At 37.0% G+C, this 144,179-nt stretch overlaps 1 protein-coding gene across 1 annotated transcript; it reads right to left on the bottom strand.

Moving 5' to 3' along the window:
• Positions 1–28,777: 28,777 nt before the first annotated feature.
• On the bottom strand, positions 28,778–91,339 carry LOC131027450 (glycosyltransferase BC10). Its single transcript, XM_057957527.2, has 3 exons — positions 91,074–91,339; positions 90,149–90,983; positions 28,778–29,818 (listed from the first exon to the last, which is right to left on the bottom strand). Exons 2-3 carry the CDS (start codon positions 90,746–90,748, stop codon positions 29,177–29,179), a joined length of 1,242 nt encoding a protein of 413 aa, XP_057813510.1. The 5' UTR covers positions 90,749–90,983; positions 91,074–91,339; the 3' UTR covers positions 28,778–29,176.
• Between the last annotated feature and the right edge of the window lie 52,840 nt (positions 91,340–144,179).

Consider the following 144,179-nt stretch of genomic DNA (forward strand, 5'->3'; position numbering starts at 1 on the left):
TTTGACCAAGTGTTATTTTAGAAAGGTTGCACCTTTTCAGGGTCTCGACCAAGCCTTCTTTTTAAAGGATACACCTTTTGAAGATAGGACACCATCATTTTTATTTTTTCCCTCTTATATTCCATAAAATATTTCCTACTTCCCATCCTATGCTTCACTACATACTCCATATAGTTTTGTTATTTTCCTGTTCATGCTTACCTTCGCCACATACCTACACCTATTCACCTTTTTTTACCATGTGTTATTTTAGAAAGGTTGCATCCTTCCACGTTCTCGACTAAGACTTATTTTTAAAGGATATACCTTTGAAAATAGAACACAATCATTTAAAAATAAGGAAAATAGAGAAATCATTTTATCTTTTGAACACTAAGTTCAAAGCCATTTTGTCATTCATGCAAGAAACATATTCTTATAAATCCATCCAATTAATATAAAGGAAATCAAGCCATACACCACTTTAACTACTTTTGTTGTCATTAGGATTGTTGAAATAGACAATGTGAATAAAGAACAAAGAAACAAAAAAAATGAAGTCATATTGAGAAGGGTGAGGAAATTCAAAACATTTGGAGATCAAAAGTTCCAAATCTAGACCCATAAGAAATTTTACACAAGAAACGAATATTGTTTATTGTATACATAGAGACAAGTGAATACTATTAAAGAGCTAGAACCAAAAACAAAATCCAACAAAATATTATAGGTTACAATATTTGCAAGATCCTTGGTTTATTCAAAGACACTTAGATGATATCTTCTCTCAATGAAGCACATAAGTAGACACTAGAATTCATTTCGTTGAAAACCCAAGTCTTAAAGTGAAGCTTCAAGCTAGACTGTAAAATATCTAGCAAAATGGATTGCCCAAACACTTAGGCTATGCGAAGTCAAACCAACACACATTTAACCTAGTCAAGCTTGGGCTTTTTCAAGAAAATTAAAAGTTATATAATTTAGTAAATTTAATTCAAAATGTGAATTATTCAAAATTGTATTATTTTTTTGTAAGCAACTTTGATCAATAAAAAAATGTGTATTATTCAAGAAAATTGAATTTAGTTAATAGAGATTCAATTTGACACTAGACATTCAGAATTATTTAGTCAGTTAAAAAAAACTAAAATAATTAACAGATGGAAAGTGAAGCCATTTTGTACAAAATAGTGCCACAATAGATACTCTAAAAGAAAGTTTACATGCATTATTGTATAATATTGGATATCATTTTTGTGAGGCCCTACCTCGACTCAGCTTGACATTTTAAGTTATTTGCATATTGAGACTATTATGGATGCTTTATTTTATGCTTTATGGATTTAGAACCTATATGATTTCATGATTTGGATCACATTGACATATATTGATGCTTTATTTTATGCATGATGATTATGAAACTTTATATGTTGCTAGAATAGAATTACTTTGAAATGGTGAATGTCATTATTGGAATTGCAGGACTTCATTTTGATGATAGAAAAATTATGCTTATTTTATGAATGGTTCAATTTTGAGAATTATGTTAATTGCTTATGTGGAATCGAATTTGAATGAATGAGATATTGAATTATTGTTGCCAAATGTATGAGTGTTTGAGGTGCAATGAAATCCATGTATTTAATTATGTATAATTGTGATTATTTGGAATTACTAATGTGTTAATTGAGATGCGCAGGAAAATTATCCATGTGACCATGGAATTTATATGGAGAACCAAACCTAGACCAATGTACGTTTGTTAAGCCAGGGGTTGTCTATTTGGAGAGACAACACCCCGTTTGTAATGTATTTTATTTGTGATGTAAATTATGCATGTGTGTTAATTTGATTTTATTTAATTGTGTAAACCTACAAGAGACAAATTCCATGTGTGATTTTTATATTGTATTTTATTGTGTCACTTGACACATGTGATGATTAGTGTCATTGATTTTGACTTGTCTCTTGGAGGGAGTTTTGCTTCTACCCAAAGCCATTCAAACACATGAGTGTGGTCCCAAATTTGCCTTGGGTAGGGAGTCTTGGGAGTGGTCAACTCAGGTTTGACCCGTAGGTTAACTTCAGTTGGGTTTCTAAGGGGTTAAATGGACTCCTAGGATCAGTTTTAGGGCTTTTCCAAAGGTCCAAAGGGTATACCTATGGGTTAGGGGTATTTTGAAACATGTGACTACTCTCATGTGACTGTTTAGTCACCTCAAAAAGTGGTTTTTCCAACGTGAGCGAAAATTCAACTTAGAAGGTTCCTCCTAGGATAGACAACCTTCCCTTTTGATGTCAAACTCTCTTCCCCATCTTCTCTCACCTTTTCCCTTTCCAGTTTTAGTATTGTGTAAGAGTTTGGGAAGAGCAACCAATGGGAAGTCTCACCTCACCCAAGGGGTTGGGAAGTGTGTGAGAGGCCTTCTTAGGCAAGGATTAGGGACTTAGTGAGTAATCACCCACTCTCCATTGTTGGAGATTATGCAATTTTTGAAATTTAGTTGTAGGATAGAACTTTGGTGAAGGGGTTGGTGGAAAGTTTGTGTGGATTTGGGCAGCTCATCCCCAACTAAATCTAACATACCTATTGGCAGGTTGGTTTTACTTTCTTTTGTTTATGCTGTTTATGTTGTTTTTGAAAGAAAGAAATGCTTGTTGAAGGAGATGTGTATATGTAAATTGTTGTAAGAGAAAAATGTAAGTTTTCATTTCTATGTTTTTGTTTATGTGTTCTTGTTTTGGGAGTGTCCAAGATCTCCTACTCTTGGGAGAGTAGGATGGTCTTGGGGTGGAAGAAGTGTGACAGCCTTGGGTGAGAGGCTCTCCTTATGGAGAGTGATCTCAAGGGTGTCCTTTGTGACCCTTGCTGCATAGCCTTGTGTATGCATTTGAGGGTCATAAGGGGAGAAAATATGGCCTTTGTGCCTTTGGGGGGCATAAGGTGTGGAGATGTATTTTTTGTTGTATTTTGTATTGCCATGAGGTGGCTTGAGTAGTAATTTTGGCTTGCAATCTCCCCAATTGTACTTGGTCCACTTGCACCCGTGGAATGATCATCACAAAATGTGGTGAGAGTGTAGCTTGGGATGGAAAGATGCATGTTGAGTGTTATATTTGTTGTTGTGTTGTTTGTTTGTTTGTAACCCGTCTAGTGCTTGGTTCTCCAAGCTCGGGGGTGGCATCTAGTAAGCCTAGGCTGGGAGGTGAGCTCTCCATGGTCAAGTTGTGTTTTATTGCAGGTTGCTTGGGATGGGAAAAGAAAGAAATAAAGAGCTTTGTTGCTGTTTTGTGTTGCAGAAAAGTTTTAAAGAAAAAAATGTATTAAATATTTTAGCTTGTATAAAAAAAAAGGAATGTGAGCTATGTTGTAATTATTTTCAAGAAAAGTAGTGTATCTATGTTAATCATATTCCTATGGAAGGGAAATATTTGTTGGGTTTTCAAACCCATTTGTATTCTTATTTACCTTGTACTTAAATTTGCCAAAGAAATATATTTTTCCTACTTGGGTTAGTATTGCAAAAGGGAAGAAGAAATGAATTAGTTTGTATTTAAATTTTCATAAAAAAAAAGAAATGATGTTGTTGCATTTATGTTTATTTGGCAAATGAAATTAATTTTGTTTCTACATGTTCATTTAGCCATAGTAATGTTGCTGCAAATAAAACTGTCATTATTTTTCCATTTAAAGCAGAAATAAATCTTATCATAGTAGTAGTTTTTTTTTTTTTTAAATAGCATATAGTTCTAGTCTTAAATTTGTTTTAATACTTCCTAGATTAATTTTGTTGTTGTTAAATTTGCTAAAATCTGTCATATTAATTACTGCAGAAAATAAATCTGATTATTTACATTTGGATGACTTGTTTATGCTAAAAAAAAAGAGAGAGAGAACAGAATATAAAACTCCTATTTCCAGCCTTATAGAAAGTAATATTTTTCACCCATTATCTTGCTATGATTACTAGTAATGATTTTTGCATGTGTTTTAAGACCCTTTAGAAAAGCAAAGAAAGAAGAAAATCATAAATTGTTTTAAGTGAGTTTTAATAGAAAAATATATATATATAAGTATATAAATATATATACATATATAAATATTTTTATACATTAAAATAAGTTTTGTTTTGAAAATGCTTATATTACTTTTAAACCCAAAAAAAAGATAGATGCATATCAATATATATATATATAACGAAATATATATAAAAAAAAAAAAATATACAAAAAAATAAAAACATAAAAAAAAAAAGATATCACCATGTGTTTCGGCGCAGGCCGAATCCGTGTTAACGCAGGAGGCGGCGCAGTCATGCCCCCACTGTGGCTGCTCACAGTGGACGGTTCGGCGCCGCCACTGTGGGAAGCCACAGTGGACGGCACCGGGTCCCCCACTGCGGACAACCACAGTGGTGGTGGCTCCCAGCCGCCACTGTGTTTACCCACAGTGGACGGCGCTCGGCCGCACTGTGGATAAACACAGTGGCGCCCGGGGAAAACCCCCGCCATCGCCGAACACCACTCCTCCCGCCATTCTTCGATTTTGCCGCTCCCTTCCAAGGTTACCGTCACTCTCTCTCTTCGGCTCTGCCAAGGGTTAGAGCTCGGGCCGCTGCGTCCGCACCTGCACACACACACTCACAAAAAAAAAAGACATACACACACAGCACACACACACAAAAAAAAAGGAAGTATGAATGTTTTTTTTTAACACACATGCCCTAACCCTAATTTCGGGTTAGGGCAAACACATTTAGATTTTTAAAATAAGATGTGTGTGTGTGGGAGTGATAAGGAAGGGTTTAGGGTTATCATGTGACTTTGTAGGATTTTAATATAGGGGTAAATTAATAAAATAAAACAAAAATAAACCTCCCCCCTCCTCTTAGAATATGTTTATAAGCATACACATATATTTATAGGTATATATATAAGTAATTTAACTTCTATATTTATTTGAAATCAAATTAGTTAGTTGTAAAACTAAGTAATGCTCTTTTAAATTATTAAATAAATGTAGAAGCATTTTAATAAAAAGATTTTATACTCTTGGGAGGATAAATCTTAGGGGATTAAAATGACCATGTGTGTCAAGTTGGCCCCTTTATTCCGAAAATTATTAGACTTTTTTTTTCTTAATTAATGAATATTGGATTTAGTAGATTTATTTTAAATCAAAGGGTTAGGGTAAATTTATTTTAGACCCTAAGTGGCTAAAGAACTATAGAAGATCATTAATATTCCCTATCAATTAATTTTGGAGATTATATATTAAGTTGTGATTATTGGCTAAGAGAGGTTAAAAATTTATTAATGGAAGATAAGTAACAACTCTTTTGGAGAAATATTAGCTGCTTATAACTTAGATAATTTATCGCCTAACTAATTTAGTTGTGTTGATTTACTCAAAACATAGTTGAGGCTAAACCAGTTTGCATTATTTCTAATAAGTTAGTCGTACTAGGTTAAGTATTTTTTTTTAAAAAAAAAAAAAAAAAAATTATCCCGTTTGTGCCCAAAAGTTTGGGCATGACAATTTTCTATTTAGAAGTAACCATGACAATATGTGATATGAGTTCAAAGATCTATAATATTGGGTTAGTACCCTAGATCTTATTCTTAAGCTAAATGGGAATATGTTATTTTAAAATGGTATCCTTGATTGCATATAGTACATGAATCACATTAAAGGAAGAATACAAAGGTTAATACAATCATCTTAAATAATTTGAAGGCTAGGTATTATCTAATCCAAATGTGAATCTCCAATTTACAACTTTTAACTCTAGTTAGTGCTTTGCATGGGGAAAACTGTTAAGCTTTTTTTCTTTTGAGTTTTTGTTTTTGCTATTTAAAGTGGAAGCTTTGGTTATGGTAGAGCCATGTCAACCTAAGGGGTCAATATTGTTCATGTAGGAGGCATTTTGAATGCAACTCTTCTAATCGTTCATACAAGTTGTATAAAGAACAAATTATGCATCATTATAAAGTTCAAATATTATAGGTTTAGTTGAAATATGAGAGAAATATTTGTAAAATTTATTGAATTTTATAGGTTAAAGGTATTTGAAATATAGTTTATTTTATCGATTGTTGTTAACCTGAATTGAGAAGCAATGTAACTCAATATAGGATAAATAAGGTTAAGATAGCATCTCATATGTGATTACTACCATCATTGCTCTTGCTTAAACCTAATAAGTTGCAATATCTTGTTTATTTTTGTTTTAAAAGACATGCACAAAAAAGGAGAAGTAAATTGTTCTACAAATTCATTATTCTTTGAAGTTAACAGATCTCTTGATGATATAGTGTTTGATTTAGCTCTGAAAGTTCTATGAGATTCATGGTTACACTAAGTAGTGAATATTTTAGAAATGAATAGATTAGGTCTTGTAATGGTTTGTTGAGGGTGGGTTTGGTTGTTTCTTGGTTGTGAAAACTTGATAAATTTATTTAATTTTTTGTTAAGTGCTTATAGTTGTACAAGCATGTTGAATCTCTTAGCCTCCATATTTTCAAATCATAATTTCATTATGGTTTCTATTCAACAAATGAATGATCTAGCTTTGCATGGTCCAAAATTATCCTTGTAGTTTATGGTCTTAGGATGAACTCAAATAATTTTTTTGTTAAACATTGTGTTATGTTAATTGAGTTCTATGTGACTATAATGATTTCACTGAGAGGTTAGGGTTTGTATTAGATCAGAACTATAAGGGAAACTTTCATTATTATTATGTCAAACCCTTATTGTGTTAATTGGTTATAATGGAATTGAGGAACCATTAGTAACTTGTGAGTCTTTAAGATTTATAGGGCATTCTATGAAGGTTTGTAATAAAAATTGGTTTTGATAGATATGGAAATTTGTGCACGATAGTAACTATGGTTGATTGATATGTCTCACATTACAATAGTGTTATATATGTGTTACAAGTATGATAGTGAAATGATTGTTTGGATTGTGACATATGTGGGGCATGCATGTATAAGTTTGGCTTGTAGATAGTTTAATCAATAACTTTAAGTGCTATTGAATGATTGTTATAGTGGATCCTTACAAACAAGCTCAAACTTCTATTTGGGGAGCACCTTCTTATAGAAGTTATTTTTGGAATAAGAGTTAGTGTATTAGTACTTTTTGTATGCAAAAAAATGTGAATGTAAACTATTGAAAAGATAAACTAAACAATTAACAAACACATATTTTAACCACACTCAAGAATAGGACAGTGAAGAAGAAAGAAAAATAGATAAACAAGATAAAAAAATAATTAAAATACAAACTCAATATTCTTCCTTCGATTTGATTGTCTCTTGATTTGATGTGTGCTTGTTATATGGCAGATGATCGATTGTGCTCCGCGATATTGAATGCAAAGATGAAAACTAAGCAAGATGTGATACAAAATGCTATGCTAAATGGATGTGATTATGCAAAAACATGAGTGAGCATTTCTGCATTATGAGAGTATGAAAATGAAAGTGGATAGCTAAAATGGCATTATAACGGTATGAGAATGAAAAAGTCGATGGATTGTGAAGGAAAATGGGGGGTTTAAATAGTCTTGAAAGAGAGATGGAGAGGCATGAGAATAACACATGTCAAAGGAATGGCATGTGTCATTTGGGAATGAGACACTCAAATTGGAAGGTTCTATTCCAAAAGAAATTACAAACCATGATATTCTCATGTTTAAAGAAATTTGGAATATTTTCCCAAATTTTAGGAAACTTCCCCAAATTTAAGGAAATTTGAGATATTTTGGGAATGTGCATACATATGGAGTGAGTGGGAAAGAAGTTGGAAGAAATAATAAAAGGATGACTAAAACCCAAGGTTAATTAATGAGTTAAGTTAGAGGAAGAATTAAATGGGGGTTAAAATTAGGAGACATGTGAGGAAATAGAGTTAATTTAAATAATTAGTTCCATGATATTTTCATGGCTTGGGATATTTAGGAATACACACATATGGAGTGGAAAGAAGGTTGGAAAGAATAAAAGGATTCATTTCCAAATATTAAGATATTTCCAAATACACATATATAGGGTGGAAAAGGAGGTTGGAAAGAATAAAAGGATTCATTTCCATTTATTAAGATATTTCCAAATATTAGGATATTTAGGAATACACACATATAGGGTGGGAAAGTAGTGGGAAGAAATAAAAGAATGACTAAAACCCAAAATTAGTTAATGGGTTAAGTTAGAGGAAGAGTTAGATGAGGATTAAAATTAGGAGGCATGTAGGGAAATAGAATTAAATGTAATAACCCACCATAATTGATTCAACAAAATTGAGTATTCTTTTTTTTTTTTTTAATGTAATCATTATGTTTTATTCAATTGCATACTCTGGGCATCCATCCATTAGGATTAGGCATTCATCCATCCGGGATGAGCATCTAACCATACGGGTTAGGCAATTGTCCATACGGGACATAAGGTTCCATCTATCCAATATGGGATAGGCATCTACCCATACGGGGTAGGCATCTATCCAAACGGGATAGGCATCTACCTATACGGGGTAGGCATCTATCCAAATGGGATAGGAGATGCTCTGGCCAGAGACTTAGACTCATCGGGACCATTCGGGTCCTAAGCCACTTACTAAGTACTACACTCTTCTAACAAAAGTGCACCAAGGTCGCCGTCCTTAGGAGTAATTAAATAATACAAGCTTGAATTCCGCCTCAGAATTTGGCTTAAAGCCTCGGGAAGTCAAGCGAATCCATACAAGATTCCTTCCGAGTATGCATTGAATTTCTTTTTCCAATTTAATTATCATATCTTTCAAATAGGATTCTTACTCAACCAAGCCTAAACCCCACCCACGAACGCCTGAGTACGAGGGACAACTCCGTCCCAAGACTGCCTACATACCCGCTTCGGCACAGGATCAAGCCGTAAAGTATGTAGTTCTATTTTCTATTCTATGGTTTGATGTAAACTAATTTGTGGGTACGCAACCCTTTCTAGGGTCAATGTCCTAGACAGTTTCTCTGCGGTTGCTACCCACGATGGTAGCGCTTAAGTGAAGGCTCAAGATGGCCTATTGCTTGTGGCCTAAAATAACTAGATCCTAATTCTTATCATGAGTGTCACCCTTGACCAATTTGCAAATCACCAATATCTCTTCCAAAAAAAGAAATCAATTTCATAAAATCATTTAACTTAACCATCCCTACAAGGGGTTTACTATGGTTTATCTCAACGGATGTGAAATCATTTCAAAGTTATCTTATTAGATTATCGATCCAAGGGGGATTACCCGCCCCTTGGATTTTAACTTCTAAGTGTCCCTTATTACTCCCTGACGATTTATAGGGACGATGCCACAGACGTCGTTGATGCAGCTTTATTAGGCATTAAGTACAGTAGTTCAACACGACGGCATTACCCGTAAGCGTGACCCAAAGACACCGTATATACCGAACGCTGCTAGTTTTGGTATTCCAACTTCCTTTGTTTAGTTTCTAAACTAAGAGCTTATGAAACATCATGCCTGAAATATAATTATGAAATGGATGTACATAACTTAAACTTTAAATACTATTTGAAAAAGAGAAATATCATTATTCTACAACTAAACGAATTAATACATGTATTGGCATGATAATGATAATTGTGAACTTACGCGCAATTGCATGAAGATAATGAATGCGAAATAATATAAATGCAATGCAAAAGTAGCATCATTTACATACAAAATGAAGAAATGTTTACTCCTATCGTGAGACTAATTAATTATAGAGTTACTAATTCCACATGAGTGATTAGCTTATACTTTTTGGAAATTTTGGATCAAATCGAAATAATGAGACTTATTTGTTTTTAAGTGAGTTTTAATCACTGATTAAATAATCCAATAAATCCCTAAAGGAATTGAGACAAAAAAATTTATTTCAATCGTTTGCTAATTTATTAACTTAAAATTTAACTAAACAAAAAAATTAACTTAAATTTAATTAAAACGAATATTAACTTAAATTTTGATTAAAACAATTATATAAAAAAAATTACTTAAATTTAATTAAAACGATATAAAAAAATTAACCTAAATTTTAATTAAAACAATTATTAAAATTTCCATTGAAATTTTCAAAGTGTAATAATTTAACAACGAATATATTTTAATAAGAGTAACTAGGGGGTGGGGACCACGGGTCCCATCACCCCCTACGGTCCTGCATGCGCACGCCCGTAGGGGATGAGGGGGCCACGTGGTCCCCTCCACTCCCCTGCGGCCACTTACAGTGACCGCAAGGTAGTGGGGGGTACCGCTATCCCCGACGGCTTCAATACCGCCGCCCTGCATACCTCCAGACGTTTCGAAGACCATGTCGAACATTGGCATTTAACACAGCATTTTATAATGATAGTGCGATATTAATATTTACATGATAACATTCGAAATTATATATATATGTGTGTGTGTGTGTGTGTGTGTGTGTGTGTGTGTGTGGTTTTATATTTCCTTACAAAAAGAGATTTATTTATTTATGAAAGTAAGAACAAAACAGATGATCGATTAACTGTGTTTTTTTTTTCCTTTTGATTGATTGCCACAGTAAGCAGGAGTTTATCATTTACAGAGAGAGAGAGAGGGAGAGAGCTTTATCCAGCCATCACAGGGAGGGAGAAATTGTTTATTTCCAGGATTCGTTTCCAGAGTTCACAGGCGGATTTGTTCATCCGATATTCATAGTGAGAGGAAATATTCACAGAGAAAAAAATAATCATAGAGATTTAAATAATTACAGAGAGAAATTTAGAATAATCGCAGTGAAATCTATCTTTACTTTCAACTAATTTTCATAGAGAATTTATACAACCAGATAATGAAATCGAATGAGAATATCACAGAGGAAATAATCACAGTGAAATCTCTTTAGAGGATGAGGTTCAGATTTCTATTCGAAAACCAGAGAGGTGAATTTGGAGAAAGGAGATAAGATGGATCTAATCTAGTTCTTCAGCAAGAATCGATCTAATTCTTATCAAGAAATTTAAACAAATTGATCTAATTCCTATCAAGAATTTGAAACATATTGATATAATTTCTTAAACAAATTGATCTAATTTCCTATCAAAAATTTGAAACATATTGATCTAATTTCTTAAACAAATTGATCTAATTTCTTATCAAAAATTTGAAACATATTGATCTAATTTCTTAAACAAATTGATCTAATTTCTAATTCGTAGCAAGAACAAGATGCATGATTCAAAAATAAAATAAACTAAATAAGAAGAACTTGGACACTTGAAATTGATGTAGAATCCCCTACGAATCCTCCAATTAGCCTCCCTTGATCTTCAAATTTGAAAGAAATTCTCCAAAAGAATGAAATATGACTGTTTATGGTGAAAATGGATAACAATAATAACAATATTGAAAGGCTAAATGAATCCAACCACTAAACCCTAGCCTAACAATCAACAAAGATCCACCATAACATATGAAGATTACCTAAGACAATGCAAATAACTCAAAATCACAAAGATTATACCATCACATGTCCAATAGGGTTTTGATCTCCATTCTTCCTATCTCCATTGATCTTGCTTGATGAATATTTGCTCTCAGATTTTTGTATGCATAAGAGCTCAACAAAGAACGGAATGTGGTTGCAAGTAGGATCGTAGTGTAGCCAAGTCTTTAAGATTAGTCATTAGCATGAGTGATTAGGGTTTGACAATGAAGAAAGCATCTTCTTAAATAGAAGACACAATATGAAATGGAGGGATAAGATTGAGAGGTGTAAAAAGAGAGGTCGGCTAGGATTAGAGGGTAGGTAAAAGAAATACCAAAATAATGAAAGAGGTAGGTAGTGTAGGAATTAAGAGATGAATGACATGTGTCATGTGTAGAAAAAGCTAATGAATTAATTAAATAAATAAAGATTTATTTAATTAATAGAATAAGTAGGATAATTAAATAAATAAAATATTTATTTAATTTAGGAAAAGGATAATTTAAATAAATAAATGTATTTATTTAAATGAGAAATAAGGCTAGAAGAGGATAAATGAATTAATTAAATAAATAAAGATCTATTTAATTAATAGAAGAATCAGGCTTAGATAATTAAATAAATAAAATATTTATTTAATTAGACATGACAATTTTGGGTGTCTACATTTTGCCCCTCTTTGAGACAATGCGGCTTGTCGCGTTGTTTCAAAGAAGATAAGATGAACTGATACAGAGTTGCCCCAGAATGGAAATGATATGCCCCCTCGAGAGATTGGATGAAAATGTCTGAAAAGATTGCAGACAATCTCTTGATAAGAAAGAGAGGCTAGAATGGACTGACCAAATAAAGTGACAGAGTCACGGGATAAAGAAGACTAACTCGGGAAACGAAGGCTAGGGGTAGTCTATAAGATAGACCACGGGCAAAAGACATCCTCATTGTCATCCACACCCTTACGAGATCACAGTGCAGAGCGAGAAAAGAGTAGCAGCAGTCAGCAGCGATGGCCTTCGTTCATAGATTCGATCGCGTTCGCCGATTTCAGAGGCCAGCAGAGGCAGGAGAGCCGATAAGTACCACCAAACCTCCTCGTATTTTCACGCATTTCAAGTTTTTGTCATTAATGCTCAGTAGGTAGCAATAAATGCGGTAGGAATAGGGTACCAAAAAAATGCAAAAACGCGCAATCGCGTCTATGTCGGTGCCAGGCGTGTCTGTGTCCAACAGGCGCGTCTGTGTCGGTTCCAGGCGCGTTCACGTCTGGGACCGCGTTTGCGTTGATTGCGGGCGCGTTTGTGAATTTTAGAGGCGTTTATGTCCTGTAGGGGCGTTTAGGTTCTACAATCACGTTTGTGCAAGATGTAGGCACGTTTGTGTCCAGAAAGCGCGTCTGTGTTGCAGAAGTGCGTTTGTGCAGTCAAGAAGCACGTTTATGAGTTTAAAGCGCATTTGTGTGTCAAAATGCATGGTTTTGGTCTTCTAGGTCAAATCGGCAGTTCTGTGATGAACATACGCTGTCGATTGGATAAGCTGCTGAGAGGATACACTCAAGCAGGTCCTCTAGGAAGACTAGGATAGATCAAGGCACTTTGTGATGAACAGTGAGTACCAAGATAAAGTACTTTGTGATGAACGGGGAGTACTAAAATATGAGCAGCACTTTGTGATGAACAGGGAGTGCTAAATGTGAGTAACACTTTGTGATGAACAGGGAATGTCACACACGTAGTACTTTGTGATGAACAGGGAGCACTACTAGGATAGATAGCAACACTTTGTGATGAACAGTGAGTGTCACTAGAATAGATAACCATATGCATTTAGATAGCGAGTAGCATTTTGTGATAAACAGTGAATGCCACTATAACTAACATGATTGATTTGCTTGACTGCAGGAGTATTTGCCTATGCTAGAGTCACGGGAGAGATTCCCGTCTACACAGAGGTTGCGACCAGAGTTGTCGTTTGAGGACAGAGCTGCTATTGAGGAGATGGGCCTCAGACATGTACTGTATGTGCTTGAGTTTCGGGCAAACATGGGTTTGCTGACTGCACTGGCGGAGAGATGGCACTCCGAGACCTGTACATTCCACTTACCGATGGGGGAGATGACAGTGACCCTCTAGGATGTCTATAGGATTTTGCATATACCGATTGATGGAGAGCTGATTCCATATGATCGAGATGGAGACAGGGAGGCATTGAGACGGGTATTTTAGGATCCCGGGCTGGAGATGAGAGCAGGGCACGTGGCATGGGATACCATGACCGCGCTAGGTTTAGCGTTGCCAGCTGTGATCGGAGGAGCCATCAGTGGGTTCTTGTGTCCTGACAGGGCTACACGGGGATTGGCAGTGGGCTGGGGAGGAGCATTGGAGATACTGGTGACTGAGCACACCAGATATGCATGGGGGCCATGCGTCCTGGCACATCTATATTATGAGCTGCATCAGTTCGTCTACCATGGATCAGTTGGCTTGGGCTGCGGAGTGACACTGTTACAAGTGTGGGCATATGAGCATCTGCCTATCACACGGCCGATCCACTTTAGAGGCAGAGGGCATGGACGGAGCTTTGTACACCTATACGATATGATCACGTCACAGCCTCGGATTGGCAGGTTGGAGCACTGGAGGCGTGTGATAGATGATATCGATGTGGTCATCTGGAGGCCGTACCTGGGGTGCGAGGAGTGGGAGGATGATGCAGTGGAGCTGCCGTATACATTCAGGAGCAGATATCTGATTGGGCAGACGCCCTACATTTTGGAGAGACAGCTGGTAGACAGGGTTGGCAGGCAGTTTGGCAGGATCCAGAGGATGCCACGAGGCTCGGGTATATATGCCCGTACAGTCAAGGATCAGGCATAGTTCGGGCCATTGTTATCGTATGATCAGGCCGTCACACAGCTGACAGAGATGATACCCCTACCTTGGGATATGTGGCCGGAGGTTGAGGATGCAGGCATGGATGCAGAGTACTCCGCGTATTGGGCAGAGCATCCGTTTCCGCGGTTGACAGATCCGGGAGAGCTGCTGGAGGGAGAGGTTGGAGGGGATGATGATGATGATGGTGGAGGGGATGGAGGCCGAGGCCGATGGAGGCGGAGGGGAGTAGTGGGGGAGAGGAGAGTGGCACCTCGGAGAGAGGGAGGACAGGAGGGACCAGCCCAGGTGGTCGTGAGGGGTCGGGGTGGATTGCCCCTACAGGTACCAGCAGCACAGGGACAGAGGTAGGGACAGGTGCAGAGACAGGTGCAGGTTCCCCGACATGTATAGAGACAAGCACCGGTTCAGGCACCGAGACAGGTACAGGGGGAGGCACAGGTACAGGCACCCGCAGAGGGAGAGCCACAGGTAGAGGCTGAGGGTGGAGATCCTGAGGAGGATGAGTTGCTAGAGCTGAGAGAGATCTGCCAGGGCCAGGCAGACGAGATCCAGGAGTTGGAGCGGGAGAGGGATCCTCTCAGGATCAGGCTCCGGGATACAGAGCGAGAGAGGGATCAGGCCATCCAGCGATATACTGAGGCTGAGACAGCTCTGAGGGCAGGGAGGCAGGTGGCAGAGGACGCAGGGGCAGGCTACGCATATGTCTTGCGAGCCGGAGAGGAGATTGGCTACTGGAGAGACCTGTACTATGGTGCAGTGCCAGCGGATCAGCGGGCGAGGAGCTTCCATAGACCATCGCGGACAGCGACGGCTACGGGAGGGAGTCGGAGGAGGCAGGCATCTAGTGGTGGGGTCATGGGTCCTCCACCACCACCAGATAGGCAGGGTGATCCTGGAGCGGGTCCTTCTACAGCTCAGCGTTCGTCGAGGCCAAGCGGCTCCGAGGGAGGGAGTTCATCATAGCCATAGAGGGCTCCCCTTTGTATCAATATATGTACCATTTTTGTATTGTAGACACCTGCGGGTGATTTTGTAGCCATATGATTCTTTTGACATCATTGTATCATGACACCTTTGATTATATATGAGATATGATTCATTTTTTGCGGCAGCTATATGCATGTATACCTTATGTGATGAAATGTTCTTATGTGATGCTTATATGATGGAATGCAATATTTTTTTTGTTCTTTTATGTTGTATATGTGATGCATGATGCAAATGTGAATATATGTAATGAATATGATAATGCAAATGTAAATTATGCTAACAGGTGTTGTGTGCAGGATGTGATGCAATTGTGATATCTAGATGTATGTATGAGATTCTTATATGTGGTAATGCAGGTGCAACTACATGAAATGCAAATGTTTTTGGTGTGTCATTATACTCAGTCATGTGATAGCGGGCTACGCGGACTCAAGAAGGATGATGGAAGTCAATCAAGAAAGGGGGATGGAAGACAGAAGATATGAACGTGAAAGAGCTTCTTGTGCGTTATCATCATTGAGCTTTATTATGGCAAGTAGGTTATGACAATCGAGGCATATGTTCGACCCAGAAAGTCATTGTACCCGTTTGCATGGAGATAAGACAGTCACAAACAAGGAATGCCCCAGTTCATACTAGACTCACAGTGTCCTCATATCCTTGGACAAGCCATAGCATTACTAAGAGACAATCCACAAACAGCAAATGCAAATAGGTGACGATACCCCATCCTCGCCTTTCTAGTCAAAGACATCCTGGAGATATAATCTCTAGTCAAAGACATCCTGGAAAAGCTAAAAGACATGTCACCAGAAGATGAAATCAAAAGAAAACCAAGACTCGACACCAACATCCACTGTAGTCCTCAAATTTAGTGTCTCTTGTCACTTGTATAAGTCTTATTTGATTGTGGTCACAATGTTCACTTTCACAAAAAGGATAGATTAACACTGAACCATATGTTGTCTGAGTCTGTTGAAAGATTTGATTTGTTGAAGCCCATTGTTGCTGTTGTGTCTCATCTAAAACTGACTGAATCCATGAAACTGATACTTTATTGCGGAGAAGATGAAACTTTATTGCGGATCTGTGATGCAAATGTTGCTTTATTGCGGATTGTGCGCGGATAGACTAAAGAAAGCTGGAAGAAACTGTACTTCTCGAAACATGTGATGTTCTCAGTTCCACACCCATCACTAGACGTAGGATTGGCCGTAGTCACAGATAGGATCTGATTTATTATGGATGGAAAGGGATGTGAAAAGGGAGATTTATTGTGAATGGCTAACCAATCTTAGGTAGATCAATAACAAGCCATGATGGGACAAGGTAAGTTTATTGTGGATGAATTGGTTGTGAGTGTGTGCAAAGTGAAGGATGAAAGAGAATCCTGAAGGAGAGAGGAGCAAAGTCTCTACGCATGGCGCTGGGAACTCAGTTTTCACCATGGTACTTGCCCAAGGTGCCACCGAAGTGGTTTTCACCGTTGGACGAAATTATTTCTCTTTACTTTTTTCAATTTTTTCAATTTTTTTGTGTCACAAGGCGCCTGTTTGCCAGGTTTTCACCAAGTAACGATTTTTTTTGTTTTATAATTTTTTTTGTATTTTTGAAATTAGGATACTCTGATGAGCTATGTGTAGAACCTGCGAAGGTGCATGCTGTTGATAGGATCCTCCAAAGGTTCACCTTCTGTAGTTGAGAGCTGATATGCCCCAGATCCATATACCGCTGTGATGATGTAAGGACCAAGCCAGTTTGGTTCAAACTTGCCCTTCTTCTCTCTGTCTTGCTGATTCTTGGGGTTCTCTCTGAGAACCAAGTCACCTACCTCAAATGTGCGAGGCTTTACCTTGTGATTGTAGCTGCAATGTTCCTTGACTGAATGATGTGTAGCTTGAGTGACTGTCTTCCTTGATAAAGGAACTGAGATAGAATTACTAGTGTGTGGACTACGTAGGCCCATATGTGTGTCACCTAAAGAAGTTTGGGCATCCCGGATAACAAAGTCCTTCGAGGAAGCTCCATTAAAGGTCCATGATGTATCGCTAGAAGGGGATGGATGTGTGGAACAAGTGGAAGAGTTATGAAGGCTTATGATTGTGAAAAGAAGTGAAAGTAGGATAGCATGATGGAGACTTAGGATCAACAAGTATGCTTTTTGACTTAAAATTGTAGAACTTTTGCCCCCAGTTATTTTGGTGTTAGGGGAGATCAACTCTTGCTCTTTTTGCTTCATATGAGTTTTATCCTTGACTTTGATTTTTGTAGAGTCCAATAGCTTTTGATTTTGATTTGGACTGAAGCACTTTTCTTTTTTTTTGACTTTTAAATTTTTCTTTTCAAAGCTTGATTTTTGATCCCTAATGAGTAAGGGCTTTTGTGATTCTTGTTGATCCAAGTCTAGGAGTGGAGTGGAAATGGAATGAGTGGATGATATGGTAAAGCTATGTGAATTCTCAAGAGGGCTGGAGATAGACTCAATAGATTCTTTGTTGGAACCACTCTTAGGACTATTGATATCAAGAGTTGCTTGCACCACTAGAGGAGATTTGCATTCGGACTTAGTAGCCACAACACTAGGTGGTTCACACCCAATTCCTTGGTCTTGCATATTGCTTGTAGATTGTTCTTGTCGACTGAATGGCTTAGGAGACAGTGGGAGTTGATCAACATGAAAGATATACTCACCACATCCCATGTCTTTAATCATGAACTTTTCTTTTAGCTCTGCTTGTTTGGATGTAGAAGCTTTTAATGATTCTGGATCCACATATGCTGAAGATGGAATAGCTTCTCGATTGACTGGGATTGTTATTTCTGATCTAGGTTGCAGATTGTTGCAATATATGAATGGATTTGGATCCGCTTTGACAGTCACTTCAACTCCATTGTGTGGAAACTTGATACATCGATGATATGTAGATGGGACTGCCCTCATTTCATGAATCCAAGGACGTCCTAGCAATATGTTGTATGTGAGATCCAGATCAAGTACTTGGAAAACCACATCCTTTGTAACTGGCCCAACTCTGAGAGGTAAGGTGACTGTGCCCTTGGATGAACGCTCTTCATCGTCATATGCCTTAATGGTGATTTTGTTTGTAGAATTCACAGCTTTATCAGAATATCCCAATTGTTTAATTGTGCTCAATGTACAAATGTTTAGACCTGCTCCTCCATCTATCAGGACTCGTTTGATTCTATGTTTGTGTATGAAGGTTTCAATGTGTAATGGTGCATTATGTGGCTGACTTACGGAGGCGTCATCGACTTCTGTGAATGTAAGGGAGTGTGGAATGGAAAGGTATCCCACCATGGCTTGAAACTGGTCCACGTTCAGATTAGTAGGAACGGCAGTGTCTCTCAAGATTTTGTCAAGAATAGCCTTATGTGCAGGGGATATGCGTAGGAGCTCAAGGATGGAAATGAGCGCGGGTGTCGTCCCTAACTGTTCTACAAGGTCATACTCAGGTTTAGTAGATGAAGAAGAGGCGTTTTTAGTGGAGGCACCTGGCAAAGTAATTTTACCTCAACGAGTTGTTACATGACATTCAGAGGTAGGTTCGGAAGAAGATCCAACACCTCTTAGGACAATCTTGGGTCTCTGAGGAGGATTCTCAGGGTTTTTGTTCTTGATGGTAATGGTAGATATATGATTGTCCATTGAGATGTGGTTGATAGTAGAATCATAATTATAAGGTGCTCTTGTATAGTTGGTTTGATCCTCTGTGGCTTTAGCTTTTCCCTTGTCATGTTTTGGGAATGGTTCCTTAAACATCTCATGTTCTTGATTGGAGGAATGTCCCTCAATCTCAATGTCACCTCTATCAATGAGATCTTGTATGATGTTCTTCAGTCGATGACAATTTCCTGTCTTATGACCCTTGCTCTTATGAAATTCACAATACTCATCATCATTCCACCAATTTGGTTTAACCTTTGGTTCATATGGAGGAAAATCTGGAACTGTGATCACTTTGTTTGCCACAAGCTTTTTGAAGACTGATTCAAGTGGTTCTCCCAATGGAGTGTACTTCCTTCATGATCTAGAAGTTGTTTGAGTATTCACTTGATTGTTTGTAGAACTTGATCCTGAAAAGATGAATTTGGGTCGCACCGTGTTGGCATCAACAACACCATCATTGACTGTGTTCTTGTTTTTATTCCAAAATCTTGGCTTGTCTTTTCCTTTAAAGTCATCTTTGTTTTCCTTGAATATTTTGATGACTCCTTGTTCAATTAAGACCTTTTCTGTCGCTAGTCCCTTTTCAATAACATCCTTGAATGTAGATAAACAAGCTTTCCTGAGATCATATCCAATGTCCTTGTTAACGTTTTGAGTGAACATTTCCACCATTTGTTTCTGTGGGATTTCGCAAGAACATCTGCTAGCTAGATTTCTCCATCTTTGTAAAAATGTTGCGAAAGATTCTCCTTCCTTTTGTTTCGTATTGCACAAGGTAGTAACTGAGACATCTGTTTCTATATTGTAAGAGAAATGCTGAATGAATGCCTCTGCTAAGTCACCCCATGACTTAATACCAGGAGGTAGTTGAGAAAACCATTCCATAGCTTGATCTCCTAAGCTCTGTGCGAACAACCTCATCAAGTATGTTTCCTCTGCTGCTACCTCTATGCAGGCTGTGAAAAATTGTCTTATGTGTGCCTTGGGGTCTCCTTTCCCTCTATACTTGTCAAATTTTGGCGTCACAAAATGTGCAGGAAACGGAGGCATTGGAATGCTCTTATCAAAGGGATAAGGACATATATCTCTCATAGTGTATGTTGGTTTTGATGTGCTCATGTCCTCCATTTTCTTTTGTAGATCTCTTATTTGTTGTTCCAAATTATTTTTGGGAGGAGATTGATTTCTTGTAGCATACCCCGTATTTGAAACACCCATTTGAGGAGGAGCTTGTTGCATGTATGGATGATACTGATCGTAGACATGTCCATATGGAGGTCTATATTGCTGCGGCATATATGGAGCACTTGTCATGACTTCATGTTGAGGGACCCCATATCTATTTTGTGCATATATACCATATTCAATAGGCATTTCATTTTCCATTGTGTTGCCTCCAATTTTGACATGAGGTCTCCTTGTGTCAAAATTTTGAGGATGTCTTTGAGTATCTACTTGTTTTGATTGATCCATACCTTGAGCATGTGATTGAGCATATCTATCCACATAAGGCTTCCATGTTGGTCTTCGAAGGTAAGTATCATATGTTTGAGCTTGTGTATGTGGGATTTCTGGTTTTTGAAGTAAAACTGATGGTGACTCTGGCATCATATTCGGTGCTCTATTTCCTCCACTATTTGGTCTCCTTTGATCCATGTTGGAGTGAGTTTGTTGCGAGGGTCGATTTTCCATAAGTTGAGACATGTCAAAGTCATAAGGTATTTTAGCTCCACTTTGTGCCATCATGTGTAAGAAGTATTGTCGATCTCTCCTCATTATCTCTTCAACCAATCTATTGAAATGAGGGTTCATTATGGATTCTTCTATATCTGCTGATTGTATTGAAAAGTTGTCCACATTGTCATTGCGTGTAGCATTGTTGTTTGTAGTGTCTGTGTTTTCCACATTTGGAATGTTTCTATAAACATCCATGTCAGGCAATGTAGTGTGCTCAGGATTGAAAAATAAATCATTGTCATACTCATAAGAACTCATGTTTGTGGACTCTTGAGCTTCTTTAGCTTTTCTCCTAGATTTTTGAAGGCGGGTTTCAACCATGAACTAGGTATTGACCAAGATGTGAGAGACTAGATGAAAAAATGGAAAGAGTATGGAAGACCAAGAGTTGGATGAAATGTAAATGAGTCTGAAGTGTACTTGCAAATGTCCAAAGTGTAAGACCAAGTATGTAAGTAGTAGAGTAGGTGTGACTTCCAAAGAGAGGATAGTTTCTCTTGATGAGGTAAGCTGACCTTGACCCTAAGTAAGACCAAATGAGACCCAAAGGTAAGAAACCTTGATGAGGGACCACTTAGCAAAGTGTAGTTGTATGTAGTGTGTTGACAAAGTATGATGAGGACAAGCAAGTGACCTTTTGACTCAAGTTTAGACAAGTATGAATGTAAAATGAGGTGTGAAGCAATGATGGACTGTATGAGACCCAGAGACAGGTTGAATGCTAGATGAAACCTGAAGAAAGAACCTAGGAAGCTCAAGTATTCCGAAACTAATTTCTTTTGTTTGTTGGACTCTGAAATTTTTTTCTTGCAATTTTGAACACAGACGCGACTGTATCCTTCACAGACGTGGTTTCCTGACACAGACGCTACTATGTTTAACCCAGATGCGCTTCTGCGATTTTTTTTTGTTGATGTTTGCTGGACTGTAAAGTTTTTTTGCCCTTCTGGACACAGACGTGACTGTATACTGCAGAGACGCGATTCCCAGACACAGACGTGTCTCTGTTCGACACAGACGCTTCTAAAAACACAGACGCTATTCTGCCCTTCACAGACGTGCTTAGATTACCCAGACGCGGTTAAAACAGACACAGACGCGTTTCTGTAAACTTCGTGCAATTTTTCCAATCTGTGAAATTGTTTTGTTGTGACCAAATCTGACTGTTTGACTGTTTTTCGTGACAAGAGGACACAATGTTGATGAGGACTCAATGTTTGCTAGTATTTAGACTCCAAAATGACTCCAAGAAAAGTGTGTTGTTTGATGTAAAATGTTTTGCATACACTTGAAGACACAAAAGACACAATGTTTTGTTGTTTGGTCTTGAATGTTTGAGTGTTTAGCATAAAGCAAGCACAAATCTTAAGGTTGGCCAAGACAATAGTTGTTAATCCCACATAGGGTTTTACCCCCGAGGCTACGCTATTCAGAGCGGATACTTAGATGCTTGACCTCACTGGCTCCACCCTCGGCACTCACTTCTCGGGTCAGCCAAGCATCAGTCCCCATGAAAACTCCCCATGGCGAACTTTGTATCTCTACTAAGAACCGTATGTGTGTGGGCCGCTACCAGAGGTCCGACCTCCTGCCTCAACAACTAAAAGGATTTGGGCTTCTAAAACAAAAAGGTGCTAGTAAGGGCATCCGCTCGTGTGGCCATACATGCGGCACTTTCAGCTCTGTAAATACAGAAGGCTCCCAGCCGGTAGGGGTTACGCCCTACAAATGATCAAATAAATTTGATCAAACGGGTTTATGGGGAGACATAGTGTCGGTATGAACTAATCAGCACACGTTATTCATAGTTTTCACCATGAATACATTTGATTATAGTGGCTTGGAAGAAGATGGCTTTTCTTTTGCTACCACTTGGGTCGTTCTCTTCTCACTAGTAGTCCTAATGACCACACGGGAAGACAGACCCTCTAAAGATTAAACAAAAAGAGCCTATTGCTCAAGACACAAAAGACAATGATTCAATTTTAGTGCACCAATGGAAGTGTTTGCTAATCTATGAAAACAAGGCACACAACAAAATTACAAAACCCTAGCCAAGGCCCTGCAACAAAATTGTTAGTAGTTTGGGTTGTTTCAAATGATAACCCCTTCCTGCAAGCACACAAGTTAGGTAAATTTTAGAAAAACCCAAAAGACTTTGTGAAAAGGGGCCTTCAACAAAAACGTTTTTGCTCCCCAAAGCAAGCTGCACAACTTGATTAGCTAGATCTGCAAGGATTAGTGCCAAAATAAACCAGATCTGAAACCCTAAGCGCGAAATCCGAAAATGGAACCAAAGAAAAATTTAAAATTTTCAAAACAGTAAACACGGACGCTGCTATACCAGACACAGACGCGTCTGTATGACACAGATGCGGTTCTATGATGCACAGATGCGTCCAAAATACGCAGACGCTCTTCCAGGACGCAGACGCAATCAGATGCAACACAGACGCGTTTCGGATACACAGACGCGGTTCCGGAAACCTGCAAAAATAAAAATTTGGCAAAAACACAGGCGCGATTCCCGACAACGCAGACGCTTCTAAAACTCGAAGACGCGATCCGAATGCTCGCAGACGCGGAAATACCTAAAATGCCGTCGGAAAATGTCCGATCTGCGACTTCAAAAATGCAAAATCTGCAACAAAAATGTTAAATGCAAAGGGACAAGAGTCCCACCGGGCGTGCCAAAATGTTTATGGTGAAAATGGATAACAATAATAACAATATTGAAAGGCTAAATGAATCCAACCACTAAACCCTAGCCTAACAATCAACAAAGATCCACCATAACATATGAAGATTACCTAAGACAATGCAAATAACTCAAAATCACAAAGATTATACCATCACATGTCCAATAGGGTTTTGATCTCCATTCTTCCTATCTCCATTGATCTTGCTTGATGAATATTTGCTCTCAGATTTTTGTATGCACAAGAGCTCAACAAAGAATGGAATGTGGTTGCAAGTAGGATCATAGTGTAGCCAAGTCTTCAAGATTAGTCATTAGCATGAGTGATTAGGGTTTGACAATGAAGAAAGCATCTTCTTAAATAGAAGACACAATATGAAATGGAGGGATAAGATTGAGAGGTGTAAAAAGAGAGGTCGGCTAGGATTAGAGGGTAGGTAAAAGAAATACCAAAATAATGAAAGAGGTAGGTAGTGTAGGAATTAAGAGATGAATGACATGTGTCATGTGTAGAAAAAGCTAATGAATTAATTAAATAAATAAAGATTTATTTAATTAATAGAAGAAGTAGGATAATTAAATAAATAAAATATTTATTTAATTAGACATGACAATTTTGGGTGTCTACAATGACTACCAAAAAAAGGAATTTACTTGAGAGAAAAATTTCTTTATGGAATATCCAACTCCCATTTTTGAAAACTTGCATATCATTTATAAGAAAAATCCCTGTATTCCACTACCTAAATTTTTAATTAAAAAAAAGAGATTCTTTCCCAATTTTGGACTTCATGCAAAATTGATTAGACTTAGTGGGAGGAGTTACATGCAAGGTGGTGGAGAATCCTCTAGAAACTTCTTATTCTTCCTACAACATGTGCCATAATTGGGTGAGGAAAATTAAATAATAATTAAGAAAAATGTATATTTTCCATGTGTGTGTGTGAGTTTTATTATTTTTACTCTTTTATGATATTCATTCAATCATTTAAATAGTTTATCCAAAAATATAATAGAGTTTGTATTTTAAAACCAAAAGTGATAAAGGAGGGTTGTGACATTAAATTAATTTAATTAATTCCATAAAGGATATTTAGAGGAAAGGACACAAGATTAATTAAATACTCAAATTATGCATTTGATTTTTTAAATATTTAGAAGGGATCAAATTTAATTAATTGATTGATTTATTATTGTCAATTAATTAATTAAAGGCTCGAACTATAACATAATTAACAAAATTCATTAACTAGGAGGGAACACTAATTAATTTAAAAATGCATAATTATTTAATTTAAGAGCATTTAGGATAGCCAAATTCAATTACTTAAATTAATCAAATTTAGGTGTACACACTTTTTTATGGTGAAATTTGTAGTCATACTATTTTTCAATTGGTTTTGTGTCCATTTCAAGTGGTTTTATTCTACTTGTTATGTTTATTCCAAACCAATACCTATGTGTTTAACATAAGCTACATTGTGAGCCCATATCCCACAAGTCTTGAGATCAATTTCAAATTTATAAAACGAAAAAATTAAATGAGTTAAAAGATTTTAAAATAAACATGGGACATGCCAAGCTTTACAAGGGGAGAGACAACCTTTAAATTTTCATGTATGTTTGAATAGATCAATATCATTGAATTCGAATTCATATGCAAAAGAAAGGTTAGAACTATTTTTTATGAAGTGCTTTGTGGGTTGTCATAATGTATTATTGTTTTCTTTTAAGATGTTAATAATATGTTTTTTATTACTATTTTTATCTTTTGCACAAGTTTGTTATTGGACTTGATCAACCCAATAACCTTGTACATGTGCTTTATTTTACAGTAAAAAAGAGGATATCCATGTAGCCCGTAATGCATGATTATCTTCTTAGAATATATTTTTTAACATATATTAAAGTGTGACAACATAATATGGGATATGCATGTCATTCACTAGATAAATGTACATTTCAGTCCTTAGTAGGATCTATGTCAAAACTCGGAAGAAAAAAGTAAGTTACCAATCAACAAATGAAAGTAGTACTGACATGGAATATTTTCATACTTCATTTTGTTTCTATTTTTATTTGAGGTACTTCATCTACTTTTTTTTCATCTTTTAATTTACAAATCTCCTTTTTTAAGTTCACAAGTAATTTTAATATAAATCACTCTGCCAATCAAAACTCACTATCTCTCTATATGTGTCTTGTTAATGTTATAGCTATGGTCGGATTCCTTCAAGCGGACATAGCAAATGTAAATGTGTGAATGGCCTATCGATCTTACACATTTAATAAGTTTGATTTCTATATCATGCCAACTTTGTATTTGCAAATTAAACATGCTTTGAAATATAAACCCGCCACCCTTGGTTAAAAGGACGTGTTGATTATAACGTAACCGATCCCTAATGAAGAGACATGTTGGTTAATATTATAGCCAACCCTAGGAGAAGTCGTATTGATTGGAAGCACACATGAACGGGTATATATCTAGTTTGTCTCCCTCTCTCATGGTATCGAACAAGTTCATCATAAACAGATCAATTCCTTCAGCAGTTCACATCATTCACATAACAGATCGAATACAATTCATAGCAGTTTGTATACACAGCAAGCAGATCACATTTCTTACATCTGCAGATCGGCATCCTTCAGCAGATTGTGTTAAGGCATCCTTCAGCAGATTGTGTTAACAAATAAGCAAGTCGAACTTATATATGAGGCATACTGAAAATATATACTGGTCTAGGGTGAATCAATTAAACATATAGCTTCAAGGTCTGAAGCGATTTCGTAAAGACTTCTTGAAATTTTGTCTAATATAATATAAGACAATTATTGTTGGGTTTTTCACCTTCAAGTTGGAAGGTTTTCCCAAGGTACATTCTGTGCATTTTGTGTTTGATTTAGTCTCTATCTAATCTGATCATAAAACTTAACATGTTTGTGTGTTATAAAATATAATGTATATATACATACATACATGAATACGAGTGTAGGGGTTACATGAGAGAAAGTTTGATGAAGTTGAAATATATATAGTATGAAAATATTTCATGTCATTAATTTCATTTATTGATTTATTTATTTATTTTGAGTTGTGATATAGATGCATCTCTTGCTATTAGGATAATAGCTGAATTACAAAGGAAGAATTGTTGTGTGGCTTTTTACCAAAAGAAAGTAAAATTAATCATATATCCCTTTAGATTAATAGGGAGATAAACATAAAAGATATTATGTGCCTTTGATTAAAAGAGGTTGTAATAAAGAATATTTATAAAAACCCTTTCAAAGAGGAAAGAAAAATTATATTAAACAATTATTAAAAAGAAACACTTGTGAAAGGATGTGATGGTTGTTATATAAAGCATTCATGTGAGACTTGAGAAAGCGGCACACAATGTGTGTCCAACTCATGGTACAATTGTGATTGTCTTGGCCAGGGCTATCATATATGTTGAGTAATTACTTTGGAGCAAGTTGTTTGATGACCATTAAAACCTTCTTTGAGTGAGAATGAACATTCCAAGTACTCAAGATTCAGATAAGTATTAAAAATCCTTGATGATAATAAATACTGAGAATATAATATATGAATTTGGTGACGATATGCTTGTTTTATGTGGTTGTGTTTTGAAAGTTCTTATAAATTATAACATGTATGGTATGTATTTCTATTTATATTTATTTTGGATAACACTATATATTGCAAATTATGTTAACTCTGGTATTAACCATTGTATTACTTGGCTACAAATATTTAGTTAACTCTAGGAGAAAAGTGACATTACATCTTGTCCCGGCTATGACCCCTACCAAAATAACACACATTCTAAACCTATCAGATGGCATGAATAATTCTTCAGATTTTACCTCTGTGCGATGGAAGTGTTGAATCCCAAATAAAGACATTTGAGAAGGAATTCTTGAGATACAGGCAGGAGCAAATATAGGCCATAATCTGTAGATTAATTGCCCGGTGAAGGAATAAAGTGACTGGATCAGCAAGCTCATGGTTCGTGTCAGAATTACAGACACTTTGAGAGATATGTAAACACCGTTTTTCCTTTGCAAGAATCTTCTGGATTGGACTTCATAAGTTCTTTTAGATTACAAAGCAATGATTCTAAATTTATGAAGTCACTTTGATCTTTTCTTTTTTAGCTCTAGATATCAAGTTCATATTTGGAAAGCTCTTCAAAAATAGTTTGCTTGACAGAAGTAAGGAGCTCTCAAAATCAGAGTTGCCTCAAAGCTTTGAAGAACGTACAATTGGACCAGACTAACTGTAAGTGTCACTGAAATAGCTTTCAGGAATATTCTGTATCTTCTTGAACCAGTCAGATATTATACTCAATGTGCACATGACTGGATATGAAATGATGCAGGAGGTGTTTAATAACTGGGCTGAAGACACTGACCATTGGGTTACCAAAAGATATATAAACTCATACACAATCAAAGATATTTAACCCTCTGTTCAGAGAGACCATGACAATGCTCAACAAGATTTAAAGAGCCTCAAACACTGAGAATGTCAATGTGCAGTGTATTCCCTAATTATCTTTAAACCTCTTTTGAGGGAAAGGTGCCTAAATGGAGAGAATTGATAGCCAACATCCTGAAAAAAAAAAAAATCCATAGGAGAAAACACCGCAATTTTCTACATCGTCTCTTAATTGATAGATTCCTATAAGTTGTTCTTTAACTTTTGATATCAATCATTTCCTTTCCTAGAACTACCCTTCTAAATGCCCAGTCAATGTCCTCTGCAAGACATTGTATATTCACAAGTATCATGACTATAGTGAAGAAATATGTAACTATTAATTTCTTTTATCCAGTGGTCTATGGGGATATACATGTTAGTTTGGAGTGATCATCCAAGAAAGTCTGGGAAGAGATTGTGGACAAATGTTTCTAAATAGCTCATGTGGCATAAGTTGAATGGTGAGGAGGGAACAATAACGCCCCAGAATTGTCTAGAACCTCCTGCACCATTTTAGAAATGACTACCCATTATTATGGATGCTCCAAATTGAACTCTGCAACTTACATGAAAGTTATTGGATCTTCTAAGCTGCTTTTAGTTATCCTTCTATGCCACTTGTTCAAAATAAATAAAGCAAACTTGAATAGAGAATCAACTGCCAAACTGTTAATTTTTAGTATGACACATCTGATTTTACCAATAAAATGGCTTCGGCATTCTTTCATACAGGATACCTGTGCCGTCATTGTAAATGAAACAATAAGGAAAGTTTTGATTGTTAGAAATGACAAACACATTTTATCAACATTGCAATTGGAAGCTAAGCACTAAAGTGCCAATGTATATTTCCGTAAGCAAATGAATACAGTAACTAATACATTTGGGCACAAGTAACAAGGCCAGTACACATAACCAGAAAGTAATAAGACAAATGCCAAATGTACAACATAATAATTACAAATAATCATGTTGTCATAAGACAGAAGATAACCAACCATGGGCCTATTCAAGTGGTTCTAGGAATGCCTTTGATAAGAGAAGTAGAAAGGAGCTGGCTGATGAACTGTATGGTAGGATAATGGACTCTGATTATGTGCTCAATGAATTGTATATATGAGGCCTTGGGAGTTACTACAGTTATTGGGATGCTTTTTAAGTTAATAGTCTGCCTAGTGAATAAAGAAAGACCTATTATTATTTTTTTACATGTATTCAACCAAATCCCAATACTTCTGATGCAAGATGTAATAAAGGTTCCAATGCATTTGGTGCAAACTTCCGAGCAAAGAGCAAACATACAGAGCAAGTTTGGTTATTATAAGTGCAGGGCTGGGTATTACGAATCTTCCCAATAAATTCCACTGTGATGTCTGCCTTTCCAAACATTCCTGGATGAGGGCCCCCTCTTGACCAGTCAACCCAAGTTACACTTCTGTTGGCAAGAAATGACCCAAAACGAATGCTCAGCATGGTGGGAAAGTAATGTTCGTCCACATAACAAGCTGGAGTGCAATAGTTCTTGAATTTTGGATAGAAAAAGTTATCAGCAACTATGCTGATTGCCAGATTGCGATCAACCTCAAACCATTGAGACCCCTTACGCCACTGACTTAGTGTAACTTCAGGTTCCATCTTTGGGTTGTAACGTCCCCTCCCATAGGGACCTTTATCATCAAAGGAACTTACAAAACTATGTTGGGATTCTATAAGATAATCGTAAACTGTATTGAAATTGAATATAGGAATACAGGACTCCGATAAAAGCACAAATCTGGAATTTGAGAAGTCAAGTAAAGCATTGGCAAGGAGTCGTCTTTCTGCATCACACATACTCATGCGTCCCCACTCTGCTAACTGCAGAAGCAACATATACAGAATTAATTGACCACCAAACAATTATCATTCTTCAAAAGCCTGTTCAACGTTCAACAGATGCATAAGGATGACAAAATATTTAAGCAAATAGCATGCAACTATCAAAAAGTAGAATAAAGTTTAGTAAAAGTGCACAATTCAGAATGAAAAATGATAACCCTGATTGGAAAATTTTCAGATTCATTTTAATCAGATTTGAATGGTTTTTAAATGCACGTCCATTTCTCATTATCTATAGGTCCATGGAAAATTAACTTTGAGTATTAAACTCAATCAAATAATTAAATCCAGCTTACGATGAGCTTTGTTTTAGGTCATCAACAAGCTTATCAAATACATAGCATCTCCATTTCAAACAAATACAAACAGGAAGATTATGCCTCTGTCAGAAGTTTAAAACTGCGTATAGAGACTGGTATTCATTTCAGATTTTCACAACGAGGATTCATAATCCCTAATTTCAATGTTTTGCTAGGAAGACATAAGATCTTCTTTTTGCAATTTTCCAGTTAGTGTTTCTTTGATATTATAATAGATTAGATCTAATATGGTACTATCACCGAAAGATAATTACAACTTACAGTGAAATTTTGTAATTAATATCTAATACAGCAAGTTATGACTGGTAGAAGTAGCACACAAGTTTGATTTGTAAAATATACCCTACAGCCAATAGAAACAAAAGTATGAGCTTGTGTTTCTTTCTTTCTCTATCTTCTTGTGTATCTGTTTGTGATTCTGATTTTAGATATTTCATCCACGTCATCTAGTATCAAAGCAGCTCATTTCTTTAAGCCTTATTGTAGGGAATTATGCGATCAACACTTTTAATTCTCTGTTTTTGCTGGTCCACTGGTATTTGTCCTTCTTAGGTTTCAATTTCAATTTCCCAAGATACAATCTGCTCATTAACTTAACAATCTTTGTTGGGTGAGGAATATTTTCCTTTTTGAGCCTTTTACTGGTTTAGTTCTACCATTTTCCTTTGGCTTGTCAATAACCCTTTACCAGTTTCTGCATGTTTTTGGGCTATTTTTACTTTACACTAAACTGCACTGTTGCACTGGCAGAAATCCTTTTATTATCCTTGAACCAGACTCTTACCATGTACATACCTTAAATTCTGGGCCTGTACTCTACCTCTGTTACTTTTGTTCTAACTGATCCAGAGTCATAGCTTTCAGTAGTTATCTCATTCGGGTTGGAAGAAATAATAATTCTAAGCTAATTGACGTCCACATACTGTTCTCCACATCACATTCTTCTGCAGCATCAATTTACCCACTTGCTGCATCAAACATCCTCTCCTTATTTAATTGTTAAAGGAGCAACAAGAAACCTGTATCTGCTTCAATTCACAGCAGCAAGACAGCATATGTGGCCACAATTGACTCACCCTTGCAAGCTCAAGATGGGGTTCAAAGTTTCTTACAGCAAGGTGCATGCAACGATAACCTTTGGTAGGTCACATAATCACCAGGAAACAAGGACGGAGAGGGATAGGCAAGACAGGTAATGAGATGAGGATGACATTTCTCAAAAAAATGTTAATGCACTAATTGGAGATGCCAGAAACCAATTTAAATAAATATAAATGAAAATACAGGAAAAAGCAATTACCATTAAAGTAAAATTTTTAAGCAGACAAATGTGATTAGTGTATCAGGATTAGATTAGTAATCTTTTGTGGCAGGGATCAGCCTCTTTCTTATTTCCATTTTTTTGTTGGAGACTATTGTCCAAGTCAGAGGCCTGCATGGCAGGTGCAGAATGAAGTCTCCCATTATCAGGAGGCACCTCCATCTCCAAGACATGTTCCAGTTCCTCAGAGATGCATTCCCAGTACTCCAAATATTATTGGATAAACATTCTGATAAAATTCAACTGTTGACAGCTAGAAAATCCAGTCTTGTTCAACAAGAAAAAACTGAATTAGAGAGTTATCTAGAGTGTGGTTTTTAACAGATTCTCATTCCTCTTGGAAAGTTATACAATTTCAAAACAAATGGCACCTCATTTTGAGTTCATCGGAAAAGTTTATGACCTCTGCAAGTTGCAGATGTTTGTATCATGACGTTCAACTGGGGTTGAACTCATCCTTCAGGTTTGACAAAATTCAAACTTGTCTTTGATGGGAAAAGGCATGGTTTATGGATTCGTTCCTGTTTGAACTTATCTCATGTATAAAAAATTAACAGAGCCAAAGCTAATTTTGGGAAGTTGAATTGGTTCCTCTTGTTCAATCTCTTTGTATGAGAGATGCATATCTATTCTCAATTTGTGCTCATCCTTGGGCATAAATACACCCATTGAGGTATATGGGAAGGGGATTCTTCCTTCTTAGAAAAGTGATGAAAAATTAGAGAAATAGAGTTTACCTGAGAGAGTTGCATTCTAGTCATGTTAGTAATAAGGTTATTGGCAATTAAAGGAGGGCATATGTAGCCATGTTTCTTTATAGTGTGCAAGTAAAACATAGGTTCAGAAAAATAGGTATGAGTACTTAGAAGAGATGGATACCCTTTAACTGAGTAATTTTGAACACAATTTCACACACATGGGTAATCGAAGACAAAGTGCCTTGATCTGATTTGGGATTCTTCTTCCACCTTTAAGTATGTTTCCTAGTCTCTTGATAGGTTGGGTCAAATTTTCCGGAGGTTCTAAGTATGGATTGAGTCTTTATCTTTGAAATATTCAAGAACATTTATTTGGGGTGGCGCTAGATGTTGTGATGTTTTTGCACATCGCCCCATTGCAAATGGGGACCCCTACTTTTTGCTTGTAGGATAGTTGTCTTAGTTTAGTTGTCTGGCTTGGCAATAGTTTTGGTGTTCTTAACCTTTTGCTTGTAGGAGGTGCAGTACCTTAGATTGTCAGGAAGTGATCAAGTTAGGTCATCCCCCAGGCTAGTTTGAGGCCTTCTTAGCTTTAGATACTCAAGTGATAGGTGCAAGCCAAGTGATAGAGTCAAGGTGATCTTTGAGTGATGCTTCACAATGAAACCTCTAAGTCAGGACAGAATGAATCTTGAGCGTGGTGGGCACTCAAGCAAGCATGTGGAATTCCTAAGGTTAGTATCAAGGAAGGAAACTTCCTTCATACCCTCAAAATCCACGGCCTAGGGGGGAAATTCTCCTTAGCATGCTACGCTTGTTTGGAGCAAATTGAAGGATAATTAGCATCATATTGAAGGTGAAGTCAATGATCAGCTAGGTGTTTGAAGGCAACAAGTTTGGTGAAGGAGGAAGAGAGGAAACATTGCTCATTCACATCTTTAGGAAGATCCAGCAAAGGAAAATTTGATGAAGGGTGGAAAGATTAGATCAATAACTTGGAGAAGTCATCCTCCCTTCCACCTCATGCTGAAATCCCCGGACTTCCACTTGCTGGTGAAATCCATGACCTTCTTGGAGGATTTCAACCTACCCTCCAAAACCCCGGCCTACTTGAACTCACTTCCAGTGAGCCCCCAAAACCTCGGCCAACCTTAGGTACTTCCACTTGACTCTCATAAGTCTGGCCATTCTTCACTTCCAATTGCTGACCAAAAGCCCAGCCTAAGGAGGAGGAACAATGATGAACGAAACCACTGCTATCTTATTGCCTAAAGGGAGATAAGGTTGCCTTGATGGAAAAAGGTAAGAATGATTTGAAAGTTCGATCAGGCAAATGACTGATTTGATGAAGAAATGAAGAAGATTAAGGAGGGAAGTCACCGCTTCCACTTGGGGGCTAAAAGCCCAGCCAGTTGGGAGTCATTTCCACTTGCCCTTGAAATCCACGGACCATCTTGAGTGTCATTTCCAGTAACCCCTCAAATCCACGGCCTGCCTTGGCTACATTTCCACTTGCCCTTCATATCCACAGCCAGCTCTACAACATTTCCAGTGTTGGGTCAAAAATCCGGCCTACCCTATCAGCTGCCAGTTGACCATCAAAAGTCCGGATTCTTCTTGTTCACTTCTAGTTCCTACCTAAAAATCCCAGCCATCATGCTTTCTTCCACTTCAGGTTGAAAAGCCCGGCCTGATCTAAGATATTTCCAGTTGCCTCCTAAATCCATGACCTAGGTGGGTAATGAACTTCAGCAATTTGTCCACCATTTGGTGGAATCCATGAATCAGACCTCAAAGAGTGAAGCCTCATACTGAGTACATAAGCAATCAGACTTCAAATATCAGTAATCAGACCTGAAATCAATAAAAATCAGACATGGAACAGATCTAGAATCAGATAAATCAGTCCTAATTCAGTAATCTGAGTAGCAGAAGTAAACTTTTCAGACTGAGGAATTCGATTGATTTTGTAAAATTGTAAGTGTTTCTTTCAGCTTACAATGTAATAATGTGTTATTTGCCTCTTGCAGGTCTGACTGCAAGACATCACCAGGGTAAGGATCAACATACTTCAAGGTTGAATCAACAAAGGCATCAAAAATCTAGACATGCAAGAGACCAAAGGTAGTGAATAAAAGGAAGCAAGCAAATGGAAGAATGGAGAGAAGACATTACAATTTGAAGGGATCAAGGACATTCAAGGAAGGAGGCATCAAAGGAAAGGCACTACAAGGCAAGTGTAGAGATCATCGACATCAAGGATAGAATAAGAAAACCTCAAGCTTGGAATGAAGAATTTCCACCATATGAAGAGGATAACATTATACAAGGAGGATCAAGCACTCCAGGAAGGAATTTTACAAATATCTTGAATTTCCTCTGGAAATCCAAGAATCGTTGCTAGTATAGCAAGGGAGTAATCCAAGATAGAGGCTTCAAGTGAAGGAATTCAGATCTAATGCAAGGTGAGAAGCATCATCAAAGAGAACACAAATGTGATCAATGCCGAAGATGATGCAATTTGGATTATCTCTCACCATCATCACATTAGGTGCTTGGAAATGTTGAGTAACAAGAGATATTGGCCGAATTACAAACACTTTTGATGAGTTACAAGATGAGCAAACTGAGGTGACGCCTAGTCATCACCTACCCAATCATATCATTCCAAGTCAAGGTGTTTGATGCACTTGACTCATCCAACGAGGAGGATAACTACCACATGTGGAGGCACAGAGTTCGATGTACCTAACCTCATTATCTATTTGTCGGCATTCAAAGAAGACATATGTCCTATTTATTGTAATTTTATTATTGTGCTATGTAATGGGTGTAATAAACCCTAATAAGGGTTTCTATCTTTCAATCTTGGCCATTGATGTGGATTCGATCTTGGCCATTGATGTGTATTATGAGCACTATATAAGGGTCCACTCTCTCATTTGTAAGGGTTAATATTTCAATAGCAGGTAGATTTTTTAGCAGATAGCTAGAGTAAAGTAGGAGAAAAGGAGATTGTTGCAAAAACTTTGTTGCAAGAAGCATATTATTTTCATTGCAGAAATGGTGAATTTCATGTGTTGATTCAACATTTGCATGGTCTCTACTTCTCATTTATTTTCATGTTGGTTATATGGACGGAATTTATTGTGAATGATTAGTGGTGAAATTTGTATGTTCATACTACTACTATTTTGCTGATTGTAAAGTACCTTGCGTGGTCAACTGAACTCTCTACATGAGCTTAACTTTAATTGCTACTCACTCATTGATATGCATTACATTGATGGTATCTATGTTGTTGGTAGTAATGTGAACATCATTTTGCTCTCCTTAGAAGATCGCATCTGCTTTGCCTAGTTGTTCCTTGCATGGTGAAACAAAGCATGGTTGAATTTCACCAAGTCATTCATAGTCTCTTACATTCTAAGAATTAGATTAGACCCCCCTAAACCCTACTCTTTTGCCTTTTGTTTTAAAGTCAGCTTCCATGTTCCAGCTACATTCAAGCAAGAGTTCAAGTACAAACATAAGTCCCCTTGTGATTCCAACAATATCATATCAAACCCTTGAGCTTATCCACATGTCAAGACCTAACATGTATGATCACATAGCTTAGCATTTGAGAGGATTTTGTTCAAGAGAGGATAAGATATCTTGGTATTTTATTCAGTGTACGAAGTGCATAAAAAACATATCAACAATGGCGTCATCAGTTCATAGCTCCGAGTCAAAGCACTTACCCCTCTCTTAAAAAATAATAATAATAATTTATCAATCTAAAGTCCAAGTCAAAATTTTGAGCGACCAAGTTTTTGTCGAATCCATGTTTTAAAACTATGATTCTATGGACCACATAACTACAAATGGCTAGTACATTCATTGTATTTTCATATACTTCTAAAAAGTATTTTGCATATTATTTAAAATTTTATTTTATGAATTTACATATTTTTTTCATTTGTCAAGTCCAAAGTCAATCAAAATATACAGCTGCTGAGTTTTCATCAAGTCCAAGTTTTAAACCTATGCTTCTATGGAACTGCATGGCTACAAAAGGCTCCTAAATTCAATCTAAGATGGTCATGTTGGAATATTTGTCATTGATGTCAAAGGCTTGTTGAGTATGCTATTTTGTTGTTTGCGAATTTTGGTTGAGCTCCCTGTGTGCCTGGTTGAGCAGCTTGAGCTGCTTGTATGCCTGTTGGACCTGCTTAGTTGCTTGGTTGAGCAACGTTTGTGTCTGTATCAGCTTCTTTGGTGCCTCCTTGTCATTTTTGTCAGCTACTGCTTCATTTTTAATGCCATGTCAACTTTTGAATATTCAAGGAGTTAATATCCTTGGGACATAATGGAAATGTTATTTTTGTGGGCCACTTTATCTCAACGCAGCATTGAAAGCTCTATTTTTGACGTTGAAAAGAATTATTTTATGAGCTGTATTTGTGGTGAGCGTTTTGTTTTTTTTTGTGAAGTCTCGGGGGCATTTATTGTGCAGAGGTCAGTTCATTTTAAAAACACGATATGCATGCTGGTTTCTGAAGATTTCTGAGGAAGACAATTTTTGTTAAAGTCGTGTATTGGCTTGGAGAGTTTGAGTTTTATTTCGGCTTCATTTTCCTTTAAAATCGTGTGCATTCATCTAATTAATGGCTCTGACATAGCAAAATCGCTATTCATTATTGCACCCTTTTAAAAATGAGTGAACTCGATAGAGTTCGTTGGGTCAATGTAACAAACAATTCTGAAGATATTTTTTTATGTGGTAAAAGTGTCCTTCAGCAGGATCGTTTTTTTTTTACAGAGATCATTTGCTATGACGGGAAGTTCTTTTAAAAATCGTTGAGCCTCTCTGAGTAGTCATTTATTGATACGTTTTTTTTGGTGCCGAAAAAGGGGAGATGGATGCCTATGGAGGTCGTGTGTTTTTGGAGGATGTTTTTTCTGTGGTGCGATTTCTTTTATCTGATGGTTATGGAGGGTAAGGCATAATTATGGCATCGGCAAATGATTGTTTCAGCTGAGTTCATGCATATTGAAAGCAATTTTTAAAAAATCATTTTTGGTGGATATATGATTTTGAAGAGAATTTTCTCAGCAATGCTCATGCCACGTTTTTTTGTGTGAGTGCAGTCATGGAGATTACAGTGAACAGCAATCTTGGTTTTGTGTTGAAAAAATTTAGTGGTGCTAAAAAAGTGGAGAAGTAGCGTTTTTTTAGAGCGGTAAAATTTCTCTGTGTGGGGTTGATCAAAGTGTAAAAAAATTACATCTTCAGGTGGGATAGTAGTAGTAGAAGTTTATATATAAAACACGTTTTTTTTTCAGATATATGTTCTAAAAAGAAGAAGATTCAGATATTTTTAAAAACATCTATTACTTGTCTTTGAAAAAGTTGGGTGAATGTGCCTTACTGGAAAGGCAGATTGGTATGAGCATTGGAGTGACTTATTGATCTTCTGCTGAAAGTTCTTTTGATGATCATGAAAAAGTTTAGTTGTGTTTGCTGCATTCTGAAGGAGTCTAAAATGGGAATGAACCTGAGTTTTTGAGAAAAAAAAATTTAATAATCGTAATTCTGAGTTCTCAAAGTTGGTGTATTGGAAGGAGCTGGTGCTCGCGTTTGTATGGGGGTTGGAGCCTCTGCTGTTCTCAGTTGGTGCTGTGAGGAGAGATGGTGCTCTCTTTTGATTGTTGCTTTGTAATCTGGGTTGGAGCCCATTTGAAGTTAATGAAAGTCTTTTAATGCCGTGGTTTTTTACCCGAAAGGGTTTTCCATGAGATATATGATATTTTGTCATTGTGATTATTCTTGTTGTGCTTTTATATGATTTTTAAAAAGGTTAAATTTCTGCAATACCAATTCACCCCCCACGCCCTCCCTCTCAATATTGCTTGTGTGCTTCTCAGGCCATATATCAAGGCTAATTACTATTATATTTGCAAAGAAAACTGAAAAAAGAACCAAAGTGCTTGGAAATTAGCTATATGAAACCCTATTTTACCAAAATAATAAACAACTCAATTTTATAGTAATGGCTACTCTATTTCTATTAGCAATTCAAGGAAAAATATACACATATACAACTTCTTGGGTGGATAAGCTATGGTGACACATGTCTAAGAGGATATGAGGTAACTTCCATCAAGGGAGAAGCTGACTCAATCAAATAGAGAAAGTGGTGGTACTTGATGAGGCAAACGTGGCACCTAAATGCCATCAATCAAGAATTTATGAGGCAGAGGTGGCAAAATATTGCCTTGTATCAAGGATGACAAATATCATTATCGGCTACCTAAGAGAAATGTATTTAGCAATAAACAATAAAACAATCGGACCTACCATGCTGCAATAATTTCAACCACTAAGAACCTAGAGATGACCAACAATGGAACGCAACAAATGCAAGCTGACCATAAGAGATGCAAAAAAGATTCAAGTAGCTAACTCAACCACATTGTACCTCCCACCATCTATTGCAAAATGACCTCAAGACTATTGTTAACCATCTTTGCCATCATAAACTCAACAAAAAGTTGTGTTGACACCTAATCTAAGAAAACTTGATTTGGCTCTGCTAATTGGCCAATTTGCCCTCACCTTACTTCTATGCTGATTTTATCGTGTTGCCTTGGATCCTTAATCCCTAGTTGTTTCCTTGATTAAGTAATTATGCCAAGAATGATTTAATTTGACCCAATGAGGAATTATCGCACCCCTATATGATTTCCCTTTTGCTCTATTGAGGTCCTAGTTCAAACTCATGTAGGCTTAAATTGAATTGATTGCCTTCAGCTTTTCTTTCGTTTGAGTGTTAAACCATCTAAGTAGGTGAGAATGATATTGTAATGTTATCAACACGAGATGATTATTATTCATTTTGGCTTGCCAACATGTATGGCACAATGTGGTAAATTGGTGATATTCTTTAGGGGCTATTGTCGGAGTAATTGGTGTATATTACCTTTTAAGTCATTTTCAAATCTAGTTAGTTTACTTTAGAGAAATTATTTTTTCTGTCTGAAGTCATATGATTATGACTCTTGTTATAATCCCATGTCGTATGTCTCACTCTTTCCTATATATATAGAAGGATCCTATATGTACATTACATTGCATCCTTTGTATAGATTACTACTATTCTACGATGTTGATCTTCTAGAATTCTTGTGATTAGTTCTTAGAAAATTTGATCTTGGGACAGCTACCTCCATAGCTAATCCCTAACATGGTACCAAAGAAAAGGATAGTACAGAGTTAGTTCACTTCTGGAAGCTCTAGTCCTTTGCTACAGTTAGTCCATTTTTGGAAGCTCTAGGATTTCAATGTTTTGTGCTTTCTTGAAACTAAGTATGCCCTTCTATCGCATCTTAGGATGACCTACAGAACCAAAGAAGCTGAGAGAGAAGATTCTAGGGGGTTCCTATTTGGGGCAAACTTGACCCTACCATTGCATTCAAAAGGCCCAAGAACACATAGATCGACATTAAATTTGCCAAATTTGGAGTAGTTGGCAAAAAAAGCGATTTTTTTACCCTTGGCCATAAGGATCACAAAGAATATTCCCTATGCAATGGCATATTCTACAACACTCTACAAGTGAATCTATAGGTGTCAACAGATGATATGAATGAATCTTCAATATTTCTAAGGTTTTGTTCTATTTTCTACCAATTTTTTTTGTTCACCACAACAACCCACCACCATTTGGACTTTTTTAACCTCCAATTACTACCAAATGGCCCACAAAACAGATTTTTTCCTTGAAAATGGTTTGTTGCTATCACAGCCGTAGTTTTGCAAATTGAATTAACAATTTATACATTTCTATGTCTTTTTTCAAAAAACTAGAGTATTTTGGGAATATTCTTAAGATTCTACATATATTCTAGTAATCAAGGTATACTCCAATGGTGACATCAGTAGGTGTCTTCCCCCAACCTGCCCCCTCACCAATAGAAATTTGACTTTTGTTGTCCCTTGTTCTTGCTCATACAATGTTTTTAAAGCAATTTTTTTGAAATGAGTTAGTTTTGACTATACTTCGCAATGGTCAAGAGGTTTTGAGTTTGGACTTTTGGTTTTTTCTAGAAATTCAATTTTCTCAATGAACTTGTACAATTCATGTTCTAGAGACTTTGAAAGGTCATTTATATCTTGCACATATGGATTCCTTGGGTCCAAATTTTTGAAGTGTGAATTTTTCCACATACTTCATGATAGCCCCTTTTGTTTCCTTTTATCTTGTAGCAAAATTGTATTTATAGCCATTTTTTCTTTTTTGGACATTGTAACCATCTATTAAATGCATTATTTGATTTGTAAATGCACTAAAATAAGTTGTACTTAAATTTAATATAGCTTTCAAATGTTATTGTGCCTTTGTTGTATTTGATTATGTAATATCAAAAATCACACCTTGTACAATTCAGCGCAACCAATGGCACCTTCCTCCATGTCATCAAAGGTCGTGTACCACTACTTTTGTCTTTTTGCCCACCTAGATCGCTTCGTCAGCTCCAAACTGGAATCTTACCAACTCTGTTGACCTGTCATTCTCAAGACACTAGCGCTGCGCGGAGACATCTATGCAACACACTAGCGTCCCATGAATCTGACAGTTCGCAGGTGGTCGTTTAAGCGTTACGCCTGCGCCTGGAAAGAACCGTAACACCCCTGCAATGCACCCATTGATGTCGAAATTCATCTGGGAGGCTATATCTTTCATGTTTCTAGCCTTTCTTGGGACTTCTACATCATTTTGGAGATACTTCGAGCTCCGGGCATCCATTTTCTCTTATCTTGCATAGGTTTTTCAGCATCTTGAGGACCACCATTGTTGCAGTCTCTCAAACAGCTCACAATGTTGTCTTCACAAGTCTTGGAAGGGGAGTTCACTTACTTTCCTTGGTTTGTTTGCAAATTCATAATCTTTTATTTCAATCTATCTATTATCTTAATCATGTTTCTTTTCATCTTTATCATTCCATTTCATCGTTGCTATTATCCGGATTGATTGTGGAGGTGGAAACACCAAAACGGGGGTCTGACTGAGGCAAACTCCAAAACACAACCCCCAACATTTTCCTTCTTGCTTGTGTGCAAGTTTATAATCGTGGGAAGGCAGTCATCTTGTAGGAGGCTTCAATCGTGGACCAGTTGTGAGCTTCCTTCATTCCTTTTTCTCATTTCATTCTAGAATTTCATATTATGTGTCGTTAGCTTAATTTGTCATTTTCCATGATTATTTAGTAATATAGTTGTGTTTGTCATTTTCGTACGACCTCTGTACCTTGTCCGTATAGGACGATAGCGCGTCGCGCTAGTGTCCCAGTTCAACGCGCTCGTCCTCAAGACAGAGGCTTAGCAGAGTTGTTTGAGAACTCTACTTGTTAGTCATTTATCTTATTTTGTACTTAGTTTTGCATTTTCATCCCCTGGCTCACCCTTAGCGCTAGTTTGAATGGGGTACTGGAGGGCCAATTTGTTCTCTAGGATCCAATTTGTGCATCTTGTATTTGCAATCACAACCTTGTCTACATTCATGTGTGTCCCTTGTATTTACAAAACCTTTATAATGTCATAAAGGGTTTGTAGCAGAGTTCCCAGACTCGCCGCGAGTCTGGCGAGTTCGCCGAGTTGGCGAGTCGAGCCAAGCTCGGTGAGTTTTGTTGACTCGTGGCTCGGACTCGACGGGTTTTGGGCAAAACTTGCCTGACTCGCGAGCTCCAGGACTCGGTTGCGCAATGGTCAATTTCGATTTTAAAAAACAAAAAATAGAAAAGCTTTTTCACTTGTTTTTTTTCTACTTTCTCTTTCATATAACCCTAAAAGGTCATCTAATTGTTAGTTGTGAGAAGAAGAGAGGAAAAGTGAGAGAGAGGAAGGAAAACAAGAGGCCATAGGTTTGCAACCAGCAGGGAAGAAGAGCATCAAGGAGACCACAAATCACATTGGGGAGGCCATAGGCTTGCATTGAGAGCATCAAGGAGTCCAAAGCAAGACTTCTCAACTCATTTGAAAGAGGTAAGTGTTAAACTTTGTAGATTTTGCTGGTTTTTTTAGATATGTTAATGGATTTTTTTCATTTGTTTGTTAATTTTTTTTTAGTTTAACAGTTAACTTTCCAAATCTTGAATGTTTTTATATTTTTAGCTTAATTTCAATGAGTAGTAGAATAATAGCAAAGTGCAAACCCTACATTTTTTTAGAAAAAAATTGTAAACATGTATTTACAATTTTTTTTTTTTTTAAAGTAGGGTTTGCTGATTTTTTCAATTAGTTTATAACTTTATTAAATTTTCTTATTGCAGCAGCCTTCACGTTTAAAAAACATTCATTTTTCACAATGCCTAAAAAGGATGAGGCTTGGAAATATACTGAAGACTTTATTGGCAGACAAAAAAATCAAACAAAATGTTTTTTTTGTAAAGAAATTAATTTTGGTGGCATCAATAGATTTAAATACCATATTGCCGGCATACCTGGCCATGATATTGAGGTATGCAAATTACAAACTCCTGAGGTAAAACGTTTTTGTTATGTCCAATTAGAAACACATGAACAAGAAAAGTTAACTAAGAAGAGGCAATTGGAAGAGTTAAGTGCTATTGGCTCCCATGCACCCACATCCGCATCCACATCCGCAGGCTGTGTTGGAGAGGGTTCTTCCATGCCTCCCTTTCGCCCTAGTGCTTCTGCTAGTGCTAGTGCTTCTACTTCTACTCCTCCTAGTGGCACTATTACCTTTGGCCCTAGAGTTCGGAAATCCAGGTTGGATAGTTATTTTGTGCCGCGTAGTACTCCTGGGGCACAACCCTCGCTTGAGAGCATGGGTTGGAACAAGGAGGTTCATAATGCTGCAAGAAAACAAATTTGCAAGTTTTGGTACTTTTGCAACATTCCATTTATTGCAGCCAGGTAATTCTTTTTGATTTGATTGCTTTAAGTTTAAAGGTAAATTTATAGTTTGAAGTTGAACTCTACTTTGTCTAATCATAATCTATTTGTGACAGGTCTCCTTATTGGCAAGGCATGGTAGATTCCATAACCATTTGTGGTGCGGGGTTTAAAACCCCTACTGATGCTGAGTTAAGTGGGCCCCCTCTTGTTACAAATGGTTGAGGATATGAAAGTTGAGCTAGAGGACCACCGACAGTCTTGGAGCCAAAAGGGTTGCACCATCATGACAGATGGTTGGACAGATAGGAGGAATAGAACACTCCTAAATTTTCTTGTTTCCTGCGGAGGTGATTGATCATGATTCATTCTAATTTGTACTTCCCTAAATGCATTGAATAAATTAAATTTTGATTTGTTGAAAGTTTGAAACTCTATTTTCAGGATCCACCATGTTCTTGAAGTCTATTGATGCTTCCTCACATGTAAAAAATGTCACATACTTATGTGAGGCTATTGAGGAAGTCATACAAGAGGTGGGGGAAGAAAATGTGGTTTAGGTGGTGACAGATAATGCAGCAAGTTATGTTGCTGCAGGTAAATTTTGAACTTTTCAAGTCTTGATGGAGAGGCATCTATGATTATTTAAAATTTTCTTAACACATCAACATTTCTAATTAACTTAAAATTGTTGCAGGTAAACTTTTGATGGAGAGGCACCCGAAAAGTTTTTGGTCTCCTTGTGCGGCCCATTGCCTTGACCTGTTGGAGGATATTGGTAAGCTTGAATGGGTGAAATCAATAGTTGAAAGGGCCAAAAATATCAGCAAGTTTACCTAGAATCATGCATTGGTCCTTAGCATTATGAGGCAATACACGGGGCAAAAGGAGTTGGCTCGTCCTGGTATCACGAGGTTTGCCTCAAACTTCCTCACACTGAAATCCTTGATAAAATCAAAGGCGGCTTTGAGGCGTATGTTTGTTGGTGAGGAGTGGACTTCCACATCCTATGCTATGACCACTGCAGGGATAGATGTGGTAAATTGCATTTTTGATGAGCCAAGTTTTTGGACCCCCTGTGGAGAAACCGTGCAGTTAAATTTATTACAATTTAACATTTAGTATCTACTATCTAGTATCTACTATTTAGTAATTTAATTTTAATTTATTAACAATTTAACTTTGCAAATTTTCTTTTTTTTTTATTTAATTTGTGACTTAATTGTTTTTGTTTAACATTATGTGTAGGTCACTGAGCCCCTCGTAGTTCTCCTACGAGTTCTTGATGGGGAGAAGCCCTCTATGGGCTATATATATGAGGGTATGGATAGGGCCAAGGAGGCCATTAGGTCCATATATGCAGGAGATGAGGATAAGTATGGCCCTATTTGGGAGATTATTGATAGGAGATGGCAGAACCAACTTCACAGGCCCATCCATGAAGCAACCTATTACCTCAATCCGGCATTTCGATTCCGTGATGACTTCAAGGCGGATGAGGAGGTTCTTAGTGGCTTGTATATAGTGGTACAGAAGTTGTGTACTAATGGCACAGCCTCAAGTACAACGCTCCAGCTGGATAAATATAATAATCGAGAAGGGGCAATCTTCGCAAGCAGCATGTGCATAGAGGCTCGAACACAATTGCAGCCAGGTAGAAATATATGTAAACTTAAGATTCTTAAGTTTATGGCTTATGCATTTTAATTTTTGATTTTATAATCTAGCCTTAAAGTTGGAAATGAGTTTGATTTTTTTTTTTCTTTTTCGTTATTTCAGATAGATGGTGGCAAATGTTTGGGCCCTCAACCCCAAACCTTCAAAAAATTGCCATTCGTATTTTGAGTCAGCCATGCAGCGCTTCTGGATGTGAGCGCAATTGGTCCATGTTCGAGCACATCCACTCGAAGAGGCATAATAGATTGTCTGTGGAGAGGTTGAATGATCTTGTTTTTGTTCATTACAACCTTCGTCTTAGGACCAGACAGATTTTGGACACTGACTCCTCTCCGATCACTTTAGCGGAGATCGATCCAGAGTCTGAGTGGATCACTGAGTCTACCGATCCCGTCTTCACTGAGGAGGACCATGAGTGGGTTGACCAGGCAGACAGAGAGGTTGAGGCTGTGGCTATGGCAGAGGAGGAGGATAGAACACGATCTAGCACAGGCACCTCACAGGCGGAGACTATGGCTTCTCAGTCATCCAGGACCTACCTTAGACACATTTGTAGGAGGCAGAAAAACTACTCTGAGGTTGAGGATGAGCTAGAGCCTGAGCCATATACTTGTTTTTGTTTACAGTTATATATATGTTTGGGAACATTTAATAGTCATGGATTTTATATACATTTGACAACATTTATAACTCTATATATCTATGTTTTCTATTTCCTTCAGCTACAATTTACATTTCTACGCATGTGATGGATGTATGTTTATGTATGTGATCAAATTAGCTTCTATTTGATGATGTTATAGTGTCTTTAAACTTTATTCAATAATGGGTGCATGAAACAAGTTTTAAATCGTTAAAAATCTCTAAATTTCAAGGGTTTTTTATTTTGCCGAGTCATTGCCGAGTCATAGCCGAGTCACGAGTCGAGTCGGCCTTGTCGAGTCCGAGCCGAGTCCAAGTCTGGGAACTTTGGTTTGTAGTGCATACCTTGCTCTTGTATTCACAACCTCATCTACGTTCATGTGAGTGTGCCTTGTTTTTGCACACCCTATTTTAGTTGCAGGTACTTATTGGTGCCCCCTTTAATGTTGCTTCAATTTCTTTTACAACATTGTGACACACATTTCAAAGGAGTTACCATAACTCTAGAGTCTAGCTTGTCAACATTATGGGAGGGCATAGTACTAGTTGTACTTGTGTTAAAGCTTCCTTTGTGTTGCTTTGGAGTGATCTATGTATCTAATTTTGGTTCCTATATACTAGACAAATGCAACAGGAGTTGCCATTGTTGAGACATGGACCAGCTAGGACTCGAACCTAGGACCTTCCATACGCTGTTGGAGTGCTCTACCACTGAGCTACTGGCCCCTCTTGGACCAGTCCATCATCGGTCCGGGTGTGGCTTATTTTCAACACCAACACCCCCCCTTAAGCCACACCTCTCATGTGCTTGGGGCTCCTAGCCTGGACCTGGCTCTGATACCATGTTAGCTATATCTCTCCTGCCACTATAGAAAGGTGGCTTGTGAGTAGCAGCAGCCACAATACTTCTCTTATCATTTTGAGGCATCTTAGGTTTAGGTCTTCCAACATTTGGATCATACTGATCCCGAAAGAGGCATTTGCAGGAGGAGAGAAGCCATTCTTCGGCACCAAAGTGAGCCATTATCCTCCTTGCCCTAGACTGGACCTCATCAATGGCATCCGTGCACACACAGATGTAGGCGGCCTCATTCTCTTATACCAAGACGATCAAGTGCCCGGTTTGCAGGTCCTCAATAATGGCACTTGGCTTAACGTACAACCCATTCCATACACAATAGTTGTTGACATTGGGGACCAGTTGGAAGCCATCACTAATGGCAAATACACCAGCGCATGGCATCGCATTCTGCCCACTAAGAATGGCAATCGTTTCTCAGTGGCATCCTTTTATAATCCCTCATATAATGCCAAGGTTTATCCTGCACCTCAACTCAATGCTGCTGATAAATCATCGTCGATTTATCCAGAGTATCTGTTTGGAGACTACATGCAGGTTTACAGCCACCAGAAATAATAATACCAAACTGGTTCCCATGTAGTTCCTTTTCAAACCTAGTTAAATTACTTAGGGTATTTACTTTTAGACTTTTAGCATTAGTGTTGAAGCATTTCACAATAATTTGCATGCGTTTGGGAAGCCAAAAACTTGAGTTAAAAACTGAGCCTAAAACTAGACATGTTAGTAGAGTGGTGTTCCTCAACCCCACTAGGGAAATACAGGCCACAATCCCCCATTCAAGTCTTAAAAAGCACAAAATAATTATTGATTTGGGCCCATGTCTTCCATAGATGAGATTGTAAACTATTAATATTAATTTGTAATTAATAATTTGCAATCATATGACACTACGATGTGAATTGGACTTAATTTTTTATCTATAAATGAAGGAAAAACTACTTATGACCTTTGCAAATTTAATTTTACATGTGTTTTTAAGATTATTTTACAAATTTATATGTTTTGTATTGTTCAAAAATTTTGCCTGGTCCGAGTTTTTGGAAAAACTTGAGTCTACCAAGTCTGATTTTTTAAATTATGATCAATATAACATGTTATAATATAATAATTAATGTTAATTATATTACTATAACATAATATTATTTATTATCATATTCTATGGAAACAAGTTGCCAGCCCAAAAAAAGGGCAATTGGGAATGATTGTTTCATTTCTTGCAACTCAGGTTAGTTGAGATAATTAGTTTCACTTCATAATTTGTAGAAATATATAAGTTTCTAAGACATTTCTCCACTTCATGATGAAAAATTAGGCAAACAGAAAAGGCCATAGTTGACAAGAAGCAACGCAGATACACAAAGTTGCTTAAAATTGATCTGAAAAACCCTGAGGTCCACATCAGTTTTAAAAAAACAATTATTTCAGCTCATACAAAGATGCAGATATCTTCTGCACCTACTGAAAACTTCCTATTTAGCATAATACAACTTCCCATTTAGAGGTGTACATATAGGCAACTTTGTCCTTGCAGATATCACCCTATAAGCGACAAAAGCCAAGCTTTAACTGCCCAAAATAGGAACTGAATAATTTCTTCCATCTCTTTATGGGAATTTCAGCTGGAGACTCTGTTCTATTCAATGGCTCATCCAATTGTATAAATAAACCCCTTGGGTTCATGTGATACTCAATTCTGGAGCTGTAGAATGTATTTACACTTGAATGTGATTGTGTGGCATGTTGTTTGAGCAAGTTTTCTTTTCACAAAAAACCTGTCAAGCATTGTAGATACACTGTAGAAGTACTACTGTATTCTCTGAGGCTACCTTGTAACTCTTGCAATGATGATAGTGAAGATGAGGAGGCAGAGCCATACACTTCTAGAATTGTCCTGCATTGAGTTTCCCTCCATAAATTATTTTGTCAATTCTCTCTTTTATGCTTGTTTCACCATTTACTTGTTTCAATCGATTCAACTTGTATCACAAATTTCAACACCAAAGCCATCAGAATTCTAAGTATGATTCTCTTCTTTTAGCATAGTTCTTAAGTGAGCAATCAAATTCAATCAACTCAAATTTTAGTTTGTTAAGAATCCATGTTGATGAATCATGAATAATCTATCTAATTACAAATCATCCTGCTCACCCATAACCGACCTGTTCAAATTCTTCTATCGAGCACTACAAATATTGAGTTTCAGTTACACTGGTGATAGTACTACACCTGAGAATTACCTTCTCACACCCTAAAATTGCTGAGAAACCTCACCTGCATTCTGTACCCCCAACCCACCATTGTTGTGTACCTTTTAGGCCTCTTTGTCAAAGGATGGAATGGACAATCATCTCGAATTTGTCCTCCAGAGCTTCTTTGATATTTCTCTAGTTCATACAACACATTGTTCATGGATTGATTTTGTTTCTTGTACTGTTTCTTCAGAAAAACAAAACAAACTGCCTCTAAAACCATTGTTCGAAATTGTTTCATCCCAGAAAAGACTAGGAAAAAAAACCCCTGAAGGTCTTGCATGGGAAAGACCATGAACAGCCCAGATCCAAAGGTAGGCATCCCTTGATGCTCATCAATGTCAAAACATCAATAGTTCAAGATTCCAATCTGTTCATCTTCCCAGCCACCCATTCACTAAAGATGCAACCAACAATCAATATCATAGCGATGAATCTTTACAGATCTAGACCATGAAGTGCTCTTCATCATGGCTCACTGACAGAGTTTATCATCATTGCAGTTAAATAGCAAAATTTTGCCCTGACTGATTCTGTCATAAGAGCTCAAGCTACTCTATCACCCCAACTCAATTTTTTATTAGAGGTAAACTCTAAGCTAGAGCTTGACCACAAAGAGTTCAATTATCACAGCTCAATTTCAACTCAGATCTTAGCTCTACAGCATTCCATCATCATAGAAAGTACACCAGCATTGGTAATAGAAACACAACAAATTCAATGGATCCATTACCATCATGATGCAGGAGCATCCAGGTCCATGGGCAACCCCCCATCAACCAAAAAAAGATTCTCATTTTATTTCCAATTTTGGATGTCTTTGCATTTCTTGGCATTTTGATTTGTGAAAGATTCTTGTTTGGATCAAATTTTGCAGAAGTGATATTTTACATGGTTGCAGTTACACAATTCAATCGGCAGGTTAATCAAAACAATTGAATTTGGAAATCCATTAAGACTGAAACCAAACCATTCTCTAAGGATGTTTGTAATGTCATTTCCCTCAAAGTGGCAACTTTTGGTCGTAGGATTCTGTTGTGACGTATTCACACATCGCCTCATTGCAAATGGGGACCCCTGCTTTTTGCTTTCTAGGGTTAGTTTCCTTAGTTTAGTCGTTTAGGTTCTTGATTATTAATCTTTGCATTGGACGTTGGGAAACTATAGCTTCTCACCCAACCCACGGAACAACTAATCTACCTCCAAGAAGGGGGGGCTCCCACCCGGGTGGGGGGGGGCCCAAGAAGATATAGTTGCTATTCGGCAAGGGAATTTCTAGAGAGCTCATTAGGATAGGATGGTCTGCTTGAGTTGAAGTGGGTCAGTAGGTGGTGCAGGTCAGGGTCTCTGTTGAAAGTTTCCTCTTAGTTTGGCCTAGGTTTTGTTTCTAGGGTTGAGTCTTGATTGAGTTTGAGGAAGTCTTTGTGTCATGCTAGGAGTCTTGCCTTTTGAAACCTATGCCATTGAGTCAAGTCAAAGATGCCTTGGACATTAAGTTGAGCAAACTTTTGATCATGAACAATGAGGAATTTGGGTGAGAACCTCAAATTCGCTCCTGACCCTTTTTAGAGGTACAGGAGTGAATTCTTCAAAAGAAGGCTTCCCCCCCCCAAACTAGATGAAATACTCTATCTCAAGGCCTTGTTTGATGCAATATCCACTTACCTATCCCTTAGAGAAGCATATCAATGAGACTTGAATGCAAAGGCTAGAAGACAATGGAGAATTTGAGCTAGATTGTGAATTTCACTCCTGACCCTTCCAGAGGTATAGGAGCGAAATCTTCCTTAGCTCTCTTTGCCCTCCTATTTTGGACAAAACCTTCACTTTAAGGCATGGATTGGGAGGAAATAAGCTTGAATTCACCCTTGGAGATGCCTTTAACAAACTTAGATTTGGAAATTTGGAGAAAAAGACAAGAATTTTAACATTATTGCAAAATTTGCTCCTGACCCTTCCAAAGGGTCCAGAGCGAATTTCTTCAAGAAACCTTGCACCTTGCTCAAACCTTTGAACTAATCCATTCCTAAGCAATTTTGAAGGCAAATAACTTGATCTTGATAAGGTAAGGGTGAGAGATGAAGTTCTATGAAGGAAGAATTGAGCAAAATAGCTATTTTGCTCCTGACCCTTCCAAAGGGTCCAAAGTGTCTCTTGAAACCTCCTTTTGCTCCCAATTTACATTAAGCCTAGCGTTGATTGAGGTTGATTGAACTTAGAGGCATCCTTAGACATGCATTTGAGTGAGTTGTGGTCACAAAGTGTGAAAAATTTGTGCAAGCATGCAAAATTCGCTCTTGACCCTTCCAGAGGGTCCAGAGCGAAATTCCTAGATGGGTATGTACCTTCCAGGGGTACACCAACGAACTTGTCAATAGTTGCTCTTTGACTCCAAATTTGAGCAAGGAAAACCCTTAGGATGACTTCCTAGCATGGACCAAGGTCAAAACAAAAGTAAAATGAAGGATAAATTGAGTGAAAATATGAATTTCGCCCCTAACCCTCTCAAAGGGTCTAGAGCGAATTTCACCTAAGCTCCTAACCCTTCCAAAGGGTCCAGAGCGAAATCCTTAGAAGGACTCCCTATTTCGCCTAATGCACTAAAAGGATCTTGTTTTAAGCTAAATTGATGGTGAATTGACTTGATCATGATAAGAGGAGGTTTGATAAGTTAAGTTCAAGGCAAAGTAATGAGGAACCGAAGATGAATGGCGTAAAAGGAAGAATTTCGCTCTTGACCCTTCCAAAGGGTCCAGAGCGAATTTTCCTAAACACCTATTTACTCCTTGTTTGGGGTCAAAATCTTTGTTCCTATGGCATGGTTGAGAGACAGTTGATGTATACTTGCCTTGAGAAGTGAATTGAAGCAAAGGAAATGATGAATTTGAGACTAAATGCCAAATTTGCTCCTGACCCTTCCAGAGGATCCAGAGCGAATTTAATTATAGGTCATGTCCTTGGAGAGGGTCCAGAGCGAATTTCATTATAGGTCCTCTCCTTGGAGAGGGTCCAGAGCAAAAATTTCATTATAGGTCTCGTCCTTCCAAAGGGTCCAGAGCGAAGTTGATTATAGTGCCTTCTTGTTGATGGTTTGAAGTGAGGAATACTATGTTAGAACGAATATATCATGTCTACTTAACACCATTTTTGTTTGTTTTATAGATTAACAAAATCAAGTTGGAGGAAGATCAGGCCAGGACAAGGATGACTTCTTCAAACCTCATCATCATCAAGGACACCTTAAGTGCGGAGAAGAAGACTAAAGTGTTAAAGACTTCAAGTGTTCAAGCAATAGAGCAAGATATTCTCAAGGACCTCATTCTATCACATAGAGAAATCACAAAATGTCAGAGGAAGGATCTTACAAACATTTCAAGGCGATATGAGCTACCAGAGGAGTGCCTTGACCGTGAAGAGGCCTCATCAAACACAGGAGAGCCAAGGAGAGGTACATCATTCATCAAGTACATCAAGAAGGAAGAGGATCAACCAAAGTCAGTGCAAGGGTACGTTGAAGAAGCAGATAGTTTCAGAAGAGTTAATCAAAGCTAGCTTCTCAGTATCACTAAATTGAGTATCAAAAGAGATACGAGCAAGTACCAAACAAGGTGGCATCCCAGTCACTGTTCCTCTAGTCAGAAGGGTCCAGATTCGATGTATTACGCTTATGCATGAAGGCACAAACTCTAATGTACCTACCTCTGTTTCCTATTGGTTCTCATGCATTGAATGTAATTTTCTCATTGGCTAAAGGAGTTTGTTGTAACAAACCCTAATTAGGGTTTTCATCTTGTAATCATAGCCATTGATTGTAAATCAATCAGAGCCATTGAAATGTAAAGAGCTCTCTATATAAAGCTTTGGCTCTTCATTTGTATGGGGGTTAATAGTGAATAGTTTGTGAATAGGATAAAGAATAGAAGCTTAGATAGTAATTAGAATAGAGTAGGAAGAGAAGGCAAGAAATTGTTGCCTTAATTGTAAAAGACTCCATTTTCATTGAAGATATGGTGAAATATGTCGTTTCTTTGCAATGAAATATGTCGTTTCTTTGCAATGTGCATGGTTTCTTGTTGAATCTTCATATTTGATGGTAGATAATTAGATTGAATGGAGAAAATTGTTGAATGCACTCGTGTGGAATCCACCTAGTCCATACCACTAGCCTCTTACTGATTGTAAGTGTGCCCTGCGTGGTCAACTGGCATTGAATGAGCTTAACTTCAAATTGTTATGCGTCTATTGTTCATGCATTAACTTGAATGGTGATCAATGTCTGATGGTAATGATTTGAACATACCCAAAACGTTTCTTAGAAGATTGCACTGAGTTAGTGTCAGATTGTTCAACCTAATGGTGAGACCCAACCCAGTAGGGCTCCACCTAGTCATCCATCTATTTTCTTACAATCTAGGTCTTAGGGTAGACTCTCTAAACCCTGTATCTGTTGCCATTTCTTTATCTCCCAGCTAATAGATAGGACTCAAGTTCCAGCATATCAAAGCATTCAAGCAATCAAATGTAAGTCCCCTTATGATTCTAGCATAATCCAATCAAACCAACTGTGCTTATCCACATATAGAGACCCTACATACCAGAACCTTGGAGTTATTTCAATTGATCCTTAGGCAAATCTTCAGCATTAGAATAACTTTGTTCAAGAGAGGATAAGATACCTTGGTATTTTATTTTGTGTTCGCATGTGCATAAAAAACACATCAACAGATTCTTTGAGTTGATAAAAATTAATTTCTCATTTTTGCCTAATAGTTTACAGAAACCATTGATTTTGGAGTTTCATAAGAGCTGGAGTGAAATGGTTTGGCAGGGAGCTCCAAGGGATCATTTTGTGCAATGTGGTTAGTTTTGAGGTGAAGATTTGTTCCCAATAGAAAGTTAAGTAAAAAATCATTTTCCATGCTTTTTTGAAGCTTGGGCATAACACTAAATCCTTATCATGATTTTAAAAAAAACATTTTAGTCACACAAATTGGAGACCTCTAGGGTTGCATGGAGGTTTTTTTGAAGTTGTTTAAAATTTAAATCTGAAGTAAAAGAACAGGTAAATGATGTTGGATTTTCCAAATCGTTTTAAATTTATTTAAAACAAAACTGCATGAAAGACAAGGCACCAAGGAGGAAGGGAAGGTGTAAGCATTTTTTTTAAGGATAGAATTCAAAATCAAAATTTGAAAGCATTTAATGTTGCTGATTGTAGGATACTCCAGTATCAAGAAGAAAACAAATTAAATTAATTTCCTTTTGCCCAGCCAAGTGCAAAGCTTCAGGAAAGAGCAAAACAGAAAGATCAAAACAATTTAATAACAACAAAGAGCTGGAAGATGAAGGAGCTGCATGGGAAGAGGGAGAAGTAGAGGCATTGGAATGGGAAATATGGTCCCATTTGTTTAAATAAAAAAAGGAAAAACAGGATGAAGAGGAGGGGAGCATTGAAGTGGTAGAACAGCAGATTGAAGTTAATGAATGGCAGAAATAAAAAGAAAAGAGGCGATGCAGGCAGGAAGCGAGTAGTCGCCCATTTTAGGGGGGGTGCTTGCAAAAAAAACAATAAAACATAAATTTAATTGTAAGGGCAACGTAGGAATAAGAGGAAAATTCTATTGTGAGTGCTGGAAGTCAAAACAGAGCATAGGAAGATTTGAAGAAACTTGTTTTGACTGGCAAATGAATTTGTACTCCTTGATGTTGCAAAAGTAAATGAATATATTTTAAAATAAATTGTTCGTATTGTGATTGTAGATATTGTGAATAAAATTCACATTATCATTCGTTGTTTTATGAAAGTGTTTCGTTGTGATATTCGCTGAATGACTGGACTTTTTGCTAAAGTCCCCCAGTCAGAATTGCATCAAATGGTATCAGAGCAGGGTTTAAGGCTCATTGGAGAAAGAAAGAAGCTGCAAGAAAGATGGTTAGCTGTTTGATGGTTATTCAGATAGAAGATGAAATTGTTAGAGAGATGAAGGTACAAGCTTGGAAGCTGGAAGGTGTCTCAGAAAACCCTAGGGGATTTGTTGCAGAAGCGGAGGTTCTATAACTGCAAAGAGCTGGATGCTCTAAGTGATTTGTTGCCGGTATGCGAAGGAGCCTGTAATTGCAAAGTGTAGATAAGGAAGCATGAGAAGCTGAAAGGTATGTTTTCAGAAATTTCGATTGAGAAGTGTGAAGATTGTGTTGCAGGTAGTCTTGTAACTGCAGAGAGTTAACACCAAGTAGAGTCTTGTAACTGCAGAGTGTTAACACCCTAGGATTTCAAAAGATCGCTGCAAGTGGAATCTTGTGACTACAAAGGGATGTATGAGTTTCTGGAGAATTTGTCGAAGTGAAAGAAGATGTCTTCAAAAAAGAGGACGAAAAGGTCATGAAGAGACCTATAGGAACTTTGTAGAGGGCAAACAAAACAATTGTGGAAATGTTCGTTGTTTTATGAAAGTGTTTCGTTGTGATATTCGCTGAATGACTGGACTTTTTGGTAAAATCCCCCAGTCAGAATTGCATCAAATGGTATCAGAGCAGGGTTTAAGGCTCATTGGAGAAAGAAAGAAGTTGCAAGAAAGATGGTTAACTGTTTGATGGTTATTCAGATAGAATGGGAAATTGTTAGAGATATGAAGGTACAAGCTTGGAAGCTGGAAGGTGTCTCATAAAACCCTAGGGGATTTGTTGCAGAAGAGGAGGTTCTATAACTGCAAAGAGCTGGATGCTCTAAGTGATTTGTTGCAGGTATGTGAAGGAGCCTGTAATTGCAAAGTGTAGATAAGGAGGCATGAGAAGCTGAAAGGTATGTTTTCAGAAATTTCGATTGAGAAGTGTGAAGATTGTGTTGCAGGTAGTCTTGTAACTGCAGAGAGTTAACACCAAGTAGAGTCTTGTAACTGCAGAGTGTTAACACCCTAGGATTTCAAAAGATCGTTGCAAGTGGAATCTTGTGACTACAAAGGGATGTATGAGTCTCTGGAGAATTTGTCGAAGTGAAAGAAGATGTCTTCAAAAAAGAGGACGAAAAGGTCATGAAGAGACCTATAGGAACTTTGTAGAGGGCAAACAAAACAATTGTGGAAATGTTTTATGAAGAATTGAAGAAAATACAAGCTAGATTGGATGTGCTGGGGAGAGAGTAGCATAACGAAGCAGAAGTAGATAAATGAAAATATAAAACAAAGATATATGAAGGCGACCTACTAGAATATAAAAAGTATAATAATGTCGAATGGCATGAAAGATGGATAGATTACTATCTTGAAGAAGGAGAAGATTTGAGTGAATATGATGAGATGGAAGAGTCTAATGGAAAAGGAATCCTCTTGGAAGAGGATAGAGGGAGGAAAAATGAAGAAGATGATGGAAAGATAATATATTGCTTGCAGCAATGGAAGAGAATGGTTAGAATTTGACAAACAATAGTTAAAGAGAAGAAAACAAAATGTAAAAGGTAGATGAAGGAGTAGCAGTACAGCAAAGTACAGGGAATGAAGGAATAGAGTTTGTAAGTATTGAACTTACTGTGGATGTGGATGAAGATGAAGAGAAAATAGTTGAAAAAGTTTCTGATTTTTGTAATAACATGCATGTTGATTTGTTTCGAGGAAGTGAAGTAAATGAAAAAGATGGAGCAGAAATGTTGGTCTTTGAGGACCCCATATTTGATAAAGAAATTGGTGAAGATGAAGAGGATTCATTGTTGGGAGAGAAAATAAGGAAATTGAATAGCTTATTGGATGGACGTTCATTAAGGAACCTGAAGATAGAATATTTGGTTTCTATCATATGGGCTGCAATGTTTTGTCTACAAATAAAAGGCGAGGTAGAGCAAGAGGAAAAGATTTTACAATATTTGGTCCTTTGGAAAATATGAGAAGGTCAAATGATAAATTGCAAGCGATACAAGAAAGAAAGAATGAAAATATACCGACAAGGAGTGGAAGATACAAATGTAGGGGTTAAGGAGTATGTGATGAGTGCAAATAATTTTAGTATAAAGGAATAGATATAAAGATTGTTATACTTGAGAGCAGCAGGGGTTATGTAGAAAGTGATGTTCAATTGGAATATTAAAATAAAATTATGAGTATGCAGGAAGAGGAGAAATACTATGAAGAAAAGTATGTGATGGAAATGTGTTGACGTGTATTTTGTACACAGCCAAACACAGAATAAAATACCCAAATGGTACCTTATCCTCTCTTGATTAAAGCCTCTGAATGCTGAAGATATCGCGAAAAGGATCAATCAGGGTGACTTCAAGGTTCTTCGTTGTAGGATCTCTACGTGTGGATAAGCACCAGTGGTCGTTGTAAATGTTGTTTCTTCAAGGGGCCTTACGTACTTTCAGAGAAAGCTTGTCCATATTACTCTCTTTTTGACTGCAGGAATAGGATCTTCCTAACACTAACAGATTCTCAAAAAATAGCAAAAGATAAGGGTTTCAAAGGATGAATGCTAATCTAATCCTAAGAATGACTCAATGTAGGCTAGACTTGGTAAGATTCTACCAATTTCAGTATTGCCAAGAAATTACAACTCTACTGGAATTGATGCGATCTTCTAATGTGATTCAGTGATTTTCAAATCATCAAGGATATAGATACTATCATAAAGATACATATCAATATTTCAACAATGATTGAATGTTTAAGCAATCTCAATAACTCCAGTTGACCACACAAGGCGTCCTTACAATTAGTAAGAAGCTAGTGGTTTGGAACATGAATCTCACCAAAGATCAGGCGCAACACTTAGTCCTTCAAACTTAAACTTAAATACTACTTCGACTGAGAATGATTCAAGAAGATAAACAATCATGAAGATAGCCACAAGTATTGAAACAAAACACCATAACTTCAATATTTTATTGATCTCAAAACCAAATAGACAACAATTGTTCAAAATTCTTTCTTCACTACTCAATCTTGCTACACAATAACTTTCTTTTCTAAGCTCTCTCTTCTCTCTAACTTCTAACTATTATCAAAATGAAAATGAGTGAGGGTATATATAGCATCCTCAAATACAATGAATGACCCAGATCGAAAGAAGATCAATGGCTGAGATTTTGACACTTAAACCCTAATTAGGGTTTGTTACAAAAAAGGTCCCCATTTAGATAAACATTATTAAATGCATAGCCAATATTTAATTAGCACAAATATCGAGGAAACATAGACCAATAGGAATTAAGCTGCCACATCATCCTATAACAACTTTTCATCTAGAATTTTGTTCCCTTTCCTATGCTCTTTTTTAGCATATCCAACGAATCTAGACACAATTCCCTCAATCTCAGCAATGGGAATCTCAGGAAGATTTTTCATTCGTTCTTCCAAGTGAAGGACTTGATCAAAAGCAGTGAGAAGAGCTGCCCCCCATCCAGGTTCAAGTTCTTTGATCTTCTCAATCAGGAACATGGTAGTGAACATCAAATCTCGTTGCTCATCTATGATGACGTTCCCCTCCTTGCAAAAGATGACCTTGACTCTCTCCTCCAATTCTTGGATGTCCACATCTGTCTCAATCTCAATCCGCCTGCCAAGAATGGTACACAATACTTCAAACACCTTATCTTGAATTGGATGGATGACACCTTCCACTTGACTGCATTTGGTGTTGATGTCTTCAAAAAGGACCTCTTTCATCTGGAGCAGAGCTGACCACTGTAGGAGGTTATGAGTTCCTCCATCCATTATCTTTTCTTGTGCTAGGATCCGTCTTGGTGTTTGCCTTATCACTTGTAGAACAGGAATGATAACATCTCTAGTGTGAGTGAAAGTAGCTACAGTTATCATTAGATTATGGATAACCTCAAGGACCTGGATAGCTCGATGAATTGTCTTCATCATTCTTGTTGCAAATTCAACGGTTACTGTGTGGGATTTATCAATCCAAGAGCTCATAAGCTGAACCAAGCTCTTGACCCTTTCTGCTTCGCCAACTGATTCAAGAGGAAGTGCCTGTAAAGGAGATACTGCTGGATCCTAACGTCTCAAGGGCTGATTGAGATGACTAAAATAGCCTCTCCAAGCACCGACCTCTCTCTCAAGCCTCCTATTCCTTTCCATTTCTTCTTTAAGTTTGTCTTTAAGTGCTTCAAATGAATCAGTTGCTTCTTCCATCGCTTGTTCGGTGGTAAGTGGGCCAAGCTCAAATGTTTCTAAGTCATACTCATCTGCAAGAATCTCACCCTCATACTTGTCCACTATTGGTGTAGCTATTTGCAATTTCCTGGATCCTGCCTCATCCCTTATTACCTTGGACATCTTTGTGGCCTTCTTCTTTTCCATTACCTCTTGAGAATTTCCTATAAGGCTCTCTAAATCAAATACATCTTCTTCCTCTTCAACCACAACTACCCTTGTCAGTCTCTCTTTTAGCCAATCCGGAATGGCGGATCTTGTTTCTCTTACTTGTATTTCTTTAAGCGGTGGTCCATCCTCTTAGAAAGGAGATGTCACTTCATCATCATTCTTCTCTTCATGTATCTCACTAGCATCAACTTGGGGAGATTGACTTGAGGAATGTTGAGGCGTCTATCCCTTCTCTGGCTTATCATTTTGCACCATGGATTCCATAGATTCATCAACTTCAGGTACCATCTTCCCCTGACCTTCCCCTTGGCTTGCCCTCTTTTTATGTCGAGAAGATGTGCTTGATGGGTGACCAAGATTGGCTTCTTGCTTCTTCTTGGAAGGTTCTCTTTTCTCAGGTCTTTCTTTCCTCTTTGCACCTCTAGGATGAGAAGTGTTCTCACTTACACTTGCTTCTCCTTCTTCTAATCTTGCCTCCAAAGTAAAAGTCATTGATACATTTTGCTCCTTCAATTTCTGATGCTGTACATCTACCCATCTGCGAGTGCATGATAAAACAGGGGCCATCAAAGCTCTCAAGTCTAAAACCTCGGGCTCATTCCAATCTATCTTCACTCCTTTGTCTTCTTTCTCATAGGACGACTGGAGGTGTCTACCATTATCCTGGGCTTGATCAGCTACTCTATAAACTTTGCATTTCCTGATGAAATCTAAGGGTAGCCTGGAATGCATCTTTCTTGAAACTCATGTTTGTACTTCTTACTGCTTGTCTCCTCCATATAACCGTGAGGATCAAAATTCTCCCGCAAGACAAAGGATGTGAATGAATATAAAGATAATTCCTTCTCTGCATCTTCCGAGGCTTGAGTGTTAGGACATACTTCAAGTGAATTCCCTAGTATGATGGGCACGGGAATCCCATTTCCATGCTTGTGTCTGGATGCCTTCGCATAAGCTGCCAACTGTCTAGTCACCTCAAGTAGCACTGTCCTGTCTGTCGGATACCTCGGCAACATGTAGGGAGGTGAAGGACACCCTTGAACTCTGATGTATGTAAACTTTTGAAACTAGATGAACCATGCACCATACTTCTTCACAAGTTCTTGTGCATCCAGAGATAGTCGATTATGAATCCCACCTTGCAATATCCTAGTAATGTTCATCGTGAAGGTATCATTGACTAACTTGTAGTCACTTCTAGGCGGATGATGCAGATGAACATAAGAGTCACAAACTCTCATTTCTTCAGGTCCTCTTCTGATCACTCCTCTGTGAGGTAGCCCTGCATACTCGAAACTCCTGATTAAGGCATACATAACATATGAGCTCATGTAGAATGATTTGGTGGGTCTTAGCCTTCTCAACTGCACATCCAAACAATTGCTAATAATTCTGGCCCAATGAAGCATTCCCTTTCCTTGGACTATCACTTGAATGAAGAAGAACATCCACTTTTCGAAGTAGAAGGCTTGAAGGGCCCCTGTAACTAGATTGAGCAAAGTTATCAAATCTCTATACTCCTCCTGGAAGTCGATCCTATGCGGAGTATTGGGAATTTTGTTTAGGCGAGGCCGACTTTTGAGCAACCAATTCTTATTGATGAGATTCAGACAAGTATCAGGATCATCTACATAGATTGACCTGGCTCCTTCTAAGCTTTTGTAAATCATATCTTTATGCTCTGGAAGATGAAGAGCTTCACTTATGGCTTCCTCTGAAAGGTAAGCTAAGGTGTTCCCTTCCTTGGATACGATCGTCCTTGATTGTGAGTCATAGTGGCGGGCACACTCGATCATCAGCTCATGACACTTGACTGCTGGAGGGAAACCTGCTGCCTTGATGATGCCACTTTCAATTATCTTCTTCGCAACAGGTGATGGCTTGCCAATGTACGGGACCTCTCGAAACTTCTTCACATTGAAGCTTCCGAAGTTGGTGTCTCCGATATTACTCCATTTGGACACGATCCTAGTCTCCAATTCGTCATTCTTTTGATCTTCTTTGATGAGAGTCGGGCGACTAGTAGATACTCCTGCCTTTGGAGTCGCCATCTTGATACCTACACAACATTTCGAAATTAGTCCTTGAGGATTAAAGGGTAGAAAATAAGACTCGACTCAAAAGGAAGATTTAAGATGTTAATTAGGAAACTCATGATAAATCTAGAGTTATCATTTCCTAATTAATTAATCTTCTCTAAAAAAAAGTGCCCAAAAATCAAGTCTCAAACAAGGATATTAAGATAATTTCGCCATACCTCCCCTTGAGTATTCAAAAAAAAACTTGACAATGATGAAAGAAAACTAGACTTTGATGGACAAAGCCTAGATTGTAGTCCTCCCTTGGATGGATTGCGCCTCCTCTAGCTTCAAAAAGAATAAATTCCACCCTCCTTAGTATCTACACTTAGTAGAAATTCGCTTCAAACAAGCTATATTTCGCTCCTCCAATTTGCTCTTCAATTTCGCATTTAGAAGGAATGAATGAATGATTTGAAATGCGAAGCAACACTCCTCCATTATATAGAGCGCTTACCCTACTCCCTTCAAGGCCGACTTGGCAAAAAAGAGGTAAAAAATAAATAAAATCTCTAAAAAAAAGGGTAGCCGACTTGCCTATAAAGGCAAAACAATTCCCTTGAGTGCTCATTTAATTTTAAAAAATTAATTTTAATCCTCCAAGGTAAAATTTTGATTATTTCAAGGCTTAAAATCAATTCATTAAATGCAAAATGCTTTTAAATTAATGCGAATTTAAATTTAATTTTCCACACACCTCAAACTTAGCAATTTTGGTGATTTAGTGCAAACTGGAGAATATCAATTTTTTGATCAAGGTCTTAATGAAGTTTGCTAATGATTTCATCCTGGACCCTCTCCAAGGGTCAGGAGCGATTTTCCAAATTTAGCCTTGAATATTTCATACCTTGACTCTAAAATCTCTTGGAGGGTAAATTCATATCCAATTAAGGTCTTGCATTTCAAATTTTGGTATTCTTCATGAGGAATTTAGGTGGAAATGTGGATTTCGCCCTGGACCCTCTCCAAGGGTCAGGAGCGATTTTCTCATTTTGGGCTTATAATCCACCTTAACTTTGATTGTTGAACTCTCAACGCAATTCCCAAGATCCATTCCCTTGCACCACTGAGTTACTTCATCAAAAATCTTGAAGGAAATAATGCTTTTAGAGGAATTTCACCCTGGACCCTCTCCAAGGGTCAGGAGCGATTTTCATAATTTGGCTCAAAATTGACATCTTTCAAAGTTCAAAATCTCTTCAAGGCATCTCAAATAGGTTTTCTCACTGAATTCCAGACTTAGCTCTATCCAACTTAGGAGAAAAAGTGTGATTTTGGTGTTTTTCGCCCTGGACCCTCTCCAAGGGTTAGGAGCGATTTTTGCAACTTTGACTAAAAATCCTCACTTCCTCATCTAAAAACTTCTTCACCAAGCAAGATCATGTTTATGCCTCCAAACTAAGCAAGAAAATCCTCTTTCCAAGTTTTTCGCCCTGGACCCTCAGCAAGGGTCAAGAGCGATTTGGCAAATCTAGACTCAATCCATCATCATTTTTCGTTGAAACTTTATTCATCACTAGGTAATGTCTTTCCTTATCCACTCCATCCAAATTTGTCCTGTTTCTGCAAGGTAGAATAAGAGGTTTTCAAATTTTCGCCCTGGACCCTCAGCAAGGGTCAGGAGCGATTTTTCTTTCCTAGCCCAGGATCATCAAGTTTTGGAAGCAAACCTTTATTCATCATGTCTTTGAAGGCCTTTTCTACCTTAGTATAACCTTGCCTTGGCACAATCTTGAAGGGAACATGTTGATTTTATGATTTTCACCCTGGACCCTCTCCAAGGGTCAAGAGCAATTTTGATAATTGCCTTCAAAACTTTCATTCTCAACAATCCTTCTTCACTTCAAGGCAATTCAAACATCATTTCAAACTCGTGTCTAGGCTTAGCTTCGTTCAAACTTGGAGGAAAAAGTAGGTTTTTAGAATTTTCGCCCTGGATCCTCAACAAGGGTCAGGAGCGATTTTTTTCAAATTTAGCTTGATTGCTTCCTTGTTGGCCCTCCAAATTATCTTCAATGGGTAAAACACACCTCTTCACATTCATTCCAACCATAAAAATCATTTTGACTTTGCAAGAAAAATGTGTTTTTGAGAATTTCGCCCTGGGCCTTCAGAGAGGGTCAGGAGCGAATTTTGCCATCTAGACCAAAATGCTTCACTTTTCACCTTGAAACTTCTTTGCTAAGGAAGATTTCATCTTGTATTGTGCTGTGAATAGGTTTTCATGCCCAAGAAAGGTCAAAAAATGTGCTTGAAAGGAATTTTGCCCTGGACCCTCAGCAAGGGTCAGGAGCGAAATTGCCTCTCCTGGGCAAAACTCCTTCATCTCTTCATCTTCAAACAAGTTTGGGGGCTTCATCATGCTCACTTCACCATTCATCATGCCTTTGATATCTCAATTTGACCAAACAAGGCCAAAAATGACTCTAAAAGGAATTTTCGCCCTAGACCCTCAGCAAGGGTCAGGAGCGAAATTTAGGTTTTCAACAAAGTCCTCCATCATTTCAAGTTAAAACTTTTTCAGGTGGGTAGAGGGAGTTGTTCATTTTCTATCCATGTTCAAAACTTGATCCTTTTTCACTATAAAATGAGGAAAAATCAAAATTTCACCCTAGGCCTTCAACAAGGGTCAGGAGCGATTTTACCTTTGTTGCCCAAAATTCATCATTTTTCATGTTTTCAAACCTTCAAATGCATCAAGTGACGTCCAATCTTCTTTCCGGGAGACCCTGCACAAAACAAGTTAGCCAAAATTAACGCTAAATAAACTTAAACAACATTTTCGCCCTGGACCCTCAGCAAGGGTCAGGAGCGAAATCCTCATTTTAGGCTAAACTGCTCAAAATTTAAGTCTCAAACCACTTCACAGGGCAAAGTCAGGTCATTTTCAAGGCCAGGAACCAGTTAGCAAATCCACCCCAAAACAAGAAATTGTGTTTAGAATTAAGTTCGCCCTGGATCCTCAGCAAAGGTCAGGAGCGAATTTTCTACTTCAGGCATCATCTTGTTCTCCAAAGATCTATCAAAAACTCTCCAAGCAAGAACACACAAATTCACCTTAAAACATGTCAAAACTCAGTCAAAATTGCGAAGGAAATCCAGTCCACAAAGAATTTCGCCCTGGACCCTCAGCAAGGGTCAGGAGCGAATTTGACATTTTCAAGCTCTTGATCCATTTCATTCCCTATTTAACTTGGCCGACTAGATTCACTTTCCTTACTGACAAAATTTAACTGACTCGGACTTGGAAACAAACAGGACTTTGCCCTAAAAAACCCCTATTCAATCTAGACCTGACCTGAGACCTGGTCCTATCCCTGACCTAACCAATTTGACCCTCTTGAAAGGTATACCTCATTCTGACAATCTCAATTCCTCAGGGAGACATTTAACAATTTTCCAAAATTTGACTGGACTTAGCTTGAATGATACCAAAAAAGAACCCTTAAGGATTAGCCCTAGCCTAGATAGACAACCACTCACTCAAAATTCCAAAAGCAGAGAGAAAGCAAAACAAAAAACAAAAAAGAGGGGGTCCCCATTCTAATGGGGCGATGTGTGAAATGGTCACAACAAAATGGCAAACAGTTAGTTGATAGGATAACAGAAGACAGAGGACATTTTGATCTTTATAATCATGTTTTTGTTGATTTGTGCATGTGTCTTGAAAGGAGAGTATTTGAATAGAAAGAAAGAAGTGTGAAAAAAGGATGGAGAGTGTAGAGGTTAAAAAGAATACATCAAAAGACAAAAAGAAGAAACTTCTTATTTCCATGGTATTCTTAATGCTAATATGTATGTGTTGTGACCATTTCACACATCGCCCCATTGAAATGGGGACCCCCTCTTTTTGCTCGGTTTTGCCTGTTCTTTTCTCTGCTTTTAGGGTTTTGAGTAAGTGAGTGAGTCGTCTGGATTAGGGCTAAGCCTTAGGGTTTCCTTTTTTGATATTTTCAAGCCGAAGTCCAGTCAAATTTTGGAAGATTAATGAACATCCTCGCATAGATTGCAATTTTGAAATGGGACGAGTCTGTCAGGATAAGATGAGTCTGTCTAGGTCCAGTCGGAATTTTGAAAGCAAGTTCAAATTTTGCCTAAGTGTTAGTGATGCAAGTGTGCAATTTTGTCCGGGTGAATTTTGACCAAATTTTGGAAAGTTTGATAATTGACCCCTGGCCTTGGAGATGATCTAATTATGCCTTGTGAAGTGACTGAAAGCCTAAATTCTTGATATTTTGGTCTATAGAGGCAAAATCGCTCCTGTCCTTCAGTCAAGGACCAGGGTGAAATTGGTATTTTATGCATCTTGGTTATTGACTTGTTTCATTTGTCTTGTGCAGGGTCGCCAGGGGATGCAATCGAGCATGAATTGAAGATCTTGAAGATTTTTGAGACTCAAAATGGCAAATTTTTTAAGGTTTAAAGCCAAAATCGCTCCTGTCCCTCTCTCAGGGACCAGGGCGAAATAGCTTACTTAGGGCATTTTTGGCCTTACTTGATCAAATTGAAGTGTCAAGGACGCAATAAGGGATGAAATCAACATGGTGGAGCACCAAGACTTAGTCGTTTGCAATGAAAAGTTGAGTTTTGACCTCAAGGACAAAAATCGCTCCTATCCCTCACTAAAGGACCGGAGCTTGTTTCCCAAAGTTGCACTGTCCTTGCAGGGCCAAGACAATTTTTTGACTAGAAGAAATCAAGGAGGGCACGTTTTGTCTATTGAATATAATTTGAAGTAATTTGCAAGCAAGGAAATATGCTAAAATGACAAAATCGCTCCTGTCCCTCACTGAAGGACCGGAGCTTGAACACCAAGTTTGCCTTATTCTTGCAGGATTAAATGATTTCGCGATTTGGAAGAGGTCAAGGAATGTACGTTTTGCCTATTGAATATAACTTGAATGGACCCCGAAAGAGAAAATCTACCCAAGAAGTCAAGTTCGCTCCTGTCCCTCTGTTAGGGACCAAGGCGAATTTTAAAGATAGCTCCTGTCCCTCTCCAAGGGACCAGAGCGATTTTCTCAAAAGACAAATTTTGGACCAAGGAAAAGCGAATTTCAAGTTTGAGATGAAGGAAAGGCGACCCAACCAATCCGTTGAAGATAATCTTGAAGGTTGGCAAAACACAAATGAGCTTACAAATGAAAGTTCGCTCCTGTCCCTCTCCAAGGGACCAGGGTGAAATATGCATTATCTAGCATTCCCTTCCGAATTTGGTCGAGTCCAAGCCAAGATACAAAGTCAAAATGATGTTTGGAATGCCTTAAGGGAGAACGAAGTTGCAAAGGACCACAAAACTTGCTCAAATTGCCTAAGGCGCTCCTGTCCCTCTCCAAGGGACCAGAGCGAACTCTTCAAGTGTGCCTAATTTTGGAGTACTACTATCGTTTGCAAGACTTAAGAAGGAATAAGAAACAACGTTTTTCGCTTTGAAGACAATTTGAAGTTGATATGATCAAGGGTTCGCACAAAGAACAAAATGGCGCTCCTGTCCTTCAGTCAAGGACCAAAGCGATTTCAATAAAGTCAACCGTTCCCTTCAAAACTACGTCAAGACAAGATCATGCGGGATCCCAAATGTCTTTAGGAAGATGATGAACAAGGAGTTAACGTCAAAATCAACAATTTTGTGCCATAAATACAAAATCGCTTCTGTCCTTCAGTCAAGGACCAAGGCGATTTCTATGAAATCAAACATCTCCCTCCAGAATCACGCCAAGGCAAGAATTGTGAAAAGTAAGGAGTGCCTTTCGAAGATGATAAACAAGGAATTGACCCCAAGGCTCGGCAAATTTTGACTAAAATGTAAAGTTCGCTCCTGTCCCTCAGTCAAGGACCAGGGCGAAAATCTCCAAAAATCAAGTTTGCTTTGCAAAGGACAAGATTGGCATGCGTAGAACAAACAAGGATGATCATTGCCTACCTCGCAAGTTGATTTGGCGATTCAAAAGACAAGGACCATGGAGTAAAAGCAAAAATCGCTCCTGTCCCTCACCAAGGGACCAGGGCGAAAATGGTCTAAGAGGCATTCATTTCAAAAATTGAATAGATCAAACTCCAAGTTACGAATGAAGATCCCAGTTTGGACGTAAAGGAAGCGACTTTGAACGTGAAAATCAATCCAAGTTGGCTGAGGCACTCCTGTCCCTCTCCCAGGGACCAGAGTGATGTGGTTAGTATCCCTTATATCTCTCATGTTTTGGCGCCAATAAATTTTGAAATACATTAAATGCTAAAATTCGATAAACTTTGAAATATTTAATTAAATTGGCATTTAAAAATAGCACATAAGGCATTTAATAATTAATTTGGCCTTTTAAAAAATCGAAATTATTAATTACAAAGGCATTTAAATTAATTAATTATTAAATTAAATAAAAGGGAGAGCGCTTGGGGTTATATTTCCATATTTTTATAAAAGTCGGCCTCCATTTTATTTAAATTTTATTTATTATTTGCCTTATTTCCAAAAGTCGGCCTATGTGCAATTAAGGAGGTGAGCGCCTATATAAGAAGGGTACTTTGAAGCATTTTAAAACATCATTCAATCATTATCACATGCGATTTTGGAGAAGCAATAAAAGGAGCGAATTTTGTCCAAGGAGAGGAGCGAAATTTCCATCCAAGGTGGAATGCGAACTTTGTTTGTGGTTAGAGTTGGAGCGAATTTTCCCTTAAGACGTTGAAGACCCCAAGGTGGTGAAGTTGATAAAGGAGGCACATTTGCTAGGAGAAGCTCACGTTGAAGACTCCAAGCTTCATTTTGCCTAGGCGAATTTCCTAATTTTGCATCTTTTTAGAGTTAGTTCTCAAGAAAGGTATGGCAAGATCTCCCTTGTCCAAATTTTGAATTTTGAATCGTCCTAGCCTCAATTTTGAATTTTGAATTTTGAATCTTGAATTCCAAAATTGCATCGTTATATTTAGGAAATGATAATTCAAAGATTTATCATGAAGTTTCCTAAATTCAATCTTTATCTAGTCTATATTTTTATATTGCAAAATCTATTACTCATTATGAAATGTTGTGTAGGTGTCACGATGGCGACCCCGAAGGCAGGATCATCTACCAGTCGTCCAGCCCTCATGAAGGAAGATCAAAAGAACGAAGAATTGGAGACCAAGATCATGTCAAAGTGGAGCAACATTGGAGATACCAACTTGGGAAACTTCAGTGTGAAGAAGTTTTGAGAGGTCCCTTACATTGGCAAGCCATCACCTGTCGCAAGGAGAATAATTGAAAGTGGCATTATCAAGGCAGCCAGCTTCCCTCCAGCAATCCAGTGCCATGAGTTGATGATCGAGTGTGCTCGCCATTATGATCCACAGTCCAGATCGATTGTGTCCAAGGAAGGAAACACTTTGGCTTACCTTTCAGAAGAGGCTATAAGTGAGGCTTTCCATCTTCCAGAGCACAGAGATATGATTTATAAAAGCTTAGAAGGAGCCAGGTCCATGTACGAAGATGATCCAGACACTTGCTTAAGCATCATCAACAAGAATTGGTTACTCAAGAGTCATCCTCGCCTGAGCAAGATTCCAAACACACCACATAGGATCGACTTCCAGGAGGAGTACAGAGATTTGATAACATTACTCAATCGAGTCACAGGAGCTCCTCAAGCCTTCTATTTTGAGAAGTGGATGTTCTACTTCATCCAAGTGATAGTTCAAGGAAAAGGAACAATTCATTGGGCTAGAATGATTAGCCATTGCTTGGACGTGCAGTTAAGAAGACTGAAGGCTACCAAGTCTTTCTACATGAGTTCATACATCATATATGCCTTGATCAGGAGTTTTGAATATGCAGGATTACCTCACAGAGGAGTGATCGGAAGAGGGCCCGGAGAAGTCAGAGTTTGTGATTCCTATGTTCATTTGCATCATCCTCCAGGAAGCAACTACAAGTTAGTCAATGATACCTTCACGATGAACATCACCAGGACATTGCAAGGCGGGATTCACAATCGGCTATCTCAAGATGCACAAGAGCTTGTAAAGAGGTACGGTGCTTGGTTCATCCAATTTCAGAAGTTTACATATATTAGAGTTCATGGATGTCCTTCACCTCCCTATATGTTGCCGAGATATCCGACAGACAGAATAGTGTTACTTGAGGTAACTAGACAGTTGGCAGCTTATGCGAAGGCATTCAGACACAGACATGGAAATGGAGTTCCTGTGCCTATCATACTAGGAAATTCAGTTGAGGTATGTCCTAATGCTCTAGCCATGGATGATGCAGAAAAGGAGTTAGCTTTATATTCATTTTCATTCTTTGCCATGAGAGAGAGTTTTGATCCTTATGGGTATATAGAAGAGACAGTCGGGAGGAAATACAAACATGAACCTCAGGTAGAGGACTTTGTGATGAATCTCTCAGATGATCTTGAAGTGAAAAGAAAGATGCATTCCAGATTGCCTTTAGACTTCATCAGGAAATGCAAAATTTATAGAGTGGCCGACCAAGCTCAGGACAGTGGCAGACATCTCCAATCATCTTATGACCGAGAAAGCAAAGCAGTAAGGCTAGATTGGAATGAACCTGAAATTTTGGATCTAGATGCCTTGATGGCTCCAGTTTTGTCTTGTACTCGCAGATGGGTTGATGTGCAACATCAAAAGTTGAGAGAGCAGGGCATATCTATGACTTTTACTTTGGAGGAAAGGCCAGGAGAAGGAGGGGCAAGTGTAAGTGAAGGTAATCCCAATCCCAGGAACACAAGCGAAGGCAACTTTCGAAGCGTAAGTGAAGGCAATCCTCATCCTAGAGGATCGAAGAGAAAGGAGAGACCTGAGAAAAGAGAATCCTCCAAGAAGAAGCAAGAGGCCAATAGAGATCGTTCATCCGGCACATCTTCTCGACAAGAGAAGAGGACACTTGAAATGGAAGAATCTATGGAATCAATGGTACAGAACGATAAACAGGAAGAAGGACAGGCACCTCAACGTTCATCAAGCCAAATCAATGAGCTACATGAAGACAAGAATGATGACGAAGTGACATCTCCTCCCAGAGAGGAAGAAACATTGCCTAAGGAGATACAAGTTAGAGAAACAAGATCTGCCATTCCAGATTGGTTAAAAGAGAGACTAACAAGGGTGATTGTGATCGAGGACGAAGATAATGTGATTGATTTAGAGAGCCTTGTTGGAAATTCTCAGGAAGTGACAGAAAAGAGGAAAGCCACTAAGATGTCCAAGATGATCAGAGATGAGACAGGATCCAGGAAATTGCAGATAGCTACACCAGCAGTGGACAAGTATGAAGGTGAGATCCTCGCAGAGGAATATGATGTAGAGACATTTGAGCTTGGTCCACTCACAGCCGAGCAGACGTTGGATGATGCCACTGATTCGTTTGAGGCACTTAAGGACAAGCTTAGAGAAGAAATGGAAAAGAATAGAAAGCTTGAGCGAGAGGTCAGTGCTTGGAGAGGCTACTTTAGCCATCTCAATCAGCCTTTGAGGCGTCAGGATCCAGCAGTATCTCCTGCGCAGGCACTTCCCTTTGAATCAATTGGTGAGGCAGAGAGAGTCAGGAGTTTGGTCCAGCTTATGAGCTCTTGGATTGACAAATCCCATACAGTTGCTATTGAATTTGCAACAAGAATGATGCAGACTATTCATCGGGCTATTCAGGTTCTTGAGATCATCCACAACCTTGTGATAACTATAGCTGCTTTTGCTCATACTAAGGATGTTATCATTCCTGTCCTGCAAGTAATCAGACAAACATCAAGGAAAGTCCTAGCACAAGAAAAGATAATGGATGGAGGACCTCATAGTTTACTCCAATGGTCAACTTTACTCCAGATGAAGGAAGTTCTTTTTGAGGACATCAGTAACAAATGCAATCAAGTTGAAGAGATTATCCATCCAATCCAAGACAAAGTGTTTGAAGTATTATGTACTATTCTTGGCAGGAGGATTGCAGTTGAGACAGATGTGGATTTGCAAGAATTAGAAGAAAGAGTCAAGGTCATCTTTTGCAAAGATGAGAATGTTATTACAGATGAGCAACGGAATCAGATGTTTGCTACCATGCCCCTGATTGAGAAAATCAAAGAACTTGAACCTGGATGGGACACTGCTCTTCTCAAGGCTTTCGATCAGGTCATCCACTTGGAAGAACGAATGAGGAATCTTCCCGAGATTCCAATTGCTGAGATCGAAGGAATTGTGTCTAGATTCATTGCATATGCTAAGAAAGAGCATTGGAAAGGGAATAAGATTCTAGAAGAAAGGTTGTTATAAATGGTGTGGCACCTTAATTATCATTGGTCTATGTCTCCTAGGTTTTTGTGCCAAATTTAATATTTGGCTATGCATTTAATATTGTTCAATAAAAAGGGTACTATTTGTAATAAACCCTAATTAGGGTTTAGGTGTCATAATCTTGGCCATTGATCTTCTTTTGATCTGGACCGTTCATTGTAATTGAGGATGCTATTTATACCCTCATTCATTTGCATTTTGATAGATATAGATAGATAGATATAAAGATAGAGTTAAGAGAGAGCAATAAGAAATAGTTAGAGTTTTTGAGAAGCAAGTTATTTTGTAGCAAGATTGAGCTTTGAAGAAGGAATTTCAAACAATTGTTGTTCATGATGGCTTTGAGATCAATAAAATATTGAAGTTATGGTGTTTTATTGCAATTCTTGTGGTTATCTTCATGGTTGTTTACTTTCTTGAATCATTCTCAGTCAAAATAGTATTTAAGTTTGAAGGACTAAGTGTTGGGCTTGATCTTTGGTGATATTCGCATTCCAAACCACTAGCTTCTTACTGATTGTAGGAACGCCTTGTGTGGTCAACTGGATAGACTTGAATTACTTAAACCTTCAATCGTCATTGAGTTTTGGATATGTGCCTTCGTGGTAGTGTCCATGATCTTTGATGAATTGAGAAATCATTTGTTACCTTAGAAGATCGCATCAATTTCAGTTGAGTTGTTATTTCATGGCAATATTGAAGTTGGTAGAATCTTACCAAATCCTGCCCGCATTAAGTCATTCTTAGGATTAGATTAGAGTTTATCTCTTGCAAACCCTGCCCTTTTGATCTTTTTTTGGAATTCATTAGTATTAGGAAATCTTGTTCCTACAATTCGGATACGTAAGTCCCCTTGATGAAACAGCAATCACAACGACCACTGGTGCTTATCCACACGTAGAGACCCTACATAAAAGAACATTGGAGTCACCCTGATTGATCCTTTTTGCGATATCTTCAGCAATCAGAGGCTTTATTCAAGAGAGGATAAGGTACCCTTGGGTATTTTATTCTGTGTATGATTGTGTACAAAATGCACGTCAACAAAATTGGCGCTAGAAGGAGGGCTCTCGAATATCCGAAATCCGAAGATTTAAAGAAGAATACATTTCAAGCATGATCACGAATCACGATGGTGTTGCCACATGAGGGATTGAATCAAGTAGTGCAACCTAATTTGCAGATAGGCAATATTCAAGAAGATATTACTTCAGGATTGAATCACCTAGCGTGGAACGTAAGGAGAAGTGAAGCTGAGTATAACAGAGTGAGAATCACCTTGGAACAAGAAGAAGATAGGGCTGAAGAACACCGAAGAGTCGCAGCTAGAGAGCTTCGCAATCAAAGAAACCTACAATAATCTCCACAAAACAAAAACTTCATGCTGGATTGCATTGGTTCTTTCTCGCCCGAGAAACATCAAAAGATATTGAGGTCAACACCAGGCATCAAGAATCTAAGTGAGCTTCAGTTTACTTCAAGGTCGAAGCGAGTCAAAAGAGAAGACCCCCCCAAGGAATTTGAACTAAGATTGGAGGAATCTCCTGAGTCATCACAAGCTCCGTCTCTTCAAGAACAAGTACAAGCGGCGATTCAATCAAGTATCCAGGCAATTTCTCAAACAACAAGCCAGGCTAGTTCATCAAGCCCCTTGTCAAGCTCTCAAGCCTCAAGAAGTACGATGGCTCACAATGCTCCGCCTCCTCCTCCTCCTCCTCATGTACTTAATGGCGCAACTTGGCTAATCAACAACCCATCACCATTGGAATTTGCGGTCTATCACGATATGCCAAAGAATCCAGAGCATTTCTGTTCCAAGTTCAATGTCAGTGATTTCAATCGCACAGCGAAGGATCATATCAAGATGTTTGAAGACCTTCTTCGTAACAGACGAATCGAATATGGTGATGTAGCATGTAGACTTTTCCCCTACTCATTAGGAGAAGAGGCATACTTTTGGTTCATCCACTTGCCTACAGGGTCAATCAGGACTTGGGACGCGATGAAAGATGCATTTATTGCCAAGTTTGGTATACCAACCACACCAGTTGAGTTGTATAGACAATTTGTTGAAGTCCGAAGGAGAGAACATGAGCCCATCACTTCCTTCAACAATAGGTTTCACCGCGCATACACGATGTTACGGCATCCTTATCTCATTGCGGACCCAAGGGAGATCTACTATGGGGCCTTGGATCATCTCACTGCTATGTTTGTAAGGACACATCCTATCCCGAATGACCTAAACGCAGCATATGCAAAGGCTATTGAAGTTAGTAAGCACATGGGACAAAATATCACTGGGCCACTACTACACATGGGACCTGTCGCAGCACCAAATCAAATACAGACAGTTGGAATGGCGTTGGCTAACCAGACTCCAGTTATGAATCCGATTCCACAAGCAACATATCCGAGCGTGCAGCCGACAAACCAGTTGGTCCTTCATCCTGTGTACCTGCAAAATGCAACAAACTCATCAAGAACACAAGAAGAAAAGGATGAAATGAAAGAGTTGATTGAACAAGTCAAGAAACTATCAACCGAAGTAACTCATCTAAGGAATCAGAATAATCAACTCCGAAGCATGCAGAGGGTCAACCACGGCCAACATACAAACAATCAAAATTTCCAAGGTAACAACAATCAAGGTTTCAGGAATAATTATCAGGGAAATAATAACCAAGGCTTTCAGAGGAGACCATGGAATACGGCTCCCAATAATGGAAATGTGGTGACACCACTAGATAACCCACCAAATTCTCAGAATCAAGAAAATTATTCTACCAGTAAAGTGTTTCTAGCAGAGGCAGCCTTGTCCAGTTGGTGTAGACTCCACAATACGAACCAACATTCTGAGTTACAGTGTCCTGAATTCAAGATCGCAGCTGACATATTCCAGCAAGAAATGCGTAGTAATGATCCACCTGAAAATCCACCAACAACTGGATACGAAATGGTCCCAACCACGCGGTACGATCAAGCCATGATTGGGGAAACTTGCAAGTATTCACAAGGGGAAGATAATCAAACTCAAAATGGGAGATTTCCACCAGAATCTGCTAACGGACCGATGGTACCTCCGGGTTCCCAGTTCCCACCTGCATCTGCAAATGGACCCGTTGAGGACTCAGAGTATTATTTTCCACCTTTGAACAACAGTGTCCTAGTTGAAGGGATAAAGGAGGCATTTCACCAATCGTCAGGAGGCGTGAACCAAAGGGTTTATCATAGAAATCAGAGAAATCAAGAACCACTAACCACATCGATCCCTCCGAATAATTTCTCTACTCCTCCGGATCCACAAGCCAGCAACAATCCAGAATATCCACAACACACGCAAGGATACAAACAAAGGAATATTGCACCCCCCATGGGCAATGAAATGAAAAGACTAGCCACGTTGGTGTTAGAAGAACTCAAGAAAGTTTAGGTAGTCTACCACTCTATGAGCTACTCAAGATCTCAGAAATCAAAGATGCAGTGATCAATAGCTTAGGTGAATCTAGTACAGTAAGGTCAAATGTTCATGACTCGGCCAACAAAGCTCAAGCTACCATCAATGTGACCCAAGAGGAAGCCGATAACAAAGGGCAATCTGAACAAGACGAATGCATGGTCCAGACCATAACCTTCCCAGCCAAAAAAGAAGACATGTTAGAAGGAAAGGTGTTACTCAAAAGAGGCGAAACTAAGAGAGCTCAACCTACTATCAAAGAAGGCCTCACCACTACTCAGATCCTTCCAGAAAAGGAAGTTGCCATTAAAAAGGATGTGGTCAAGAAAGGAAAATCTCCAAACAAAACTGATCACTCAAAAGAAGAGGGTCTAGTAAAGGACAACAATCCGAAGGTCAATGAAGTGAAACATCAAGAACACAGTGGGGATTCTTCAGCCCTTTCCCATGGAAAAGATGAACCGGCCCCGTTCCTACTATCAGTTAGAATTTTCGGGAAATTATTACACAACTGCCTCTATGATTCAGGAGCTTCCAGTAACGTGATGCCCCTGGCTGTCTGTCAAAGACTAGGTATAACTCCCGCTCCTACCAAAAGAAAGGTCACTCAGCTAGACAAGACAGAAGTTCCAGTCATGGGCGAGTTGAACAACATCCACATGCAATTAGCCGCGGACCCGAGGGTTCAGAATTTCATAGACATAACAGTAGTGGATATTCCTGATTCGTATGGGATGCTTCTGAGTAGAGATTGGTCACGGAAATTGAATGGGTATGTGTCGACTGACTTTGCACACATGTGGCTACCATGGAGAGGAGTCCCAAATCAAATCAAGATCGACAGCACTCCAAGGTTGAGACTTATGATAACCGAGTATGGGGAAGACAATGAAGTCCTGTTCTTAGAATCAGATTTAGGGACATACAAGCCTAAAGTAGGTGAGGTCCTGATGATACAGAACATCCAAGATAAAGATGGTCAGCAAGAAGTGATAGAATCTACAGAAATTGTCATCGAAAGTGATCAAGGATCCGACCAAGAAGATGATGGAATGTTCAAAAATTTCAGAAGGTTCGTACACAGAAACATACAGCAAAGTGTGCAACTTGGTAACTTCGCATCCGTTCAAGATCTGCTCCTTCCCAACTGGTGTAGGATACATAATGCCGTCCATTTAGAACTATCTTGTGCTTTATGTCAGACCGCATTAGAACAAGTATACAAAAGAGCCCCGCAAACGTTGATTTTAGAAGAAGTTCAAGATTCAGAAATGGAAAGCTCTTCAGAAGATGAAACTTTATCCGACACATCAACCGAAAGCCAAGAGGACCTAGAGACGGAAGATCAAGGAAATACAATATGGACATTAAGGTTTGATGGGTCTAAGTCTAAACAAGGATCTGGAGCAGGTTATGAATTAATTAGCCCGACAGGAGAAACTTACCTTGCCGCTCACAGATTGCAATTTCCCTGCACCAACAATGTGGCTGAATACAAATCCTTGATTCATGGGTTATTGTTAGCCATCAAAAAGAAAGCAAAAATACTACAAGTATATTGTGTGCCGATAAGGTGATAAAAGTGAAAGAAAAATATGGATGAGATGGTGGTGATGTGTGAAGAGGAAGTGCAGATTTGTTTCCACAAAATTGACTATATTGACTTGTATGTAAATGAGTTGGATTGGGAAGAAGAATTTTACTGGAGGTGGTCAGATTGTGATGGGAAATCCCACTAGAGCAAAGATAAACAAAAAAGTACATTTGCAGGAGAAGACCGGACAATAGTAGACAGAGAATTATAACTAAAAACGAGATTGGTGAGCAGATTTGGCAGAGGAAAACAGACAGTTCTAGGTAGATGCTGGAAGAAGCAAATGAAAGAAAAATAATTATGGTACCGATCATAGCATTGGAGTAAGCTATAGATAGTTTACTATCTAGAAGGGTAGTTAACCCACTCAAGTCCATTTTGTGAGCCCATGCTCTCAAAAAATTTATAACCTGATGTATTTGATGCAGGAGCATGTGGGTCCAAGAGCAATCCCACATCAAACAAAACAAAGTCTCATATTATTTCCAATTTTGGGTGTGCGTTGGCATTTCTTGGCATTTTGTTTTGTGAAATTTTCTTGTTCAGATCAAATTTTGCAAAAGTGATGTTTCACCTAGTTGCAGTTATATGGTTCAACCGACAGGTTCTTCGAAACAATTAAATTTGAAAATCCATGAAGGCTAGTGCCAAACCATTTACAAGGATGTTTGTAATGTCAATTCACTCAATTGGCAACTTTTTGTGGTAGGATTATTTACCAGTTGAAAAAAGATAATTTTCACATTTCAATCACATCTCTTTCAAAATAATAAAATTCCATGAGTGAGCCTCCAATTAAAGCCAATATAACAAAAAATCTCCCAAACTTCGACATCAACCTTTGTCATCAATGACAATATTTCCAACAATCTCACTCTGACATCAATGACCATATCTCTAACAATTTCCCTTCTTGAACAAAATACACTTTGAAATCATTGACAACATTTCCAACATATTCTTTGTTGCTACAGAATTAAATCTTATAATATTTATTAATTATTCTTTGTTTTGATTGTGGATATTGTGAATAAAAATTCACATTGCTGTTCATTGTTTTATGAATATGTGTTTTGTTATGGTATTGACTGTATGACTGAGTTGTTTGGTAAAATCCCTCAGTCATGACTGCATCACATCAACTTCTATATTTTCTAGCCAAATGAACTATAAAGCAAGTTCGGCTTATTCATAGTTTTCATGTCAACCAACTAGTTTAGAGTCAAGTCAGTTCAACAACATGTACTGTGGTTCAAACTACATTTATGGTAGTCAGAGAGGTCAAAATAGAAATCTCAAAATCTTGCTCAAGTAAGGAGTCAACCTAACCAGCTGACATCAAAGACCAAATCACTGATGTTATGGCTCTGATTCCAAGATACGATCCTTTCCCATCACTAATTCCCTTTGCAGCTTCTAAGTAGATAATTTACTTGTGAGCATTGTGAGCATGTTAGAGTTGGGAACAATGATGAAGTTGATGTGGTTGCCAAGTTGGCCAATCGATATTAAGTATGTATTTCATCTAGCAGTTATGTCTTTCTAAAGGAGCTATGTTTTGAGATATATTTTGATGTTTGTTAGCTTCTTGTCTTTGCTATTGTAAAAGCAGTTAGGTAACGATTCTAATATGTGACTTTCTTGTAATGTGTTTCATCGTGTGGCAAGGAGATTCCTACTAGTGCCCAAATTTACACACCTCAAAATTTTATAAATTTGGTCCAAGTCCTTGCCTATTTTGTTGCCCCTTGCCCTATATTCCCTATCGGTTATACCTGATCCAAGGGATCTTAATGGGCCTCTTTTTTTAAAATTGCTAAAAGCCATAAGTGTTTTCAAGTCCTAAACTCTCAAGATCCTAAAATTGTTTAAGTACAGTCCCTTCTTTGTTTCCTTTTTTTCAAATATGTCTAAGCGTTCGAAGAGATCAAGAGATATCCAGGTCAAAGGAAAAGAATATGCCATGTTCATTGTGTCACAATTTTCATAGGTTCACAAACCTATGAAAAATGTGAGAGGTTCGTTGGTTAGAAAAAACTGTGAATTTGCAACAAAGTGTGAAAATGAAAAAGAAGAAAGGCAAGGAAAAGGAGTGAGGTTTGGCTTGTCACAAAGTTCTACATGGTTTGCCTAGTCACAAAAAGTACAACATGGTGAACAAAAGGAAGAGAGATCAAAGAGCAAAGAGCAAGAAAGATTCTAAATGACACAAAGTTTGCCAATTCGTGAACCTTGCAAAAATGCGACTTAGGTTCTCAAAACACCATAAGTGCAACAATGTGACATAAATTTGCCAAAATACAAAACGTGCATAGAAAGAAAGGAAGAAGGAGCTATAAGCTAAGAAGGAATCAAAACAAGGTACTGTTGATGTGTATTTTGTACACAATCATACACAGAATAAAATACCCAAAGGCATCTTATCCTCTCTTGAATAAAGTCGCTAACTGCTGAAGATATCGCAAGAAGGATCAGTTAGGATGACTCCAATGTTCTTTTTAGTAGGGTCTCTACGTGTGGATAAGCACCAGTGGTCGTTGTGATTGCTGTGTCATCAAGGGGCCTTACGTCGCCGAAGATTTTTCTAAACTAAACAAGCTTTTCAAAAAAAATCAAAAGGATAGGGTTTGCAGGAGGTCTAATCTAGTCTAACCCTAAGATTGACTTAATGTGGACGAGACTTGGTGAGATTCTACCAACTTCAATTTTGCCATAAATTAACAACTCAATTGAAATTGATGCGATCTTCTAAGGTAACGAATGATTTTCCAATACATCAAAGATCAAGGACACTACCACGAAGGTACATATCCAAGATACAACAACGATTGAAAGTTTAAGCGATTCAAATATCTCCAGTAGACCACACAAGGCGTTCCTACAATCAGCAAGAAGCTAGTGGTTTGGAAAGCGAATCCTACCAAAGGTCAAGTCCAACACTTTGTCCTTCGAATTAACACACTACTTTGATTGAGAATGATTCAAGAAAATTGAACAACCATGAAGATAACCAAGAGAGTTGCAACAAAATACCACAACTTCAATACTTTATTGATCTCAAAGCCATCATGTACAACAATTGTTTGAATTCCTTTCTCAAAGCTCAATCTAGCTACAAAAGTAAATTGCTTCTAAACTTTAATCTCTCTCTAATACATCAATAATCAATAATCTAATCTTCTAATTTTCTAGTTCCAAAAATGAAAGAAATGAGGGTATAAATAGCATCCTCAATTACAATGAACGGTCCAGATCAAAAAGCAGATCAACGGTCAAGATTATGACACCTAAACCCTAATTAGGGTTTGTTACAAATAGCCTCCTTTTTATTGAACAATATTAAATGCATAGCCAAATATTAAATTTGGCACAAAAACCTAGGAGACATAGACCAATGACAATTAAGGTGCCATGTCATCTATAACAACTTTTCATCTAGAATCTTATTCCCTTTCCAATGCTCCTTTTTAGCATATGCAATGAATCTTGATACGATTCCTTCAATCTCAGCAATTGGAATCTCGGGAAGATTCCTCATTCTCTCTTCCAAGTGGATGACCTGATCAAATGCCTGGAGAAGAGCAGTGTCCCATTCAGGTTCAAGTTCCTTAGTCTTTTCAATTAGCAGCATGGTAGCAAACATCTGGTCCCGTTGCTCATCTGTGATAACATTTGCATCCTTGCAAAAGATAACCTTGATTCTATCCTCCAATTCCTGCAAATCCACATCTGTCTCAATCTCGATCCTCCTGCCAAGAATGGTACGTAGTACCTCAAATACTCTGTCCTGGATCGGGTGGATAACCTCCTCAACATGGCTACATCTAGTACTGATGTCCTCGAAGAGAACTTCCTTCATCTGGAGTAAGGTTGACCACTGAAGTAAACTGTGAGGTCCTCCATCCATGATCTTTTCCTGCGCTAAGACCTTCCTCGATGTTTGTCTGATTACTTGCAAGACAGGAATGATAACCTCTTTGGTATGAGCAAAAGCAGCTACTGTTATCATCAAGTTGTGGATGGTCTCAAGAACCTGGATAGCCCTATGAATAGTCTTCATCATCCTTGTTGCAAATTCTACGGCAACTGTATGGGATTTGTCCATCCAAGTGCTCATATGCTGGACCAAACTCCTGAATCTCTCTGCCTCACTAATTGATTGAAGGGGAAGTGCCTGTACGGGTGATCTTGCTGGATCCTGACGTCCCAAAGGCTGATTGAGATGGCTGAAATATGTTCTCCATGCACCAACTTCTCTCTCAAGCTTCCTATTCTTCTCCATTTCTTCCCTAAGCTTGTCTTTCAATGCCTCAAATGAATCGGTGGCATCATCCATTGTCTGTTCGGCTGTGGATGGACCTAGCTCAAATGTCTCTATATCATATTCCTCTGCTAGGATCTCACCTTCATACTTGTCCACTGCCGGTGTAGCTATCTGCAACTTTCTGGATCCAGTCTCATCTCTAATCATCTTGGACATCTTGGTAGCCTTCCTCTTCTCTGTCACTTCCCGGGAATGTCCGACAAGGCTCTCCAAATCAATTACATTGTCTTCGTCCTCGATCACAATTACCTTCGTTAATCTTTCCTTCAACCAATCTGGGATGGCGGATCTTGTCTCTTTAACCTGTATTTCCTTGAGCAATTCTTCTTCTCTGGGAGGAGATGTTACTTCATTATCTTCCCTATCTTCATGCAACTCATTGTCTTGAAGAGATCCACCTGGTGCCTGTCCTTCTTTATCATTCTGTACCATTGACTCCATAGACTCCTCCACTTGAAGTGTCCTCTTCTCTTGTCGAGAAGATGTGCCGGATGAACGATCTCGGTTGGCCTCTTGCTTCTTCTTGGAAGATTCTCTCTTCTCAGGTCTTTCTTTCCTCTTTGAGCCTCTTAGATGGAGATTGCCTTCACTTGCACTTCGAAGGTTGCCCTCACTTGTATTTCTGGGATTAGGATTGCCCTCGCTTACACTGGCTCCACCCTCAGCTGGTCTTTCCTCCAAGGTGAAAGTCATAGCTATGCCTTGCTCTCTCAACTTCTGATGCTGCACATCAACCCATCTGCGAGTACAAGACAAGACTGGAGCCATCAAAGCATCTAGATCCACAACCTCGGGCTCATTCCAATCTAACCTCATTGTTTTGCTATCTCGATCATAGGATAATTGGAGATGTCTGCCACTGTCCTGAGCTTGGTCGGCCACTCTGTAAATCTTGCATTTCCTGATGAAATCCAAAGGCAATCTAGAATGCATCTTTCTTTTCACTTCAAGATCATGTAATAGATTCATCATAAAATCTTCTATCTGAAACTCATGCTTAAATTTCCTACCGACTGTCTCCTCTATATATCCATGTGGATCAAAGCTCTCTCTCAAAGCAAAGAATGAAAATGAATACAAAGCTAACTCCTTCTTTGCGTCATCCATGGCTAAAGCATTAGGACATACCTCAACTGAATTGCCTAAGATGATAGGTACAGGAACTCCATTTCCATGTCTGTGTCTGAATGCCTTCGCATAAGCTGCCAACTGTCTTGTTACCTCAAGTAACACTATTCTGTCTGTCGGATATCTCGGCAACATGTATGGAGGTGAAGGACATCCATGGACTCTAATATAAGTAAATTTCGGAAATTGGATAAACCAAGCACCGTACCTCTTTACTAGTTCTTGTGCATCCTGAGATAATCTATTGTGAACCCCACCTTGCAACGTCCTTGTGATGTTCATCGTGAAGGTATCATTAACTAACTTGTAGTTGCTTCCTGGCGGATGATGCAAGTGAACATAGGAATCACAAACTCTGACCTCGCCGGGTCCTCTTCCAATCACTCCTCTGTGAGGTAGTCCTGCGTACTCAAAGCTCCTGATCAAGGCATATATGACGTATGAACTCATGTGGAAGGATTTGGTAGCCTTCAATCTCCTTAACTGTACGTCCAAGCAATGGCTAATCATCCTAGCCCAATGAATTGTTCCTTTTCCCTGAACTATCACCTGGATGAAGTAGAACATCCACCTCTCAAAGTAGAAGGCTTGAGGAGCTCCTGTGACTCGGTTGAGCATTGTAATCAAATCTCTGTATTCCTCCTGGAAATCGATCCTATGTGGTGTGTTCGGTATCTTGCTCAGGCGAGGACGACTCTTAAGTAGCCAACTCTTGTTGATGATGCTTAGGCAAGCATCTGGATCATCTTCGTACATAGACCTGGCTCCTTCTATGCTTTTGTAGACCATATCTCTGTGCTCTGGAAGATGGAAAGCCTCACTTATAGCTTCCTCTGAAAGATAAGCTAAAGTGTTTCCCTCATTGGATACGATCGTTCTGGACTGTGGATCATAATGACGAGCACATTCGATCATCAACTCATGGCACTGTACTGCTGGAGGGAAGCCGGCTGCCTTAATGATGCCACTTTCAATTATCCTCCTAGCGACAGGTGATGGCTTGCCAATGTAAGGGACCTCTCGAAACTTCTTCGTGCTGAAGTTGCCCAAGTTGGTATCTCCAATGTTGCTCCACTTAGACACGATCTTGGTCTCTAGTTCCTCGTTCTTTTGATCTTCCTTCATGAGAGCTGGACGACTGGTGGATGTTCCCGCCTTCGGGGTCGCCATTGTAACACCTACACCACATTTCATAATAAGAAACTAAATTTTGCAATGTATAACTAGATTAGATTAAAGATTAATTTTAGGAAACTTCATGATAAGTCATTGAGTTATCATTTCCTAAATACGATTGAGCTACTGAAATTCAAAAATTTCAAAATTCAAAATTTAAAGCTATGACGATCAAAATTCAAAATTAAAACAAAGGATTACATCGCCATACCTTACTTGAGATCTAACTCTAAAATGCAAAATAAAGAGATTCGCCTAGGCAAAAATCGATGTTTGGAAGATTTCAACGTGATTCCCTTCAAACGAATGTTCCCCTTAGCAACTTCGCCACCTTTGGGGGGTCTTTGACGTGATCTTGGCAAGTTCGCTCAACTCCCACCAAACTCGCACTCCCCTTGATGATGTTTAGCACTTCTCCTTTATGAAATTCGCACTTCTCCTTTATTCTCCAAAATCGCATATGAAAAGATGATAAAATGATGATTTGAAATGCAATATCACCTCTCCCCTTTATAGGCGCTTACCTCATCAATCCCCATAGGCCGACTTTGTAAACAAAGCAATTTAAAAAACAAATTTTAAATAAAATTAAGGGCCGACTTTGTAAAATAAAACAAATAAAATCCAAGCGCCCCAATTTTTATTTAAAATAATAATTAATTCATTTAATGCCTTCGTTTTTAATTAATTCGATTTTTTTTTTTTTTTTTTTTAAAGGCAATAAATAATTAATAAATGCTCATGCGCTATTTTTTAAATGCTATTAATTGAATATTCAATTTATCGATTTTTTAGCATTTAATAAAATTCAAAAAAATGTATTAGCGCCAAAATTTGGGAGAGGTAAGGGTACAAACCACATCGCTCTGGTCCCTGGGAGAGGGACAGGAGCGAATTAGCACTTTAGTCTTGAATCTCTCGCCTTTTACGTTCAAAATCACCTTCTTCACGTTGAAACTGACATCTTCGACAAGAATCTTGTGCTCGATTGACTTGATTTCGTAGACGAATGCCCCTTGTGATCATTATCGCCCTGGTCCCTTGGTGAGGAACAGGAGCGAACTTGCATTTTCTCCTTGACCTTTGTCTCTTCAATCACCAATCTTCATCATGAGGCAAGCAACAACGTCATCCTTCCATTCCACGCTTACTTTATTCGTCCTTAACAAGGCACTTTGATGTTTGAATGATTTTCGCCCTGGTCCCTTGGTGAGGGACAGGAGCGAACTCTGTGTTCTAGCCAAAATTCGTCATTTCTTAACCTTAACTTCTCGTTCATCATCTTCCAAATGATATTTTCAACCTTGTATAATCTTGCTTTGACGCGATTTTTGAAGAAAAATGAGTGATTAAATGAAAATCGCCCTGGTCCTTGCCTGAAGGACAGGAGCGATCCTTTGTGTCTTGGGCTCGTTCTTGTTCCTATCAACTCGCCATCGCCTTCACAATGAAAAATAAGGTCCTTTGATTCTTCTTGAACGTATGAAATGTGATTAATATCCAAAACTTAAGCCTTTATAGAGATTTCGCTCTGGTCCCTGACTGAGGGACAGGAGCGAACTTGGGCATATAGTATAAATCCTTCATCTTTGGCGGTCTTTGCAACTTCATTCTTCGTCGAGACACATCAAACATCATTGCTTCCTTGTATCCTGACTTGGAGTGACCTTAAACTTGAAAGAAAGGCAACATAACTAACATTTCGCCCTGGTCCCTGGCTGAGGGACAGGAGCGAACTTTCATTTACAAGCTCAATTGTGTTTTGCTAACTCCCAAATTTGTCTTCAATGGACTCGTTGTGCATCCTTTCATTCATCCTTGGCATGAAATTCGCTTGAACTTAGTGAGAAATTCTCCTTAGTAAGAAATCGCTCTGGTCCCTGGCTGAGGGACAGGAGCGCCTAGGACAATATGGAGTTCACCTGGCATTTTGCAATCTTCAAATTATCTTCAATGGGTCCGTTACGCCACCTTTACTTGCCTCAAACTCAAAACTTACTTGATCCTCGCCCACATTTTGCCTTATAAGGAAATTCGCTCTGGTCCCTGGGAGAAGGACGGGAGCTACCATTAAAGTTCGCCCTGGTCCTTGACTGAAGGACAGGAGCGATTTTGCCTCTAGGTCAAATTTTCCTCATGATTGCACCTCCAAGTTATATTCAACTGATGAAATGTACCCTCTTGGTTCTCCTCAAATCGCGAAATTGTTGAGATCTTGCAAGGACAAGGTAATTTTAGGTTTTAAGCTTCGGTCCTTCAGTGAGGGACAGGAGCGATTTTTGTTCCTAGCACATTTCCATGTTTGCGAATTTCTTCAAATTATATTCAACGGGAAGAACATGCCTCCCTTTATCTCTTCCAATCCAAAATTCGTCTTGATCCTGCAAAGACAGTAAAATTTTGAAAAACAAGCTCCAGTCCTTCAGTGAGGGACAGGAGCGATTTTTGCTTCCACAGGTCAAAATATCAAGATTTCAGGACTTCAATCACTTCACAAGGCAAAAACAAGTCATTTCCAATGTCCGGGATCAATTATCAAAATTTTCAAAATTTGGTCAAAATCACTCAATCGGACAAAAATCAAAATCTCATCATTAACACTTAGACAAATTTGGACTTTGCATCAAAATTTCGACTGAAACTAGACCAACTTGCTTAGCCTCTGGCGAATTCACTTTATTTCCAAAATTGCATCCTACGGGAGGAAGCTCAAAAAGCTCTCAAGGTGGACTGGACTCTGGCCTGAAATCACAGTAACGAAAACCCTAAGGCTTGACCTTAGTCCAGACAACTGACAAACAGAGAGAAGAATGAGCAAAACGAGCAAAAAAAGAGGGGGTCCCCATTTTAATGGGGCGATGTGTGAAATGGTCACAACAGGTACCTTTTTTTATATGTGTATCTTTTTGAGAGGAACATGAAGATGTGAAATTATTCAACTTTGGTATCACTAAAGTGGAATCTTTGGTCTAGAAAGACAGCCACATCTATGAGACCAAAACCGTATCCATCCATTCCAAATAGTAATTTAACTCAAACAACTGAGCTTGGTGATGAACTAGATCCATTTACAAATCACCCATGCAATCTTTTAAACATCAACAAAAAAAACTAATAAAAAATTTAAGTTATAGATTCATAGAAGGCTTCTTGTGAACTTGCTCTCTAAATTCTGCAAAGTCAAAAATTGCATAGTTTACAATTTTCACTGTATATTGGACACTCACTTCACGTCCATTCCCTTAGTATATTTTAATTTTTAAGACTTATTCTGCCAATTACCAAGCCTTAGAACCTTTAATTGATATGCCACTTGGACCCTATCCGACCCAATATCTATTTATAATCATTCCCTAACCTTCTAAAAACTTATGCCCACCTGGATGCTAACACAATCACACTAAACTGTTTATAAAATGAATAAAAGCTGATGTTGTGGTGCTTTTACAATTTTGAACTGCTACAGGCATACAAATTTTATAAAATACAATTTCAGAATTCTATTTACAACAACCCAATCATCTAATTCTAACACAACTAATATAGAATTTCTTCTGTATTTTGAAATCTAATTTTTCATTACTCTCCTCCCCATGAGTTTTTCTGGAGCTTCTATTGCCATTGCCAAACTGTGTGCAACATTCTTCCACAGACATTACAACTCCCTTAACTTATAAATTACCAAAACTTGTATCCCCACATTTCCTGTCAACTTCAGATCTTTGAAAACTTCATTTTCAATATTTTCTTCCATACACCAAGGCATCAACACACACTTGAAGAAGCTTTGAGGATATATAATCTTTTCAGAATTTTTATTTACCAACATCTTAAGCTTGCACAGACCCCAAATTTTCATCTACTAGCATGCGGAGGTTAAAACATACCAAATAAGGGCCTAACTAAGGCAAGTTCCCAAGCAGTAACAACATTTTTTCCTGACTTTCTTTTAGCTATCAAACCCTATGTATTTCTATCGGAAAATTGGATAAAAAGCCTACAAGCACCATGACAGCCAAAAAATGAAGGGGAACAAATAGTATAAATTTGACGCCCCTGAGCTCAAAGGTTACCACTGCATTGTACTACAGATTACCACTGTAGAATATTTGTCACTACTGCGACTTCCTGTTTATATTCCACAGGCCAATTTTCTAGTTTGTATGGTTCTCCTGTCTGTACTGATTTGCCATTGCACTGTACAAGTCGCCACTGCATTGTATTCAGGGATACCCAATACCCTTTCTTCCTTCTTTTCATTTCAATACATTAACTATTTCCTTTTATACAAATCCCAACTCGGGTATTGTTAGATCAGCAATTTACTTTTATACTTCATACTGTTCTTAAGTAAGATTGTTAGTTAAGCCATATATCATGGTAAAGTTAAACAAACACTACAATCCAGTTAAAATTTTAGCTTACAAGATAAAACCTTCTAAAGAAAAGTAGAGAGGAGAGTAAGGTATCCACATCGCCTTCCAAATTTAGCAAAGCTAAATTGAAAGAACTCACCTGCTGAAATTCGTCTCATGTGGTTCCAGTCCATTCACATAGGAACTAGGAAAACTTATTCCTAAAAGCTAGCATATTTTGTGATTCTTTTCCAGGGTTATTTTTTGAATAATATCAACGATTTTCCTTCCTAATACAAGATCTAGTTGAACCAAAATCCATTCACAAAAAAATGATAAACATAAACTCCTTCACATGCATTTTGCTTTCCAAAAGCAAAAAAGTAGACAGTTTGGCATCATTGGTTAGAAGCATGGAAACAAACTCACAGCCATTAATGAAACTTAGGGACCTGTTGAAGGGAAAGCAAACTTTTGATCTCATCTTGTTGGTGGTGCTCAAAGGCATTTTTCAAATGCCAACTAAGAGCTGCTAACAAGAAGAAAGAAATTACATTAATGTCCACCAGTGATCAAAAGTAGGTCGATGAGACTCAAAAGTACAACAGTTTAAAATAGAAAGTTCTATGAAGCAAAAATCCTACAGAGGCCCAAAAAGGGGAAGGAACAAAAAGAGATCATTAATTTAATTTATTTCAGATTTCCATGGACTCCACCTATGTGCTTGGCATCTATAATCAGTTTCACCTATGCAAGGTGCAAGTCCCTGGGGATTTCCTGCCATCTCCAGAAAGGTGTGCATTTTAGGGATGGGGGAACAGGAACAGAACATTCCCCTTCCCAACCCCACCCCAACGACCACACCATTTCTTTCTTTTTTCAAAAAATTTTGGGGATGTCCCAGAGATGCCTCCTCTACATGGGTGACATCTCCTCAGAACATCCCTCAAATGAAAACCCCAGAAGGGCACCAGGCCATCCCTAATGTCCTCATGAGATACTGATCCCTGTCCTTCAGAATTTTCTGTGGTCTGATTGAACTTCACTTCTCTAACTCGATTTGTTTCTGCTTCTTCAATCTCCTGTGCTGCCAGTATATTATGTTCTTTGACTGGGAATTGTAAATCTGTTGCTGAGGAAATATGGGTCATAAGAACTGCATCTTTTTTGATGTTTTATCATGATTGGAACTTCATTCTCTTGAACATGCAGATATTTACTTCTGCCTCCTTGAAAGTGATTTATTGTTTGCTGACTTTGTAACCTTTTCTGTCTTTGGACAGGTATCGTTGTCTGTCTTGCAAGTCAGGACTAATTGGACTTCAGAATGTTGAATAGTAAGTCTTATGCTGTTGGTTTCATGGAAGATTGAGTCTTTTGTCACAACGGTTGTATCTGGCATTTTTAATACTACAAGAGAGATTGTTTTTCCCAATTCCTGTGCTCGTGGTGTAGATGTGAGCTGACATGTTGCGGCTTCTTGACACTAAATTTTACTTGCCATTTCTAGGGACTCCATATGTTCCACAGTTGGAAACCTTGAAGCTTGGTGTAGTTCTTATTCTGTTTGTCTTTGTTTTTGAGTTTAATAAATTATATAACCTGTATTCACAATTTTCTGTCATTGTTCATTTTATGGCTTCAAAGTCTGCTTTATCAGTTCTTATTATGACTTCTGTTTGTGCCTCTAATATAAAGTTGTCTTTGGAAAATCAGAAAATCTAATACCGACAACTTCAGCATTATGGCTTTTTATAACTTCACTGATGGTTGGGATCCCTCCTGTCTGCATTTGAGAGAGCTAAACCATGACTGACATTGTCTTCTTTATAAACTGACATTTCATCTGACAACTCCAGGTTGGAAATTGCCCCAGTAAAATGAATGTCAATGATTGTTTGTTAATAACTGATGTATCTTCAGCGGTAGAAGCTTCTATTTGTGGGCAGATATATATTATTTGTCCCCCAAATTTTGGGAAATGTATCCCCACCTTCCAGAAACTTGGAAAAACACTGCCTGGAATGGAAAGGGTTGTTAAATCCTTACAAATAACAGTTCTACATCTATTTGACAGAAAAACAACCATTTCTTGTCATTTAATTCCAAATAATTAATTTATATGAAATTTATTAGACCCCTTCAAGGTTGCAGATGAGAACGGAATTCAAAGCTTTGCAACTTGATCACACACCACAGAAAGTGCAAACAAGCCCTTCCTCTTTTGGACTCCAGCATGATCGGCATAAGCCGCCAACACTTACTGCAATCACATGAAGCTAAGCTTGCACTGCAGTCCATTTGTAGTTCTTAGAAAGAGACTATATTAGCTATTGTTTTATAAAGGTAACTGTTGTAAGGAGTTTCAGTTACCCCTGATTTTGATTGTATTTATCGGTTTCTATTTTTTATTTTGTGTTTGTGGGGATCAACGCTAACCATGCCTTTTAGGATGCAGAAACTCTACAGAAGGGAGCCTGCCCTAGTTACAGGAGGAATAATAACGGTAAGAAGCCCAGCTTCAACGGCTATGTCGTAGGAACTTGTAAGGGGCTACAAACGTTAAAGGTCTGTACTTGGTGTGCATCCAAAAAAACTAGGGCCTCTGCTTCCCGTCTAACATGAATCAATTGCTATCTGGGCAATCTACAGTAAGACTATCTCTACGGTACAGCTTTGAAATATTTCAGAAAATCAAATCCTGTGTTTGGCAGCTATAACCGACGTTTTATCCGCAAAGGGGGGATGATATATGAACACGTGAATAATAGTTGCAAAAGCCCACTGGAATCGTTGTACCAATACAAGATCAAACCTTCACAGAATCATAAATTTATGTACTGAAATTGATAATTAAATAAGAATGGAACGCACTTTTAAGTAAGCATACGGGTTCTTAACCAAAAGAGGCCGTAAAATAAAGCTCACCTGACTTGGGATCTGGCGACGGTAGAAGACCGACTTTGGAGAAACCTGAAGCTTATAATTGGGAAGAGAATGAACATAAATTGAATACAGTCCTTCGTGCCCATGAAAGAACTTCTCCCACAAAGGCATGAAAGGAAGGGGGCCCTTGGTAAGGAACATAAAAGCAACCTTGGGCACACGTTTGAAAGGGTACTCCTTCCTTATTGGAACCATTGAAGCCCTCCAAAGCAGCTCTTTATCAGTCATATTGTGCATCAGATAACTGGGGGGCCTTAACCAGGCCTTTTTCATCATGGATGCATCTTCATCTTCTGTCTTCTTAGGATTGCAAATACTACAAGAAGAATTAGAATTCGCGGAAATAAAATTGGGGTACAACAAACTCCTTGTATCCAAATAGCGGTCCAAGTGGGAGCATATGACCACACCCATAATGATACCGGAAGCCAACAGCATAAAGAAAAACAGAAACCTGAGGAGCTTCTGAGGCCATTCCCTCTTAGTATAACCTCCCTGAGATCTGGATTGAGCTGAATCCTTTGGTAGCAGGGTGCTGCTATCTTCAACATTTGAACTTCTTATCTGCATCTTTGTAGACATTATTAACTATATGATACTATCTGTCTAAACCATAAGTTTTTCCCATGCCTGCTGTAAACACTTGAAGAACCCAATTCTACAAATCTCCCCACTTCATCATAGCTCATTCTGTGAGCTCAATTCTCTGAAAATTCCAGAACTTTATGACTGCCATTTTGACAAAACAACCAAAACTCTGAACTTCTGCAATGACCCACATGCCAAAACAGCCCAAAATTTGTAGTTTTGCAGCGATCTACAAAGCAAAATAGCCTACCGTTAGAGATGTATCATCCACTAATAGCTAGCAATAACTTTTTTTAAAGAAAGAAAGAGGCTGACTCACTTTTTTTTTCAAAAACAAGTTGTGAGAACCCACAGAACTGTATCTTTTGGCGTTCTCCAATACAATGATTCAATGAGTTTTCACTGTTAGTGGGACAGAAGCAACAAGAACTCCCTTTGTAAATGAAGCTGAATCAGTGGCTAGATTTCATCATGAAAGCCAGCCTACTCATCATTTTTTTACAATGTTTTCAAGCTTCTTGTTTTACTTTTGGGTTGTTTTCAATGTTTTCAGCCATGTTCCTGCATGGTTGATGGATACTAGATTTTGAGTTCTTAAAGCTAAATATTATATTTTATTTTTATTTTATTTCTGCAATTATCAATCAATATAGAAGTCATTGTTTGATTTTGGAGTCTTCGGCATAAAGACATGTGGTTTTGGTGTCGTCATCACGGCAACTAATTACCAATTTGGAGAGCCATAAAAACTTTGACCCGGAAGCAAAAGGAAGGCAATATGCAGAAAATATTATATAATTAATAATTAGAAGATACTGCTGGCATAATCTAATCATATAAGTTAATAATTACAGCGAAGGCATGTTATATTCATATATTTAATTGTTTTTTAGTATAAATTATAATTAGTCGAAGGCATATTACATTCTTATAATTAATAGTTGTTTAAATTAATATAATTATAAAAGAAAACAAATTTTTTTATTGCGAGTTCATAATTGAATATGGTTAGGTAGTGTTAATTTTTTTTTTAATATATATATTGAATAAAGCAGTTTTTCAAAGAATGGATAGTGTTAATTTGTTAAGTAAATTGTTGTTAGTTATATTTTTTTAAATGGTTTTTATTGTAATTGATTTTTATTTTTGAAACATGAAACAAAAAGTAAAGGAGTATATGTAGTTATGGATATTAAAAAAGGTAATACAATTTCAATTAACAATGGATGGTAGATTTTATTACGATTCTACTAGTTATTGTATCAAAACTTGGTAGCTAACCATAAGGTTGTAGCTCAACTGGTTGAGCACAAATGGTCTAAGGTCCAAACCCCTAAAGATATGCTATAAGGGATGAGGTTGAGATCATTTAGCTAAAGAGGTATCAATATAGGCTCGTGCTCCCATATCATGTAGCTTTTTGAACCTATAGATGATATAAAATCCTCCATTAAAAAAAACACAAACAAAAAGTGTGTGGTTTTGGAAGAGTTGTATGATAATTTTTATGCGGTAAATGAAAAGATTTTTATAGAAGAAATATGGAGTTAATGGTGTATCTACGAGTTAAAAAGCAAGAGATTGCCTTCAATAGTGTAATTTTGGAGCTATGACTGAAGAAATTTTTTTAATCCAACATACTTGTGATTTTGGAGATGATAAAAATGGTGCAAGGAATCACTTTCATGAAGTACGTGAACAGGTATCGAGTATATATTGATGTTGCTTCTCTCTTTGTGGAAATTATGCTCAACTTGGTAAAATTTATAGATGTCATCAAGCAGATTGCAAAGGTCCTAATTAGGCCTAAATGGAGGGTGGCTTTGAAGTTTGTGCTAGACAGAGCAATAGTGAGGCTCAACATCTAGTGTGGGCACAACGTTTGGCCTATTATTCACCTAAATTATAATGGTACATGGGCATCATTCCTAGTTGAGCCCAAGGGGGAAAAAGTTGTAGAGTGTCATCATAAGGCTCAATGGGGTCTAGAGCTCCTCAAAAGTGTTGTTGGAGTGTATAATGTTGATTTTGTGGGCTAATCTTTTACCCTAGAATTGAGCTTGGGGGGGATGCATAGGATTTAATTGAGGTTATTTAGTGTTTATAGTAAGAGCTAAAATCCTTTAGTTGCAATAGTATAGAATTTTTTTTTAAAAATCATATTATGTACAAAGACTTATTATAAAATTATAAAGTAATGTTAATATAACAAACTTGGCCCTCCATTGGACTTGCCACTCTTTTTTAATCTTATTTCTTTATCTTTTAGGGCACAACTCCCTTAAGCCAATTCACTCATCAAAAAAAATATTAGTACTAATTAAAATGAAATAAAACACAACAAAAAGTTATATCATGTAGAAATTCCTCCAAAAAAACTCACTAAAACCATGGCAAGTGGCTTACCTCAAGATTTTGCATAAATTGTATTGTGTTATGAATTATGTTGATGAGAAAAAATGGGAAGAGTTTGTAGGAAAAATATTATGAAACCATACCAAAGCATAATTTTGTTTAAAAAATTGGGCTTTCAGAGGTACTAGATTCTTAAGCCTGAGACAAAATGTTTACAAAAATTTTAAACAAAATATTTTTTTTTATTTTTTTAGATAAGTGTTATCTATTATGGGGATAGCGCCCTATATTGATAATAAACAGAATTACATATGCACCGGGCCCCCAAAAGGAGCCCAAACTATAAAAACAAAATACAGTCAACATCCAAGCACCACAATACCACTACACAAGCCTCATAATAGTTGCAATGCAATCTCCCAAAGTTGCCACCTTTTCAATATTGTTAACTGACAACCAGCCCAGATCCTCATTCATCATCTTTTGAAATGGGCCCGATTTGCCAGAGGAGACCCCTGCACGAAATACATCCCAAACATTGCCCATGAAATTTTCCTTCTTCGACCGCAATTCTCTCGCAGCAACCTATGCCTCATCATCTGAGTCTAAAACATCTACATTAGAGAGGAAGCAAGCAGGGTTGAAGAAAGGGCCCAATATGCTCACCCACTCCTCTTCCAGTTCCATGACAGTGTTGCCTACTGCGTTGGCATCTGCATCCCTGACAAAACCGTCCATTTTCTCAATGCATGCCTCCTTGGAAGGAATAGTGTCCACTAACAGGAAAAGAATGGTCTCGTAGATGAATCTGTCGCACCAATGCCTATCTCCGCTGAGCGCATCCTCAACAATTGCAACGATTGTTGTCTACCCTTCGACATCAATGTCGAACAGGTGCTCACATTGCTCTGCCAAAGGCTCCTCGCGACACATACAACTCAGCCCGAAGTGATGAACCATGATTTTGTGACAACTGAGAAGAAGCTTCCTCAAACACAAAACCAGTCTTTGCAAATTACTAATCCAAAATTTGCCTTGCGAATCCTCCATACTTCCTAAAATAGCCAGTCGGGAAACAAATTCGAGGTTGCTGCCCAAACAAAATCCAAGAAAATATGCCTCTACTGTCTAAGAAAAGAAAGGAGAGTGTCGTATTATGTGTGTGTCATCACCCACACCACATGAATAAGTCCTCGAACTCAGCTTATCTCCCGAACATGCAAAGCCAAGGAATTAAGTCTACCCAATCCTTGCCCTAGGGATTGATGATTTCTCTCGGATCAAGATCTATAGCAGAGCGTCTGGAATCTCATCCACCAAAGACAACTGTTTGGAACATAGACTGCATATTCCCATGTTGGCCAAGCAATCCGCTGTTGAATTGCCTTCTCGGTATGAGTGTGTAAAAGTACATTAAGAGATGTGCCCTGTAAGGTGTTGGATCCTAGGGATCCAACAGTCTAGCTTCCAATCCGTGAATTGTTGATTAGATATGCCATTGAGTATAACTTGTGAATCACCTTCAATTAAAACCTTGTGAACCCCTTTCTCTACACACCACTCAAGGCCTGCCTCAAGTGCAGTTACTTCAACAATGTTGTTGGTTGATACTCCCATCGGGCCAAATTTAGCCCCCAACATATCGCCAGACTCATCACTGATAATTGCCCCATATCTAGACTCACCCAAATTCCCTCTGCAAGCCCCATCAAAGTTAATTTTCAAAAACCCAGGGAGAGGAGGAGTCCACTTAATATTTTTTCTACAAGATTTCAAATCAGAGAATTTATAGTCCAAATGTTTTCCATCACCATGTCCCATTTTGTATATTTTTTATAAGTTCTACCAAGGTTCTTGACATTAACCACTTCTTCAATGGCATGTTTGATCTTTGAAATGAAGACATCAACTTCCAAAGCCTCATCATTAAAAATTCGACGGTTTCTCTCCTTCCAAAGATCTCATGTCAACATAGATGGACTCACAACCCAAAGAATACCCCATTTGGAAGACTTTGTCGAATTTGGCCAAGAACAAAGGAAGTCTTTTAATGACTGATTCCTGACCAGATGACACTATAAACAATCAAGGAGTCAGTCCCAACACTGCTTTGTGTAGGGGTACCAAAAAAGTAAATGCTCAATCGTCTCTCCATCCTCCTTACATAACGTACATACACTGGGTCCCAAGATACCAATCAACTCTAGTCTCTCCCCTGTAAGAATATGTCCATGCAACACGATCCACAAAAAAACACCTGCCTTAGGTAGCACACTCTTATGCCAACACAATGCCTCGGGCCACTCAATGTCTTTCTCTCTGTGTCTTTGTAATTTGTAACCCACTTGCACTTTGTACATGCCTTATTTGGTCGCACACCACAGCAAAATGTCCTCTTTACAATTGTAGTGAATCTTTTTCTTACTGCAAAGCAATTCCTCCAATTTCTTCTGGTTTTCCTGATTCCATTCTCCCACCTCTTTCCAGTTTATCAGAGTGGTAGAACTAGGCACGTGTTGCATATAATCTGCAACAAATAAGCTGACTGAGACTTCCACCTGACTGACCCAATCTTTGTCCTCAAAAGCCTCAGCCAAGGGGGGATCTCCATTCCACGAGTCTCTCCAAAACCTTGCCTTTTTGCCATTGCCAATTTTCCAAGTCAAATGCTCTGTAATAATTCTCCTACTTTCCCAAATAAAATGCCACACAAGGGAACCTCCATCTGAATTTGCCAAAGTGAAAATTATTTCCAGGTCTGGGGAATCAAGATACTTTCTGGATAATATTTTGCACCAAATTTTCTGAGGGTGCATGTACATTTTCCATGCCAACTTGGCGCCAAGTGTCAAATTATTAAACAAAATATTGTTTGTGAATTAAAAGATTTTATAGTGTGAGGTGATAATTTTTTAACTGCTCAAATATTGTCTTCCCTAACATGAGACAAGTTTATGAGTGAAAGTAATTACAAGAGATAATCTTTGACTAAAAATGAATATTAAAATTTATTTATGCATGTCTAATGTATAGTTTTGGTGATGTTAGAGATGTGATTCAAGGAGACAAAAATAACTTTAAAATCAACAATAATAATTATATTAAAGTCAAATTTTATTTTCATAATAATTTACCTTTCCACCTCGCAATAGAAATGACTAATATGATATATAATAGTGTCCATGTCATTAAAGTCATTAATAGAGTCAAATTTTGATTCAACTAATTAAATATGTCAATAGTCTTTGGACATGTAATTTACAAAAAATAAAATATTTTTGCACTAACAATTCCTAATGTGAACCAATGGAAAGAAAGATAAATGACATTTTCGCAATTATTTAAAATAGAAAATTAATTGTAGATTATAAGATTGTCGTCCTTTTTTTATTAATCATGTAGATTGTAATTAATTATTGAATTATTATAATTGACATTTTCATATAATAGCGGTTACTATAATATTTATTATAACAGATAATATAATATTAATATTATTATGCAGTAAGTGTTATTTATGTCCAAAATAACAACTATAGATAAAACCATAAAGCCAACAACTTCATTTAATATATAACAACAAAATAAAGAAATAAAACAAAATAAAATGTGATATAATCACCATGGCAAATTCTAAAAAAAAAACTCATTGAAACGAGGACAAGTGTTTACTCAAATTGTCTTGTGCATGTTGATAAGAAAAAATAGATATAGTTTATAAGAAAAATATTAGTAAATCATGCTAAGGAGATTTTTTTTAAATGAGATGACCAAAATTAATCTCCCTATAGTTGGTGCTTCAATCTATTCATAATAAATGAAAACCATACTTAAAAATATTGGGGGTTTAGAGCTACAAGATTATTAAGCTCAAGATAAGATGTTTGCAATCAAGTTAAATTTTATTTTTTCATATGAAGTGATGAATGTTTCAACTACTCAAATGTTTTTTTTTTACATGAGACGAGTTTCTAAGTAAAAATTATTATAAAATATATTATAAACTATACATATCTTTATGTATAGATTTAGTGATGTTAGAAAATGAGATAAAATAATTATAAAGTCAATAATATAATTTTATTAAAAAAAATTATTTTCATATTAACTTTCTTTGTCACCTCACAATAGAAAATGACTATTATGATATATATTATAGCTCTCATGTCATTCAATCTATTAATTGAGATAAGATTTGATTGAAATAATTAAATGCATTTGACGTGTAATTTAATAAAAAGATAATTAAAATTATGATTTTTGCATTAACTATTCTCAATGTGAATCAATAGAAAGAAAGATAAATAACATTTTTACAATTATTTAAAATAGAAAATCAATTGTAGATTATAGGATTGTTGCTAAATGTTTTGATTCTATGTGTTCATTGACTAAAGTAATAAAATAAATTGAATGCAATGTATCATTAATATGCATGCATTAGCAAGAACTAATAAAATGCTTACACAAGTTAAAATTAAATTAGGGTAATTTATTATAATCATGATAATTATGTACATTTATATATTTTTTTAAAACAATTTCAAACTATGGAATCAAATGTAAAGGAGATAGGCATTTAGTTTTGTGATTAAAAAATGGACTTCTTTGATAAAGATTATAAATTTTGGTCTAACATAATTTTGGAAAAGTGTAATCTTAACCTATATTGCATAAGAATAACAAAGCTCTATCTATTTTGTGAGAGGTTGGATCTATGGATCAAGGTTAAATATGTGCCCACAAAAATGTCTTGCACCCATGAAAATGATCTTGTGATCAGGGAATATTTGCTCTATGACTTGCCTAATCGATCTTTACTTACTTTTCTTTTTTAATTGATTTGAAGATTGGGAGTATTTAAGAATACATGTCAAGGGTCATCATTATGTCACAAGGGGACATGTTCACCTAATTCAACCCCCTGGATATGTGTGTGAAAGGTTAAAGAAAACAAACTTCAATTATGTAAATGCTTTAGAGTAGTGTGATGCAAAATTAGGTTCTTTTTAGTGCTCTAGATCAATCTTCCTAGCAAACCCCTTCATAAATGTGAATGATATTCAATGTTATATAATGATGACAATAAGTGTAATTCAATATCATTAAATTATAGGGCATAGAAATAAATTGCGCAAATGATGATAAATAAGACCTTAGTGGGAGAAGAAATGGGCAAGAGTTGAACAAAATTTGATTTTTTAAAGATCGAGTCCATGACTATAGGGTCCACCCTATGCCAACAAAAATGTCTTAGGACTTTAATATTCTTAGATGAAGCTTAGGAAACAAAATTAGAAAGGTTAATATGTGGATATGTTTAATCAATATATGAACTAGTAGAATATATTAGAGTGTATGCATGTATAGATAGGGTAGGGGATAAATGTATAAGGTTGTGTGTGAATGGATGAGTAAATAACATAGGTCAAGAAGCCTAACTCTACACAAGATTGAGATATTCATCAATATATAAAAGTATTAAAACATTCACTCAAAAAGAGAACAAAACCAATCTTGCAAATGTGATGTTGATGGTTGTCATTGATGTCAGCATATTAGAGTTGGTGATCCAGAAGACGTGTTCCCAGAATTTTTGGTGCTTTGAAAGATGTGTTCCAGTTGATATTCTAGTTGCTTGTGTTGATGATAATTTGGATTTCTTTGTCTATCGGATATGGTATTGATTGATTGCGTTCATGATTTTCTTGGTTTCATTCTTATTTTTGTTGTGTTGGGTAGTGTGTTTTGGGTCCAGATTAGGTTTGAAATTCAAAGATCAATAACAACAATTGTGTAGAATGAGTCATGATTTGGGTCCGAAATTTGTGATGGATGTAACATGCTAATCTGACAATTGATGTGTGTTGTGGTATGGCCTGCTTCTCATTCCTTCCCACCACCGGAAAAATTAGTGTTGACCTATTTTAAATCTTTGTATCAATTGGCCAACTTAGATGATTATGTTTCTCAGAGACAATATAAATAAGTGGATACTCTAAATGTATGATATATGGAAGATGTGTAAGACTAAAAAGGAAAAATCCAATTGATGATATGTGAAGTGTGTTGTTGTTGAGAAGGCACCGAAAGAAGTTTTGGTATTGCAAATTGTGTTAATGTGGTGGATTCTCTTTTTCTTTCTTCTTCCTTCGAGAGTGAGCCTCTTATGGGTAGTAAGCCCACCTGTAGTGAGCATTCTAGCAGTGAGCCACCCTCTGTTAAAATTACCTCACCTTAACTAGTGTTATATATTGAGAAATAAAATTCTTTGTGGTTTTTCCATTCTTGGGTTTTCCACGTCATATCGGGTGTTCATTGTGTGATCTGTTTTGTGTATGTGTTTTCATGTTATATCTACATTAATTAATTTTGTTGGTTATTCTAGATGTGTGAAAGAATTGAAGAAAAAATTTAAGTTGTCAACTAATTCACCCCCCCCCCCCCTCTCAGTTGCTCAGATATTTAACACCCAAGTGGGCTATGACATATATATGCAAATTTCACCATTATATTTTTCTACCACATTGAGGCGCATGTGAATCCTTATCTGATAATGTATATCAAAGTATGTACCACTCACAAACATGTGTGTAGAGTAAATATTAGGAGGTAAAAGGATATCACGTGGGTTTATATAACACAAAAGACATTGTGAAGTGTAGTCATATAGGTTTATCCATTGGCATGCACTCTTCATGGGAACTTACAAAACAATAGAAAAATGTGTCATAGATACCTTTTCAATGTAAGTAGAAATATAAAAACTATAATATAAATTTAATTTTCAATAGTCATATGAGAGAGAAGAGGAAATAAGATTAGAGAAATTATGCATGTACAAAAAAGTGGTAATATTGTGTCTCACTTGGAAGTTGATGGGTGATAAGGCAACTAGGGATCTTGCATTATCATGTACTAAAGATGAATATTTGTAAGAAAGTATAAATATTTGTATTTCTTAGCATGAGAGTGTTAGAAATAAAATATACCCTCCTACAATCAGTTTCATTTGTAGGATATAAGGAATAGTAAGATAAGGGAAAATGGTAAATGAACTGTAAGTGTGACATGGAAATGCAAAACTTAATGATTGTAAATGAATGCATCATGTGAAACATAAATAAATTATAGAAAATAAAAAGTATGGTAATAAAATAGGTTAAGAATGACTTTGAGGAATGATTTTTCTTCTAACATGGTTTAGTAAGAGTGGTGATGTTTCCCTTGATAATAGGAGCACTCATATAAGCTTATATGACACTAGGAAATGCATATGTCCTTAAGGTAGCAACATGAGCAGCAAAAGGAAGTTATTGGTCCTTATTGGTACTAAAACTCAATATTTTTCATAACATTTAGTTGGTGGTGCAAGGAAAGGTCATAGGGTCCCAATGTCAAAACGATTTTGATTCATGAAATAGTATGCAATTGACAAGGCATGAAAGGCTCACGGTGTTCCTAAAATATCTCTTAAAACCATGGTTAGGTCATGCAAGCAAGCAAGTGTAAATTTAAAGTGTGAGAAAATAATGTCAAGATAGTTTCCCCCACATGTATAAGATAAAAAAATTTATGCACAAAAAGATGTATAATGGTGTTGGCAACAATGGAGAAAACTGAGAGGGGGGGGTGAATCAGTTTGCTCACAAACTTTATTTAACTTAAACACAATTTCAGATCTAATAATTAGCAATGAAAGCACAAATCAACACATCAATAACACACACAACACCAAGATTTTTGATGTGGAAAACCCGATTAAGGGAAAAACCACGGTGGGAATCTACCCACAATGAGATGATACCCTATTAGAAGTATATGAAATATTACAATGGGGAATGCACATGCATTCAGGCACACTGCCTAGACCTCACTGCTCAAAACACATAACAAGAAGGGCTACAACCCTTGGGAAGACTCACTGTCTTATAGAAACATCCATATTACATCTGGAAGATCATGAACTGATAGAATAGCATATCTTCATGCCTGGTTATAGTTCCAATTAAGCACACAACCTGATCTGCTCTACCACACTTCTTCACACTTCTGAAAGATCAAAACATGTTTTTGCACCTTTTATCTAATCACACACATTTGGATACACTTGCATATACATCTCTCCTATGATTATTACATATATTTATACAGGTCCTCAACCTATCTTTCAAGGTTGATTCAACACACATCACAAATTACAAAGATATAACCATACACACTACAATATTACATGTAGACCAAAGCAATATCGACTAAGACATAGTATGGACCTAAATCACCACCTCGATCATGAAACGCATTCAAAAACCATGCCACGAACATCCGCAACATGCTACAATCATCTGGTCAGCCAATAACATCGCATAACACGAACATACTGAGGAAATCGTCAATAACAAGCACAACGATCAATGTGGACTATCAACACAGATAGGACATGATGTAGAAACATCCACAGGCATCATGAATTACCACAACAATAACCAAACAACACCACTTACTAGAATCATCATCATCATTATACCAAACCTCAAGAACACTAATTGAATTTGACTGTCAAACTGAAAGATTCACTTGCGGACCTCCAAATCACAAACCATCTGAATTGAGGATACATATGAACATCCCAAACACTCTTCCAAATCCACAAACTAATATATTGCAATGCGGAGCAAAATCCAGAACATTGGTCAACACTGAACAATAGAAAAAATCAACCGCAATACCGGATCTCATAACTCAATTAAATCACCATGCAGACCACTGAAACTATAGCTAAATAAACTAGAGATACTTATCTCAAAACCCTTTAATCCGCAGCAACTCATCTACAATAAACTAGCCAAAACCAACTCACTCAATCTGACTGCAAAACTGAGACACACAGAGGAATACATTGAAATCAATGACAAAACATCACTTAACAAACTTCTCAACAATATCCAACAATTAGGGTGTTTGATAACCCCAATGTAAAGGTATAGAAATGAATGCATAAGATGTTGAGAGAGGGAAATGATGATTAATATAAAGGTGTACCAATGAAGAAATAATATGTAATGGGGAGGATGTACTTGATAAAAGGTTGTAGCAATAAAAAAGTAATATGTAAGGGGTGAAGTATGATGTACCTCAATATAAAATGGTAACAATAAAATATTGATATGCTAATGTGTGGGAGAAAAAGTGACACTAAGCAAACATGCCCTAATCTCACTTTCAATCACACATTTGTGGAATACGAAAGAGCCTAGAGGTATCACACAATTGGCTACTTCTTTTTGTGGAAGAGAGAGCCACAGGCTACCTATTAGGATTTCTATTCCTTTGTTGTAATTGAAAAATAAAATGATGCAAGTTCAATCCCTAACCCCAAAGTGCAAGTATAAACTAATAACAAGATTGCAGAATTGAACTTAAATAATAGAAAGTTGTAAACAGAAGGACAAGACAAGAATGTAAATGCATACCCAGTGTTAAAATCTGAGTGAAAATGTTCGGGACGGGGGCGCGGGCGCCACTGTCCTGATTCTGCTCCTGAAACTGCTGTTTTTGCAACCTGAAAAGCTGTCAAAAATGCTGAAAATTGCTGTCTGACAGAAGGACCAGGGCGCCCAGCGCCCCTGTCCTGGCAGGACCAGGGCGCCCCACGCCCCTGTCCTGGTCTTTTTCTCTGCAATTTGGTGTGAAGTTCTGTCTCAGTCTGCTTCTTTCAGATCTGCAACTTGCGGCGTCGTCTGAATCCCGAAACCTGCACTTATATCTGAAAAGGTATGGTGGGCGGCTATATAGGGTTTTGCCTTAGTCAAACCCCCGCTTTGGTGATTTCCACCTCCACGAATAGCCAAGTTGTTTTGTAAAAGTAGTGTGTGTGCAGACCTTGTGTGTGTGCAAGATCCTAAAATGCAAGTAAGCAAACTAGAGCAACCTAGAAAGTAAACCCTAATTGCTTGCAAATGATAATGTAAATGCTCCAAATCAAGATGTAAAGAGATCTAAAGCATGAATACAAGTGATATAATGAGGCTTATGCAAAGACATGAAAACAACATGAAATCATACCCAACCCCAAGGGAGGGGTACAAGCCAATCTTCAGTCGGTAATCTCCTATTGTTCTTCAATGTCTTCCAAGCCCTAAATAGATGAATGAAATTGATGAATGCTTGATGGATGGATGTTGAATGTTGTTGAAGTCTTCAAAGATCTGCCCTTTTGCTGCATAGAAGGTCCTTGAAGCCAAAATTTGGATCCTTTCAAATGAAGAAAGAGAGCTCTTATATATGAAACCCTAGGTCTTAATTTCAACTTTTGGCCGACCTAGAGATTGAATCTCCCACCAATTTCTTGGGGTTAAGCTTTATTTTATGATTGGATCGCGCTCCTAAAATTTCAGGAAAAATGTCCGGGACCATGTGCACTCCGAGCGCCATGGTCCCGACAACTTTTCACCAAATTTTCAGGGTCGTCGGATATGATGATTTTAGAGAGAATCCCGAAGTTACAGCTGATTTCGAGATGTTTTGACCCCTGAAATCAAGCCCCCAAGTTCAAAATAGGACCTAATTAGGGTTTTTGATTAAATGATGTATTAGAAGAATAAAATGAAAGGGGCACACTTTAATGAAAAGGGCCCAACTTTATGATATGGGAGATGATAAAATAGAACCCTAGACCTAATTAATTTAATCAATTAAGTGCTAAAGGGGAAATGCAATGCAAAATGCAAACTGCGCCAAGGCGGGTGCTAAACTAGGTGTGAAATTGTACCACCCTAGCAAGTGCGTACAATTTACGACGCTACAGCTAATATAGAGGGTTAATACATGAGCTCTAAAGAAATTGGAATGGGAATTTAGGATCATGGCAAGTAATTAATTATTAAAGGAAGAGGAATAAGAATCATAGTATGGTAAATGTTATAATCATAGGTATAGTAACTTCCATAAGCATAGGGACAATAATAATTATGGAAAATGTTGGCATTATGTGAACCGGTAGTAGATGACATTGTATGTTGTCATTGACGTCAATATGTTGAAGAGTGAACCGGTATATTGAATTTTGCAACTGGCAAGAGAACCGATATGATTGTGAATCGGTATATGTGCTAAAGTGAAGCGGTATGATGGTGAACTAGTATGTTGGTATGGGAACCAGTATATGCGCTAAAGTGAAGCGGTATGATGGTGAACCGGTATGTTGGTATGAGAACCGGTATATGAAGGCTTTGTATGGCTACTGGTTGGTAGTCTCAACTTCAGGGTTTCCGGTTGATGTGTTTCAAGCCTATGTGACTCAACCAATGACATTGTGTGATGAGTTAGCATTGTAATGAAGAACAGATCGTGTTGCCACGTCAGCCTTGTGCGCGTGAAGGATCTTGCATAAAGGAGATTGCTCCTATCTATCTCGGGAATGTGCGAAGTCTGTAAATGGGGAAAATGCGTGATGGGTTATCAGCCGCCATGCAAATGGTGGAAAACGAACGATGGAGAATGTCTTGAGATCGGCTCAAGACTGTTGCATTTAATGCAATGTGCTCAACAGTCAGGATTGAACTGTTTGAATTGCTTAACCTAAAATGTCTTAGGGTTTAGGGTTTATGCTACCGACCTATCTATTTCCTATAAGGTCGATGTTGTGTTTCTTTCTAAGGTTGTCGGCAAAAGTTGTGTGTGTGTATCCAAGTGAAGAGATACGTAATTTTGGCCAGACTAGAGGAGAGAAGTGATACCTACAGAGTGTAAGTGCAGAAGGTGAAGAGGAGCTAAAGCGGATCTGCATTGGTATTGAGTGTTGTTACCAGATCATTGTAATACCTATTGATCTCTAACCACTTCAACAGTTGGGAAATCCCTTAACAGGGTAGCTTTAACTGGCTTGTTGTAAATCCTTTAACAGGGTGACTCAAAACCATTGAGTTCTTGAAAACCTCTAACAAGGTAACCTTTAATAGGCTTTAACCCTTAAGCAGGTATTCTAACCATCCCTTAACCGGGTGATCCCTAACAGGATCGGTTCCTAACATAACCTATTGTATTAGTCTTTAATCGGACAAGGCTCCTAACAGAGCGGACTTCTAAAGAGTTCAAAAACAGCTTGTGGGTATTCATCCCCATTGTGGTTTTTCCCAGTTGGGTTTCCACGTGAAAAATTTGTGTGTCATGTGTGGTGTTATTCATGTGATGGTTTAAGTTTTTGTGTCTGAAGGTAAATCATGGTGATCTAGCTGTTTATATTTTTGATGATAGATTACCTATTCATGCACTAGGGTGAAATGGAAATGAAGTATTAGATTGTATGAAAAGATAAGTGTCAACCGGTTTATGCTTGTCTCAGTTATTCTAGGTTTTGCTGGTTGTACTCTGTTTAAGACCAGTGTTACTGTTTGTTTGCCAAAGCATAGTGTCTGCTGACAAACCGGTTTTAGGAATGTGTTTTTGTCTGTATTGATTCACCCCCCCCCCTCTCAGTACCGGTCTGGTACTATCTGTTCATCATTGAGTTATCAAAAAAAACATAAGCAAATTGTTATAGTAGGCATGGGAATATAGGACAGGTAGTATCCAATAAAAAATAAATATGTAGAATGAGAACTAAAATGGTAAGATGAGAGACATAAAATCATGAATAAATAAAAGTCCAATAAGCATAAGGATTTGGAAGCTAAAATGGGAAAAAAATAGGTAAAATATAAATCCAATTGAGAAATAAAGGCAAGGATTAAAGGTAAATTAAAAAATAGGCAGAAAGAGAATGTAAACAAAATAGGCTTGAAACATGTCAAGAAGGGAAGAAACCAACCACCCCCCACTTGCCAAGTGGGGAAGATAAGTTTGAAACCAAAAATAGGAGAAACATGTGAAAATTACAACAAACAAGGAATAATAAAAAAATGTCAAAATGTATGGATGCATAGGGAAAATGGGTAAATATAAAATGGGGGATCCCGACATGGATGGTATGAGAAAATAGGTCTAAGAATAAATGAGAAAAATGTTGGAGTAAATATTATTTACTTGTAGCTTAAGTTTAACTTACCTATCATATTTCGAGGTAGTGGGTAGAATTTATTATTATTATATGTTTACTTGCATTCAATAATTTGTGTCGAGTGTTTGTACCTACCCTCGCATCTCATTGGTGCTTTCGTCTCTATTCTTGCATATTTATGCAAGACTTATGTACATTATTTTTTATCTTCATACATTTGGATCCAACTTCCTACAAATTCCTATCCAGAATGGGAAGCATTCATGTCGTGTCTGTGAAGTGTGTACCTTTTATACCTGCAGCTGCAACACAAAACACTCAATATATCATTACAAGCATGGTTAATGAATTTAAATCAAAGAAAAATAAAACCATAACTAAGCGATCTATTGCCTCCTAGTAAATGCGAGTATGAATTTTTCTCTCGGATCTTGTTATGCAAATTCCAATGACTTGACTACACTTAAATGGAGGATTTAAATGAGGAAGATGCATGATCTAGCAATGATAGCATGATTAAGCTACATCATTTCATGGTTATTCTAGAAAATAGGCTAGAATGAAGATGCAATTAAGCTAAGATTGAACATGATAACAATGCTTGAAATGATAAACTAGAAGCTAGATGCCTATAGTAACAATGCTTGAATGCAAATGAGATGAATCAATCGTGATGCAAAAATGATATGAATTGGGACCTTTTGTGCTCCAAAATGGGGTATATTTATAGGATTTCCCAAGGCTAGGGGTGAGGTGGCATGAATCAACGGTCAAGATTGATTTGAAGATATCAATGGTTAAATTGAGGGAGGTTGGCAAAGGGGTTGAATTAAAGGGAACACCCGTAATCTCTATGGTGACAAGTGTCAAGAGGCTTCTAGAAGGGGTTGTATGAAAGGGGACACTTAGTGACAAGTGTCACAAAGCTTCTAGAAGGGGTTGAATGAAAGGGAACATGTGGGTAGGTAGAATGGGTTAGGTTAGGTGGTTAAAAGTTAGGAGAATTTGAATTTAGAAATTCAATTAATAAGAAAAGGCTAATTAATCTCAACAACTCATAATTGATTTGTTTTAATTAATTAGAGGATTAGAAGAAATGATTTTGATGGGGGGAAATTAATTAATTTGAATTAATTAATCAAAGAGGATTATTGAAATGAACCTACTAAATAAATCCTTAGATTTATTAATAGGTAGATGAAAAAAGGGGATTTAATTAAATTACAGATGAATTTAATTAAATTGGGGAGGGAGATTAATTAAATAATTGTTTATTTGATTAATTATCTTCAGACCATTTTTAGGTGTATACAATTCCTACATTTGTACTTGGTATATCTTCTTCCCAAGGGGAGAAATGTTGTTTGTAGGCATTGGACTATGTTTATCTTCAAGCATGCACTATTTACATATGACATTGTCCATTATGGGGGGGTTATGTAGTCTCTTTCTTTCCTTCCTATGGAGGGATCGTTGATTGCATATGCATTGTGTATATAGTCCTTAGGGGTGCGATTGAGTCCTCCATGCATCATCTTGTTTGTTTCTCTCTTTTGTAGAGGAATTTTCTCCCTTGAGTTTTTCTCCTTTTCTCCAGTTGTGATAGAAATCAATGAGTGTTCTCTCATTTCTAACTTTGTTTCTGCTAAAGCTCAACCTCTAAATCTTTGGAATATGATACTTGTGTTGTAACTTTCAAATTGTAAGTCATAACTCTCAACTACGGTATAATGCAGAACAAACACCATACTAGTGCAACCGAGTGCACATACTATTTTTGAGCAATAGACCTTAGAAACACACTGTAGATACTTCCATACAACAACACATGTGATAGCTAATTAGGAAATACTAAAAATAGAGCATGCATTTGATAACATTAAGAGGGCTATCCAACATAGCTTGGCATAGTCCTTTTAAAACTTAAATTCTCAGCCATGTCATGTCATAGTAATTAAAATTATTGTAGCTACCAAACACATGAGATCACATAAAATTACATTTAATTCTCGTTGATCTAATGAATCCCTTGACATCAATGACACACAATGTTCACCTCAACCCATTTTGTATGAGAAGATGTCATGAGTAAATTAGAATAGAAGTTAACAAGTCATTTAATTATATAAACATGCTAAAATTTGTGAGGGTGGTATGAATATATACCAAGGATAGAAGGTCATGAGTACCCATAATGTAAAAATAAGCATATATCCAAGGATAAGGAATGTGGATTCCAAAAACTATATCAATAGACTCAAAGACCCTAATAGGTGTGGGTAAAGGTATAAGATCTTATGTATAACAAAAATAGTTCTAAACTAGATCTAAAACAAGGGTAAAAGATAAACCCTAAAGCCAATGCAAGAGTATGTGGGGTGGCTAAAAGATAGAATATGTGAATAAGCACATAAATCCCTAACAGTGATAAGAAACTCTATGGGGTAACTATGTCATGTAAGAATAAATTTTTAAAAAACAAAGCAAGATAAATGTTCCCTAAGCTTAATCTAGGCCAATTCAATAGAATACCATGATGATTCTTTAGGATACAATGTATTTTAAAATAAATGCTAAATAATAGATATCAAATATAAAAGTGGGATGTACTTAGTTATATGACCAAAGATTGAATGCACATTGTGCTCTCAACCAATCAGTCAATCATGGCACATTGTGCTCTCAACCAATATGTTGTCTCAAGATTATAATTTTTTGTTTGTACTATGAAAGGTTGTGTTTACAAATCCAATTTGGATCCATGCTCATGAAAGTGATATAATAGTCTATGTATCTCTACTTTGTAATTCCCCTTATTGAGCTCTATTTGTTTTACATTTTCATAGATCTAAAGATTGATGAAGTTTAAGAATAACCTTGAAGGGTTGTCATTACATGTGACAATCGGACATATTTACTCAAGTCAACTCCTAGAAACGTGTGTAATAGATCAAAGACAATAAACTTCAACTATGTAGGTGCTCTAGAGTGATGTGATGTAGAATTAGGTTCTTTTTAGTAAACCAAATCAAAATATTGCTAACATGATCCTTTATAAATGTGAATGATAGTCAATGTTAGTGAGTGATGTTGATGAGTACAATTGAATGTCTTTAAATACAAGTACATAACAATAAACCATGCAAGTGAGTGTTAAGTTGGTCCTAGGTGGAAAACAAATAGGTGAGAATTAGTTAAAATTTTAATTTTAACTTTCAACTTTTAAGGGTCAAGTCAATAACCAAAGGGATCAACTAAAAAAATAGGGAATATTATAAGACTTGTAGAAATAAATGCTTCAAAAAATTAAATAATAAAATTATAATACTTATATAAAAACATCATGGTGTCAATGGGTCCTTGTTCTGATGGTGAAGTTGAAAGGTTCTTAATGGGTCCACCAAGGATCAAGCCTTGTTGAATGCAAGGCTCCAACATAAAAAATGGATGAGGTCATGATCGTTCCCTAGACAAATTTGGTAGAATGAATAACCCTCAATCCTTTGTTATTAGTCGAATAGGTTCAAACTAAGGCTAGCACTCCCCTATGTGGTAGCAAAAAAATGACTTTGTGGATGAAAAATCCTCTGTTGAAAAAAATAAATATTTTGGTAGATGATAGAATATGATTTGTCAGCAATGCAGGAATGTTAATGATGATCAAGCAAATGCTTTAGAATCAACAAGTGTTATGCTTGTCACCTCTTGCCACTTTTCGAACTACCAAATGACTTTCACAGGTGATCTAACCTTTATCTCATGAAACTAATTTAAGACTATGGTTCAACCTCTGCAGAGTTCCAAAATATTGCTTTCAATTCACATTAATGCCCTTAAAACAATTAACAACTTTAAAAATAAAATCTAACATATAAGAACCACCCGTAGCAAGACCTAACCTAATTATGTGATTGCTTTTAGCAAGACCTAATCTAATTATGTGATTGTTTTTAGCAAGACCCAACCTAATTATATGACTGTTTTTAGCAAGTACAATTTGAAAGGGTTAGAGACATAATTCCATCCATAACCCCTAACCCCTAGAGGATGTTAGTTGAATAGTTGAGCCTTCCTAAAATGTTCGCAAACAAAGACAAAATACTTTGACTAATATTGTATTCTGGTGATAACTCCTTAATATTTGTGTTGTTTGTATTCCGATGAAAAATCGTCTGTTGAAAAAAATAAAAAAATTGGTAGATGATATGATTTGTAAACAATGGAGGAATATTAATGATGATCAAGCGAATGTTTTAGAGTCAACAAGTGTTATGCTTGTCACCTCTTGTCACTTTTCCAACTACCAAATCAATTTCGTGAGTGATCTAGTTGTTATCTCATAAAACTGATTTAAGACTATAGATCCAACCTTTGTAGAGTTCCAAAATGTTGCTTTCAATTCACATCGATGCCCTTATTACAATTAACAACTTAAAAAAGAAATCTAACATATAATAATAAGATATAAGTGATGACAATACTCTCCAAATCCACTGGTATACAATCAAACAAAATGAACCACCCAAAATAAGACCTAACCTAATTATGTGATTGTTTTTAACAAGACCCAACCTAATTATGTGATTGTTTTTAACCAGGCCCAACCTAATTATAGGATTGTTTTTAGCCAATGCAATTTGGAAGGGTTAGAGACCTAATTCCACCCCTAACCCCTAAACCCTAATCCCCAGAGAATGTTAGTTGAATAGTTGAGCCTACCTACAATGTCCCAAACAAAGACAAATACTTTGACTGATATTGTATTCCGATGATAACTCCTTAATATTCGTGCTGTTTATGACGTCCACATGTTCACGTGGGTTACTTTAGTTAGGTGTTTAATGCACTAATTTGCTGTATTAGCTACGCACGTTTAGATACACTTTTTTCTTAGGCATTCGCTTGACTAATTTGGGGAACTTAATCAAAGTCAAGAGTTGCATGTTTATTATTATTTATAGTTGGGTGATAATTTTATGTGTCAATATATTAGGAAAAATATATGTGAAAGGGAGAGGTATTTAGGTTTATAATTGAGGAATGAATGTTTAATGAAGGTTCTAGAATTATAGGGAAAAAGTGTTCTCAGTCCATAACTTATTTCAAGATAGAAAGTTCTATTTATATGGTTGAAAAATAGTTCATTCATTAACATTAGATTCTTGTTCATAGTAATATGTGTATTTAATGTTTACCTAATTGATATTTGTCTATTATCTTTTTTCATTTTCTTTTTTTTTTTTTAATTTGAAGATTGACAATATTAAAATATATTTTTGAAAGGTTGTCATTTTGTTGTAAAGGGACATGTTTATTTAAATCATTTCTTAAAAATATATGTTAAAGAACAGAGACAACAAAGTCTAGTCATGCAAATGTTCTAGAGTAGTGTGATGTAGAACTAGTTTCTTTTTACTACTCCGAATAGAAATGTTCCTACCATGCTCCATTGTAAATGAGAATGGTATTCGATGTTATTCAATGATGATTATGTGTATAATTGAATGACATTAAATATATATTAGAAATAAATTAGGCAAATATGTGCTAAGTTGACCCTTGGCAAAAAAAAAAGGGAATAAGTCAACTAAAATTTAAAATTTTTAGGGCTCAAACTTGTAACCATAGGTTACATCCCACACCCACAAAAAGGACCCAATACATAAAAGGTCTTGGGCTAAGATGGACATTGAATGTGTAGGGATAAGTGTGTGTCTATATATGTAATTAATGTGGGCAATGGAGAGATATATCAAAATATGTGTGCGTGTGGGTGGGGGGGGTGTAGGTAGGGGACAAGTGTATAGGGTTATGTGTGAGTCAATAAGTAAATAACATAATGGAAGAAGACTAACTTTGCAATAAATGAGAAATGCCATGTATATGCAAATTGACCATTACATGTTGCTCCCACTATGAAGTGCATGTGAATCTCAAAGTATGCAATATATAAAGTAATAGACCCCACAAATTCTGATTATGTAGGTTATTCCTTTGCGTGCTTTCCATGGGAACATGTAAAATAAATTAAAATATGCCATGAGTATCTCTTATAACATAAGTAGAAATAAGAACAATTGTAATTTTAATTTCATTATCAATGATCACACGAGAGAAGAAAAAATAAGATTAGCAATATTCTATCTATACTAAATGTGGTATTTTTTGCACTACTTGATGGTTAATGTGCATGTCACATACTAAAGATGAATATCTGCTAGCACCTATATTTTTTTATAAAATTAGCACAATAGTGTTAGTGATAGAATCTCCCCTATAATTGGTTGTACATTTGTTAGATATAGAGAATTATAGAAGAGGGGGAGAATACATAAAATGTAAATGTAAGATAAAAATGTATGCATACAAATCATATAAAGTAATGATTGTAAATGAATACACATCATGTGAAAAGCAAGTAAATTATATCAAGTGATGATATTGAGAAGAACATTCATTGGGAATGATGTTGAGGAATGAAGTGGACCTTAACATGGACAAGTAAGAGTGGTGATGCAAATCTAAATGGCCATGGCTACCCATGTAGTGTATATGACACTAGGAAAGGCATATGCACCCAAGATAGCAACATGAGCAATAAAAGAAAAGAAATAGGTACCTAATGATAATGAAACTCTCAATACATGGCACTCCTTGATTTCTAGGCTCTTTGCAACGATATACATAAGGAATCTCATTTTGAAGACTTGAGAACCAGTGATAGAGTCATTATTCCTTATGATGAAAACTTTACTCCAAATAATGGGATGCTTGAAATAGTAAGTTACAATTTTGGTTGAGATACCTGCTCAATGCTTGACAATATAATTGCTTTTTGAAAATTGTTATGAACTGATTGAACACTTATTCTAAGGTGAAATAATATATTTATACCTTTTGGGAAAAGTAGATGATCTCAAGTAGTGGTTTGTTATAGGTTCAAGGCATGTTGCAAGTTCAGGGAGGGAGCAGGTTTAAGGCATGAGGCTCATTAGCAATGCTATGATATAGGTGCATGGTTTCTTGATAATGGGACCACAACATATGTATCATGAGACCTCATTTTTTACAATGGAAATGCATCTTCCTATTAGTGGCTTGCATGATTAATAGTTTTCAGTCACCTAACCAAAATAGCAGTAGCTGAGGAGAAACAAACTAGTATTATTTGGAACTCATTGATATGATGTTTCAAAAACTCTTGAAATCTTCTGTGATAGATTCCAATAGTTGAAGGATAATGGGCACACCATTGTTGATAGATCAAAGATCCAAGATGCCAATCATTGGCTATGTTCTAGAAAAGATAATGAAGAATTCCCCAAGAACTATCATGAGTTCCAAAAGCAATACAATAAGAAGTAATAAGACAATCTTAGGGAAGAATTAAACTTCAAAGATGTCTATAAGGAAAGTGTGCTAGATGTTGATGGTGTTGTGCTATAGGTTGTCAATGAAGAAGTCTCTACTATGGAACCTCTTCTAGGGAAAAATGTCATGGACACCTACATTGAGAGTTTTGCATAAAGCTTATTTGTAGTGTTTGATCATGTTTAGTTTTTATAGTGATGAACTATACCTTTTGATAGGCTGATGCGATGTGTGGTGAGGTGGAATGTTGCCATTTTAGAATGTCATTTATGGAAAGAGGTGGAAATTAATTGATGCAACAAGGGTCAAATTGATATTAAATCCTGCTAATGGTGCTTTGGTGCTTATTGTGGAGGAAGAGTGGTGAGTGAGAATCAGGGTGGAGGCCACATTTTCTTTGGTTACTCCATGATAACAATTAGCCTTTATGGGGAGAATTAGTGATAAGAGAATTAGAAAACCTCTTTAAATTTGATGATGACTCTTTATTGTAGATAATGGAGGTGTTACTTGGCGAAGAGTTCATGGCAACTGAGCATCGATACTGGGCGAATGTCAATATCACCTCAATGGTGGCGACATGGGGCTTAAAGATGTAGAATGGGTTTTAAAGGGGTGTGTGGTGGAAGATTCGTTGTATGGTCTCCAATTTGTGTTGGAGAGGGTTATTGGAAAAATGGTGTCTCAACCTTATATTTACATGAGGTTACATTTATAGTAAGTTTTCGTTTGAGCATGAAATAGTGCAAAATTATCCCCAAAGCTTTGGATTGGCTAGATAAGCATGCTAACAAATTTTTCGTTGCAAGACCATAACTAGTTTTGAAGATATTAATTTTTTTGTTTTTGAAGGGTGAGATGAAAGGTTTAAATTTAATTTTGAGGATATTAGAACCTATAAAACACCCTGAAAAGTGGGTGTAACTAGCATATAAGGTTACTAGGTGATAGATCACTTCACGATCTTTCTGACGCATCAAACAATTCGTCAATTGGACACCCAGTTCAAAAGTTATGGCCTCTAAAAGTTTGGACTCCTGAAATAGGAAATATAAATTGCATTGAACACATAAATGAGTTGTAAAAGAGAGGAACATGTGTTGATGTCTGTTTTAACACTCATAGGACATCTAGAATGGAGATAAGGTCAACTCTACTTTATTGGGTGGTTTGAGCCCATGGTTTTGTAATATCGTTTGATGGTTACTTGTCACAGGGGCTTCACCCGCTAGGCAATATGATATCACGTGCGCTCATATCGGGGGGGGAGGGGGGGGGGTTTAATATCCCCAAAATCCAAAGCAATATAATGCTAATATGTTAAGGACATAGGAGTTTTATAAATTGCTATCCTGAATACAAATATTCGAAGGTATTTTTTATTCGTCAAATGTCAGAAGTAGGGGTTGGACATAGGACTTCCACATGTGTCAATATGTTGCAAGGTGTCCGCCCTTGGTCTCCTTGTATTGTGCAACACAACTCTTGGGTTTGTGACATGGCTTAACCACCTCCTATTGATTCTATAAGTCTAGTGGTTGTATCGGGCATTAACAGGTCGATCTTTTGGTGCAATGACAACCACACTTGTAACAAGTGGTATCAGAGCTTGGTCACAAGTTCAAACTCCTCACTTTCACTTGGGGGGATTGTTGCAAGGTGTAGACCCTTGGTCTCCTTGTGTTGTGAAACTCAACACTCGATTTTGTGACATGGATTAACCACCTCCTGTGGATTCTATAAGTCTAGTGGTTGTATCGAGCATTAACAGGTCGATCTTTTGGTGCAATGACAACCACACTTGTAACACATCATTAGTGGATCGTGAGAGTAAAAAATTCAAAAGCATTAGCTACAACAAGATTTTGTTGATGGTCATCCCTTCTAATGTGTGCCTCCACGTATACATCATCAAGTTGGCAAGATGAGATTGAACTTTGCCGAAACTCATAATTTCACCGACGAGTTTCGTTTTGCTAAGAATATTCCACTCAGATGAAATGGCTAGCTAGCTGATAAAAATATATCACAACTAGTGTTAAATATACTAGTTGCAGTATATTTAAGTCGTCTTATTAGACGTCACCAAAAAGTGAGAACAATTTGAACATAGGCACAAATTGGCACCACGAAGGACAAGTTGGATGCAGTGAATGCGTTTTTGAATTTAAATTATATTCATTTTGAGTCAAACAATGTTAATTTAGAAGGTAGGAAGTAAACCTCACGGAAACCTACAACTTCAAGCCCTTATCAAGATTTACAATCAAAGAGGACCAAGGAACAATACTTAATCAGGTATTTAGAAAAAAATATTGTCCCCTCCATTTAACTATTATTCTCATTCATCTGTTTTAACTTAGTAATGTCAACCATGGAAAGAACTATTGTATCTGTGAAAAAAATTAGTAAACTAGGGTGAAGAACACATGAAGAACCATCATTTGATTTGTAAGTAAGAGCTAGTGAATACTGATTACAGTTTACCATATCTAACAATACCAATAGAAAAACAGTAGAAAAAAATGCCCATGAGCAAGTATGGAGATCTCAAATAGACCAAAAGAAACTGTCACAACAACATAATATATTAGAAAACTATAAAGTTTTTTTACATTAAGTACTGCCATAAGGGGGTAGCTCCCATATGTTCAAAAACTGAAAATAAGAACATAGATATTAAGAATGAGGACACAGGGAGGTCATTGATAAGAGAGAGGACACATGGGTTATCAGTGATATGGATAACCAATTCCCTTTACAATCACTTTCAACCTTTTTACGATCTCTGTAGGGAACGGATCACCATTATCATTCATGAAGGCCTCAAACTCATCCAAGTTGTATTTCTAGCCTACCCCAACTTTGAATAACTTCCATGCTTTAGTCATTTTGGTCTTTTGCCTTCTGTATTAAGATAAAAAAAACCAAGCATGATCTTTGACTGTGGCACAATCTCAAGGGTCCCCAACGTAGTCTTCACACTTTGAGCATTCTCCTCCTTCACTATGCGATGTAGAATACCATAAGCATTGAGGGCATATCCAAAAATATGAACAATGGGGGAGAACAAGTTCTCATAAACAATTCCATCACGTACATGCCTGTTAGCCCATAAATCAATCCTTAAGATGTTTATCACAAACATCTTCTCGTCATCATTCCCTTTGTTGAATAGGCGGGCAATTTTCTCCTCTGGGGATTCTTTAAGATTGTTTGTTCTCTCACACAAACAATTAACACCAAAGGAATTTGCCATTTTTTGTACACAGTCTTGATGAAGGAATAATTGCTTTATAGCCTTCATAGCTTTCATATCCTAATGATAGAGACAAATCTCAAAACAAAGCTTTTTGGGATTTGTTTATGAAATTATTGCCCAAATTTTTAAGTTTGCTGCAGATCAGCGTCGTTTTGTTGAAAGGATAAGACCCTTTCATCCATCTGCAACCTGTTATGTTCAAACCTACATATTGTACCTTTGATTGCAAAAATAGATATGATTGGATAATTCAATCAATTACTTTTCAGTTCTAGCAGAAATCAACTCAGCGAGTTACAATGTAATCTTTGTTTTATCCTTTCTATGGCCTCACGGATGACAGACTCTATTGCCAAAATGGTGATTTGTAATCTTACGAAATGGAATTGTAGTTCCATGTGAAGCCATGTCATTCTGTTTGTAGCATCCTAAAATTGCGACACTTGCAATTTCGACTGCATTTGGGTCTTCACGATGGCGACGCAACACTGAACCTGAATGGAGACCCCGAAACTTGTTCATGACACCAAAAACTGCATTTTTCTACACCTTGGCATGATCCCTCCTTGCACTCTGCTGTCTTGGGAGGTGGGACCATGGCGCCCAGCACCCTGGTCCCTGGCCCTATTTTGGGCCCGGTCTCTTTTGGGCCTCGGGTCTTTATGTTTGCAATTCGGGAAATAATGTTTCCTGGTCGGCCTAAGGTCAGAAAAATCAGTCTTTTAACCCTAATTGGCAAGTATATAAACTACATTTCCTCTCCCATTTTGGGGAGAAAAGAACATATGTGTGCAAGACGCAGAAACGATATTCAAACATTCAAGCATTCAAGCATTCCTTCAAGCAATTGAGCATTCTAAATCTCCATTCAAGGCTAAGTGTTGCATTCAAGACAAGGATTCAACCATTGAAGAGGAGATCACATACCACATACAACATACAACAACATTTACACCTTCGCATGTAAGAATACAAACATTCTGACAACAAGGTATTGGTACTTTATTACATTACAATCATTTACATTTACAACATTTCTCATTTCTTGGTTAATTCCAAAACCGGGGTTTGACCTAAGGGCAAACCCCTAATCCCTAACCCCCCAATCATCCTCTCTTTTCTGTGTGTAGGTTGCAGGTACGTGGCTATAATTGAAGATCTGGAATCCTTGTGCAGAGACGAACAGATCCCCCTTCGTTTCGTGGATTTTTCGGAGGACCGTGTGCACGCCGGGCGCCATCGTCCTGTCAACTTTCGCTCAAATTTGCAGGACAACATTGTCTCGACATTTTACTACTAATTCCAGGTCCACAACTTCATCCCATATTCCTATCTCTGTTTATAAGTGAATCTTTCTCACTTTTCATGCATTCCTAGCTTAATCCTTCTATCTACATTCTTTACAAAAGAGGGTAGCCTTGCTGTCTTAACCCTTGAAACTCATTTAGAATCCAATCTTACATTGTTTGGGATTGGATCTTGTGGGTTTCAACCCCTCTTTTGAATGTAAAGTCTCCCCTAAGTGAAAACCGTCAACCCTAGTGACCTCCTTTCTCTCTCCTTGGAGTGGTGGAGGGAACACTTAGGGTTCGATCGCGCTTTTTTCGCTTTACATTTTGGTGAACCCGACATGAACATCCTTTCTGATTATTCATGGTTAGATCTGAAAATTGGATGCCTTGATTACATTTCCATGTTTGATCTTTTGCAAATTTTAGAGGTTAATTACATGAAAACCCTAAATTTTCTTTTTAGTAATTGAGCTTGTGAAATGTTTAATTGTTAATGCTTGTTTCAGATCTACCCTTCTATTGCAAATTATCAATTCATATTTGTGCTTTAATTCTGAAAATTAAGTGGTTAAGTGTCAAAACCCTAATTTTTAAAACCCTCTTGATTCAACCTTTGACCGACAATTTCTCTGATCAAAACATCTCCAAATCAGCTATAACTTTGGATTCCGCAACAAAATCATAATATCTTTCATCCCTAAAAATTTGGAAAAAAGTTGCGAGGACCGTGTGCACCCCGAGCGCCATTGTCCCCAACATTTTTTCCGAAATTTCGGGAGCTAGATCTTACTGTATTTTTCTGCTAAAATCCAGAATCTTGGCTGATTTTATCAATTCTAACACTTTCAAAATGAAATTCAAAGTTGGTCTGGTGATTGCTTGGATTAAGGATTCTAATCATTCAAAAAATTTTGAAATTGAAATTTTATGTCAAAATTGTGTTTCTTACTGTCCTAAATCTGAAAAGTGTGTTGGCATTCATTTGAAATTTCAGTGCTTTATTCAAATTCTAGCAATTTGTGACTTTTGAAATTAAGTGTTTAATTGCAACAACTTTGATTTCCGCTTTCAAAATTGAATTTTGCGTGAAATTGAGTCAACTTTTAAATTTCAAAGCTCGCATTGCTTTTGGTATTCCCTCTAAAATCATAAAATTCAAAATTTCAGTTTCCCTCTCTTTTCCAAAATTCAAATTTTGCATTTTTCAACAATCTGGGTAGGATTCAATTTTGAGATTGCAACTTTAATTTGGCCTTTCTACAGATCGTAAAACCACTCAATTTTTTCAGATTAGCTTTAAAATCATCATAACTTTCATCCCGGAAAATTTTGAAAAAAGTTGCGAGGACCGTGTGCACTTCGTTTGCCACGGTCCCTGAATTTTTTTCCGAAATTTTGGGAGATTGTCGTGATTGCATTTAACAACTTAAATCTAGGAGATTGGCTGATTTTATTGAAATTCTCTACCTCTAAATTCAAAATCTTCTCTCCCTCTCTAGTGCATGAGTTTTACAACAATAAGCCCTACTTACACTATTCCCGTTAGACGAAGCCGTAGAATTAAGTCTTTCCAAGGTTTAATTACCGAGGAGATGGAACCTAATTTGAATAGCCTTTTTAACGAGGACACGGGTAATTCCTCTAATCCTCCTAATGATGAAGAAGCTCTCCATGAGGTTTCTGTAGAACAACTTTCGAAATTGGATAACCAATTTGATGGTTTTCAGCAATGGATGTCTCAAGAGTATCCCGATAGTCAAGCTCTTTCATTAATTGAGGGTCTAAAACGTATGGTTCAAAGTGATAAGAATGGAATTGATATTTTGCGTGGTATTGCACACATTGTGGATTCGAATGTGATGTCTATGAAGAGTTGTGCTGAAACTTTGGATTATACACAACCTCCTACTCAAGTTAATCATTCTATTCCTTTGACAACTTCTATTGCTAGCATACCTATCTTTACATCAAACATAATGACTACTTCTATACAAGACATTCCGCCTATGATCACTAGTCATGGGGGCAATCCTTCTTCTTCAATTAACCCTCTTCCTTCATTTAATCCGACTTCTTCATTCATTCCTTCAATGAGTGTCCCTATTACATCTCCACAAATGAACCTGGCGCAAGGGGGCAATTCATTCAACCATTCCATTCCTCCTTGTAGTGCTCCTCTTTTCCAACCATCTCCTATGACTAACTATCATAGTGTCCCGCCACCTTACTCTCAATCAATACCTTCTTTCAATAACATAATACCTCCATCACAATCTAACACGTCTAATATGAACTCCTCGACTGAAGCGACCATTAACAATCCTGCACAAACTGTCTCTTCTTTACAGCAACAAATTGCCTCTATGAATCAATCTAAGTTTAGTGTGCCCACATTTGATGTTGCGAGCCCACTTTCTCTTGACATTGTTTGAGCTATCCCTCCTAAACATGTTGAAATCCCACATTTGGAGCTTTATAATGGTAAAGGTGATCCTCTAACACATGTTAAGACTTTTCAAACAATATGTACCGATTTTGCTTATGACCAAAGGTTGCTTGCAAAACTGTTTACTAGGACATTAAGAGATAAAGCCCTACAATGGTATTGCTCGTTGCCTTCTTATTCTATTACTTCTTTCGAACAACTTGCAAATGCTTTTATTCAACAATTTCAAAACAATATAAGTCCTAAAGTTACTTTGATTGATTTAATGCATTGTAAACAAGGTGTTAAAGAAAAAGTGACTGATTTCATTAGTAGATATAAGCATTTGTATGCTCAAATCTCTTTTCCAGTGCCTGACAATGATATTCAAAGAATCTTTATTTCTAATTTACAAAAAGATATTAGAGAAAAACTTATGTTTTCTGAGTTTACTTCTTTCCAACAGTTGTGTGTAACTCTTCACAATTATCAACTGACTGTGAGTCAAATGGAACAAGCAAATCCTATGGCTCCGAGTGATAAGGGTGATAGTAGTCAACAACCATTTGGAAAGTTTAAACCGAACAGAAAGTCCATTAGATCCAATGAAAACATCATCAACAACAATGTGAATGCAGCATCAGGTGTGCCTCCTATTTCTAAATTTTTCAAGAAAGAAAGGAAGTTTACTCCTTTGAATGAATCATTGCATAGTATTATGAATAAGTTATTGGAAAAAAATGTGCTTACTCTCCCTCCTGTAAAGCAAATAGATCCTGCAAAGATTAATTCACCCTATTTTGATAACAAATCTTTTTGTCAATTTCATTGTCAACCTGGGCATGATACTGAAAAATGTTTTGCTTTAAAGGGTAAAATTCAAGATTTGATTGATAATAATACTATCTCTGTTTTTGGTATGAATGATAAAGGCAACACATCTGTAGCTCCTCCTAACCAAAATCTTAAGATTTTTACTGATCCATTACCTTCTCATACCTCTAATGTGATTGAGACTAATGATTCCTCTTTCTCATCTGATGGTCTTGTGTCTATGACTCCGAATGTGATTAACTTTGTAGAGCAGCAAGAAAACCCTAAAGAACCTTCCATCACATTTGATTCTAGTGAAACTATTAGGGCACCTGATGGTCCTTTATACATAGTTGCAAAAGTCAAGAATACACCTTGCCGTGGAGTGCTTATTGATCCTGCTTGCATGGTTAATGTTATTACTGAAGAATTTCTCTTTACTTTACAATTGAATCAAGTGATCTATGACAAAATAGATGTGATTGTGAAATTATTTGATGCATTTTCTTCTCTTGCAATTGGTTCTATTACATTACCTATTGAAGTCCATAACAAATCCCTGGATGTGAACTTTGCTATTATTCCTTCATCCGAACAATTTCGTGTGAAGCTAGGCTATCCTTGGCTATCTTCCATGAAAGCTATTGCTTCTCCTATTCACAAGTGTTTGAAATTTCCCCATAATGGTGAAGTTGTTACTGTCAATCATAGTCTCTTTAAACCAGCTGAAAGAACTTCTAGTGTTCCTATTGATTATTTTTGGCCTAAACAATTCCAATCTCTTCCTCCGCGAAGTGATCATCTTTTCAAATCTTATCAGAAGTGGAAAACAGATATGATCCTATCTCTAAGTGAACCTAGAACACCCAAACTTGATATTCCTATCGTTCTTGAGAAGGAAGTTCTTCCTTTGAAAGATAAAACTAATGTCTTTCCTCAAGAAGATTCCCAACCCATTCCTATGGATGTGACTATGTCTATGTCTAATAAACTTTCTAAAAGTAGACCTATACCTCCTCGTCATGATGGACTTGGTCTCCTTCCTAAACCAAATATTCCTCCTTTATATGGAGCAGTTCCTCCTTCTTCCTCTTATGGAGAGAAGAGACCTTCCTCTTCTCCTATTATCCAGCCTAAGAGACCACAACCTAAACACCCAAGTGATAAGGATGAGAACATTCCTCCTCCTCAATCTTCTCAACTTCCTACTAAGACTAGACGAAATCATTTTGCGTGTGAACGTCGACGAAAGCGTCGTCTTAGAGCTCAAGCAACTGCTTCTCAAACTTTGCAATCCCCAAAAACACCTTCAACAAGCATTATTCCATTTTCTCCAAAATCTCCTAAACATAAGATGCATGATGGTTTTGATCCTGTGCGAGTTAAAGATCCTATTTTTATAAATCTTGATGATGATATAGATGAAAATGTTATTCATGATGAAAATGTTACTTCTCTTGCTTCTGATAGTGAATATGAATTTGTTGATATTGATAACCATTTATCTAACGAATTTTCTAAAGCACTTATCCTAGCTCCTAGACAAGAACAACGTGGCTTGGAACATGAACATAGCCCTTGTTTGGATCTTGTGATAGCTCCATCTGTTGTGTTGAATGTTCCTCCTCTAGCGTGTTTCCTGCCTTCCCGAAATATTGATCAGCAAGATCGGGGGGTGGATGACGTGCTAGACTAGTTTCATTAGCATAGCAGACTCTCTCCTCCTCTCTTGTGTTACTTCTTCTATGTGTTATTCTCATTCTTCTATTTGTTGTCCTTAGTGTTGTCTACTTGAGGACGATGCAAAGCATTGAGATCTCTTTTGGTCTCTCTCATGTTGACTCAAAAGACACATGTGTTCCCTTCTTCTAGGCGACCTTCCTTGATTGGGGAATGAAGAACAATTATGCATACATACATATGATATACATGAATTATCATACAGCATACTGACCCCGAGGAAAGCGAAGTCACCTCGTGCTTTGTGTTTTGTGTCTATTATCCTTGGGTTTATCTCACACTTGGGGGCTAAATCTTTGTGATAACGTGCTCCTTTCCCTTCTCATTTCTTATGTGTATCACTACCTTAAAGAAATCACCCTCGTTGAGGTGTGTGCGATCACTTTAACGTAGGGGGGCATACACCCCATCTATCCCTTCAGGATACTTGAAAATTTCTTGGCGAACTTAGCTTTGCCTTGAAAATTTTTGGTATTTTTCTTGCATGACTCATAGTGAGGGAACCTTAATACTGACAATCATGGTTCTCCCTCGTGATCTTCCCTTTTACTTTGTCAATCGAAGTCATAAGATCCTTAGTCCACTGGGGGGCTTGGTGTGTCTTACCTCCTTGACGTGGTGAAAGTCTTTCAATGTTGTTTCCTTGTACTTTACAAAAAGTATGAGCGTACGCTTATACTCCTGCTAAAGTGGGGGCTAAATGTAGCGTCCTAAAATTGCGACACTTGCAATTTCGACTGCATTTGGGTCTTCACGATGGCGACGCAACACTGAACTTGAATGGAGACCCCGAAACTTGTTCATGACACCAAAAACTGCATTTTTCTGCACCTTGGCATGATCCCTCCTTGCACCCTGTTGTCTTGGGAGGTGGGACCATGGCGCCCAGCGCCCTGGTCCTTCAGGACTAGGGCACCCAGCACCCTGGTCCCCCAGGACCATGGCGCCCAGTGCCCTGGTCCCTGGCCCTATTTTGGGCCCGGTCTCTTTTGGGCCTCGGGTCTTTATGTTTGCAATTCAGGAAATAATGTTTCCTGGTCGGCCTAAGGTCGGAAAAATCAGTCTTTTAACCCTAATTGGCAAGTATATAAACTACATTTCCTCTCCCATTTTGGGGAGAAAAGAACATATGTGTGCAAGACGCGGAAACAATATTCAAACATTCAAGCATTCAAGCATTCAAGCATTCCTTCAAGCAATTGAGCATTCTAAATCTCCATTCAAGGCTAAGTGTTGCATTCAAGACAAGGATTCAACCATTGAAGAGGAGATCACATACAACATACAACATACAACAACATTTACACCTTCGCATGTAAGAATACAAACATTCTTACAACAAGGTATTGGTACTTTATTACATTACAATCATTTACATTTACAACATTTCTCATTTCTTGGTTAATTCCAAAACCGGGGTTTGACCTAAGGGCAAACCCCTAATCCCTAACCCCCCAATCGTCCTCTCTTTTCTGTGTGTAGGTTGTAGGTACGCGGCTGTAATTGAAGATCTGGAATCCTTGTGCAGAGACGAACAGATCCCCCTTCGTTTCGCGGATTTTTCGGAGGACCGTGTGCATGCCGAGCGCCATCGTCCCGTCAACTTTTGCTCAAATTTGCAGGACAACGTCGTCTCAACATTTTACTGCTAATTCCAAGTCCGCAACTTCATCCCATATTCCTATCTCTGTTTATAAGTGTATCTTTCTCACTTTTCATGCATTCCTAGCTTAATCCTTCTATCTACATTCTTTACAAAAGAGGGTAGCCTTGCTGTCTTAACCCTTGAAACTCATTTAGAATCCAATCTTGCATTGTGTGGGATTGGATCTTGTGGGTTTCAACCCCTCTTTTGAATGTAAAGTCTCCCCTAAGTGAAAACCGTCAACCCTAGTGACCTCCTTTCTCTCTCCTTGGAGTGGTGGGGGGAACACTTAGGGTTCGATCGTGCTTTTTCCGCTTTACACTGTCCAAGTAACAAATGTTGATTTACACTTATTTGAAACTAAAAGGTCTCATAAATCATGCCTCAATAAGCCCAATTGGAATAGTAAGGAAAAGAAATAGTTCCTCGGGGCAACTGCCAAGGAAAACAAACACCTTCATTGACTCTTAATTTTTCCATTTCCAAATTAACCCCTTCATGTGTAAATTTGACTTTCTTTTTTCATTGTTATGGATGCACTAGGATGAAAATACACATCATTTCATAGCAATATTATAACCAGACTTCTAATTTTTTTTTTATAATCTTATCCATTACTTAACCAACTAATAGGTACGTGTGGAAAGTAATGCAGATGGATCCAATTGTAGATATGGAATATGTAATTGTTACTGATGAAGAAAAATTTGTTGTTGGCATAGTCATTTGTCCAAAAGGTTGTACACTTGTTGACATTCGTCAAAAAATTGTGGATGATGAACTCATTGAATATCCTTTTGATTTTATCAGTGCGCTTGGGCATCCTTTAAATATAAAGAAAGAACAAAAAAGGAAAGCTACAACAACACTTATAGGTATTAAGAGAAAACATGACACAATGTATGTTGGTACGGTTGAGTCAAATATAGTGGAAAGTACAGCAAACCCTCAACACAATAGAGAGACTGTGGAGGTACGTATGCATAAACAACCAAGAGTTGGAGATGGGTTTGAGTCAGTGGAACAAACCATAGTTGTTGATCCTAATGTATTGGCATCTTGGAATCATAAAGTGAATAGTTTAATGAAATAATTTGTCAATGAGAAACTCACTCTCAAAGTATATTCAGAAAAGGGAGAACCTAAAATAAAGATCAATTGTGAAAGTTGTGGCATTGATTATGGAACAGGGGAAGTATCCATGGAAGCATGAACAATTCGTAACTTCAAAAATAATCATATGAAAACAATGTCCCATCAACGTCACATTTTAATGGAAGGGAATGGTTAAAATCATTCAAGTAGCATAGAAAAGAAGACAATTGTTGTTAGAGATCGATTTAAGATTGATCAAGCAAGTGAACTTCTAGTTGATTTCAACAAGACACAAGAGACTAATTTGTTCAAGGTGGTGGAAGCAACACTTGTAGGCTATGAGGATAAGGAAAAAGTAAGAGTGGAATGTACACAATGCAATAAATGGTTTTGTTTGGTGCCAGCAAGTGGTAATATTGTTAGTTCTCTAAATGAACACATGAAATCAAAGAAGCACACCACTGCTACAGATGGGGATTCACATGATATGATTTTTTTAAGGAGTGACACAATCAGGAGACCCAAGAAGCCTACCAATGATAAGTCCCAACAAAGATTGACTAGGTTCTTGGTCCCATAATCACCATCTGTATTACATGGGGGTTCTACAAGTATAGATCCTTCTACTTTAGTTGTGTTAACTACCTAAGTTCAAATTTATTTTGAATATGATCATATGTTGTGATTTGTTATTTTTTTAATTTTCTCATCTTATTAAAGGTCATTTATAGCCATTGATGTTGCAATGTTGGGGGGTATTGGTATTCTTATATTAGTAGAAATGGAGAGAGATTAGACACAAACCTCCTAATGGATGATCAAAGGGGTGGAAAATTATGGGCCATAGAGAAGCATACCGAGATGATGCTATGTTATGAGGGGGGTAATGAATATTGTATTGATGGCACATATAGGTATATTCATTGTAAGAGGGCTTTTGAGATAGGGATCCCATTTGAATCATTGACTTGCAACTTTTGTAAGATGATTCTAGAATGTGATGATTTTAGGATGTGTTTATATCATGAATCAAAATGTGTTAATAAAAGATATGGGAGGGATACAGGGAGACTATTTGACTCAAAATGAACTCAGAATAGCTGTCGGGGTTTCAAATGCTAGCCAAAGATCAACAATGTGAGCTCTTTGGTGGGAAAAGACAAAGGTTGCTATACTCTCTGTTAGAATGAGATCAATAAAGGAGAATTTGTTTGAATCAATTGAAAGGAAGGATGTATTTAGGTTTTGCAAGGATGTGTGTGAGGCACGTAAACAAGGAAAAATACAAGGTAAAGATGCAATTTGAGATTTTTTCAAGGATATCTTTCACAACCTGATGCATCCAAATGCAGGGAGAAGGTATAGTACATCCACTAAATCCCTTTATGAGATGATGAAGTTATGGGGAGGTCCTAGATTACATAGCTTTATTAGCTTGAATCTAGATGGTCCTTCAATTTCTACAACTTTGAGGCAAGTTAGAAAGTCATTGACATACATCCCAGGCGAGTGCGACTACATTTTTGAGGCAGTAGGAAAAGTGTATGCTTCTTATAAAAACAAACATGGTATAGATGGTCCAATTCTTGTCTACCTTGTTGAAGATGAAACTATTGCGAGAAAGTATGTTAGGTGGGTAGCAAAAAGTGATACATTGGTAGGTTTTTGTGATAATAAAGAAGAACATCAATTCCAATCATATTTCTTGGTGACAGTTGGTGAGGAAGTTGCGGGCTTTGATATCATAATATATTCTTTTAAGAACAATGTTATTGGCCATGTGTTATTATTGCAAACCCTTTACATGAAAAGCTTCCTCATTTGGTTGTGGTTGCTCATCCAACATGCAATAGGTTCAATGCAAATTTTATTCGTCAACAATGGGAAAGAATAGAATTTTTGTGGAAGAGACACGTGGAAAATAATTTGGGACCTATTGTTGGCCATTCCTCAGACGGGGATAGTAGAAGAAGACAACTTATGTTTATGGACTATTGTTCAACATAAGGTATTTGATATCAAATTCCTTGGGAGGGTGGAGACTAAGTGGGTTGTCCAATGGTTGCAATGTAATAGGATTGCATGACCAGGACTACATCCATAATGACAAAAAGCTAGTAAATCCTTTATTTAGTAGTTGATGTGATTTGATTTTAGGAGAAGAGTTGATAAGTTTTAATCATGTTAGGATGGTTTATAACACTTTTAAAGTGGATGATTGCAAGCTTAAAAGTGAAGATATAGAGAGGATAGATCGACATAATTGGGGTTTAGCACAACGAATTGCTTCGAGGTATGTTCAAAGATGTTTGAAAGAGATGAGAAGCACATCCACTTGAAGGGTAAAGAGGACACTAGGTACAGAGACATATCTAATGATTATTGCCGACTACATTGACATTTTTATGTCTCAGAGTTTGACTCTTTGGGAAAGAGTGTGAAATGCTTCATGAGTTCATCATTTCTTCATGTTATGGCTATGTTGGCTACGAAAAAAATATAATAATAATGTGAACATAAATTTCATTAGCAAAAAGGCATACCAAGACATGAAAATTTCTTGCCACTTTGTAGTTTTGTTGTTGAGATTGTTTCGAGATCAATACTCTCACTTGCCATGTGTTTTGCACCTGACTGGGTCAGATGTATGTGAGAACTTATTTAGAAACATTGTTGGGATGGTTGGAGAAGAAAGGGGGCCTATGATTTCAATGCATCGTTGGAACCCTAAATAGAGTTGTAGAAGAAGAATCAAGACCCCAAGGGATTTATTTTAATAAATTTCAGAAGAAGCAAGAAAGTATCTGGAATATATTATACCAAGCAAGGATACAAAATGTTAATATATTATCAGAGTATGATTCAATATCCACAGATGATATAATTATAGAAGCCCTCAAGATAGGATTGAATTATGCACAAGACATTTTATCATCTCTTGGCATGAGACCGGAGAATCCCATAAAATCTTCTTGGCGAGTTAAACCATGGATGGAGGACCAAAATTATCCAACATTCCAAGTTGTGGATGAAGTAGCTAATGACTCTGCACCAACTCATTCAAACTCTATATTCCAATCTATGTCTTTAGTGGCACACAATCATGGTGAATTGCAAATAATGCAAAGTGAGTGGAGGCATGAGAGATGAAATTTTAGATTCTATTGATGAAAATGTTAAAAAAACTATAAAACCATTGGTAGAGCTTGATGGTAAGGATATGTCCAAAGCTTGCTTGGATAGTCAGTTGAAGGGAAATCTGATGTTATCCAAAGATAGTCAATTGAATGGGGTCTACTTTAGGCAAGATGAGAGGGCCTCACAAAAGGGTGTTTCAATTAGCTTTGAAATTGGATCAAATTGTGGGGTGTTGTTTGAGAGCAATTCAATACCTCCCACTGAATGTGCTACAAGAAAAGGTGTTTCTCGAAGTACAAGACAAAGTGTTTCTTGTGGAACCTGGTACATTGGAAAGGTTCAAAAAATATAGAGGAAGGATGGTAATAGGGTGTTTGATTACCATAATGACATTGACCTTTTTGATAGGCCAGAAGGCTTCAAGATTCAACTATGTTGGTATAATAGAATAAAGGGGAAACACATGTACACGTATGATTTGACAGATCATGCTTTTGTGGAACTTGATTCTATCACAGCAACGACCAACTTATCTTACAATTCTAGGAATGATACATACAAATTAGAAGAAAGAGATCATAATTTTTTTTTCAGATTTTGTTAAAAATATGAACAAGGTGTATTTTCAAAACATTCTACTTTCTTCTTCACTATGTAATCCCATATGTCAGATTGTTTAAAAATGTTTTTTTTTAATCAAATCTAATATTGGTTTTATACTTTTTGACTTTAGGTGCAATGAATATTCTTGATGGTGAATGTTCATGACAACTCAACCAATTTGTTGCTACCTACATCTTGTGTAAGTTTCTTTCACCAACCATTCATATTTTGTAGTCAAATGAAATTGGAGAAAAGGTAAAATATGTTCTAAATGAAATTTCAATACAAATTTGGGTCTCACATGGTGATCCAAATGTGCAAGTACATGGGTTGATAGAAATTCATATGTCATTCATGATGTCAATGGGGTTATCAAATCAAATTTAAAGGTGCTAGAGGGTCATCAATCAAACAAATTGGCATAGTGCATTCTCTATATAACTCTATAGACATTATATTCATATTATTTAAAAAGGGCAATGCCCTCTATGAACTTGAATGAGACCAATTGTTGGTGTTAATTGTTGATTGTTGGTGTTAATTGTTGAAGGTAGACGCGAGTTTGTCTGGCCCTCTATTGTACCATTAATTTGTATCCTATTTCAACTTTGTATAATAATAAAGAAATTGATAAATTGCATAAGCTTCCTCATGAATTTGTTGTCTTTACTTAAGAATCACTATAAGTTGTGTCTACCTTGCTGCAATATAATTACATAATTATTATTTTTTCTTGAAATAAACCTGCAATTCATACTACACATTCACAATTGATTATGAAGACAAATTAATGCACCATAGACACATCCATTCATATAAGTAAACACATAAAATAGGAGACAAACTGAATTTGCTTGTAGTCATTTCATTCAACTCAATTGTGTATACAATTTTGTAAAGCAGTAAAGAGTCTGCAACTATCTTCTATTATAAAAAGGCTCAAACATCACCCAAGAGAATTTTCAGAACAACTTGCAGATGGCCTTAAATTCCTTTTTATAATAGCAAAGGAGCCAAACAAACTTCAGGCCATTTGCACATGTTTCAAAATCTCATTAGCCTCAACTAGAATATGGTCTTCATGAGAAATCATTTCTCCTTTTACAAGAATTCAGTGTAGTTCTTTATATGCTTTTCATAAGCTTCAGTAGCCACTAAAGCATTTTGTCTATTCAAGAACCTCACACTAAACACCATTTGTGACATTCCTTCTAGCTACTTATGAAGGTTTTCTTTTACTTTGTCAGCATCATGAAACACTTCATTCATTGTTCCATGGAGAAATACTTTCCCAAGATCTTCTTTCCACTCAACTTCATTTTTATCTTCTCTCGTGTCCTTGAAAAATGTTGGTGGTTGTGTTCCTTGCAGTTTATTGAATTTTTTTAAAGCTTTCCCTAGATGCCCATGATATTTATTATATTCATTCAACAATAGATCGATCTCTCACAATATAGGCTTTGTCTCATCCATTATAGTTACTAATTGTAATTGAACAAAAAAATTGTAACAATTCTTGCTTTCTCTTTATGTACCTCTCAGTCAATTTCAATCCAAACTCTACCTTTATCTGTCTTTTGACAGAACCAACAATATCTTGGTACCTGTTCCACATTCTTTGGAAATGAGGTAGCATCTGTGCAAATTTGGTTTCGATCAACTTCTAAGCCATTTTGAACTTCTAAATTCTGAGATTGTTACTAAGCCTTTGAGTTTCCTCTTGATCCTTGGCCAGTCGTCTTTCTGCTTCTATCCTCTTTTCCTTCTTAGTGGATATGTCAATCTTCAATTGAGTAGCATGATTCTTTGCAGATAATAGAAGACCTTGTTGTGTAGAGGTTCTTAATCTCTCATTTAGCTCACGATTCTTCTGATCCAGTTCCTCGTTCTTAGTTGTGAGCTTCTTTATGCAGCCCTAGTAAATAATGCAATATTTATATTCAAATTTGTAGCGTGTTTTGCAGTGACATCTTCCACCCCGTATACCAAATAATTTCCCCAAAATATGTAGTGGATCTGCAATGGAGATAGGCCTCTTGTCAGGTGGATACAAACACCATATAGACAACACTTTGTCACTAGGCCTAAAATCTGAACCATAGAACAACTTATCTATTCCTTCATCACTTAACTTCATATCCAAATCTTGATATCTCTTGAGATTGTCAAAGGAAATGGAAGAGGACATATATGTCCCTAGAAGGAGCATACATCCCACTTCTTTTGGCAATTGTATTCCCTTCTCTAGGGTTATGTCCTTGGTTTCTTCACGGACCTCTGCCCAAAATCGTTTGACAACCTCATCTATTTTCTTTGAGGGTGTATCATGAGTTCTTTCATTCAATTTCCTTACCATGAATTTATTAATAAACACTTTGGACTCATTGTACTGATGAAATCATCATCATATATAAACTTCTTGGAAGTCAAATCTCTAACTTCATCTGTTAAGAAATCGACAATTTCAGTAATGTCGTCATCTTGATCATTCGGGGGCTGGTAAGATGGCACGTGCACTTGCATTTGTTTCATAACCTCTTCCTCTTCCTTATGGGGTGTTGCACTTTCTTCCACATCTTGTGATACTTCCAATCCTACTGATGGAGTGGGAGACATTTGATCTAAAGGAGAAACATCCCTATGTCCTTGCACCATGATGGATGAGATAGTGGATGAAGATGGGGAAATGATTGACACATTTGATGTCTATGTAGATCCATGATGGAGTAACTACTCCATTCTTCTGACTTTATTATCGACGTCTGCAAATGCACCCTTGTATCTAGGGTCATCCAACTTTCTTGCTTTCTCAGCTTGTCAGATTCTTATCCATGCTTTAACCCTTTCCATAGTGGCTTCATAAGTGGGACAATTGCTTGTTAATTCCTCTTTGAGCACAAATGTGTGACTGTATGCACCCAAAATTACACAACTTCTTGCAAATGTGTTGTATCCTTCTGGATAAAATTTGTGGCCCTCTTAATATAGGGGTAACTTATAGCTATCCAAAAGATTGATGTCTTTTGCAAAGCCACTTGATGAAGAAACCTGAAAAATCTCCAATATGAAGATAAGAAGGGAGAAAAGAGGCCATATGTGACTTATCAAAAGGAGCATCTTCCCCACACATTTGTTTGATTATTTCTAGATATGTCAATCTGTCGAGAACTATCAAAGGCAGCAAATGTCGTTGTCCCTCAGATCCATAGACTCTTATGTAATTATGCTTCTCTATGATGTACCAATCACCCCAATTTTGATTTATTTTAACCTTTATCTCATGTTCCCTTCCTTTAGGCCTCAAGAACTTCATGATCTTATCTGACAGTCTTGGAGGGTTATGACTAAATAAACCATACAGTTTTTGAACAAAATTCTCCTCAAAACATAAATATTGGGCATGCTTAAAACCACAGTCCCAAATAGACATCCACAACTGCACGAGACACCTTTCTCCATCATCATCAAATTCCTTAATGCATAAATTATTGCTCCAAAATCTATTTCTCTGTCCAAAAAATAGCAGTATATGCATCAATAAGGAATACCATTTGAATGTGATAGTTGAACTATCCCTTTGTATACAGATTAGGGCATTGTGAATCCCTTCTGCTACAAAGCAAGGGTACTCAAAAGGTCTATTTTCAACACTGCTTTGGACATCACAAATCAACACTATAAGTACCTCAGGCATGTGTAACTGTCCCTCAAAACCAAGCACTTGACACAAAACATAATAAGTCATTTGAAAATACTTGTGAAACAAATAAAAATATAAGGTGGTAGGTCGGTTTTGCCAAAATTTTGAGAATTTTTACCCAACTTGGGCGTATGTAGCCACTTTCTCCTATAAATCCCCTCGACACTCTGGTATTCTACTTTCAAGCACCCAGGTTGATAACCATGTCATTAACTACTACATCCTCCATGCCAAACACTTTACAAATAGTGGCTTTACTAATTTCAATCAGGTTCCCATAAACTGACTGAATGCACCTTGTATTGGGATTATATTGCTTTGTAATTATTCTAATCAAGTCTGCATTTACAAAGACATTTGGGACTACCAATCGAGCCAACTCTAGCCTCAAGGGATTACAGTCAGGCACTTCTCTATTTGATTTGATGTAAAGATATTTGAAAATGTTATGGCCTCTAAATGACATATAAGCTTCTTTACAATTCCTTTGTGAGTCATGAAATCTATTTGCATGCCCTATAGTTCTTGGTATTTAAGAAGACCCTGGCAATTGAGCAATTAGGTCATCACAGAGGTTCATCTCCTTCTTTTGTCTTTTGGGTTTAGGACCCTTTTCTATAAAGGCTTTGGATGAGGTTGACATGTTTTCTGGTTTCTTAATTTTATGGAGGAACCCTAAAGATTGTTTTTGGGTTTTCTACTTGCTATGGCTATGGTTTCTAATTTTTCTAACCTCTAAACTTTCACAAATTAGAAACTAATACAAGAAAATGGGAAAGAAGACAAATCTCTATCCAAATTCCCTTGTCTACAATTCTTCTTTAGCTTCTTTGCAAAACAATCTCCAGAGCTCGAGCTTGTGTTTTCTTTTACCTTCAATCGATTTTTTTCTCAAAATGGAGAAAATTCCTTGGAACGAGCAGTTGAGCAACTTTAAAACTTCACCATTGATTTGATTTAATCGATGTTCATTGGTAAAATTTGAAAAAAAATTACAATTATTTAACCGATGGTTGGTTATGCAACATGACATTGTTGGGTAGTTGAAACATTTTAAAACTATCACTGATGAATTTTGATTCTACTGAAAACCAATTACAAAATGCCACTCTGACTCTTTGTCTTGGTTACACATTGAACTTTTCCATATGTGTCATCATCTCCCTCTCGGCATCATTTTGTTGATTACACTATTTGATGATGTGGATGCCACATATCTGTCATGGTTTAGAAACCTCCTCCATCACTGAGTCGTTGGGATGTGTAAGAAGATTTTGTCGATGGCCATTTATTCTGATGTATACATCCATGTATGCATCGATGAGTCAACAAGATGATGTTTAAATGTCACTGGGATGCAAAATGTCACCAACAAGATTTCTCTTTTTGAGTGTCCATCCATATGTGCATAGGCTAGTAGACAAGATAGAATTAGAGCCTCTCCTAAGCACACGATCTCACAAATATTTCCATGTTGGTATCGTCAAGTCGCTAGGATTGATGACCTCCTAGTGGGACCATGACTTAGAAGGGACTTAAAGAATGTGCAACTGGGTGGCTAGCAAGAAGGGGTCGGTCACAAAAATGATACGAAAGGCTTAAGTCATGACTTAAGAGACCGAAAACCAACTACAGGAAGTCACTGCAAGATTATAACAAAAAGAGACAAGGATTGCATGGGTAACTATTTTTGAGTGTCCATCCACATGTGTATAGGCGAGTAGAAAAGATAGAATCAGAGCCTCTCCTAAGTGCACAATCTCACCGATTTCTCCATGTTGGTATCGTCAAATCACTAGGATTGATGATCTCCTGGTGGGACCATGACTTAGGAGTGACTTAAAGCACATGCAATTGGGTGGCTAGCAAGAAGGGGCTAGTCACAAAAATGATGTGAAAGGCTTAAGTTATGACTTAAGAGACCAAAAAATAGCTACAGGAAGTCACCACAAGATTATTACAAAAAGAGACAAGGATTGAATAGGTAACTTTAGGGTTTAGGAAGGTCTTTGGGATTAAAGCAAAAAGATGACGACTCTGGTCCTTTTAATCATTCTCCTCAAAATTTGTTTTTTCTCATTTAATAGTGATTTAATATTTGGTTTAACTCCTTACATTCTTACATTCCCCTCACATATGTCAATGGACAAATGATGTATGGTGTGACAGAGAAGATTTTATGATAGATATGTTTTCGGATTTCCAGGAACTCTACTCATATCACATTTATTCCACATTTATGATCTCTCTCTTGATTATTTAGTTTTTTTATATATTTTGGTATTGACAACTTCTCTTTATGGTGCCTTTTTGCATTCCATTTTAATTCCTTCATTTGCCTATGATTTGCCAACAATTTGCCTTGCTGCAGTTTTTTTAGATTTGCATCTATGGATTCTGTTATCTAATTGATTTCTACAAGACAACAAATGGCTTTTCTTGGGGAAATTTCAGATAGGCGCCTATTAGGAGTTTTGAATTATTCCATCCCCCTCATCATTCATGCAGTCAAAAAAATCTTGGGGGAGGATTTCATCATGGCTTCTCATAGATGTAGAGGGAATACAAACATCCTTGCTATATTCCTAGCTTCGATTATCAAGGCGAGAGAAGCAAAGGTGATGGGCATGCACTTGTGTCAGAAGCTCTTTGACGATGCTTTTTTGGGAGAAATTGAAATAGTCATCGCTAATATTGATGATCGTTTCACCATTCCACTCCCATAGGACTATTTTGCAACTCATAATGAGAATTGACAAGTCCATAGGGTGCCTATTCTTTATGGGCCTTTGGTGGATGTGTTTATACTAAGAACAAAAGAAATTCTCAAGCATAAGAGATTTGTGCAGATAGTTTTAGGTCTAAAGTTCAACAAAGGAAAGGATTGGTTCAAGGAATACATCAATGAGGAAGGGTTTGGCACAAACTATGAACTAGAGCATCATGGACTGGATATTGAAGATGAAGTTTGGCCTTCTAGTTCTAATGATGAACCATAGTTGGGACTTTAGGTGTGGCAAGGGCAGATATCGCAAGACCAATTCATTCTGGGTCTAAGGATTTCTTTGCCCCTTCATTTCTTCTTCTTGCATGTCATTGCTCCAACAATTTCAAGATTTAATTTTTTGTTTTATAATATGAATAACGTATAAGCCTGCGGGCTATATTTTGTAAGAGACTTTTCTAGTTTTGCTTTTATTTTATAATCTGAAGAATGTATATGGGTTTTACAGTGATTCTACTAAATCATTGTTTTTGACATGATAGTTTGGATTCCTAAGGTCTTTCTAAAATCCTTAAAAATTTTATAATACTTTTAAATCATTAGTAATATATATCTTTTCGATTGAAAATAAGTGAAAAATTACAGATTGTGAATACTTTTTTTTTTTTACTTCGACAATTCAGCCGTGCAATTATTGTTGACGACATCAACCAATATGAAGATGAAGGAAGAATTTTATTAAAATTATTTAATTTTTTTTAAAATTAGAAACTATAGGAATGATAAAGTAATGGAAAAATTGTCTATAATGATTGGTTGATAAAAAAAAAGATCTTGTCAATAGCCATTCATTCTGATGTGTCCATCCAAATGTGCAATGGTGAGTAGGCAAGATGAATTTTTAACATTCCTAGGACACAAAATTTCACTGACATGTGGACACCATGGACATGTGGATGGACACATGGACACCATTAGATTGTTGAATCTTCAAGAAGGGTATCATTGAAAAGTTGGTTCTGTTATAAATTCCCTATGCAACACCCACACTGTACCATTGACTGTGATTTTTAATTAATTAAAAATTAAAATATAACAAGTTTTTGTTTTTCAATTAATTATTAATAACAGTCAATGGTACAGTTTGAGTGTTGGATAGAATATATTATGGACTTCCACATCGGCTCAGTGGATCGGCTGAATGAGACATAGATTTCAATGACAACCTAATGACTCCCAAGTGGGACCATCACTTAAGAGTGACTTAAAAGAACATGCTTTAAATATGAAGTTATTAGGACATATGAGGGGACTCACAAGCACTAACACATGACTTAGGCAAATAAAAAAATGCATGTGAAGAGTGAGGAAAAAATATACCAACTGGTAAAATAACAAAAGACTAAGCATGGGGCCGATCAATGTAATGAGATAAAACCCTTAGAGATAACTTAAGAGGAGATCTTACCGGTTGAGCCACTCAACTGAAAACCAAAACAAAATCTTGCCCAAGGTTATTTGAAAATTTTAACTCAACATTTTATGCAACCCATCAATAAATATTAGTACCTTCTACCATATCTATGATTATGCTTAAAACCCAACCAACTCTTTATCATAACATAAAAAAAATATAAAGGGGTATGGAAAATGTTAAAGAAAAAAATGATACATACAATATATAGTCAAAATAAGGGGGGTTTTTAATTCAAGCTATGTATTGGGAGGGGTTGACAAGAAAGGAGTTAAGGGAAATAATTTTTGAAAATAGGGGGATTATTTAGTATGCCACGAATGCACATGATATAACCCAAGTTCACTAAGTGAAGCACCTATGTTTATTGTATTGTATCTCTTATATATTAGGTACGTGAGATATAGGTTATGTGTAAGAGTCTTATGGTTATTGATTTACCTTTGAATCTTTGATTAGTGGTACTCTTGTGAAGAGCTTTCTCTACAAGTATATTGTAATATGTTATTGATTACTGAATAATATATTAAGATTCTTTTGGAGTGTGGGGTTTTTCTCTCGAAAGGGTTTTCCCCACGTAAATCACTATGTTGTGGTATGCATGATATTATGTTTATTTCTATTAAGTTTTTGTAACTGTTGTAACAATATATAAAAGGTTTTGCATTACCCTCCTCTCAAGGTTAGTGTAGGAAGTTGTTCCACTACTTAACTTCCTTACAAGGGCTACTGTTGGGGTGGGTTTAATGGAGATAAAGGCTTTTATTGGTTGGGATTCTTTGATGCACTTCCTGCATGAGAAGGAGAAAGAGTGAGCTTGAGGGAAGTGAAAGCTCAGGATGGAAGAGGCGCTAGAAGAGAGATTTGAAATGAAGGAGTTCAGGGTCAATGGACCTTTGAAAGCTGTGAAGAAGAATTGATATAGAATGTCAATGTTTTTTGTGCAGGGGTTCTAGTTTTTTATATGAACTTTATGTTTTAAATGTTAAGTATTTATATGATTGAATAGTGTGGAAGGTAGATTTTAAAGTGTAGGGTTTGTTGCAAGGCTTTGACCATATGAGTGTCTTTTGTTTGTGTGTCTTCGAAGTGCATATGACATTGTGGATATGATGCATACAGACATATTTGGTAGATAGATATAGGCTATGGACAATACGTTCTCATGATCTTGGACATTTTCCTTTTGAACTTGATACAATTACTCAAATGATGGATGGATGGTGTTTCAAATTTTGTAAAAAAAATTGACTATTAATAAAATATTATTATCAACCAAAAAAAAGGAATTACCTTCTTATCTAGTGTTTGTTGCGATAGATCCACTGGCTTGCCAAGAAGTAAAGCAATCATATGAATAAACCAATCTAGTTGTTAAAATAGGGAGCTCCCTCAAAGGCCTTATTTTTATCCATTGGGAAAGTAAACACCACCATGAAATAATCATTGGGTGGTAGCATCACCTCCATATCATGCTTGGGATTCCATGTTTGTTCAACTGAGGATTCTAAAAAGGGGAGAGAGACATGAATCCCCATAAATTTTTATATCAAAGCATGATTAGTCAGGTAATTGACATCTTCTACCACAAAGTCCAGTTGAATCACCAAAATTGGCCTAGCATGACTTCTCTCTAGACACCCATTCACTTCAAAAAATCAAGGCCCTCCATTTTGAGAAGAAATTTCCTCAATCATAGCATTATTCAAAATTTTCATAGCTTTAATATGCATGGATGGAGATGGATCTACCCTCATCAAAGCCTCACAAAATGAAAAATTTAGCTTGGCTCCTAAGCCACCCATCAAATCCATAACTAACATCAAAAGAGGCATAGAAAAACCCCATTGAATGGCACACCCACACCAACCCAGACCCAAACCCCAATTACTCCACAAATACCCCAACAATAAAAAATCCCACACATATCTAGACATGCAACTCGCCCCAACACACCTCACAAATCCCCTCTAAATGCCTCACACATGATATAACAAGTAAAGAAAGGCACATCAACACTGGTAGGCCCCAACCTAAGTGATGTCCTAAAGATCCACCTCCACTCATCACTCGCTCCTTCCTATAATATTTGGTTAGTTCCTTTTTCATATCTAATATTATTAGATATTTTAAAAAATAAAATTGATAGACCTAATATTATGTTTATTGTTTAATTTTATAGGTCTAATAAATGATATATGTAAGGTTGATTCGTTTATTAATTTACTAAGGTCCCATTACAATATTTGATAATGTGGGTTACAAGTCTTTTGATTTTTTACCTTTCTTATCTTTTTTTGGATCTATTAGACTTTATACTACATTCCATGTGATTCATGGTTCTTTAATGTATAACATTCTTATAGGCAAGAGGTGTTGCCAAAGTCTCTCTAAATAAAATAATATACAATAAAAAAATATTTAGAAAAACTAAGATTGACCAAAAACCTAATAATAAAACTCAAAGCTAAGTCAATTGTGAAAGAATTTATAATACGAGGTCTTCTATCAAAACATAAGTATGTTGCATTGTACATCTTAGTGTTGACACCTTATGTTTTCTATCACTATTTTTGAAAGCCTCATATTTTACTTGGTCTAGTATGTAAAAGAATTATCTTATGCATGCTCTAAGCCACTAATTTTATTTTACATCTAAACATGCAATCTTCTATGATGTAAAATGCCAAACACCTCTAATCTTGATATTGAAAAAAATATTTTAGAGGTTTCTGTTGTATGCTTAAAATCATCATTGCTTGATAGAAAATAAGGAAAATCATGAATTCCTTAACTACTCAAGCAATTCAAAACATAAACCAATGAAATAATACAAGCAAATCAATAAGGATGTAAAATATTAATCAAAACTCCCTATTCCATGATTGCATATAGCTTCCATTATTCTTCTCTTCTTCGTGGTATGATGGCTCTCAGATATTACGTTGGCAACCTGCAATTGACACAAAGATTCGAAGTTCGTGATCCGATTGAAAATAAAGATTGAATGCTCAATTTATAGATTTTTGGTTGAGATTAATTGAGAGGTGGAACTCAAGTGAGCTCACATGTTGATTGATAGTTGAATTGCTGATTTGGAGGTGGAACATAATAGATTGAATAGATAAATGAGTTAACTAATTGAGAAAAAAAGCTGATTGAAAGATGAAAAAGAATGATTGGACAAGAATTAAACAAATGATGCAATTAATCAATTAATTGAAATAATCAATTAAAATAGATGAAATAGTTAACTTATTGAAAATTTTTTAGAAAAAAGCAAAGTGGAAGATATAAATAGAGATTGAAAAGATAATGATTTAATTAATCAATTAATTGAATTAATTAATTTAGCATGTGCTTGCACTTTGACTTTGATTTTCCATTTAATCTTTGCATGAGATTTAATTCAAATATTGAATTTATTTTAAATTCAATTTGTTGTTTGAATATATTTAGAACTTAACTTTGATTCAATTGGATTTTTGAAATCATGCACATGTAATTGAAATTAGAAAAAAATTAAAAGAATATGAATTTGAATTTGGAGAATTAATGAAATTAGATGAATATGAAATTAAATGAAATTAGAAGAATATGAAATTAAATCAAATTAGAAGAATGTGAAATTAAATGAAATTAGAAGAATATAAAATTAAATAAAATTGGAACAATGAATGAAATTAAATGAAATTTGAATTTGGGGATTTGAAATTTGGAATTTGAAGAATAATTTAGTTAATTAAATAATTTAAAGAAACTATTTAATTATTTTAGAAATTGAATTTAATTAAATAATAAAGATTATTTAAATTAAAGGATTAAAATCATAATTAATTAAATAATAAGTATTTAATTAATATTAGAAAAAGAGTTAAAATTATTAAATGATGATAGAATAGAAATTAAAATAATTAATAAGAAATATGAATTTAGAAGAATAAGATAAATTAGCTTAATTAAATAATTAAAAAATTATTTAATCACTTAGAGAAATAATTAGTACATGATCAATGAGACATTTTTAGGTGTCTACATTTGCCCCTCTTTGAGACAGTGTCGGAACGACGTTGTTTCAAAGAAAACAAAAAAATTATCTACCCTTGCCCCGACAACCCTTAGGGTGTAATGCCCCCTCAAGAAATTGTTTATGTATTGAAGGCATGAATGATCTCTTGAAAGAAGAATAACGTTAGATGAAAGATGAAGAATGATTAAAGATAGAGATAGGTGATGTGAAGATGATATTGAGATAGAATATGAGAGAATGAACCTTAGAATGAAATAGAATGAAAGATGAGAATTAAAAGAAATTGAGGATGGTTGATATGAGATGATAGATTGATAATGATAGACTAAAAAATGAAGATGATGGTTTTCACAAACTTTTGAGCCTTTATTCATAGTGCAATATATATTCATCACTGAGCCTTATTATGTAACAATGGAGCTTTGCACATCAGGGTATAAGGAACCAAGATGTAAATATATCTCATTGAACAAACAAACACGTAGTAGACAAGGAGTGAACCCTCCATTCTAGTTATAGCACCAAGGGTCAAGGTATGTCGGGTAGTCACAAACATAATTATCCATGATATTTTGCATGAGATATTTGCTAAATGAACGTACCAACACAGACACCCACTGGAACTATTTCCCTAGATCTTCATCGGTCTACACCACAAACAATAAACAAAGAAAAAGATAATGCCCATCACGACTCCTCTAGTCACTCGTGGACATCCTTGAGTAGCATAGGTACATGATTTGTCACCAAATGATAAAAGATAGAGACTGACCCAAACAAAATTCAGCAGCCATACTGATCTATGCCTTTGTTCTTGATTGCTTGATGTGATAGTTGATAATATCCAAACTCAGAAAGTTTTGGACCCTGTTTAAGACTGACCTGTCTGATTTCGAGTGTTCCTCTTCTATTTAAGACAAGATAATGATCACTTAATATGGATATTGATATGATTGATAAGATAGATTGATCAGTTTGATTGCAAATGTTTGATTAGATAGTTGTATCCTTTGTTAATTTCGTGTGAAGTGTTTGCTGGATATCTGCTAGGGTGTTTGATTCTTGCAAGACATTTTATTGCAAGTTTTTTGATTGATTTTTGATTGTTTTTTTTATTTTTTAGGGCTTTATATGGATGTTTTTGGTTGATTTTTTCAGCACTTTGTCTGAAAGTTTTTGGTAGACTTTTTTAGGACTTTTTCTGCTTTTTAGGATTTTGTGTTTTTTAATTTTTTTTTGGATTTTGTGTTTTTTTTGGATTTTATGTTTTTCAATTTTTTATTTTTATTTTATGTTTTTCAATTTTTTTTTGGATTTTATGTTTTTTCAATATTTTTTTGGATTTTTTCAGGACTTAATATGATTTTTAGGAATTTTTGCAGCTACACCCCCATTATGCAGATCTATATGACATGACGATCTAGGCGATGCATATGGAGACAATGAATTTTTGACATGACCTATGTTGATGCAATATGCATGATGAAGATGCATTCCCTATTCGAACAAGGATGACTATGTCTGTTTAACATTTTGTAGTACACCAATTGAATTGGAGGTACAAAATATTTCATAGATAAGCAGTCAATCGATCCTTAAGGTCCCTTGGAACATCCAAATTAACACACTTAGTGACTAGGATTTACAAATGGTGATGTGAAAAACTTCCCCATTGATTCTTGAAACTTTGATCTTCTTTTGCCCATGTGTGTGCAAATGAGTTAATTCCCACTCTTGTGTTTACTAAAGATCCTTAGCATCCTATGTGACTAGCTACATGGATTATTCTAACTTTAAAAGCATCCCGAATAGAGCCTCGTTGCCAGCAAGCTTTTAGAGCTTCGACAAGGTTATAAACTATAATCTCTCGAACATTTCTCCATTTCCAATAGACGTTCATAGCCCTGATGGAGTTACTCGCATGTTCTCCTAGTCAAGATTTTTGTCGCACTTGATGCATGATATTTGAGTTATATATCATTGCTCTTTTGCCTTGAGATGAATATTTGACATAACACTTTTTCTTTTTATTTTTCTTGCCTTGACTTGTAAGTAATGAAACCTACATGGGTGTGATAATTACAATGGTGCTGAAGTAGAATTTTAGATTTTTCACTAGTCATATGATCAACTAGGTGTCTAGAATGAATTAGGGATTTTGTTAATGTGTTTGAGATATAGCAAAAACAAGTCTCAAATAGTGAAATCACTACCCAACCATAAGTAAAGCATTGTCACAGGGTAATAATGAATGACCTTAGGAACTCAAAGACTTCATGTTCAAATATCTAAGAAAGGAGATGATCCTTGTTTCTTTTGAATGCAAACAAATGATAAACTTGGTCAGTTGCCTTGTTTTATTGATGCTGATATATGCCAATGTAGAAACTATATGCTATGAAACTGTGAATTTATGATGCATTTGAAAAATAAACTATATGTGATGCAGTGCTTTGAATAAAAAGAGATGCAATGCGTAAATTAAAACCTAAACTAACCTAGCCCTTAGATATAGTATCGTTTAAAATACATGTTGTTCATAGAGCCAAGAAATTTTGTGTAGGTAGTTCATTGGTCTTTTTTTGAAGAGTCGGATAAAGATGTCTTTTTCAATAGGATATAAGGACTCAACTGAGTGTACATGTTTGACATCTCCAATGTTGATTTCCTTAGTTTTTGGATTTTGTGGATCATCAGAGGGAAATCTAGCTCTGGCACTCATGAATTTAGCTATAGCCTTATCATTTTCAAAGCAATCCA

This window comes from Cryptomeria japonica, chromosome 4, assembly GCF_030272615.1.
Source record: "Cryptomeria japonica chromosome 4, Sugi_1.0, whole genome shotgun sequence".
In the NCBI taxonomy this organism is placed as follows: domain Eukaryota; kingdom Viridiplantae; phylum Streptophyta; class Pinopsida; order Cupressales; family Cupressaceae; genus Cryptomeria; species Cryptomeria japonica.

Coding starts and splice junctions, on each gene's coding strand:
- LOC131027450 (XM_057957527.2), bottom strand. CDS start 90,748: ATGTCTACAAAGATGCAGATAAGAAGTTCAAATGTTGAAGATAGCAGC. Junction 29,819..90,148: donor GTCGCCAGATCCCAAGTCAG/GTGAGCTTTATT, acceptor TTGCTTCTGCAG/TTAGCAGAGTGGGGACGCAT.